General features: G+C 46.4%; 3 protein-coding genes and 2 long non-coding RNA genes across 8 annotated transcripts; 3 read left to right on the forward strand and 2 right to left on the reverse strand.

The window, feature by feature from the left end:
• Positions 1 to 2018: 2018 nt before the first annotated feature.
• BAG4 (BAG cochaperone 4) lies at positions 2019 to 16023 on the reverse strand. 2 transcript variants are annotated; one of them, XM_081843346.1, is made up of 5 exons: positions 15693 to 16023; positions 9649 to 9750; positions 6617 to 6871; positions 4752 to 5006; positions 2019 to 2974 (listed from the first exon to the last, which is right to left on the reverse strand). In XM_081843346.1, exons 1-5 carry the CDS (start codon positions 15864 to 15866, stop codon positions 2474 to 2476), a joined length of 1287 nt encoding a protein of 428 aa, XP_081699472.1. In that variant the 5' UTR covers positions 15867 to 16023; the 3' UTR covers positions 2019 to 2473. The 2 variants fall into 2 exon arrangements, with proteins under 2 accessions (XP_081699472.1, XP_081699473.1); XM_081843347.1 differs by lacking the exon at positions 15693 to 16023 and adding an exon at positions 15335 to 15552.
• Positions 2966 to 11272, forward strand: LOC309331292. 2 transcript variants are annotated; one of them, XR_014151780.1, is made up of 2 exons: positions 2966 to 4025; positions 11081 to 11272. It is a non-coding gene; the product is annotated as an uncharacterized lncRNA (long non-coding RNA). The 2 variants fall into 2 exon arrangements; XR_014151781.1 differs by having other exon boundaries at positions 2966 to 4016.
• A 2184-nt stretch (positions 16024 to 18207) lies between the features above and the next one.
• LSM1 (LSM1 homolog, mRNA degradation associated) lies at positions 18208 to 33668 on the forward strand. The gene is made up of 4 exons (XM_081843391.1): positions 18208 to 18369; positions 20771 to 20839; positions 29821 to 29936; positions 33156 to 33668. The coding sequence occupies exons 1-4, from the start codon at positions 18324 to 18326 to the stop codon at positions 33324 to 33326; spliced, it is 402 nt and encodes a 133-aa protein (XP_081699517.1). The 5' UTR covers positions 18208 to 18323; the 3' UTR covers positions 33327 to 33668.
• A 9500-nt stretch (positions 33669 to 43168) lies between these two features.
• On the forward strand, positions 43169 to 120262 carry LOC309331211 (G protein-coupled receptor kinase 5-like). Of its 2 annotated transcripts, XM_081843300.1 has the most exons (16): positions 43169 to 43398; positions 87830 to 87925; positions 91530 to 91642; positions 98644 to 98721; positions 99718 to 99818; positions 100179 to 100271; positions 100367 to 100430; positions 104684 to 104824; positions 107112 to 107302; positions 108922 to 108959; positions 109422 to 109511; positions 109864 to 110072; positions 112000 to 112137; positions 112618 to 112755; positions 113333 to 113464; positions 114364 to 120262. In XM_081843300.1, exons 1-16 carry the CDS (start codon positions 43347 to 43349, stop codon positions 114451 to 114453), a joined length of 1764 nt encoding a protein of 587 aa, XP_081699426.1. In that variant the 5' UTR covers positions 43169 to 43346; the 3' UTR covers positions 114454 to 120262. The 2 variants fall into 2 exon arrangements, with proteins under 2 accessions (XP_081699426.1, XP_081699427.1); XM_081843301.1 differs by lacking the exons at positions 43169 to 43398; positions 87830 to 87925 and having other exon boundaries at positions 91530 to 91651; positions 98648 to 98721.
• On the reverse strand, positions 108216 to 108915 carry LOC309331327. The gene is made up of 2 exons (XR_014151823.1): positions 108677 to 108915; positions 108216 to 108487 (listed from the first exon to the last, which is right to left on the reverse strand). It is a non-coding gene; the product is annotated as an uncharacterized lncRNA (long non-coding RNA).
• Positions 120263 to 135734: the final 15472 nt, after the last annotated feature.

The raw sequence follows: 135734 nt of genomic DNA on the forward strand, positions 1-135734 counted from the left end.
TTGCCGGAAGAAATATCAACAACCTCAGATATGCAGATGACACAACATTGATGGCAGAAAGTGAGGAGGAATTAAAGAACCTTTTACTGAGGGTGAAAGAGGAGAGCGCAAAATATGGTCTGAAGCTCAACATCAAAAAAACGAAGATCATGGCCACTGGTCCCATCACGTCCTGGCAAATAGAAGGGGAAGATATGGAGGCAGTGAGAGATTTTACTTTCTTGGGCTCCATGATCACTGCAGATGGTGACAGCAGCCACGAAATTAAGAGACGCCTGCTTCTTGGGAGGAAAGCAATGACAAACCTAGACAGCATCTTAAAAAGTAGAGACATCACCTTGCCAACAAAGGTCCGTATAGTAAAAGCTATGGTCTTCCCAGTAGTGATGTATGGAAGTGAGAGCTGGACCATAAAGAAGGCAGATCGCCGAAGAATTGATTCTTTTGAATTATGGTGCTGGAGGAGACTCTTGAGAGTCCCATGGACTGCAAGAAGAACAAACCGATCCATTCTTAAGGAAATCAGCCCTGAGTGCTCACTGGAAGGACAGATCGTGAAGCTGAGGCTCCAATACTTTGGCCACCTCATGAGAAGAGAAGACTCCCTGGAAAAGACCCTGATGTTGGGAAAGATGGAGGGCACAAGGAGAAGGGGACGACAGAGGACAAGATGGTTGGATAGTGTCTTCGAAGCTACAAACATGAGTCTGACCAAACTTCGGGAGGCAGTGGAAGACAGAAGTGCCTGGCGTGCTCTGGTCCATGGGGTCACGAAGAGTCGGACACGACTAAACGACTAAACAACAACAACAACACCACCACTTATTGTACTTCCTCGTAGTAAAAGCTTCAAGTTGCTAACATATTTATGTATACACTAGGGCTTGATGCCCCCGCTTGCCAACCCCCCTTTCCCACACACACCTGACCAACCCTGTCAACTGTCCTCTCACAGCTCACCCAATCCCTTTTAAATGAGGGCGGGTGGCACTTCAGAGAGCAGTTTGGCAACCTGCACTCTGAAGCACCTCCTACTCTCCTTTAAACAGCTTGTCTCGATCTCTTGCCACCCACACTGCTTACCTGATGGTTTTTCATGATGCTGGTGTTACCAAGGCCACATACAAATTTGTGTCCCCTCAAACACTACTTATAGAAGAAAGGTGGTGCAACCTTTTGAAATAAAACCCAACAAATCTAAACATAATATTCTGATACTTCACAAACTCACTGCCAAGACAGCCAATGGTGCAACTGGGCATTATGGAGGACTACACAAATTCATAGACATACCATTCAGTAGCCAAGTATTAAAAACCAGGCCATACTTTCTCTTAAGAAAGACGTACCAAGCATCATGCCACAGGAAACAACTTTAGTGTATCCAGGGTATAATCCCACTGTGTCATTATATATGCCCCTCTCATTTATACACAGGCATTTGCTCATAAAATTCGTCACTCAAAACAGAACACTGCACAATTCATTTGATACCCAATTCATCATTTTTAATGATCTGATACACCAATACTGTTCTTACTTGATGATGCCTTGCAATAAGTGTATGCTTTAAAACTAAGTGGTTTATTTCTTGTGTTTGGAGCAACAACCACTTTGTGAGGAGTTAAAAGATTCACAGCAGTAGCCTTTCCTGCTACCTATAGAGTTGATCATACGGAATCAGTTACAAGATTAAAAGTGGAATACAAAAAACTGCAACATATGAAGTGACATCACAATTAAGTACAATTGTCCTGAAATGCCTCCAGCCCACAGTTCCTACAATCAGTCTCTTATTTGCAATGATCAAAGCACTTCCTTCTGCCTACCTCATGAAAAAGCAGTGTGGATTATATCTGCATGATAAAGGAGAAAACATAGCATAAAACATCTATTGGTTTTGGCTGCCATACTGTATGGTTGCACTTTAACAGAAAGTACCCAAAAAGTTACCAAACACTACACAATTTATATGGCAAAGAGTGAGGAAGGCGGAAATAATACACAAGAGCAGCAGCTAGGGAGACGAAGTCTTGGTTTTACTGGCGCTGGGTTGTGACTGAAAAGTCTTTGTACCTTACAAATTTTGGCATGTTACTTGAGCAGCTGAAGTCCTTGGTGTTCCAAGAGATCTCTTCAGAGATGCACGCTCTGGTACCAAAATGTCTTTTACTTGAGTGTTTTCCTTCTGCGGCTGGAAAAATGTGGCAATATCCATCGAGGCTGCTATAGCTGAAGTCTTCAGTCACCAGGGTCAGCACTTCATCCCTTCTCCTGCATTCATTGGTAGGATCACCAAGACTTTGGGTTTGAAATCGTCATTTAGTCACAACCAACTAACCAGTGGTGTTACTTTAAAATTAAAATGCAAGTCCCCACTTATTGCTTTCGGTGGTAAAGAGGGCTGAGAATCGGACAAAGCTAGATATCTCTGGGCATTCAAAGACTGGAGGCCTGAGGATTATTACCTACATTAAAGCCCCTTTCTTTCCAGTTCTTCCAGTATGGCCTGGATTCTGTGAACGGCCTCTTTCCTTGCCTGCCGTACATTGTCCTGACCACCCGTCTCCACAGAGTCCAGCTCCAACAACTTCTTGGTCAGCATTTCCTCCAGCAGCCAGTAGTCCTTGTCTGTCTTTTTCCCTACAAATTCGTCCACCTCCTCCTCCAACTGCTCAACGCCCTCCATAACTTGCATAACCTTCTGTATGCCTGATGGCACATCTGGTATCTCTGATGGAGTCTGAATACTGGTTTTAGATCCTGGTCCATGGTCGGCAATCACAGATGGTTTCCTATGTACATTATCATACAGCTGGGGCTGCGCACTATACTGCACTTTGGGGTTGGAAGCAGATGGCTTAGTATCAAACTGTGCCGGCTTGTAGTCATTCATGGTCCCAGAAGGCAGGTTATTGGCTTCAGAAAAGTAGCCCTGCTGGTTACTTCCTTGCTCCAATTGGTTATAAGAGTCCTAAAGAAGAAAACAAGAGCCTTCAGCATGGTGTCCAACTCTAACAATCCCATTACCCCACATCCTGCCACAAAGGTGCTGTCCACACAGATCCTTGGGCTGCCAATACTGCCAGGCTGCCTCTGTGCTTATCAGTAAGGTCTGCATGCTCAGGATGTCAGGGCAAAAAGGTCCAAGCACTGAAAGACACTAGGGACAGGACTTGCACTTTGAGCCTGTCAGATTGACATCACAATGTGGAATGACATAATAACTTGAATCCCAGGTGACCTGCATAGGCCCTGCAACCCATAAGCAGTTCCAAAAGGGGGAAAAAGAATACTAGATACTTGGCAGACTAAGCTCTTGAGGTTTTTTCTCTCTCAACTGAATAGCAAGAAACAGCTCAGCAGCAAGGAAGTGGGACCTTAAAGAAATGACCAAGAGGCTGCATGCAGCTCATGGACTGAAAGTTGCCAACTCCTGTAATTAATGAAGGGTGGCTTCACTAGCCAAGCGGGAAATTGCTCCTATCCTACTGAAAATGCAAACTAAATCTGTCTATGCTATGTCTACAGAAGCATAAGCTATGTCCTAGCTGAGAAAATCCATTGGCTGATAAAAGGAACAAGGGTACAAGTTGGCCAGGGGATAATGATGTAGACTGTTCTTGTGTACCTTACAATAACAAGCAAAGAGGGAAAGCACAGCCCATCCAAGAAGGTCCAGGTAACAATTCACAGCTCTGGGAAACAGACAAAAGATCACATCTGTATGCCTATAAGCAAGTACACTGGGAGGGTTAAGGGCTGGAAAGCTTGCCTGTGGGTTCCAAGCTTAAGAGACACAGGAGGAGAAAGTTATATTCCCGTTTCAGATGGCTTATCAAGGTGGAGCTAGCACTAAGCTAGCACCTACCACTTTAGGCTTTGCTAGAGGTGAAAGGTGATCTACAGAAAAGAACATAAGCTTAATATAACAGCACCAAATTATTCCTTCACTACTTGCATTAAGCAAAGGATGCCAGAACTTCAAGATTTGTTCATGTATGAAGGCCTGAAAGGTATGAGATGTAGGTACCTTAAGAACCACCTTCTTCCAGGGTGATTCCCTTCATATCTGTTCCATCAGCCCTACTCTGTATTCCTCAACTATGTGAAGCCTAATGGGTGGCAACAAGGAGTAGGATCTTTGTGGTGGCGGCATCCACCCTGTGGAACACTCTTAGTTGAATTTCATAAAATGTGAAATGGGTTTGGTCAAAGCATGTTGTTTCAAGAAGAACTTTAGCTGGAAAAACTTCTCATTACAGTGGTACCTCTGGTTACATAATTAATTCGTTCCGGAGGTCCGGAACTGGGCTACAACATAATCAGATAAAAAAAAAATCAGATTTAAAAAAGCCTATGAATTGACCAAAACAGTGCCAATTAACTGGGCACCATTTCTCTCCCCACGGCCCAAATACAGATGCCTTAAAAACTGCAGGTGGCAGGCATCATCCTAAGAGATATTTTCTCTTCGCTCACACTTAGGCAGAATTGCTCTTCTAAATATGATGCTTGCTACAATACATTTTGATCTAAAAACAAAGAATCCTGTTTTCTACAGCCATACTTTTACCCACATATAAATTTATTCAAAAGATAAGCCATTAAATAAGCTAATACTGATGATAAACTTATTTGTTTCTTTAGTTAGGAAGCAGATTTTATATAATAGCCATTGATACAAAAAGCTTCCCAACAATGAACAGAGGACAAGCATTGGGGAGAGATTGCCTCCCCTCAAAAATTACCTTTGCATTGTTATTTGGAGCATGTGGAGCAGATACGCCACTAGGAGGCCATGGAGGAGAGGATTCTGCAACATATTGATTCCCATGTCCTGTTGATGAAGGAGACCAACCATACGGAGGATGCATTCCATACTGGAGAGGAGGTCTCCAGTTTGTATCCTGAAGTCTTGGCTGAGGTGGTGGCGGGGGCCTCTGTTGTGGAATGCTGTGATTGCAGTCGCCATACGGATAGGGTGGGACTGGAAAGTTTGGTGTCTGCAGGCCGAAGGAAAAATGAGATATGGTTTCTTCATATAGCCTATGAGAAACATTGATTAATTAAATGTTGAGACCCACCAAATAAGACTAAGCTGGCAGTTAACTGAAGAAGCAGGGATCCACAATTCTGCTTGTCAAGGCAAGAGTTCACACTTTTTGGTGAGGGTGGCGAGAAAAACTCAAGCCTTGTGTCTCCAACTTAGAGCTGAGGAATAAAGGCAGGGAATGTCCTTGTAGTTGGGCTGAGCTTCAGAGGGTACAATAAAACGATGGGAGGGAAACCCTGCTTCTCTAACCAGTTCCAAACTGAAGACAGGCTAGGGAATATTGTTTGGGCACTGGGTGTAGACAGCGCCGTTTGTGCCTATATGACACCTAGTCAAGCCCCTGCTCCCCTCCACCACTATATCAGCAAGAATATGTAGCTTTTCACAATACAGTGGTACAGTAGTGCCTCGCAAGACGAAATTAATCCGTTCCGCGAGTCTCTTCGTCTAGCGGTTTTTTCGTCTTGCGAAGCAAGCCCATTGACGGCTTAGCGGATTAGCGCTATTAGCGGCTTTTAGTGGCTTAGCGGATAAGCGGCTTAGCGGCTTAGAAAAGGGGGGGGGAGGAAAAAAAACCCGCAGGAACTCGCAAGACATTTTCGTCTTGCGAAGCAAGCCCATAGGGAAATTCGTTTTGTGAAGCGCCTCCAAAACGGAAAACCCTTTCGTCTAGCGGGTTTTCTGTCTTGCGTGGCGTTCGTCTTGCGGGGCACCACTGTACCTCGGTTCTCGAACGTCTCCGTTGATGAACATTTCAAAGCCTAAACGCCGAAAACCTGGAAGTAAATGCTTTGGTTTTCAAACGCACTTCATAACTTGAATGGCTTCTGGTGCATATTTTTCAGTTTTCTCAATTGATTATGCAGACAGCCCTTTGCGCTTCAGTTTTCAAATGTTTTGGAACTTGAATGGTCTTCCGGAACGGATTACGTTCGAGAACCGAGGTATCACTGTATTTACTAAACTGTAGTATTGTCCTGTGCAGGGAATTTGCAAATAGAGATTAATTTAAAAAGTATCTGATCATGCTGGATACTGAAAGTACAAACTAAGCTGTAACTTAAGACATGAATGCCAGGAAGGAAGGCCCATCACCTCAGGAACTCCGAGTAAGCTTACAAAGGATTGGAATGGAGATACCGTATTTTTCACTCTATAAGATGCACTTTTTCCCTCCTAAAAAGTAAGGGGAAATGTGTATGCACAGCTATCCCAGAAGCCAGAACAGCAAGAGGGATTGCTGTTTTTGCTGCGCAGCGATCCCTCTTGACGTTCTGGCTTCTGGGATTCAGAATATTTTTTTTTCTTGTTTTCCTTCTCCAAAAACTAGGTGTGTCTTATGGTCTGGTGCATCTTATAGAGCGAAAAATACAGTTGTTACCAGGAAAAACAGTAACTTATAGGTTTTGGAGCTTTAAGAGATGATTATATAAGCATCTGGCATAACAGATTAAGGTCTGAATGTTAAAGACAAGAATAATTTAATAGTATGTCAATGGTAGAAGGATGCAGCCAATCAGTTATATGAGATTATGTCACCAGCCCACACTAGATCCTTACCTGTGGAGGAGAATATCCTGGCATTTGCCTCCTCACCATGGAACCTTCAGCTGGGCAGTCTGGTGGTGGGTAGTTCCAGTTAGAAGCTGGTGATGGTGATCTATGTACATTGGGAGACTCTGTGGAATATGGTGCATGAGGATGCCCTGAGGAATAGTAGGCATTTGATTGTGGGATATTGGAATATGGTGGTCCAGTCCCAGAAGTAGAGTATGGAGTGCCATAAACACCATTTGTGTAGGAAGGATCAATTCCCTAGAAGATAAGAGGGTAACTTATTTAAAACCAACCTTGAGTGCACAGCAAATCAAGTATTATGTCTCAGGAACTCCTGGACAAGAGCTTGTTATGCTATCAATTCCTGGGACAAAGATGGTTCCTTTATTTTTTATCAAATAAAGCTCAGTAGGTGTCATTTCTGCAGTGAATGTAGAAGCCACATCCACTGAGCTTTTTCTTGACCATGCAGGCCTTCAGTTACAGGTAGCATAGAATGCTGTGTGGGCCCTGCTATGCACAATCCTGTTTCAATGCAGAATTTGTTGCATCCCTCAACATCAAGAATTCCCTTTGGAACCAGGCAAGGTAGCCATATTATTCCAACAGCGGCTAGTACAGACTCTGCTTACCTAAGCAACACGAAAATTGGCTGTCAGATTTCTGCCAAGTGCCGAGAGATCCTGAGAAGTCTGCATTCCTGGTCATTTAGATCACACATTTTCATAGGGTTTGTTATCTGGGCTTAATGAATCCACAGCTCTCTTATTCATATTGTAAACCCAAAAGGATGGAACCTCATCTCCTGGTACTCTGCCTTGAAGAGTTGCAGTACTCAATAAATGTGAAATGGTTGCCCTGCCGAAGAGATAGTAAACCACCAAGTGCCCTCTAGTGGGAATATATTAGAAGTTTTAGTGCCTCTGAGAAGAGATTTGCCATACAGTGGTGCCCCGCAAGACGAATGCCTCGCTAAACGAAAAACCCGCAAGACGAAAGGGTTTTCCGTTTTTTTAGCGGCTTCGCAAGATGAATTTCCCTATGGGCTTGCTTCGCAAGACGAAAGCCCATAGGGAAATCTCCGGGGACAGCGGGGAAGCGCAGCGCGCCTTCTCCTCTGTTCCCGGACCTGTCCTGAAGGCTTGCGGTGGGAGGTCCGGGAACAGAGGAGAAGGCGCGCAGCGCCTCTCCTCTGTTCCCGGGGCTTGCGGTGGGAGGAGGGTTTTTCCTCCCCACCGCCAACATTCAGAAGGCTGTTCTGAAGGCTGGCGGTGGGAAGAAAAGCCCTTCTCCCCCACCAGCCTTCAGAAGAGTTCCCCGCAGGGCTCTCCAAGCTGCGGATAGCAGCCTGCTGCCCCTATCTGCAGCTTGGAGAGCCCTGCGGGGAAGTCCTGCAGGGCTCCCCAAGCTGCAGATGTCTGCCCCGCGCGAGGGGCGCTCTGCTTCAGCAGCCCTGCAGGAACTCTTCTGAAGGCTGGCGGCGGGAGAAGGGCTTTTCTTCCCACCGCCAGCCTTCAGAAGAGTTCCCCGCAGGGCTCTCCAAGCTGCGGATAGCAGCCTGCTGCCCCTATCCGCAGCTTGGAGAGCCCTGCGGGGAAGTCCTGCAGGGCTCCCCAAGCTGCGAATGTCTGCCCCGCGTGAGGGGCGCTCTGCTTCAGAGCGTCCCTCGCACTGGGCAGCAGGCTGCTATTCGCAGCCTAGGCAGCCCTGCAGGAACTCTTCTGAAGGCTGGCGGCGGGAGAAGGGCTTTTCTTCCCACCGCCAGCCTTCAGAAGGCTGTTCTGAAGGCTGGCGGTGGGGAGAAAAGTCATTCTCTCCCCCCCCCCCCCGCCAGCCTTCAGTAGAGGTCCTGGGACAGACTGTCCCCGGACCTGGTCTGAAGGCGGTCTCCCTAGGAACGCATTAATTGATTTTCAATGCATTCCTATGGGAAACCGTGCTTCGCAAGACGAAAAACTCGCAAGAAGAAAAAACTTGTGGAACGAATTAATTTCGTCTTGCAAGGCACCATTGTATTTCCATCAGTGATTTCTGGAAATGTTTGAACAATACTTACTTGCAAGAGATTGCACACTGTTGCATTTTTTCTCTGCAATCATCCAATTTCTTGCTTGCATAACCATTTTGGAAACAATTTCCCACCTATTTTGGTTGGTTGCTTTCAACTCACACGTTCTGCAGCTGTGAAGCAAGTTCTGCTTTTTAAAATGTATTAAAAATGCACCCTGCTCATCCTCCAAAGAACTTAATGTGGCAGTTGGGGCAGCATGGTTTTATTCTTATTAACAAGCTGATGTGGTTGGCTAGGTTGAGAATTGGTATAAAGTAGTGACTAAGACCCTGGTTTAAATTCTTGCCTATGTCCAAACTTCACCTTAAACCCTTCCCATCTTAAATATGACACAATGCTCATCTATATTATAGCCTCAGATCTGTACTAAAATCAGGCCCACTTGTTTAATCCAAATGGAAAATAAATGTTTGAGGAAAACTATATCTTAGGAAAACTAAGATATAGTTGCTTCCAAGGATATCACCAGTCTCCAGCAATGCTCCCTTTAGTAGCAAATGGAACAAGATGTTTTTGAACCAATTGAAGGGTTTATTAGAACCACACGGGTACTTTGGATAAGGAAGAACTTGTTCTGTACAGAGCAAACAGCCTTGTATCATTATTATTCTGAACAGACTACACTGTTGTATGACAGATCTTTTAGTGGGAAATCTGAGACAGGTCATCTAATGAGCTTTAGAGGCTGCTGTGTAAGGCACGGGAACATGTGTAAAGGTCCTCCTTCATCACTGCAACATGATGGGTCATGGCTTTTCACACCCGGATGCTACAGCTACACAGGATGGTACAACTGTAGTTTACAAGGTCTTCCACAAGTAGGAAGCCTTATTATGATCACCACTTGTCAGTATGAAAATAACTTTAACATTGTTTTAACATTGGAGTGCCACCCACTCTGTATTCAATAACCAAATATTTCCATGAGACACCACTTCTCAGACAAATTGTCCTATGACTATACCTGGCCTTGGAGCTCTGGTCCAACAGAATATGGGCTTGGGTAGGGAGTTCTGGAAGATGAATTCCAGTAATGCGAACCATATCCATGATAAGGGGGGTGCTCCTAAAGAAAGAAACAAGATATTCACTTCCTGAAAATCATCAACATGTCTTGAAAATGTATCAAAATCTTAGAATCTTCTAGTTCCTTGAATTATTGTATGTAGCCTAAAAGGACTCTGAATGTAGAAACTGTTAATGAGGGTTTCAACAGACCTATGCATAGTCCATGGCAACAGAGCTAAATTCAGCAGACTTCTGGTAATAGGAGGTTTTCTTTCCTTCTTTCTCTTGCAAATACAGTCGTACCATGGCTCCCAAACACCTTGTGAGTTGAATGTTCCAGCTCCCAAATGATCAAAAACCGGAAGTGAACATTCTTTTGGAAGCTGCACATCAGCCAATCAGAAGCCGCGCTTTGGGCTGCAGAGCTTTGACAGTTTAAAAACTAAAGTACGAGACTGGCTTCACTACTATCAAATAAGGGAGGTTTATAATTTGGATAAGAAAATTGGTTTTCAGGTGGAAAAATCAAAATTGGAAACAGAATTGTTAGATCCTAAAACTAAGAATTTATCAAGAATGTATAACTTGCTGTTGAAATGGAATACACAAGACGAAACGGTTAAATCTGTTATGATTAAATGGGCACAAGATTTTGGACATAACATTATGATGGCTGACTGGGAAAAGTTATGGAGGTGTGAGGAGGTCAAGGAAATAAGTAAAGGAAGAAAGTTATATAAAGGTTTAATCTGTTCTTTTTCTTTTTTAAGTGAATGTATTTCTATATATATATATATATTTGTTTTTTATTTTCTGTTGCTGTTGTATTCTTTTTTTGTATTTTGTATTGTTCTTTTTTCTTTTTGTAACTTTTAAACTCTGAATAAATATTATAAAAAAAAAAAAAACAGAAGCCGCGCTTTGGAAGTCGAACATTTCGGAAGTCACACCGACTTCTAGAATGGATTCTGTTCAACTTCTGAGGTACGACTGTAAAGCCCAGTTCTTCCAATAAGCAGCTGGGCCAGCCTCTTAGATAGTCTTATCAGCCAAGCCCCAGTGGAGAGGCAGGTTGAGCCTGACTAAAAAATTGTGGTGAATGGTGCAGTTTAAAGAGTAACAAACCTTATTTCAGGCACCGGTTAGTATGCAGGGAATGATGCGATTCTAACTTCAAATTCAGGGTCAAACTAGATGTGAATGCAAATAGCAGCTGCCAGGCTGCTATAATTTTTCTGCTCTGCTGTGGTTGTGACAGAAATCATTCTTCTTACACTGCTGTTTGCATTTACGGTATATAGATATAAAAATAGTAGACAGAATCGTATCATTGTCCAAATAAACAACTTCTGGTTCACATTAAGAAACTTTGTTTTTAATATTCCCAGGGACAAGGATGAAAAAAGTCTACACAAATGAAGAAATTCAAGTTTTTAAAGAAAAAAGAAAACCAAGCAGCTTCAGTGCACAGAATGCTAACTGACAGTTGCAGGAATGGTATGACTCGAACCAGAACAGACTGTTCATATGACAATGTTTTGTTGCAGGAACCCCAATGGTTCTATAAAATTTTAAAATAAGGGCCTGATTCTCATTTCCAATAATTCTGTCTTCACTCACCAGAACATTGGAAGGCAGGAGCATATTCACATCTCAGTGAGCAATTACAGAAAAGCTTGCTTGTATACCTCTTGATACATTTTGTTTTTAAGTGCAAGCTAAAAAATCATTAAAAATTCCAATATATTATTATGGCTATGGCATTAAGTTGGGTCAAGCAAGTTTAGCTACCCCCTCAAAGGCGTCCAAGTACAAAAATCCCAAAATATTAACACATTTTTGTATAATCCTTAAATTTATTTTTTCCATGGCAGTTTACAAGACTTCATAAGATACACAAAAGCAGTAAACAGCAATAAAACAGTGAACAATAATATACAGTATTAATAGCAATCCCAGCAGATATAAAATACCTTTGAGGTTAAAGGTTTGGGAAAATAAGATGGACTTTGCTTCGCCCCTAAAAAGTGGAAGCTTAGTGGTAAAGAATCTGCTTTGCATGCAGAAGGTCATAGGTTCAATCCTTGGTATTGCCAGGGAGGGAGGGCTGAAAACATTTGCTGACCTAAATGCTGCAAAGCCAATGCCAGTCAGTGAAAAGTACTAAGCTAGAAGGGCAAATGGCATGACTCTGTATAAAGGAGCGTCCTATGTTCCTAAAAGACATCAACATTGACACTAGATGAGCCACAAGCTTGGCACTGTAGCCTCCACTGTTGCCATCCCATTTCGCTTAAGATAGCAGAGGCAACTGGAGAACCTCATCTGGGGAAGATCTCTGTATATAGGTATCCTGATATGGCAGAAGATATTCACTCAAGAATACAGTCACATGCTATGCTGGGCTTTTAAACATCAGCACTTTTGTGTTCAAAAACAGACTGTAAGCCAGCTGAGCTCTGGCAAATTGGGTTTCCAACATCCACTCCTAGTTAGTAACCTAGCAAATGTATTTTGAATGTAGTGCAGTTTCTGGATAGCTTTCAAATGCATTCCTACATACAAAGAACGGCAGGAGTAGAACCTGGAGGTAATAAGAGCATGGTAATTAAACAGCAACATACAAATCTGTGGATAAAACTGCACTGTTGTATTTCATGCTGGCTTCTTTTTGCAGTACTTGAGATACCCCAAATACAATTCACTATTTTATTAAGTCATAGTTCCTCCACTGGCTCCCTCAGCCAATAAAGCGAGATGAGCGCCGCAACCCCAGAGTCGTCCGTGACTGGACCTAATGGTCAAGGGTCCCTTTACCTTTAGTTCCTCAGTATAGATGACCTAACTAGGAATATGGGTTGGGAAAAATATACCCAAACCAGCAGAGAAAAACTTCATCTTTCCAGTGATTATATTCCCCATCATTGTAGAAAGTTACAGCAACTAAGGCCTATATGCAGCAAGCGTTGCTGTGACGAAGTAGCTTTAAATACAGACACAAAGCAGTCTTCCCAAAATAGCCATTGTACAAGAATCACACACAGTAATGGAAGGAATCAAGATTAGAGGTCAATCTTGCCAGAAAGCTTTGTAGCAACTGCCTGTTAACAAAATGATTTCTCAGTTTTGGGTTTTTAACACCATATACAAAGCATTGATCATAATTAAGCCTATACAGCACCTTTGTATCATTATGATACTGTAAAGATAGGCTAACAACTCCAATTAAAATTTTAATAAGGGCACACTAGCTTGGTTTGGGGTTGCTTCAGATACAATGCTAAAGGGTAGTTGAGCATTATGAGAACAAGTCATAGCAAGCCTGAGACTTGCACTCTGGTTACAGGTAAAACATTTGCTTCCTGGTTCGTAAATATTCCTGGTCAAAGAAACTGCTCCATTATTCCTACTTGTTTTCTCAGTCTGGAGGGAAATTACAAACCAGAGACTGGTTTCATATTACATGCAAACTATTGTCTTTGGTTTGTTCCCCTCCCAAGAAACCACTAGCAAATCCTGGCTTACTGCTCATGGGAGGAGAGGAGAGAAACAGCAAGTGCTGTTCATATGTAATGCGAAGCCAGCCTCTTGTTTGTTGCCAATCCCTCCCACACCAGCCTAGGAAAGGCAGGAATGGAGCCCACAATTCCAGTAATGTGCACAAGCACATTAATATTACTTTACCAAGAGCAAAATAAAGATTCTGAAGGATATCATACACTCCTCAACTGAATATAATGAATAGCTTCAGATTCAGCCACATCTTCAAACTAAATAGGACTGGTGCCTTATGCACTTTTCTCACTGCAGGTTTGACAAGGATAAAATACAAGCTAAAAACACAAGTAAGTAGTTAAAACAAAAACAATAATCCCCCTTCCACAAAGACATTTAAAAGGCTGTGGAATACTAATCAGCCAAGGGCCTGGTTGAAGAGGAACATTTTTGCCTAGCTCCTAAAATATATAATGCGAACCTCCCTGGCGAGAGCATTCCACAAATGGAGAGCCACTACAGAAAAGTGCTGTTCTTGTGTTGCCACCCTCTGGACTTCTTGTGGAGAAGGCACATGAAGAAGGACCTCAGATTATGAATGCAGAGTCCAGGGTGGTTTATATGCAGAGAGGCAGTCCTTGAGGTGCAGTCCTGACCCATTTAAGGTTTTATAGGTCAAAACCAGGACTTTGAATTGAGCCCAGAAGCTAATTGGCAGTCAGAGCAGTCAGGCTCGGATAGGTGTAATACACTCAAATCATGTTGCCCCAGTGAGCAACACGGCCGCCAAATTCTGCAGCAGATGAAGTTTCCACAGTCTTCAAAGGCAGCCCTTTTAAGTAACCCAGCCTAGAGGTTATCAAAGTATAGACAGCAGAAGTTAGGAGGCCAACGGGGTCACCAGCTGAAGCTGATGGAAGGCACTCCGTGCCACCAGAGCCTCAAACAACAGCAGAGGATCCAGGAGTTCTCCCAAGCTGTGTACCTGCTCCTTCAGAGGGAGTGTAACCCCATTAAGAGCAGGCTAACTCTCAACCATCCAGTCTGTTGGGAGGTACCCATTAACAGTGCCTCAGTCTTATTTGGATTGAGCTTCAATTTATTTGCTCTCATTATCAAGGCAAGAAAATGGTCCAATACATCCACTAACTCATCTGCAGATGTAAAGGAAAGGTAGAGCTGTGTGTCGTCAGCAAATTGCTGACAAAGTATTCCAAAACTCCAAATGACCCCACTCATGTAGATGTTAAATAGCACGGGGGAGAAAATTGAGCCCTGAGGAACTCTACTGAAGGCTCCATGGGGCTGAAAAGCACTCCCCAAACAACACCCTTTAGGAGCAAGCATCCAAATAGGACAAGAGCAGACGCAAAGCAGTGCCACCTAAGGATACCTTGGTCGATGGAATTGAAAGCTGCTGAGATGCTGAGGAGAATTAACAAGGACATATTGCCCCTGTCTCCTGACAAAGGCCATCATACAGGACGACCAAAGCAGTTTCTGTGCCAAATGTCACACACCATAGCACAGCTCTGCCCTTACAAAGTGTTAATCAGTTTTTGCAGTCCTCCCACCCGCACACAAGTGGCTCCAATGTACAGTGGTACCTCAGGTTAAGTACTTAATTCGTTCCGGAGGTCCATTCTTAACCTGAAACTGTTCTTAACCTGAAGCACCACTTTAGCTAATGGGGCCTCCCTCTGCCGCCGCACCACAGGAGCCAGATTTCTGTTCTTATCCTGAAGCAAAGTTCTTAACCCGAGGTACTATTTCTGGGTTAGCGGAGTCTGTAACCTGAAGCGTATGTAACCCGAGGTACCACTGTATTAAAATGACGGCTTGCGAGGGGACAGGATGGGACACCCCACATAATTCAAAGGAGACAGAAAGCAGCATAGACCCAGTATCACTATTACAGACATCAGGTTTGCTTCTCACCCTCCTCCTCCTCCACTTCCCTTCCAACTTCTTTTCCTTTTGTGCCATGCCATTTAGATTGTAATCCCGAGGGGCAGGAACTGTCAATAACAGGTATCTTGTTCTGGACTGGAGTGCAGGGCAAATCAAATTTGTTAAGTACGTAAGAGGGGGGAGGGAAGGGGAAAATCGCCTCGATTGAGAAGACAATTATACAGTACAGGACTTACCATTTTACTAGTGTCAAGTGGATTGTTATTCTTTTTCTCTCCCCTCTTTCCCTTATGTGGACCCAGCCAGGTCGCCTGTCCCTAGTTCAGTTTGAGCGTGAAACGAGGGAAAACCAATGCATCTGCCCTGCACACATTTTCCTTTCGGCGACGGGGCGGCCCGGGCGGACCAGTCTTCCTTCCCTCTCGCCCCGCTTTGGCTCCCCCTCCCTCCCCAAGGGGGTCAAAGCAGCCGAGGAGACGTAACAGATGAGAGGCGCACGTGGCGACGCTCAAGCCTCGAGGACACCGGGGGGGGGCGCCTACGTCACAGACCCTCATAAAAAGGAGGGGGGAGGAGGGAGGACTCGGCCGTTACCTGAGAGCCGCCATAGCCGGACCGAACCGTTCTCTCGCTGCCGCCGCCGCCGCTGCGATGCCGCGGGCACCTGCGCCCCTCCGCGCCCCACGGCGGCGGCGGAGGAGGCTCGGGCTCAGGCCGGGCCCGCTCCACTTCCGCCCCGTGTAACAGTCTCCTCAGCGCCGCCGCCATTAAGGGCTCTTAATTCTCTCCTAGTCCCCTTGAGAAAGCAGTGCGCCTGCGCAGCTCCTTCCTGTCATAGACACGCCTCCTCCTCCTCCTCCCTGCCTTATCGTAAACAGGCGTTTCGCCAGCTATAGCATTCCCGGATGAGGGGAGTTCTGAAAGATTTGTGGGGGTGTTGTTGGGGTTTTTTGCCTCTGAGCGACGTCACCAGCCGTCGCTGACGTCTTGCGAACGAGACCCGCAGAAGCATCCCGCGCGAAAGCATCCAATCAGGAAAGCTTTCGCCTCCGTCAACCCGTTAGGGTAACCCTTGAAGACCTGGAGAGAAATGGAATGGGTCAGCAGTGCACACCTTATCTGGGAGGAAGTTCCATTTACTTCACAGGAGCTTGCTTTGCTGCCCAGTAGACATGGGCCGATGATTCTAGCCTACAGTTATGCCAAAACAGGCATTCAAAAGGGGTAAACTGACCTTTAAAGGAGCATAAAAGTGAAACTACCACACTGTATTAAATATAAAAAGCATGAGGAATGCAAGTTTATTTCTACAAATGCATACTGTACATCCAAAATTAGCCAGACTTCATCAGAAAGTACTGAGCTTTCCTGGAGTCCGTGCTGACTCGGAACAAGTTCTTAGAAAGCCATATTTTCAGAATCCCTGCAGGTGTTGCTACTACTATGGTACTTACAACTTGCAAGAAAACGAAACCTTCCCTTAAAGTTTTAGAATGTATAGCATATATAAACATAATAAACCTTTGGGAGCTGTTCAGCCCTTCAGAAATTACAGATTACACACAGACCAATTTTGAGTATCTTAACCAGGTAGTCAAGGTGTAGGGAATCTTTTGCCTTCCCGATGTGCTCTGATCATGCCTGGCCATTGGCCAAGCTAGGACTCATGGGAGTTGTAGTTCAATAACATCTGGAGGGCCAAAGATTCCCCACACCTGATCTAGTCCATATACTTAAGGTCAGTTGATGATTTCTAAGTCCAAAATAAGCTCCTCTGTAAAAATGTAGTGGGAATCCTTGGAGTTTCATCCTTTCCAACAGCTTTAATAGTAGAACCTCAGTTTGTGAATATACAACTTAATCCCACCTGCAAAATACCAAACCTGAAATAGTTTGTGGGGGGATGTAGGTGGCTACTAGCAATGATGACTGTACTCAGTGAAATCTTCTGCCATCATGAATGTGTTAGTCTTTGCTGCAAGAAACTAGCATGTCTATCCTGGAAAGAGTTATGATGCTAAGAGTGCTAATAATAATGCCAACACAACACAACTGTTTATTTGCCATCAGTATTTGTAGTAATGTTAGCAACTAAACCATTTACATAAATAAATTAAGACAAGCTCTCACACATATGTGCATATACAAAACCCAGAAGCAAGCTAAACCACATCAGCAGAGAAGATACATGCTCTGAGTGCACTTTTCAATGGTTTTGTGTAGAGTCCAGAAGACCTTGTTTGAGAAGTAAATATTGTCACAATAAAAATGATTAAATTTTACAGATTAAATGCAAAGTAAACAAAGGGCTAAGGTTGCAAAGCTTCAAATCTAGGCTCTCTTGGGCACAAGTCTAATTCAGGAGCATGGGATCTGCAGGTCTCCAGATGTTACTGAGCTGCAACTCCCACCATTTCCAGTTCACTGACAGGGCTGGCTGGCGCTGGTAAGACGAGTCCAGCAACAGACACCTGTGACTGCAGAGTTTTAAACTGATTTTATTCTTGTTGCAGAGCACCCGCCTAGGGTGCAGACCTCAGAGAGGTGCAGTGCTGACATTTGAGGGCCAGCTTTATACAAATTAGTTTTTGTTGCAACTTTCTGATAATATTTTCATTTCTCCTACAAGACATCTGGTTTTGAAAACCGAGGTTTTCAATATGGGGGGGGGGTGCGAGCAGTTAGCCTTGCCTTGGGCGCAAACAGCCTGGCACCGGCTCTCTCTGTGTGTACTGTATATACATACACACGTGCCTGCTCAAAAGGAAACCTCCTCTTGGGTTAGGCTACACCACGATGCGAGAACCGGTGGCCCTCTCCGTATATATGCGTGTGTGTCAGGGGAGGCTTCCTTCTGAGTAAGCCCGCACAGACTCGGGGCTGCCGCTTCGGGAGGAGCAACTAAGCCATTGCAAGGCTCGCCAGCGCCCCGCTTCCTCTGCCCTCGCTCGCCTCGGCTGCCTGCGCGCCGCACCCCGCAGGCGGAGGCTTCCGCGGCTCCGAGTGGGCTCCAGCGGGGCCTTACTTAAGCTGGGCCCGGCCTCGGCCAAGCCCCCTCCCGCCAGCATGCAGCCGCTCTCCGGCGAGAGCCGCCTCCTCCTCGTCTCTCCCCGCCCCGCTTCCGGCCCGGGCGGGGACAGGGCGCGGGGAGGTTCCGCTTCTCCCAAGGCAGATGCTGCGGGCGGCGGCGGGGGCGGCGGAGCATCCGCGGCGTCTGCGGGGAAGATGAACTACATGCCGGGCACCGCCAGCCTCATCCAGGACATCGACAGTGAGTACAGCGCCGCGACGGAGGCGCCTGGGCGCCTTTCCGCCACCCGAGCCCGGCGGCTCCTCCTCGGGAAGCCCTGCCGAGCGCCGCCCTTTCCTTCCCGCCGCCGCCGCCGCCTCCTCTTCCCTCCTGGCTCTCCGCTTTCGTTATGCCCCCTTTTCCCTTTGCCTTCCGCGACCCCTTTTTCCTTTCTCAAGCCCCCCCCCCCCCGCGCAGCTTGCAAACAATATAGAGGCTGCCTAATACATCTTTGCGCGCACGCTGCACCTTCGGAGCACAGCTCCTCCTGATGCCTCGAAGAATTCTGGGTACTGTAGTTCGCTAAGGGGCGCTGGGAGCTGTGATTAGGTGAGGGGGCAAACTACAGCGCCCAGGATTCTTTGAGGGAAAGAATGTGATTCAGAGGTAGAAGGCAGTACAGTGGTGCCTTGCAAGACAAAATTAATTCGTTCCGCGAGTTGCTTCGTCTTGCGGAGCGCGGATTCCCCGGGTATTAACGGCTTTAAGAAAAAGGAAGCAAAACCGCAAGACGTTTTCGTCTTGCGCGTTTTTCGTCTAGCGAGGCACTGTAGCCTTTTCAGACCCGGTATCTTTTACAGTGGTACCTCGGGTTACATCGCTTCAGGTAACAGACTCCGCTAACCCAGAAATAGTGCTTCAGGTTAAGAACTTTGCTTCAGGATAAGAACAGAAATTGTGCTCCGGCGGCAGCAGGAGGCCCCATAAGCTAACGTGGTGCTTCAGGTTAAGAACAGTTTCAGGTTAAGAACGGAACTCCGGAATGAATTAAGTACTTAACCTGAGGTACCACTGTAACTGCAAACATGTGTTTAGGGTCCCGTTTCAAACCCCATGGGTGGTTGGCATCGGATTTGTCTCAGGAGACAATGGAGGAGTGTGCCTCTGGGGGGGGGGGTGAAGTCAAACCATTGGAGAGTTACAGCGCCTGCAAAGAGGTTTCGTTGCAGATGGGCTAGATGAAGGCATCCCACTTTGCTGCTGCAAGGGGTACCATGGCGCTTCTCTCTGCACTCCTCCCAGCAGTCATTCCTCCTCTGGTCAGGTGGTACCTTGGATCAGTCCGTGACTCACCAAGCCAAAAACCAGTGGTATAGTACGCACGCAGCCTCCCCAACCACGTTGGGTTAGTGTTGGCCACACTGGCTGGCAGCCGCTCTCAGGCTTCCAGGCTGGGAACATTCAAAGCCCTATGCAGAGATGCTGGGGGGATTACTTTGGATCAGCCCATTCCCCCAAACATAGGAAGCTGCCTTATAGTTAAAGCAGCGTTTCTGTCAACTGATCCACAATTCTTCCCCCCGCCCCATTATGCATCAGTTCTGCAAGGATGGGGAGGCTGTGGCCCTCCAGAAATTGCTAGACACCCAATTCTTATCAGCTGCAGCCAGCATGGCCAATGGGAGCTGCAGTCTGGCCACATCTGGAGGGCCACAGCTTCCACGACCCTGCCCTATTGGATCACACTTCCAGCCCAGCACCTGATTTTCCCCATAGCCAATTGGAGATCTTTAGGAAGGCCAAAGCAGGGCACACGGCTCTCCCACCTATGTTCCCCAACAACTGGCATTTCAGCATTTTCCGTGGGAAAAGCTTCAGTGATCTAATAAGCAAACCTTTAGTTGGCAGAGTGGGTGACATTAGCTGCCACTAACCTGCTTCCTTCAGAGCTGAACTTGTGGGTTCTTCTTCTTTTCGCATTGTATTGTCGGACTATGGAACTTGCTCCCCCAGGAGGCAGTGATGTCCACCAAGTAGGATGGCTTTAAAAGAGGATTAGGCAGATTCTTGGAGGTGAGGGCTATCAGTGGCCGCTGCCTCCACAGTTGGAGGCATTAATGCTTCCAATTACTAATTGCTGGAAACTATGGGAGGGTGGCGCTGTGGTCTAAACCACTGAGCCTCTAGGCTTGCTGATCAGAAGGTTGGCAGTTCGAATCCCCGTGACGGGGTGAGCTCCCGTTGCTTGGTTCCTGCTCCTGCCTACCTAGCAGTTCAAAAGCACATCAAAGTGCAAGTAGATAAATAGGTACCGCTCCGGCGGGAAGGTAAACGGCGTTTCCATGCGCTGCTCTGGTTCGCCAGAAGCGGCTTAGTCATGCTGGCCACATGACCTGGAAGCTGCACACTGGCTCCCTCGGCCTGTAGAGCGAGATGAGCGCTGCGACCCCAGAGTTGTCTGCGACTGGACCTAATGGTCAGGGGTCCCTTTACCTTTTATGGGAGGGGAGAGGGCTCGTGTTCTGATTGCTGATTTCCCACAGGCATCTCACTGGCCACTGTAAGAACAGGATACTGGACTAGATGGGCCCTTGGCCTCATCCAGCAGCCTCTTACATTCTTACGTTCACTAATGAAGCTTTCCCTTTTTATTTTCCTCCAGAGAAACACTTGGTCCTCCTGCGGGACGGTCGAACGCTGATTGGATATTTACGCAGCATCGATCAGTTTGGTATGCCAACGTAAACTTACCTTTTTGGGTGCTAGCCTGTTTCATTCCCCTTTGTATTTGACCATGATCAGGAATCCAGCAATGGAATATGCATGTGTGTTAAGGGAGAACTTTGCATTCTGATTTATTTGACTGTATTTATTTATTTATTGCATTTACCGTATATGCCACCTTTTGCTTCCAAGAAACCAAGGTGCCATTCATGGATCTCCCCCTCCCCATTTCACCCTCACAGCAACCCTGTCAGGAAGGTTAGGATAACAGGTGGTGAGGGGCCCAAGGTCACCCAGTGAACTTCATGGCTGAGTGGGGACTGAAGCAATTGCTGCCCCCAAAGGGAGTGGCTATGGAATAGTTGTGAAGACTTGAGATACAAATCAAGAGGTCCCTGATCAGACCCAAGGGCCAAGTATAAAGGTCTGGAGGGCCACCTTTGGCCCCTGGACTTGAGGTTCCCCACCCCTGTCTTAAAAGCATACCCACACACTCAGATCTGCACTTGCACAGTTGTGATGGAGTTGGAGGTCAGACTGAGCAGCTGCTGTTTTGCCTGAGCGCTCTGTGTGTTTGTCCTCCCTCAACTACTTATGATCAATATGAAGCCTGGTACTGCTTGTATGTGTATGCATTCTTTCGGGAAAGAAAAAGACAGCTTTCTGCTTTCTAAACACTGCATGAGGCCTGGGAGAGCGTCTCTCCACCCCCACTCCCCGATCAGATTAGGGTCAGAGAATCCTTGAACCTCATGTGGCGCCTTCAGCAGAGATCAGATCTTCCCAAGGCTGGCTACAAGGTTAAACAGGATTTTTTATGTAAGGTTAAACAGGGTTTCAGTGGAAGACAGGAGGGCCTGGTGTGCTCTGGTCCATGGGGTCACGAAGAGCCAGACACGACTAAACAACTAAACAACAAAAACACAGGGTTTTGTTTTCCTATAGCCTGCCCCCCTTCCCAGGAAGTGAGCTCATGTGGTGCCAGTGGCAGGGATGCATGAAGCTGCCATCTTAAATTAAATGCCCTGGGGCATTATGGGGGATTTAAAATGGCAGCAGCTTGCTGCTGCTTCCAGGAAAGCCTGAAGCCAAGAAAAGCCCACATCAGACATTGGTCCTGGTGGGTCCAGCTGAGGGGTTGAGGCCCTGACAGCTACTCAGAACACAAGGGCTGTGCAAGGACCTGGAGGTGCCTAAGCTGCTTCTTAAGCTTAGCAGGATGTTTAGGGATCAGCTAGAATTCTGTGGTGGGGAGTCTGCTTGCATGAAGAATGTCCCAGGTTGAACCTCTGCTAGTTAGAGGGATCAAGCGTTATGGAAGATGGCTGTGTGAAATCCTGGAGCGCTGGTTTCAGTCAGAAATGAGGCAGACTTGTAGTGTTTAGTTTACAGTCATACCTCATGTTACGTTTGCTTCAGGTTGTGTGTTTTCAGGTTGCGTCCCGCGGCGACCCGGAAGTAACAGAACGGGTTACTTCCGGGTTTTGCCACTTGCACATGCGCAGACGCACAAAATGACGTCACGCGCATGTGCAGAAGCGGCAAATGGCGACCCGCGCATGCACAGACGTGGGTTGTGTTCTTTTCAGGTTGCGAACGGGCCTCCGGAACGGATCCCGTTTGCAACCAGAGGTACCACTGTATTAGGTTTTCATTGCACTTACTGTTTTATCCCAATTTTTTCCCCAAGACATATGCAGTTAACCCCACATTTAATCCCCGCAACAACCCTGTGAGGTAGGTCAGCCTGAGAGGCTCTGGCTGGCCGCAGGTGACCCAGTGAGCTCCATGGCTGAGGGGGGGGATTTGAACCCTGGTCTCCCAGCTCCTAGTCTGAAACTTGAGCCACAACGCCACACTGGACCCCGGGGACAAAAGTGCCACAGCCATGGAGATCTCTGTCAGCCTGCACCACTAGAGGGAGCCTTATGCTTAAAAAGGAGCTTTTGACTCAAGAAAAAAACGGGGGAAAACAGGAGTCTCTTTTTTAGATGAAATCCTTGTACAGTGGTACCTCTGGTTGCGAACGGGATCTGTTCCGGAGGCCCGTTTGCAACTTGAACAGAATGCAACCTGGGTTTGCGTGTGTGCGGGTGGCGATTCGCCGCTTCTGCGCATGCACGTGACGTCATTTTGCGCATCTGCGCATGCACGAACAGCGAAACCCGGAAATAACCCATTCTGTTACTTCTGGGTCGCCGCTGGACACAACCTGAAAATGCTCAACCTGCAGCAAACGTAACATGAGGTATGACTGTACTAGGCAGCCCCAAGATATCTGGGTAGGCCTTTTAAGAAGTGGAACCATGAAGAGAGTTGGGCTGCATCCAACTGAGTTTTTCTCAGAGTTGCTCCATTTAAGCTAACGGATCAAATCACTGGGTCTACTCTGAGCAAGACTAGAATGGGCCCTTCTAAAAGCTTGACACAATGCAGTTAAGATGCAGTCCTCCTTTAGCTCTCTTCAGAAACTCCGCTGCAGGCCTTCCTTCCCTGTAAGGGTGAAAGTTGCATCTTGAGAGCCAGCACAATGGATGTTGGGTTCGGGGCTCAGGGGACTTGACTTTAAATCCCTGCTCTGCCACAAAGGCGGCTGGTTGTACTTGAGCAAGTCCGGCTCCATCTTCCTAACCTAACCCAGCCCTCAGGGCGGTAAATTAATATTATACCCGCTTCCTTTCTCTGAAGGAAAGGTAAGGTAAGAAGAGCCTTGCTGGATCAGCCATATGCGAACCTCATCCAGCGTCCTGTTCCTATGATGGCCAGTCTGATGCTTCCACAAAGCCCAGAAGCTGGGCTTGAAAGCAATAGCTCTTTCTCATGGAGTATCTCCAGTTGTTGGTGTTTAGAGGCATATTACGGCCACATTCACAGCACACATTTATAAAGCCCTATGATATGGCTTTAAAGTCATAGCTTCCCCCAAAGAATTCTGGGAACTGTAGTTTGCTAACAGTGCATAGAGATGTTCCCATCCCTTGGCAACGATTCTCAGAGTGGTTTAGTAGTTGATCCCTTTTCCCCAGGAACTGGTTATTGTAGTTCTGTGAGGGGTGAATAGGGGTCTCCTAACAACTCACAGGACCCATTCTGTACCCTGTTGTGTCCCCATCTTCTTTCCTCTGGGCCAGAGGTTGATGAAGAAATCATTCTTATTACTCCTCCTTGTTGGTTTTTTAGAACCTCTTTTCCACCATTGTCCAGTACTGCTCAGTTCAAAATACAAACTTTCAACCAGCACTGCAATTTAGAAATTGGGTTTTTTTGAATGAACAAAGTTTGAACAGAATGTGCCTAGCGGAAACTAATTTACAGGGAAATTCCGGTTAGGATGGATCCTCCACAATCTTCTCAGTTACTTATAAACTAGGAACTACTTAGATCAGCTACAGGAAGGGTGGGATACAAATTGAATAAATTGAATAAATATATAAAAATAGACTTGCAATACATCCATGATTTTTGAATTATTGTATGACGTTAAAACAATTACGCTAAGGGGTTTCTAAGGACAATCTATTATGCGCCTTAGCAACTAGCTTTCTTGAATTGCCTCTGTTGATGTTTAATAGGAGATGAAATGAGAGCAGGGCATTGGCAGCACTGGTGTAAAAAGTAAGGAGCAATACATCACAGAATGTTGAACAACTCCTTTTTATAGTTTCAAATGTGAAATGCCCCCTTTTGATTGCATTTGATTGATGATACTAACAGTGAAGATAATAGAATAGAATCCCGCAGTGCTAAATCGGAAGGGTTTAGTCTGAATGTGTTGTCTTAATGCTGGCTTCATGCAGCCTTGCTCGTCATGCTATAAAATCATATTACCATGCGCAAATGTAATAGAACTAATAAGAGACATCATGTGTCATATTGTGCCAGTGAATCCTTTGGTTGTCTTGTTGGGTTACGTGAAACAACACATAGCTAAGGAATTCGAAGAACAGTTTTGGCATATAAGAACATGGGGGTGGCGTCAAGAAAGACATGGGATGTCCCTGCAAAAATAGAAATCAAAGTCATGGACAATGGTGGACTTCACAAAACCAGCCAACTTGATTTTGATCAGAAATGGAAGGCGAATGAGTTGTGGTGATTAATAGAGTTTTGGCGGGAAAAATCTCAAGGTTTGTGCCATCTTTATATTTATCATTTCACAATACAGGTTCTCTTTCTTCGTTAAAGAAGCTTGTATCATTGAACTAATGCAAAGCCATAATAGATGCCAGCTTTGGTAAGGTCTCTGCTGCATCTTGGTCATTGAATTTGCTCCTTTGAGGGTACAGTGGTACCTTGGGTTAAGTACTTAATTCATTCCGGAGGTCCGTTCTTAACCTGAAACTGTTCTTAACCTGAAGCACCACTTTAGCTAATGGGGCCTCCCGCTGCCGCCGCACCGCTGGAGCATGATTTCTGTTGTCATCCTGAAGCAAAGTTCTTAACCCGAGGTAATATTTCTGGGTTAGCAGAGTCTGTAACCTGAAGTGTATGTAACCTGAAGTACCACTGTATTAGAATTTGCATACGGCTGTTTTCTGTCTACACTATGAAGAGCAAAACTGGGATTATGATATCTGGCTTTAAAACTCCCAAGTCCAAAGATTTGGTCCATTTTGCTTAATATTTACACCATTGTAAATACGGTGTTCATGTTTCAACTAGTGGGTCCAAGGAACTCAATATTGTGTCTCAGATTGACCTAAGGTGGGTCATAAGAGCAGCATTATCACAACACAAATATATGGCAAAAGAAGTAAGAAATGACACTTCTATGTCTGTGTTGGGCTATAGATAGGTCCTGGGAAAGGCTGAAGACTACTCACTGTCTGACTGTCTGCAGCTCTCCAGAAATTTTTCAGCAAGTCTTTCCCAGCTCTGCCTGGGACTTATACCAGAAATATTGAACCTGGGACCTCTGCAGGTATCCATGTACCTGGCCCCTGAGCTACAGACCTTCCATGTGAAGGAGCTCCAGTTGAAATGGACTGCCTCATGATGTCTTCCTCCTCCTTAGAGAACTAGGGTTTAATGCTTTCCCATTCTGTCCGGACATGAATAACATCCTGAAACTTTTTAATTTTGAAGAAGGGCTTGAAGCTTCCACATTCAATAATTGGCATCTTCAGGAAGAGTTGGGAAATAATCCTTAGACCCTGGGGAGCTACGGCTTCCTGAAGATCAGCTGTCAGTTCCAATGCAGCATCTAGTTTTTCAGAAAAGTTTTGAAATCTATGGGCAACTGTGTGCCAGATGAAGCTTTGTCCAAGGCACAAGTGTCCTCTGTCCTTGCCTTACCTAATTTCTCTGCTGCTGGCTATTGCTCCGTGCCCCTTCATTACAAAATATATGCCAAAATGTTTTAACTGTTAAAACCAAAGGTTGCATTCAGCTAAGGCCTACTCTAGAGTACACCAATTAATGAACTTCAGTGAGTCATATCCATTAACTCCACTGGGTCTCCTCTGAGTAGGACTAGCATTGAATAGTGCACAAAAACATTCAGCAGGCTCCTCTTTTATTCCTATGAAAAGAAATAAATTCAGGAGCTGGACTACTAATTTCTGTCCACAGCAGCAGGGCTGTGACATGGTCCTCGCAACAATCTCAGGCCAGGAATATCTTGAAATCTGAGTATCTACACACAGATGAGGGATCTGCGGTGCTCTAGAATACAACTCCCATCATCCCTGAGCACTGTCGTCTTGATGGTTGTGGCTGATGGGAGTTGTAGCCCAACATCATCCGCAGGACCACAGGTCCTCTGTCCCTGATCTAGAGGGTGCCCTAAGTCTTCAGAATGAGTGCCTGCGTGCCTGTAGCCAGGAACCAGCAGCCAACGTTCTTATCTGAACAATCTTCCACTTCACTTTACACGCTGGGAGCTCCTGGCTTTCTTCAAGATAAACTAGCTTATAATTAAGGCCTTGCTTGGCAAATAGTTGGGTTTTTAGTCATATGCAGCGCATAAGAACATTGCTCAGTAATTTTTAAAAGCCCTTGTAAACACTGGAGATAGTGTCAGGATGTACTCTCTGGCCGGCTAAAACCTCTTGAAAGCTGCCTAATAGGTCCTCGTGATTTTTTGGTTCTTTAAAAAATATATATACTGTTGCCAGTTGTGACATTAGAGCTACAGGACTGAAATAGTTCTCTACACATTCCCCCCCTCATCCCCGATCATTAAAAAACAACCACCATCTAGGCCATTGCTCATGAATAAGCAGTGTTGTTCGTGACTATGGAATAGAATGTTTGATAAGATGCACTTCGCTTCTCTGGGAAAGGGCCTTCCCAAGAAGATTGTGGCTGGCTGGCTGGCTTGCATTTTTCCCTTGAAGAGCTGGACGTTGTTATTCTGTCTGTGCATTTTTATTCATCTTGCTCTTACGACTGTTTTTAAATTTTAATTATTATCTATCATCTATCTATCTTATCTATCTATCCATATATACATATACATACATATATATATATATATATATATATATATGCAGGTTTTGGTGTCCTCGGGTGTCTTCCCGTGTAAAAGTTGGGGTGTCTAGGCGACGTTTCGACGACGTCGCCTAGACACCCCAACTTTTACACGGGAAGACACCCGAGGACACCAAAACCTGCATTCCTGTACCCGTGAAAATCTACGAAAGCATATATATATATATATATATATATTTGTATTTGCAAGTCTCATTAAAGAATGAAGAAGCCAAAAAGAAAGAAAAAAATGGAATTGGACAAGGCTGTAGAATGGTAAAGGTAAAGGGACCCCTGACCATTAGGTCCAGTCGTAACCGACTCTGGGGTTGCGGCGCTCACCTCGCTTTATTGGCCGAGGGAGCCGGCATACAGCTTCCGGGTCATGTGGCCAGCATGACTAAGCCGCTTCTGGCGAACCAGAGCAGTGCACGGAAACGCCGTTTACCTTCCCGCCGGAGCGGTACCTATTGATCTACTTGCACTTTGAGGTGCTTTCAAACTGCTAGGTTGGCAGGAGCAGGGACCGAGCAACGGGAGCTCACCCTGTCGCGGGGATTCGAACCGCTGACCTTCTGATCGGCAAGTCCTAGGCTCTGTGGGTTTTTTTTTAAAAAAAATATTAAGAATTTAAAAATTTCAAAAAGAAAGAAAAAGAATTAAACAAATCAATACAATGCAATACAAAAACAGAAACAAAAACACTACATAAAACATTAAATTAATAGGCTCTGTGGTTTAACCCACAGCGCCACCCGCGTCCCTTTGTAGTGTTACCCCTCGCTTAACTTCCTTCCCTTTCTGCAGCTGATCTGCATCTGTTTTGAATGGGTCAAGGTCCTCCTGTATCTGTTCTTCGCAAAGTGCCACATACATAGGTGAAACCAACAGCACTTCAGTATGTTCACTCCCCAACACACACGTAGTGACAGTAAAATTCAAACCCCATATAGCTTCCACCCCAGTTTTGAAGCTGCCCAGAGCAGAGAAGCAGACACGTTTGTCTGCTCCAGAGAAGCGGACACGGAGCAATGGTTCCAAACTACAAGAAAGAAGATTCCACCTAAACATTAGGAAGAACTTCCTGACAGTAAGAGCTGTTTGACAGTGGAATTTGCTGCCAAGGAGTGTGGTGGAGTCTCCTTCTTTGGAGGTCTTTAAGCAGAGGCTTGACAACCATATGTCAGGAGTGCTCTGATGGTGTTTCCTGCTTGGCAGGGGGTTGGACTCGATGGCCCTTGTGGTCTCTTCCAACTCTATGATTCTATGATTCTAAGATGGCCTTTACTTATAGTTGTCCTGTAAATTGTCAAGTAACCACAGAAGGAAAACAGCCATCTCCTTCAGGTCACCAGGCCTGAGAGCTTTTGAGGTTCCTTCATGGGGTTGATGTTAACTTCACAAATGAATGAGATCAATGGGTCTTGGCACATACTGATTAAGAACAGAGTGTGTCGTTGCTCATACGCTTCCCATAGGCATCTGTTGGTCAACATGATCCTGGATGAGATAGGCCTTTGGTGTGATCTAGGAGGGCTCTATATATTTTATTTGATTTCCGACTTGCATGGACTTCATCTTCAAGGTCACCAATGTGATTTAATTAGAAATTTAGAAATTAGAAATATTTTGTCACTTGTACAACTTGTATACGGTGAGACGAGCACCCCCCTCAGCTCTCTTGGTCTTAATTCCCCTCATTTACTGACGCACACCCACCAAACCCGAAAGTCAGTTGCCCTGTTGTTATCTTTTCATTCAGCAGCCTAACAGCCCATGGATAGAAGCTGTTCTTTACCCTGTTGGTGAGACTAATCATGCTTCTATATCTTCTGCCTGAGGGCAGGAGATCAAGAAAGTGCCGGCCAGGGTGTGAATCATCCCTGAGAATTTTCCTCACTCTCCTGAGGCAATGATCTTCCACTATTTCATCCAGTGGATTCACGGGACAGCCCATAATATCTTGTGCTGTATTCAACACCCTCTGTAGGCACTTCCTATCTGATGATGCCAAACCAGCATACCACACCGTGAAGCAGTATGAAAGGACACTTTCTATTGTTGACCAGTAGAAGGAGATCATCAGATGTTGATTGACATCGTTCTTCCGCAATACTCTGAGGAGATTAGTTCTTGGGATATCAACATGGCATTACTCCTTGATTGTCTGGCCTTTGGCTCATCTTGCCTAGTACTCTATCCTGTGGTCCCTTGCAGGAGCCTTTCCAGTTAGAGGATGTCTGAGGGAGGACAGGGGCGGAACCTGGAACCTTCTGCATGCAAACTACGGCCCTCTCAGAGCACTCACAAGACTGCTGACAATTGCTGTCAGAAAATGAGGGGGTTATGTCTTTTGGTTCTAGTGCCATTCCACATTTTGAGAGAAGATGGTTCTTAGAAGCTTGAATCATATTGAAGGCTGGGAGCTGCACATTCAGTTTTCAATGCCTGTATTGCCACACATTTCAGTCTGATTTTCCATCTCCATTCCTCTCTGTCTCTCCCTGAACCTTGTAGCAAACCTGGTGTTGCACCAGACGGTGGAGCGCATTCATGTGGGCAAAAAGTACGGTGACATCCCTCGGGGCATCTTTGTGGTGAGAGGCGAGAACGTCGTACTTCTGGGAGAAATTGTAAGTAAACCCTGTCGCATAGACTTCCTTTGGGGCTTATTGGGCAGGGGTATCTCCTGCTGTGCTCGGTGCTGTCGGTGGAGAAAGGCTTTTTCCAAATGCCATTGTTCCTTCTCGTGCAGCCCTGCAGTTAAACACTAGCCTAGCAAGTGATGATGAATAAATTGGGATCCGAACTTGAAAATGAGGCTAACCAAATTAATAGAGAACTGGTAATTATAAAATTGTTTATACTGGTTATGTTAAGTGCTTTATTAGTGTCAGTCCTATGTTAGTTTGCATGATTTGGAAGTTCAGGTTCCAGTTTGTTCTTAATTCCTTCTCTTGGTTTGTTAGAGGTTCCTCCTTTCACGATAAGCACCAGCCTGGTAGCCACAAGGAATTGCGTGCAGGCGAGTGAGTAGGCTTGTAGAGGAAGGAGAGAGTCCTCTGTGCCCTGCATAGAAACCAAGTGGGCTGGTGGAGCTCCCTTTCCCACACCAAAACAGAAATTCAGTTCTCAATCCCTCCTCTGCCATTCACCAGAAGACGTGTGTGTATGTGTTGGCAGGTTAGTAACTTTAGTAGGCTTACTTGTAAGGCTGTTCTAATACTGAAACCAGGTGATCCCATGCAAGCAAAAGAGGGCAACTTAAAATGATGGTAGTTTATGAATGCCTGTGAAATATGGGCTTCCAGGACCTTCTGAATGCTGGAGGTGAGCATAGGCCACACCTACACAATACTTTCAAAGTGTTTTGATGCCATTTGGACAGTTATGGTTTCCCTCAAAAGGGAACAGTAGTCTTTTAAGGGTCCTGGGGATTGTTAGGAGACCCCTATTCCCCTCGTAGAGCTACAATTCCCAGAGTTCCCTGATTGATTGTTAAACCATTCTGGAAATGGTAGCTCTGTGAGGGAAATAGGATTTTCCTAGCAACACTCTCCTCTCAGCACTCTTAAAGGTAAAGGGTAAAGGGACCCCTGACCATTAGGTCCAGTCGTGGCCGACTCTGGGGTTGCAGCGCTCATCTCACTTTATTGGCCGAGGGAGCCGGCGTACAGCTTCCGGGTCATGTGGCTAGCATGACTGAGCCACTTCTGGTGAACCAGAGCAGCGCACGGAAACGCCGTTTACCTTCCCGCCGGAGTGGTACCTATTTATCTACTTGCACTTTGACGTGCTTTCAAACTGCTAGGTTGGCAGGAGCAGGGACTGAGCAACGGGAGCTCACCCCGTCACGGGGATTCGAACCACGGACCTTCTGATCGGCAAGTCCTAGGCTCGGTGGTTTAACCTACAGCACCACCCGGGTCCCTTCTCAGCACTCTTAACAAGCTACAATTCCCAGGCTTCTGTGGGGGAAGCTATGGCTGTTAAAGTGGTATCATAGTGATTTAAATGTATGGTGCAGATATGGCCAAAATAGGGGGAAATAGTTCTAGGCTAGCCATCTCTCTGGTAATGTTAGTTTTGTAGACGCATGGGATTATTTTAAAGTGAAGAAATGCATTCCTCTTATGAGTTGCACAAGACACAGGATTGCAACCTCCCTGATTCAAAAGCCTTGCCTGATGGAATGCGTCACATTCTCAAATCCGAGCTCTGATCCCATCTGCAACCAAGGCATAGGCACTTTTCACACAAATTTTAGATGGTCTTGCATTTTTTTTCTGGATGAGGGATAACCAAATCATGTGATCATTGCATCCATTCGTTTTGGGAGGCTCTTTTCTGCTTCACCTTAACCACTGTGATGAATGATGCTCCCCCTGTTTAAGCGGGGGTGGTCCTTGCAATTGTTTGCTCTTCTGTCAGCACAGAGACTTGGCAATTGTAGTTCATCTCAACAGACCAAGGGCAAAGTTTGGAGTGGCAAGGAGCCGTGGGGTTCTTATCTTTCTTTACCTCCCCCCTGGGACTTTTGCATTAAGCATAACAGAAGGCCCCTTTTTTGACATTCTTGCACCATTTTGGTGCCTTGAATCAAATTGAGGCCTTTTACTCAAACCATGCAGATTGCTTGCACTCAGTCTCTATCTACTATGTTATGCTGGTGGAGAGCAGCCTGGTGTTTAGACTCCCTTACAACCTGTCAATTTCATTGCTAGACAGGAAGATTATATCCTGTTTCAAGGGGGGACGGGACACAACTTGATACCTCTTGGGTACATGGCTCCCTCAGACACCCCTTGGGGGCCTACAAAGACCCTCCTCCTCTATCTCATTTTTTAAGGGGACTTGGGTCTGTTTGGGCTCTGTTGTGTGTGTAAAATTTTCATTTGATTTGGGATGTAGGGCAGAGTTCTTATCCCATTTATAGACAGGCCCTTGAGACAATTAGCAATTTTCATTTCCCCCCCCCCCATATCATACATTGCTAAAGTGTCATCTGTTGTAGCAGCAGCAACAAAAACACCTTGGACAACTTATACGGTTGGTTGGTTGGTTGGTTGGTTGGTTGGTTGGTTGGTTGGTTTGTTTAGTATAACCCCCGCTTCCTCCCAAGAGGTGCCCAGTGTTTAAAAAGAGCTGTTGCAAACAGCTGTTATCCGTCATGGCTCAATAAAGCCTCCATCCTCAAAGCGAGCCTATCTCTGTGGACCAGATATTGGAGACATCCCTTGTCTTCATCTTCTGCTTTTGATCACTTGGTTAGCAGATGGCTGGCAGCTTTGGAGGGCACGGTGTTGGCATCAATGACCCCTTCCTCATTGGCCAGGCATCTCGTTGTAGTTCGACTTTTGTCCTTTTCATGGAAATGAAAAATCTCCTCTAGGCATTTTACCATTCTCTGTACCAGGGGAAGGGAAGCTTTTCCAGCCCACGAGCTACACGCTAGATGCCAGAGGCAAAAGTGGCCAGAACAAGTAATGTACATTTGGCCTTTGTACAGTGGGCAGCCCTCTCTATCCTCCAAGCCAGGCAAGCAAGAGGGACTGTCAGAGTCCAAAGGCACATTCCAGCCAGGCAGAAACACTAAATCAGGATGTGAAACAAAAGTGATGAGCAGTGTTGCCTGCAGGGAGTTCTGAGGGCCAGGTGTCAAGGTCTTGGGGTCCACATCCAGCCCCTCGGGCCTGAGCTTTGCCGCTCCTGCTGTGTGCTCGATGCAAACTCGGATCTTACGCTGCTGAAAGTGGGGTGGAAATACTTTAACCCTCCTCTCCTCAACCTCAAAAAAGGTGGTGTGGGTTGACAAATTTGAGTGGTGGTTGAGCCTTCCTTTTCTGTTGCAGGACCTGGAGAAGGAAAGCGACACGCCTTTGCAGCAAGTGTCGATTGAGGAGATCCTGGAAGTGCAGCGAATAGAGCAGCAAGCCAAGCAGGAGTCGGAGAAGCTGAAAGTGCAAGCGCTGAAGGAGCGGGGCCTCTCCATTCCACGGGCTGATACACTAGACGAGTACTAGGCATTCAGTCCAGACAATCACAGCTGCCCCCAAGATTGAATTAACATTTAGGGCCCCCTCGCGATGTGCATTTCCCCACCAACACCTCTCTCCCCCCCCCCCTTTCCCTGCGGCCCTGAGTGCGAAACACAATTTAATCATGATTTATCATTGTTGCCGAAGACCTGAAAAGATCCCAGTGTTACGTAATCCAAGGTGATGGAGCAGCTGTCAACAATCCTGGCTAGGGATGAAACTTTTTTTTTTTAATATAGTTTTCTTGCTTTCTTTTTTCCTTTTGTGACTTTGGAGGAGGTGGAATTAAGCCTCCCCTGACATGTAAATAAAAACTGACTCTGCGAACCCAGGTCTTGCTTAGGCTAGAACCCTTTGAGAGTTTTGTGCTCGCCTTTTCAACTTTTAGCTTTTCTCTAAAAGTGTTAAGCGAATTCAGCGAAGGCACCTTTGCCTCTTAAAAACTGGGCTAGTGGAGATTTTGGTGCCTGAATTGGAGGCAGGTGTGTGGGAAATCTGTGCCCTTCAAGAGGTTGGTAACTTGTGTTCAGAAGCTTGGGACTTAGAAATAAGAACCTGGACTCTGGCTATGTTTGTTACATTTATTTTAGAATCCTTTCCTCTCTCACGGTTCCATATGGTGGTGTTCCTTTCCAAGTTCTCTGTGCATCCTGGGGTGGACAAGTCCATGCTTAACCCAGAGCATTCTGGGAATCCTGGTCTGGATCAAGCAATGGATCCTGCCGTAGACATTGTAAAGGCCTACGACTCCTATCATCCCTGACAGTTGAGCCCTGGCTGGGGCTGATGGGAATTGCGGTACTAAAAGACATCTGGAGGGCTTGACTATAGGTTCCCCATCCTCACTTTAAAGATGTCCGTCTGTCAGTCAGGACTGAGCAGGCTTAATAACAGGCAACTAAGTGAATCTCTGAATATTAATTCCCAGTCATTGGTATTGGCATTGATCTTTGTGGAGTGTTGGTTGAGATAGATAAATGCCTTCTATTCCTCTACGTGCATCATACATAGCATAGCTACAAGGGCCCTTCTGGGCTGCGTTCTCCCATATGCAGTTATAATCATTCAGAGGTGGAAAGTGGAGTCACACTTCCTGGGCCAGCCTCCCATTGTCCCACTGTGGCCTGGTCTGTGAGTATATCACAGGCTTTAAGGATAAATGTGGCAGCAGTGAGCCAGCTGCAAGCAACCAAACTCTAAACCGCATAGGGTGCCTGATGCTTCACAACCGGCCTCCCACTTTAGAAGTTGCCTTTAAAACATGTGACAGAAGGGTGTCCCGAGAAGCATGCCCTTGTTCTCTCCCTGGGCACAATTTTTGCTACCTAAGCGGGGTGGTTATTGTTTATTTACCTTTTGTACACTGCTTTTCCACATGAATGTACAGTCATACTTCGGGATGAATACGCTTCAGGTTAATTATTTTTGGGTTGCACTCCGCGGCGACCCAGAAGTAACGGAGCACGTTACTTCTGGGTTTCGCTGCTCACACATGCGCGGACTCTCAAAATGACGTCATGCGGCAAAACGCGACCCCTTCAGTTGCGTGTTAAGTTTGCGTCAGGATGCGAACGGGGCTCCGGAACGGATCCTGTTCGCATCCAGAGGTACCACTGTACTCGAAGCAGCTCAAAATGCCAACAAAAATGCAATAACAGTCTAATCATTTGGAAACAAAGCGGTCCATCTAAAAGTGGTTCCAGTACAGATGCAGACTGGACAAAGAACTCTCCTTAAAAGGCTTGCTAGAAGAGTTACATCATCAGTAGGTGATGCTTGTTCTTTCCCACTTTGCAACCATGTGCCACCTGTGTGCTCCCAAAGTAGCTTACGAAAGATGCTTCATTTCATACTTATCCTTGTTTATTTAACTAATTTATAAGTGGCTTCACAGCCTGATGTCATCAACAAAGATAGAAGACAAATTCCCACAACTGTTAACACCATTTCTGCAAACTAAAAACAAAACCATTCCTACAAATGTGCAGTTAGTATTTCAGAAATTATTGGGTCATATCTCTGGGAAAGCCTTCTGAAAACCAAACCCTCTTCAGTATTGTCTAAGAGCCTGTCTGATTTCAGCTGGTCGTTGAATTTGAGAGGGCTGGAGCTGCAACACCAAGAGCCTGATTTCTCTGCTGTGCCCCATTTGAGGAGCACAGTTGCTGGGAAGACAGGCGTAGGGCATGACAGTCCCTTAGCTATCCTTGGCCCAAGTTGTTTGGGGCTTTAAATGCTAGACACAAAACATGCACAGAGCAGCCCATGCAGCTCCCTCAGCAGAGGTGTTCTATGGTGTCGGAAAAGCCCAGCCAACAACTGAGCTGCTGTATTCTGTGCAGGCTACAGATTCTGGGTAGAGCCTAAGGCAGGGTTCCCAAGCATCATTCTAGTGGTCCACATTGTGTCTCTGAAGTCTGTGACATTTGAATGCTATGACAGCATGTACAAAATAAGCAATAGAAACACAAAAACCATGCAGCATCCAGCACAGCGCATTACAATTGCTACCCTTTTTGTGGTTTGTTGGCATCTGTCTCGAGAGACAATGGAGTGTGCCTCCAAGGGTGGAGTCAAACCATTGATTTCATTAGCAGCACCAAAGGGACCTCCCATGACACAAGCCTGGGCAGTGTGTATGGAGGTCCTAGGCTCCCCAAACAAGACCAGCCCTCTTGGCCTCACAGATGTCCAAAGGAAAGCAGAGCAATATGTTTGGCACTAGGTTGGCTGCAGGAGTTTTTGGAAGGAGGAGTACAAGGTACTATCCAACCAGTGTGTAGGGTTCACCCCTTAGCTTTTCCTTCTGAAGATGTCCTGCAAGGCAGTGGAGGTTTAGGAACAGTGTTTTCCTTCTACATGGGCTGCCTTCCCAAGCTGATTCGCCCCATCTGCCCCTCAAAATTGCTACAACAAGCTAAAAAATATTTGTGGTTCATCAAGACACCATTTTTAAGTGGTCTCTGGGCAATGGTGTGTGTGTGTGTTTGTGTTTGGGGAACAGCTGACCTAAGGGAAGACTCGCCTAGAGCTAATCTAATCTGGAAGTTGCCAGAACATTCCACCCCAATCATCTACGTACTGTATATAGTAATGAAGCTAAGCAGGTTTGGGTCTGGTCAGTGCCAGAATGGGAGACTGCTTGTGGACCCAAAATACGTAGCTTTGAGTTTCCTAATGGAAAAGAGATTGAGTATAAAAATATTAAGGAATCAGTCCCCACGAAGCTTCTAATATTTTATAAGCGTTTGAAATGGTTCTATCTCTTGCCTGCGTTAGTTCAAAAAAGCATTTGTCTAGGCTTGGTGAATATAGTAGAGAGGAAGGTGTAAAGATCACCTGCTCAAAAACCAAACTTACGATCTTTGGGAAGAAACACCAGAGACTCAGACGGTCAACAGATGAGCAACCAGTTTGCCAAGTGACTTAATCTTAAGTATCTCGGAAGTTATTGTAAAGATAAGGGGTAATAAACCTTTTCCAGCCTGAGGAATCTTAGAGGATAATTTCTTTGGAAAGTTGTTAATTCTGCCCCGTAGTGTGGTTAGAGTGTCAGACTAGGACCTGTGAGACCAGGGTTCAAAAAACCTGGAAAACTCGTTTTCTAAATGTTGTTACTTGAAGTTACTTATATAGTGCAGATGGAGAGAAAAGAAATCCTGATAACACTTTACTGAGGAAAACAGTATACTAATTTGAGGACAAAGGAACAGAGAGGCTTTGTCTTTCATACTTCAGGCCTTGTATGTAGCATGGAGACGCTCAAACAAACCTATAGAGGAAAAACTCTCAAAACTACCCAGTATGCTATCTTAGCCAAGATCATGCCATTCTGCCTGGTTGCTAAGCAACACCACACCCCTCCCTCTCTTGGCTAGTTGACTAACACAGAATTAACCCTTAAGTTGTACACAAAATGATCCCTGCTGCTGTACCTCCAGCAATGTGAAACTCCAATTTTGTTGTCTGTGCACATTCTTTGGTCAACCCCAATGCATATGTTAAGCTCAAGAGATAGGCTTGAAGTACAAAGCACATTTTCTGATATAAGTTCAAAATGTTCCTGGTCCTTTTTGGTAGCATTAAAATTGCAACTTCAGAATTTCCTAGTCAGTTAATTTAAGCTATGTAAGCCTTTGTGGCTATCTCCTCTTAGACTATGCCATTGGTGATGACTGGTGGTTGATATTGTCATACTCCTTATTGCCCACAAAGATAGGTTTACAGAAATCCTGAGATGGAAGATCTCAAAAATCAAAAAATGAACTTAGAGAGACAGTTACAAAACAGAACTAGTTCTTGAACTCCCTCCACCCACTTTTACCTCAACTCCCTGCCCCACTTCCTGCTTTGCGTCTCATCTTACTTGGCAAAGAGTTCTTGAGAACCTGAAAGCTTGTCACACTTTTGTGACATTTCATTGACTCCCAATAAATGTATTGCCCAACTGTGGATTTGGAATTTTTTCTTCTTTTTATTTTATTAGGCTTACGCTCAAAAACCATCCCAGAAAAAATATACTGACTTTTCTGTGACTTACAGTGTTTCCTCTTGCTCTAGCTACTGCAAGGATCTGTGCAAAAGTGCCAAAGGGGTGTCTTGCTTTCATGGTAATTTTATTGCTTTTTTGCCATATGCTTGAGTGTTGGGTTTTCCTATTCTTTATGTTACTGCTTTTAAAATAATCATCCTTAATTCTGGCTTTTATGTACTGTGATTCATATACATTACATTCTTAGTATTTGCAAACATGATTTGATTGCTGTGCACCAACAACTTTTCCATGTTGGTCTCTACAGTCACAGCAGCAGCTGCAACCTTCCAACAGTTTGACTTCACTCCCAAAGGTCTACTCCTCCATTATCTTCCGGGACAGATAGATGCCAACAACAACCAACCAACTTTGGGGAGTGGCTAGATCTTTGCAAAGATTTTTGACCCCAAGCAATGCAGACATGACCCACATACAAAACAGACAAACAAAAAAACCTTACTATTGTGCCAAGCTATGGGTTGTTTCCTACTTGTAATAGTGTCAGGAGTGCGTGCTGGAACCAGGCCCTGTGACCGGTAGGGCTTCGCAGGACTGGGGCCTTCCTAAGTTTGTTCTGGAGAGGCAAGGCGCGGCTGCACAGGTGAGGCCGCTTGGTAACTCACTGCACCTGGTGGCAAGAGCCGCGAAGGGATATAAGGTCAGCATTTTCTCTTCACCTCTTTGCCACAGCAACATGTTTCCTGCCTTGCTGTGTTTGACTCCTTGCTTCTTGATCCTCGGATCCTCGACTTCGTGACTCCTTGCTTCCTGCCCCTCGGACCCCTGACTTCTGGACTCTCATTCCTGCTCCCACCCTGCCATCTTGCCCCTGGTCCCAACGTCCTCAGCCAGAACTTTGATCACCCGTAGACCGGACCGTGACAAATAGCCCCAATGAAATTAATGGACCTAAGTAAGCAATGCCTATTAATTTCAGTGAGTCTTCTCTGAGTACGGCTAGCATTGGCTTCAATAATAATAATAATAATTTATTATTTATACCCCGCCCATCTGGCTGGGTTTCCCCAGCCACTCTGGGCGGCTTCCAACAAAACACTAAAATACAATAACCTATTAAACATTAAAAGCTTCCCTAAACAGGGCTGCCTTCAGATGTCTTCTAAAAGTTTGGTAGTTATTTTTCTCTTTGACATCTGGTGGGAGGGCGTTCCACAGGGCGGGTGCTACCACCGAGAAGGCCCTCTGCCTGGTTCCCTGTAACTTGGCTTCTCGCAGCGAGGGAACTGCCAGAAGGCCCTTGGATCTGGACCTCAGTGTCCGGGCAGAACGATGGAGGTGGAGACGCTCCTTCAACCCATTGGAAGGCTGAGTGATCCACACCCAGCAATTGTGTAGGCATGTGAAAGAAGCCACAATTTAGAAAACATACCATGATTCTCCAGAGCCATAGAATGCCAGTACATTGTTCAAGCTAAGCTGGCCTTAGCACAAGCAGTGCTGAGACCAGTGTCTGAACTGGGGCAATCTTCTTGAAGAGGGAGATGGAATAGGGTGTACAAAAACATGTAGAAAGACTGGCTAAAAAAAGGCACAAGGTGTGGAGCCCTGCATCTAATGTGACACAAGCAAGATCAGCCACATTCATCACAAACACACCTAGTTTTGTCCTGTGCACTCCTCTGTCTGCTGTGACTTATTTACACCTATCACAGAGGGAAGCGAATGGCCGCCATTCCAGGCAGTCTGTATGTGCAGAAGCCGAGGCCTGACTTAGGGCAGGAAGACACCACACCCACAAGCACAGGAAGTTGCACCTTCCTTAACAGTTGCTTATGACCACAAGGGCCAGAGCGCAGAGATGGCACATTTTTCAGGCTGTAGGACCCAAGTGGAATGCCAGGTTTTCTTACAAGGCATTCACGCCACACAAATTGTAAGGAGAAAGTTTGACGCAAGTTATGGGCGTTGCAGACAGTGGCGGAGCTTCATGCTCAGGCACCGGAGCTGGAGAGCAGGTGGGGACGGAGCTGGCGCATGTCCCAGGGGCGGTGTGGTGCGCATCCTGGGGGCGTGGCACGCCACCTATGGGGACATGGTGCCCAGCGCAGGCAGGGTGCAGCCGCAATGGCACCCCACCGGGTTTGCGCTGCCGGGGGCAGTGTGCTCCCCCCGCACTCCTCTTCCTCCGCCAGTGGTTGCAGATCAGCGAATTTGCACCCATAAACTAGTGGCTCTTCATCTAATCTATCTAAGGCGTTTGTTCTTGGGCCTTTTTATTCCTGGATAAAGGGAGCAGTGGGGAATGAGCCTTGCCGCAATCGCAAAAAGATAAGAAACTCATGTGACTGTGCAGAGGAACTCTGACAGGATTTTTGTAAGGTTGTCACAACTTGGAGTAACTGTTCGGTGTTGCTGGAACCTCTTAATGACCCTGGACTATTCCATTTTCACATTTCAGAAGTAGCACTAGTTGAATAGATGATACAGGGGGGGAAAGGCATCTCCAGACCCTACCAGTCTGGACTGGTAATTAGACGCTTTGAAAATTACTTTTCTCCATGGAAGACGTAGAATTTAAACTTTTTGAGTGATACATTCACACTCTTCTATTAGGCCAACTAGCTTAGAGCTCCAGGTTTGCAAAGCTTACATGCCAGGGACACAACCTATGTCAAGTTAATAATTCTCTCACTGGTTGTATGGTTAGAATTATAAGCAGTGAAATCAAGGGAACTTAAAATAGCTCAACTTGAACTGGCTTGTACTGCGTGAGATTTTACCTAGTAGCTCCATGTATTTTGGAGAAAGAAAAACTCAGGATGTTAAAAGTGATGTTCTTCCAGTGCTTGAGATATCCGCTGACACTTATTGCCAATAGCTTCAGCACAACAGAATGGCTTTCTCCAGGCAATACAGAAGTAGTTTGGGGTGTGTGTGAATTTAATAAGCTAAGTAGCAGCTATTAGCTTAGGTGGCTTTAGCAAAAGTCAAGTCTTATACATTAAAAAAGGATAAAAAAATAAAAAAATGTCCAGTAGCACCTTAGAGACCAACTAAATTTGTTCTGGGTATAAGCTTTCATGTGCATGCACACTTCTTCAGATACCAACACGGCTACCTACCTGAATTAAAAAAGGAGAGTTCAAGCAGCAACTGTTACCCTTCAGAGATGTAAATGAGCCTCCACATCTGGGAACAATATATCTGAGCACCAGAAGCCAATGACAAAATAAGGACCATCTTCATCATGCCCTTCAAAGGAGGAGCATCTGAATGTGGGTGACAAGAAGACTATAATCAGTCAATTTTAGTGCAGAGGCCTTTACAATGGACGGCAGAGAATAAAAGGAAAACTTTCATCTGGAATCAATACAATACTGGTCTATGAGAAGCTCTGGCCCTTCTGCAGGTTGTAGTGAGATGGGTTAAAACCAATCATCTCACAGTTCACAAGCCTTCCAGTTGACTAGGAAACCTGTCAAAATAATGTAATTGTTGTGATATATCAGAACAGAAGACACGGTGGAGGTTGATCCATTGGGGCAAATGGGGCACTACCCCACCAACTCCGGTCCCCAGTCCTCCAGGCCCACCTGTAACTGCATCTCCATCTCCTTCCACCCTCCATCCAGGCAAGCAAGCAAGAGACTTTATGTTTCAAGGACATGTTCCAGCTAGACAAGAGCACCTGAGGAGGAGGGTGAGGATCAGGGCTGGTGAGGCGGGATGTGTCCTGGAGAGTCTCTTGAGGACCAGACAGAGGGGCCTGCATTTGAGACACGTGTGTGTGTGTGTGTGTGTGTGTGTGTGCCGAGCTTCTCCTTCCCCGCAACCCACACCGGACTAGTGTGACCTCGCTGGCGATGGCTTGCCCGTTCTCCATGCGGGATGCTCTCTGCGCTCAACCTAACGACGGCGAACTACATTTCCCAGTGTCCTTCACTGCCAACAGTGTCCTTCAGCTCTCTATACTGGACAAACAGGCCAAACCTTACGCCAAAGGATAAACGGACATAAATCCGACATCAGGAATCACAAGACAGAGAAACCAGTAGGAGAACACTTCAATCTCCCAGGACATTCTATACAAGATCTCAAAGTAGCTGTTCTATTACAAAGGAATTTCAGAAATAGACTGGAAAGAGAAGCTGCTGAATTGCAACTTATTACCAAACTTAAAACCATGGAGAGACCTGGTCTGAACAAAGACATTGGATTCTTATCTCATTATACATGACAAAGCCATTTTTCACCTTCTCACCCCTTGCTTTTTCCTGTAAGACCTATTGCAGTCGTTAAGAGTCGTCAACAGGCTCATCACAGCTATCTGCCAATCACCCATTCCCACCACCCTTCTGAGTAATACCCCTCCCCACCTTCTCACTATATAGAAGGGTCTGGTGACTTCTGTTTCAGTGTATCTGAAGAAGTGTGCATGCACACGAAAGCTCATACCAAGAACTGACTTAGTTGGTCTTTAAGGTGCTACTGGAAGGAATTTTTTGTTTAGACTATGGCAGACCAACACGGCTACCTATCTGTAACTACATTTCCCAGGATGCACTGGAGCGCCAAACTTTTGCACGCGCGCTCTCTCTCTCTCGCTCTCTCTTTTTGGGAAGAAGGTGGGTAGAGGAGGTTACATAAGTCCCAGAACGTTGACACATCGCTGTCCCGCCCCCGCGGGAGCGACGTCACCGGCCCGGAGCCCCGCCCTCGTGGAACGTTTGGTAGCCAGTTTCAGATTGCTACAGTATCGCGCTCGCGTCCGCGCTATTTCCTGCTGCCGCTGGGGGGGTGGAAAGATTCCTGCGCTCTGGCTGGCTCGCCGTCTCCCCCCCCCCCCAGATTCTTGCGTGGGGGGCCCCGGATTCCTGATCCCCTTAAATAAATCCTGCTTGCGGGGGAAACGACGGACCGAGCCCCTGAGCTGCGCCTCCACATCCCAAGGACTGGATTTAGGATCTCTTCGTCTCCTATTTCCTTCTCCCCCCATCTGGGCATGGTGCGCTGGGGAGGGGGGTGAAGGGGCTTTTCCTCAGCGCTGCTGACCCCCTCCGCCCCCCCATCCCTACCCCGAGAGGGGTTTTACCAGCGCCGGAAAGCCTCCTTCCGAGGGGAGGGGGGGCGGCGCGCGAGGGAAGGGATCCCTGGATCGCATTGCATTGCGGCTGTTGCTCCTAGGAGGAAGGGAAAAAAAGGCTTTGCTCCTTTTCGTCCAGCCTTTGCCCACTCCTGCCCCCTTCCCCATTTCCTCTACGCTCTTTTTTCATTTTGATCATCTGCTCGATTTCGCCTCGGAAGGAAAAGGAATATACTGTATATATATATATATATATGAATGACTATGCTGCCTTGAGGACTCGGATGCTGGCGGCCTCTTTTTAAAAGGGGAAAAAAATCGGGAGGCGGGGAAAATCACCTTGCAGAGGATCTTCGAAGAAAACAGCTGCCCCTTCTGCCTCGTTTCCCCCTCGACCCTGCCCCAGCATCACTCAAGCTGGAGCATTATGGAGCTGGAGAATATTGTGGCCAACACAGTCTTGCTCAAAGCCAGAGAAGGTAAGAGATGGGGGGGGGGGGAGGGCGCGTGGTACAGGCGTGGGTCTTTTTCCTGGGCGAGCTGGGGGGGGAGGTTCGACTCCCCTCCCCCCTTCTCTCTCTCTTTCTCCAACCCAGAATTGGCATAATGGTTTTAGCAGAAAGAAACTTGGGCTCTTGCCTCTGGCCGTTCCTGTGTGGCGATGGGGGTTTCCTTGGTTTCCCCGGAGCGCCCAGAGAAAGCGTGTGCGCCCGGGGGTGTAACTTTGTGCCCGTGCAGGTAGGTCGTGCCCAGAGGTGGGAACTGGTCCAATGGCACCCGGCGGAGCTGAAGAGGGATTTGAACTCTAGCCTAGGCCAGCAAGTGGAAGGAGGGGAGCCCGGAGGGGCATCTGGAGAGAGCAGGTCCGGAATGATGGACCAGCAAGAATTATTTTGCTTCCCCAATGAAAACGACCAGAGAAAGGAGCCACTGCCTTCTTTGTGGAAGTGAGATCTTAAAGTAGCAGTATGACCCTAAGCATACTTCTTGAGATTAGAAGCAGGCTTCCTGGAGTTCAGTGGGGCTTATTCCCAATAAGTGTGTGCAGAATCATAACCTCAATGCTGTGACCATTATGGTAATTTAGCAGCCTTTAAAAATGGGGGTGGACTCTGTTTTATATTCGAGCCCGCCCCCCACCCCTGTTAGGTTTTTTTTAATTAATGGGGATAGACAAAATTTTGAGTTTGCCCAAGGGTTCAAATCCCACTGCAGCCAAGGACCTGTGTGTAGGCCTTAAAGTGCAGTCTTTTAGCCTCTGTACTCCCATCTGTAAAATGGGACTATTAATCATAGTCTATTGTATTATAATGCTTTGCAAGGATGGGCAAAGTAAAGACTTTGGACATTGAAAGCATACATCATCATCATCACCACTACTACTACTGCAAGATGCTTTGGACATACATTATCAACATCATCATCTGTGCCCTTACTGGGCACCTTTTGCAAATGAGAGTAAGGAAGTGCATCTCACTTTGGGGCCCACATAGCACACTGCACCAATTCCTGGATCAGTTATAGAGCACCTGTTCTGCATGCAGAAGGTCCCAGGTTCAAGCAATTGCTGCCATCTCCAGGTGGGAGGGACCCCTGCCAGAAGGCATGGAGAGTCACTGCCAGTCAGTGTAGATAATACTGAGCCAGGTGGATCAATGGTCTGACTCAGTATCCATCAGCTTCCTATGTTCATGCATGCTGCCAGGGTTTAAAAGACATTGGGTATAGGCAGGGCACATGCTTTACACAGATGAGGTGTGTTTCAGATGCTTCAAACTGGTGCTGATGAATGCAATGAAAATAAATTCTAAATTTCTCAGATAAATTGCATCCAACACAGTAGAATCATAGAGTTGGAAGAGACCACAAGGGCCATCGAGTCCAACCCCCTGCCAAGCAGGAAACACCATCAGAGCACTCCTGACATATGGTTGTCAAGCCTCTGCTTAAAGACCTCCAAAGAAGGAGACTCCACCACACTCCTTGGCAGCAAATTCCATTGTCAAACAGCTCTTACTGTCAGGAAGTTCTTCCTAATGTTTAGGTGGGATCTTCTTTCTTGTAGTTTGGATCCATTGCTCCGTGTCCGCTTCTCCGGAGCAGCAGAAAACAACCTTTCTCCCTCCTCTATGTGACATCCTTTCTATATTTGAACATGGCTATCATATCACCCCTTAACCTCCTCTTCTCCAGGCTAAACATGCTCAGCTCCCTTAGCCGTTCCTCATAAGGCATCGTTTCCGGGCCTTTGACCATTTTGGTTGCCCTCCTCTGGACACGTTCCAGTTTGTCAGTGTCCTTCTTGAACTGTGGTGCCCAGAACTGGACACAGTACTCCAGGTGAGGTCTGTAAATACTGTGTATATCTCTCTGTATTTGGTGGTTAGGGATGGAGATTTCACATAGCTCTGCAGGTCAGAACTATGCTGCCACTTATATCAGTGAGCTAAATACTACCATGGCAATTAGAAAGCTTTACCTGATGCTCACAGCTCTGTCTAAAATCTTGGCATATTGGGAGAGAGAGTGTGTGTGTAACCTTTGCAGAGCCCTTTGATTATTCCAAGATAAAGGGAAAGAAACCCCTAAATCACAGGGAAACAGGTGCTGCAAGCTTTATCTTTACCTCCTCAACATTGGTATTCATCTTCGCCAAGATGCACCAACACCAGCATGTTGATTTGATCCGAGTATCCCTACTTCAGCAAACTTGCTGCATTGGTCATGTTGATATGTGTGGCGGGTCTGTCGGGATTGTTCTTTTTCGGGATGCTCAGGGCAAATTCGGAGGAAGCCCACCCCTCTGGTACAATGAGACCGTTTTCTTGACCATTGGAATGAATGGGGCATATGATGCTAATGCAACTCATTACTGAAATAATGGTTGTCCCTACGTAACCTTTACAAAACAGAATATAAAGCAGTTCCAGAATTCCTAAAGGTTTTGTAATTGGGCTTCAGGCCTCTTAGAATGACTAATTTTGTTGGGAGTCAGAGCCATAAGTTCTGTCTGGTTACAGTGTTTCTGAAACAAGGAACACATTTTTTTCCAGGTTTGAAGGGCACTTTTCCTGGAAAGCCAAAATTTAATCCAGGTGGGAAGCATGTGGAGCGATTGGAAGTGGTAGCCTCTCCCATGGGGTCCTGCCCTGAGTTAGATATACGAACAGGGAATGACGGAAGCTGACTTGCGCCAAGCCAGGCCACTTAGCCATCCACTCCCGGATTGTCTATGTTGCCCCGCGGCACACTTTTGCCCTCCAGATGTTGTTAGACTACAACTCCCATCTTCTCTGACCCTTGATCATTCTGGCTGAGACTGATGGGAGTTGAGGTCCAAAACCAGGAGGCCACAGTTATCTCCCCCTTGTCCACAGTGACTGGCGGCAAGTCTCCAGTGTTTCAGACAGATTTTTCTCAGGCCTGTCTGGAGGCACCAGAGCTTGAACCTGGGACCTTCTGCCTGCAAGGCAGATGTTCTACCACTGAGCTATGGACCGATCCTTATTTGTTCTACACAAATTGGAGGTTTCAAAGGACTGTGGGTAAGGCTGTTCCATGCCCGCCCATTTGGCAAATGGGCGATATTGTTTCAAGAATGTTTCATGTGCAACACATTTCCTATGCAGCTGTCACTTCCATGGAGGAAATTGCTGTAGCTAATGTGGCTGATTCTCTGAATATGCAAACAGTGGGAAAAACTTGACCAGCAAAGATCACACAATAGGTACACATTGTAAAATGGATGTGTGTGAGAGAGAGAGAGACATGCACCAGGTGCAGTTTCATCCCCTGAAGTGATACAACCAGTCCCAACCTTCCCAACCATTCTAGCCAGTCTTAGAAAGCTAAATTGTGGTTGCAAGAAAGCAGCCAAGTCTTCTTCTCAACCACCTTTGGAGGGAGAAGTGGTGAAGTTGGGAGCTTATCAAAGACCTGTAAGAAAGCTGCAAGGACTGTAGCTCAGAGGTAGAGCAACTGCCTTATATGCAGAAAGCCCTAAATTCAATCCTGTACATTGCCAGGTAGGGCTGCTGCCAACCTGTGTAGATAATGCTGAGCTACATGAACCAATGGGACAAGGCAGCTTCTATCTTCCTACACAAGAGTGTGTCCTGAAAGGGAATGGGTCTATGTGCTGACAACCCACTGGCTAGCAGTGGCGTAGCGTGGGTTGTCAGCACCCGGGGCAAGGCAAGTAATTTGCGCCCCCTAACCCGTGGATTTTAGTAGGGGCAGAGAGCTGCGAGTGCGAGCGCCCCCCCCCAAAATGTTGCGGCTGGCCCCCCCTGCACCCCCACGCTACGCCACTGCTGGCTAACACTTGTGTTGCCTTGCAAATAGGAGGATTGGATTCCACTCTGTCCAAACCTGCATTTAAATCTAGTCTAAGAAAGCCATTGTGGCAGAGGGAATAGTGCTGGATTCAGAAGTTTGACTGCATGATACTGGGCCAATCGCCATCTCTCAGCCAAGCCCCACTTAAGGGGGCTGGGGGGTTGTGAGGATAACGTGGAGCAGGACACCCAGCCAAGTGTGCTTTCTTGGTTCCTCGATAACTATCCCAAGGATGCACTGAAATGAATGTACTTAGCTGTCTCCTTGGTGATGGAAAGCTACAAACATATCTGCTGTAGGATTGAGCTTTCTGCACAGTGAGAATAGCCTCCACCCCATATTTTGAAAACTGTATGTTTTCCCCCTCTCTGTTCATTTAAAATGAATGCACCATGTATGCCTGCAGTTGCAAACAGAATTTTGAATAGGAAAGTTTTTTTCTTGAGGTATTTAGTGAATAGTTCTGCGCAAAAGAGTTGCTGTCATTAGGGCCTGGAAGGAATTTGCCTCCTGAGTTGGCCAGCTTTTAGCTGTGCCGTAGCTGTTTTCTCACCTCCCAACTTGTTCTATACATTTAGAGCACTATTATACCACTTTAACAGTCCTGGCTTCGCCCAAAGGGAAGTATAGTTTGTTAAGGGTGCTGCAGGTTGTTGGAAACCCCAGTTTCCCTCACAGTTCTCACAGTAGTTTATCAATCCCTCTTCCCAGGGACTTCTGGGAATTGTCACTCTGCTAAATTGACCTCCTTAGCACCTATTGGCATGTTTCTTTTAACTAAAGCAAACTATATTTCCATTGGAACACAGAGCTATATATTTCCCCTTCTCTCATGAAATAGCCTCAGAACGTGGTCATTCTTGATGTTTTCTTTTCCTCTCTGCTCATCCTGTCACTCTCAATGCCATTGGCTGGTCTGCTCTGATATAATAATAATTGAGAAAAGCCTCTTGGTAGATCTTAAGACATGGACAGGCTGCTACAGGGACACACATTCCTCAAGGAATTAGGTTACACCAGGGCTAACCCATGTGGAGAGGGGTCTTTCCTTTCTGGACCACATAGTCCCTGACCATTGACCATACTTGCTGGCAATGATGAGAATTGAGAGCCCAAATCGTATGGAGGGCAGAAAGTTAGATACCCCTGGTTTTAAATAAATAAATAAGTGTCTGTGTGTGTGTAACCCAGTCATTCTCTTGCTATATCCACAGCCTTAAGCATCACAGTGGAACTTCGGTTTTCAAACGTAATCCGTTCCAGAAGTCCGTTCGGCTTCCAAAAAATTCAAAAACCAAGGATCAAACGGCTGGCAGCAAAGTTAATGGGGAAAAAATGAAAATCATTCAAAAATGGAAGCATTCACTTCTGGGTTGTCGGTGTTCAGATTCCGGACTGTTCGGCTTCTGAAGCGTTCGACAACCGAGGTTCCACTGTACACACAGGTTTCTTGTGGAAACGAACAGCAGTAAAGCAAAACAGTGTAATTTCCTCTTAGGAGTCATCAGTTTTGGACAACAAATTGTGTAGGTTCTTGTCCCCTATGCCAGGCTCTTTATGGCAAGGTCTCCCCCAGCCTTTTCAAGGCTTGTAGGGAACATGTGCAAGAGTAAGTTAACACAAGTTTCCAGGTATGTTCACACTTCCCTTTCCAAAGGCCAGTAATTTTTCAATGGTGGCTCCCTGTGTGTGGAATGTTCTTACCAGAGAGGCTCGCCTGACACCATTGTTACCTGTCTTTAGGTGCCAGCCCAAAACATGCCTCTTTACCCAGCCCTTTGGCTATTAAATAATCTATGGCCTGGTAAATCTGGACTGTTGTTATGGTTATTTTATTATTATGCTATGTATTATGGGTTTTTTTATTATTATATGCTGTGTAAATTACGTTCTTAATGTTGTACGCTGCCCTGGGTTCTTTGGATATAAATCAATAAATAAAAATAATAGTCCCAAGTTGGGTTCAGCAGCAAAGACCTGTCCTTGCAGGAATCCAGGTGTCACTGTTCTGCTTCACTTGGTGCCTCCCCCCCATGGCAAAGGGAAAGGGAGCAGCTGCCCCACATTGAATAAAGTTGAAATTGGTTGGCAGTAGCTTGTGGACAACCGAAGGAAGTACTTATTTGCCACAACACAATGTTGATTGTCAAAGCAATTCACATTTCTTCTAGATGTGGCGATTGATTGTCAGAGCTGAATATGAATATATACAGGGGCACCTCGGGTTACATACACTTCAGGTTACAGATGCTTCAGGTTACAGGCTCCGCTAACCCAGAAATAGTACCTCGGGTTAAGAACTTTGCTTCAGGATGAGAACAGAAATTGTGCTCCGGCAGCAGCGGGAGGCCCCATTAGCTAAAGTGGTGCTTCAGGTTAAGAACAGTTTCAGGTTAAGTGGTGAGAATGCTGCTGTGCTCAGGTCCTGCTTCCCAGCTTCCCACAGGCAACGGGTTGGTCACTGGGAGAACAAGATCCTGAGCTAGGTGGGCCACGGGCCTGATCCTGCAGGCTCTTCTTGTGTTACTGGGTTAATAGTCTGCTCTGGTGTAAAGGCTTTTCCTATGTTCCTTAAGTCTGGTCTGCTGAACTGATTCCAAATGAAACCTGGAAGTTTTTCACCTTTGTTTTATTCTGTGGCCGTCTTCCCACCAATATTCACTCTTCTTCCCCCCACCCCCACCCCCCCTCCTAGCCCCCTGGTGTTAGCAGTGGGATGAGACCCCTCCCTGTGCTAAGCGAGGGTTTTACTCTGTTGAAGCTGACTCAGATAAGGATCGAAAAAGACCTGCACTCTCCAATGCCCTAGATGTAATTCCGTTAATTAATTTGCACTGCCATTTTATTCATAGTAGTGAGTTATATTCTTCCCAGAGGAGCACTCTCAGCTCTGCTCTCTTGGTGGCCTGCAAATATCTGTACAGAGCAGCATAACTGGAGTGAGGATTTCTGGGGTTTGCTTTTACCTTTTTTTAGGGTGGGAGAGGAAGGCATCAGGAGATCACCGTGCAGCGAAATGCATCAACTCTTTTATTGAGCATCTCATGCATATCAATAGCTGTCTGTGCGGCATTCACCTTTCCATATAATGGGGAGTTTTTAGATTATGATGGTGTCAAACAGGGGTAGGGAACCTTTTTCAGCCTGAGGGGCACATTGCTTCCAAGGTGACCTTCTTCAATGCCATGCTTAGAAAGGTTGGCACTCACTCGCAGACATCCATGGGCATGAGAGCAGGTGGAATGGGATAGAAAGGTGATTCTTGCACACACACCTGTGGGCCTGCGTCCCCAGTGGGGGCTGGTTTTGCCCACCCCTAGGTACGCCTCTGAGCTCAGATCTCTTGAAACCGGCAGCTGCAAACAGATGAGCTTTGAGACACAGCTGTGTAGCTGAAAGTTCTGGCCTGATTCTCACCTGTGCAGCAAAGTTACTAGGGAGCTTCAGGAAAGCCACTCTTTTTATAATATGCAGACAATAATACCTGCCTATCTTTCATGGTGGATGTAAGGGATGTGGAGAATGATGCTTGAGTGCTTTGAACACTCTAATGCAGCCTTTCTCAACCTGTGGGTCCCCAGATGTTGTTGAACTACAACTCCCATCACCCCTAGCTAGCAAGGCCAGAGCTCAGGGATGATGGGAGTTGAAGTCCAACAACATCTGGGGACCCACAGACTGAGGCTGATGGAAGCTGGAGTCCAACAAGGTTTTGAGGGTCTTAAGTTCTCCACCACTGGTAAAAAAAACCACCCCTTGATATACAGTACTCTGTGTTACCTCATTTAGGAAGCCTTTTGTCTAAATCCTTGGAAAGGGGCTGCTAGACAAAGTAAAAAGTCCTGGTCTTGATTACAGCTCAGATGTGTTCACGGGTGCCAACTTGAATTGCGGGCCAGGTAAACCCCATAACTGATCACAAGATGCAGTGCAAACACACCATTTGAAAGGCAATGCCCGTCAACTGGGGGGCCCTGCACCCCTCAAATATTTTAATGTGGGGCTAAAGGGACCTTAGGGACGCAGGTGGCACTGTGGGTTAAACCACAGAGCCTAGGACTTGCCGATCAGAAGGTCAGTGGTTCAAATCCCTGCGGCAGGGTGAACTCCCGTTGTTTGGTCCCTGCTCCTGCCAACCTAGCAGTTCGAAAGCACATCAAAGTGCAAGTAGATAAATAGGTACCACTCTGGCAGGAAGGTAAATGGCGTTTCCGTGTGCTGCTCTGGTTCGCCAGAAGCTGCTTAGTCATGCTGGCCACAGGACCTGGAAGCTGTACGCCGGCTCCCTCGGCCAATAAAGCGAGATGAGCGCCGCAACCCCAGAGTCGGCCACGACTGGACCTAATGGTCAGGGGTCCCTTTACCCTTTACCTTTAAAGGGACCTTGGCCTGTAGGAGTTGGCTCCTGTTGCAGTGATTGTGCATAAGGCAATTGGGGAAGAGCCGTAGTTCAACGGTTAGAGCATCTGCTTTCCATACAGGTCCTGGGCTCAGCCCCCAGCATCTCTAAGTAGGGCTGGGCAATACCTCAGTCTGAAACCTGGGAAGTTGCCTACCAGTCAGTGTAGACAATACTGAGTTAGACAATCCAATGGTCTGACTTGGTGTAAGGCAGCTTCCTATGTTCCTATGCACAGTTCACCCCAGTATATGCAGTTTGGTTACTTGGCTGGAGAATTGCATTGCAAAGTTTGGAGAAGTGTGAATTTTGAAGGCTGGCTGTGTTTCGGTTTGCGTATTGCTTTGGAAAGCGGGAGATGGGTTGGTTTGCCTTTAAATTTCTGCCCCAGCTGCAGTCCGTAGACCAGCCCTGCAACTCCTCAAGATGGTGCCCTGCCTGTGTCCCAGGGTGCTGTTCCTGCCGGCATTTCATAGGATGGTACTGCCAGCTGTCCTCTCTCTGTTCTAGCTCAAAGTCCATATTGAGCCTCCCGTTTTCCATCTGCTTTTGGATAGACGGCCCAAGAGGAAGTATCATCCTTCAGAACACATAAACAGAAAAATCCCCTCTCTATTTTCCCTGCTTTAAAGACTAAAAGCTGTATGTCATGTGAATAGTCCTAGAGACAAAGTCATGTATACCTTGTAACTTCTATTTTGTTTTTCTTATTGCATTGAAATCCTGCCTTTTCTCCATGGATTCTCACAGCGCCGTGTGTGGTTCTTTCCCCTTCACAACAACCCTCTGAGGTAGGTTAGGTTCAGAAATAGTGACTGGCCTAGTGAGTTTTATAACTGAGTGAAGGTGGGCTTTTTTGTGTGCAGTTGGACACAAAAACACAGAGTTCAGGGGGGAAATGTGCCATTGGAAAGCTGTCAATGTGCAATTTGAAAAATGGGAAATTTGACACATTAGGAATATGTGTTTATTAAGCATTTTAATGGCAGGCAATGTCAGGGACAGCAGGTACACAGATTATATAAGGGAAGAATGCGCTTAGTTTCCATGCATAAAGCGAATTTCCCAAACCATATTAACCACATTTTATCTGGGGCTGGAACCTTCTCCTCCTTCTCCTTCTCATCTTCAGGCAGTAATGCTCTGTCAGGACACCTGTAAATACCCTTATAGTACTCAATTCTTTTGCACCTATTAGTTACTGAACTAAGGCAGGTTCATAAATGAATCATCGCTGTATTGCAGATATTAGATAAGACCGAGTCCTATGGGGAAAGCACACTTGGTTAGTAAGCAAAGCACATTTGGTTAGTATTAGTGGAGGGGTCTGGCGGGGAATTTCTGCTTGGTGGGGGTTTGAACCCTGGTTTCTCAGGTCCTAGTCCACCACTCTAATTGCTATATTACGCTGGCATGAGAATGGCTGCCATCATTTCTTTTCCTGCATTCCTCTTTTCTGGCTTCCCAAGTATTGGTGAATCAATCTGTTTGTTTACCTAGAATTTGAAAAGCTCCCTGGCAAAATTGCAATAGAGTTTCTGTTAGTACACACCTGTCCTGTTCTGTCAAGTTGCTTCTAGACCTTTTGATAAATTTGCTCACCTAGTTTCTGTTTATATCCTGCCCTCTCCTGAGGGCTTTGGCCGGATACTGTATTGAGATGCATACAATACGAGTAAGATTATGAATGACCGTAAAATGCCACTATCTGCTTAATGCAAACTGACAAATGTTCTAGCAAATGCCACTATCTGCTTAATGCAAACTGACAAATGTTCTAGCATTTAACAGGTTTCCACCTTGCTCCACGTAGCCCTGAAAACCATTCAGCTTTGAACGTTTACTATCTTTATTGACTTTTATTATAAGAAACAAGTCATATTTGTACAGCATAAACACATTGGAACCCCAGGCCTGTCCATCAGGCGCTCAGTACTATCCCCCTGCAATGCTGAACCCTGGGACATGTCCCTAAACAGCCAAGCTGCAATCCCTCTTTTTTTCTTTTTAATGGATTTTATTAAATTTTCAAAATATTCATTTCAAAATAAACATTCTGCACAATGCCATATATCCATTGACTTCCCTTCTTCTCCTTTCATTTTACTTATCTATCATTCCTACATATTTTACTGTAACCATTTTAGTCAATTCTCCAATTTACATCTTCCAGTTGTTAATCACTCTCTTGAATTTATTTGAGTGCTGCCACCGTTTTCAGTTGTGCACACTTATTTTCTAAATAATCAGCAAAGGTTTTCCACTCCTCTTTAGATAAGAATTCTTGTTCTTGCAATCTATAAATTAAACCTGCTAATTCTGCAAATTCTGTAATCTTAAATTGCCAATCTTCCTTACTTGGGACCTCCCTCACTTTCCATCTTTGGGCTACCAAAACTCGGGCTGCTGTTGTTGTGTACATAAATAGATTTCTGCGACATCTGGGAACCTAGTTCGAACTATTCCTAACGAAAAGGCTTCAGGTCTTTTGAGGAAAGTTGTTCTGAACATTCTTTTCAGCTCCTTATTAATCATCTCCCAATATTCCTTAACCTTGTTACACATCCACCACATATGAAGAAAGGTTCCTTCCATTTCTTTACATTTCCAACACATATCTGATTCTGCTTTATACATCTTAGCCAACCTACTTGGGGTTAAATACCATCTATGAATCATTTTCATATCATTCTCTTTCAGTGTATAACATGCAGTGAACTTTAAATCATTCTTCCAAAGTTATGCCCTATATCCATTGCCCAGTGTGTCATAGAAACTTTAACTATCTCATCTTTTGTTTCCCATTCTAGTAATAGGTTGTACATTTTATACAATAATTTATCCTTATTCCATAATAACTCTCTTTCAAATTATCCATAAATCCTTCCTCTTTTTTTTGCCTGTTTTAAACAAATCATATAATTGATGGTACTGTAAGCAATCTGTAACTTGGCTCCTTACTTCTTCCATTGGTTTCAACCTGGGTTCACTACCTGTAAATTCCAATAAATCTCTATATGTCGACCATTTCCTATCCATATTAATACTCTTAATTTTGATTGCCTTGATGGGGGATAACCATAAAGGTGTTTTCCTTTCCAACAATTTTTTGTATTTCTCCCAGACTCTATACAGATTTCTCCAAATAATGTGATTCATGAAGCTTTTATAAATTTTTGCTTTCCCATTCCAAAGACATGCATGCCAGCCAAACTTTAAGTTATGGCCTTCTAAATCTAAAATATATGTTTTTTCCAATACAATCCATTCCTTTAGCTGGCATAAACAAGCAGCCTCATAGTATAATTGTAAGTCTGGCAGAGCAAAGCCTCCTCTTTCTTTTGTATCAAACAAAATTTTATGTTTAACTTGCAGCTTTCCCCCCTGCCTGACAAATTTATAGATATCTATTTTCCATTCTTTGAGGCAACTTAAGTTGTTGACAATCAGGATTGATTGGAATAAAAATAACATATTAGGTAATACATTCATTTTAATGGCTGAGATTCTACCCACTAGGGAAAGCTTCATCCTTCCCCATACTTCCATCTCCTTCTTAATCTCTTTCCACAGTTTAGTATAGTTATCTTGAAATAGAGCTGCAACCCCTCTTTTGCCTGGCTGTCATGTGTCCTTTAACTGTTTTGGGGAACTGTGATGCTTGCCTTGATGGAAGCAAGGGTAGAAATTTGGGACTTTTGTGCAGATTGAATGTAGTGTATGGCCCCAAAGGATTATGGTAAGTGGCCCTCCAGGGATTGCCCACCAGGGAATGCAGCCCTTGGGTGGAAAGAGGTTCTCCATCCCTGTTCCACAAGCACGAAAAAGGCCTCTGTCCCAGTTTAGTGCATGGACTGAATGCTCACAAAGTTGGCCCCTCTAGCTGAAAGCAGCGCCAGGTTTAGAGGTCAGCTGCTGGAGAGCAGCTTGCATCTGCTTTCACACTCTGTGCAGGGAGCTTCCTAGAAAGCATCTGGCTGCCCACAGAGGGCAACAGACTGCTGGACAAGCTCAGCCTTTGGTCTGAGCCAGCACAGCTCTTCGTTTGAAGCTAAGGTAAGGTCTTAAACCAGGGGCTCCTAGGTGGTGGCTCCCCAAATGTTGTTGAACTGCGTTTCCCAGGATCCCTGATCAATTGCCTTGCTGGCTGGGGCTGATGGGAATGGAGGGCAGCAACATCTGGAGCCTCCGCCCTTGTCTTAAGCCAGGGGTGCCCAAACTTTTTTCAAAGAGGGCCAGATTTGATGAAGTGAACATGCATGAGGGCTTTGGACATGCCTGTCTTAAGCAATGCATTCATGGGGAAACAGGCTCCAGCCATTACTCCTTGCTTTCTTACTCCGAATGGGGTTGAGCTGTTGTTTCTCACTAGAAACATTTGGCACTAGAGCAAAGATGGGGAACCTGTGGCCCTCCAGATGTTGTTAGACCACAGTTGCCATAATCCTCGGCCATTGGCCATGGAAGCTGGAGACCAGCAACATGACAGGGAAGCACCACCCTGGTGTAAGCCATTGATTTGGTTTTTTGTTTCTCCCAGAGAATCTGTACCTTGTGTCTCCCAGCAGCTCTGAGCATTTGAAGAGGGTGAGCGGGGTGTGTGTGTGATTCAGGGAGGAAGGGTTTGTCTCCGCAGCACTTCCTCTCTTGTGGTAGCTTTGAGCGCAAGCATGGCCCTGTGTGCACAGCTGCACCGGTTAATGCAAAGCGCCGTCAGAGAGAGCTTCGCTATCGTGAGCAGGTTTGCTGATGTTAACCGACTTAGGCCTCGCTGTTTCATGTGTGGGCTTCACCTCCTTCCCCAAGTGACAGTTTTATTTTACATTCAACAGCCTGTCTGCTTCTAAGATCATCTTTGGCAGGAAGAGACGAAGCGGCTTCAAGTGTTTATAGGCTTTGTGGATTTCTCCTCATTCCCTTCCTTTCCCCCCCTTAAGTATTTAAATGACACACAGACTGAACAGCAAGTAGATATTGCTGGTGGGAATGTGTGTCAGGGCTTGGGCTAAATGACCCTTCCAGCTCTACAATTTTATGAATTGCCCTTTATTGCTGGTGCATGGTGGGAACTCAGGAACCCTCCGCCTCTAGTCCATGGCCCCTGTTGAACTGAGGCTTCACTGCCTTAGTGGGGGAACCTTTGACCTTCCTTTTTTAATATATATTTTTATTAGGGTTTTTTAACATATCATTTTCAACAATTATTAAACATACTTTTATATCTTATACAATTTTTTTGACTTCCATCAATCACATCTGAAGATTTTCCAATCTTTTCCACTTAATTTACATTTCTTACTTTCACTATTGCAGTTAAATATCATAACTAATGTCTCTCTTCTTTCTCTTCTTTGTAATATTTCATATATTCCTCCTTACAAAACTTCTTGTAGTCCTACTAGTGTAATTTGTTGATTACAATTGCCCTTCAAATAGTTCATATATTTCTTCCAATCTTCTGTAAATCTCTGGTCCCGAAGGTTTCGGATCCTTCCTGTGAACCTTTGACCTTCCAGATATTATTGAACTACAACTCCCATTAGCCCTAGTGAGCCTGCTAGGGCTGATGGGAGTTGTAGTTCGACCAGAGGTTGTGCATTCCTGCTTTACTGGGCACTCACAGCACTTTTGGATCAGAGCAACTTAAAGCCGCCCTCTAGCATAGTCAGCACTTGGAGAAGTGACGATGTGAAATGTCACCTCCCGGTTCTCATCTGCTTCATGGGTGTGTTCTTGGTCATAGGCATTCTTGGCTGCTGTGCTTCTGCGTACAAGTCATTGCTCTAACAGGCAGTGGAACAACCATTTGGCTCGTGGGAGTGGAGTGCAGGGGAAGCGACTGGATCCTCTTCTGTTGCCAGTTTATCAGCTACGCTCTGGCGGGCGGGCCTGGGTGATCTTGGCAACCGGATGTGTTTTGCTTCACATTTGCAACGGGGAAGGGTTGCCTGACTTGATGCGGGAGGCAATAAATCCTTGGTTGCTGTAGCAAGCAATTAGCCACCACATCACTCTGATTGAGGCTGGATGAACTGTAAGGCTAAGGAGGCTGCAGGGCTCAAACCAAATTGGGGCCTCGACTGTCGCAAAATCATGCTGTGGTTGCATTGGCAGATTCCTGCGCGTTCCTCCGAGACTTGAACTTTAAACATCCATGCAGATTGTAGCACGAAAGCCCTAGGCAGATGGACATCCAGTCAGGAAAACAAGGAGGTGGGGATTGCATCCCCGGAGCAGTGCTGGCATTTTGGTGTTTGAGGTGAATGAAAAAATGGCGCTCCTCCTCCCCGTTGGGCAGAAGGGGTGGGTGGAGATCAGGAACCAGCTGGGGAAGAAAAATTGACATTGAGATTGACTGCCCCGCGAGACCCTGTTGCCTGGGGTGGTTGCCGCACCTGGCCCTTATGGTTGGGCCGGCCCCAGAGCATCCTTTGTGAGATAGACCTTCATCATCTGGTTAGATGCTTCCAGTGAAGGAAAGCCCATCCCTTCTCAAGGCAGTCTATTCCACTGTTGAGCTGCTCTTAACTTCGGGCAGTTCAGGAAGGGGGTTCCCAAATTGTAGTCTGTGATCTGTGAGCTGCTGCATGTCCACACCATCACCATTTAATTTGTATGCCGCCTCACCATAGTTAAAACAATGCTCAAGGTGGCTTACAAACATAATTACCAACATAACAGAAGTCATAAACAGTAAATAAAACACATCAAAAGGTACACAACCAAACACAAAACAATTTCCACATAAATCATAAAATCTAACACTAAAAATACATGAACTATTCATGTACTGATTTTTAATTATATTTTGAGTGCTTCTTTTATTTCTTATATTGTACTTTGATCTGAATTCTATGTAATGCAGTAAAATACAAGATAAGAAGGAAAAGCAGCAAAGGGCAACAAGTTTGCTTCTTCTTCTGATTGACCGTGCACCAGATATTTGAAGACTGCTATTATGTCCTTCCCCTTAATCTTCTTTTATGCAAGCAAAATATACCCAGCTTTTTCAGACATTCATTTCTGGACCACAACCATCCTGGGCATCCTCCTCTGGACATGCCAGTGTATCAATCTCATTCTTAAAACGTGTCTTCCAGAATCGAGCACAGTCTGCTTCATTCATTCATCATTTTATTCGTATGCTGTTTTTCAACAAAAGAAATCGTGCTCCAAGCAGCTTACAACAAAGGAAACCTGGGAGAGCTTAGCCGGTAGAGCATGAGACTGTTAATCGCAAGGTTGCGGGTTTGAGCCCCACGTTGGGCAAAAGATTCCTGCATTGCAGCGGGTTGGACTGAATGATGCTTGTGGTCCCTGCCTACTCTACACTTCTTTGATTCTGTGGAACAGAAATGCAGCTCAAAATCAAACCCTTTAGAACAATTGCAGAGCAGCGTAATAAAGCAACACAAAAGCAAATACAGCAACAACATTTCAGTGCTATAAATATAACAAGATTGCATTAGCAACATCCAAAAGCAAAAAATAGCAAAGGAGTTTGACAGTTTCACCTTGTTTCTAGAAACACCTCTCTCGTTACAGTGGTGCCTCGCAAGACGAAAAGAATCCGTTCCGCGATTCTCTTCGTCTAGCGGTTTTTTCGTCTTGCGAAGCAAGCCCATTGACGGCTTAGCGGATTAGCGCTATTAGCGGTTTAGCAGCTTTTAGTGGCTTATCGGCTTATCGGATAAGCGGATAAGCGGCTTAGCGGCTTAGAAAGGGGGGGGGGAGGAGAAAAAAACCCGCAGGAACTCGCAAGACATTTTCGTCTTGCGAAGCAAGCCCATAGGGAAATTCGTTTTGCGAAGCGCCTCCAAAACGGAAAACTCTTTCGTCTAGCGGGTTTTCTGTCTTGCGAGGCATTCGTCTTGCGGGGCACCACTGTATGTTGATCTTTACAACTCGGAGACACAGTATTTATTCCACATATGCCTGCCTGTATTTTCATCTGAGGCCATTCCCTTTATCCCTCTCTGGAACGTGGCAGATAATTTGTGGGCATGTTGTTGTTGTCATGTTTCCAGAATTCATAGAAAGGATAATCCAGTTAGGAAGACCATGTAAGATAAAGAGGCTGCATCCAGCTGAGTCCTACTCACAGTGGACCCACTGAGATGAATAAGCCTAAGTTAGTCCTGCCCATTAACTTCAATAGGTCTACTCTGTGTAAGACTAGAATTGGCTAAAACCCAAAGTGTTTTCTCTGACTTGTAAGTAGTTTGGCCAAGAGAAAGAGAGGACAGGGCTCCTGTACCTTTAACAGTTTTATAAAAGAGCAAATTTCAGCAATGTTGCTTTTTACAGGAACACTTTCCTCTTCTTTCCCTTTTTTTGTCCAGTTTTAGCATTTTATTCCAAAATATATAGTTATCTACAATATTCTGTATAGGAGGAAAACAAAAAAATACAAGTATATCAGAGTAATCATACAATAGTAGTAAATAAAAATAAATCATATAAGTAGTAGTAAATGAAAACATAAATATATAAGAAGATAAAATGAAGAGAAAGAAGAAAATAATACATTTACCTGCTTATTGCTCCCAGTTTTCCATGGTTATGCATTCCAGCATTTGCAGTATATATGACTTGTGATTTATTATACCAATAGATGATAAACATACTTCATTTGCAATAACAATTATATCAAAATGTTTACCTGCTCTCACCTTAATTATACTACTTAATTTGACCACATTTATTGCTTCCTGTATTCTCATATTCCATTTGTTTAACATGGGAGTTTGAAACATACCCAGATTTGATGCTTTGCATCTCCAACAAACATTCATTATATGTTCCAGGTAAATGGTTTTTCCATGTGCTCTGGCTTCCGTCAAGGTGTCCCATTGCATCCCAACTGGTTTAGTTATGCTGGCTACAAGACCCAGAAAGCTGTCTGTGGACAAATGCTGGTTCCCTCTGCCTGAAAGTGAGATGAGTGCCACACCCCATAGTCGCCTTTGACTGGACTTAATCGTCAAGTGGTCCTTTAACTTTACCTTTTACCAGTTACTAAGTTGCTTGGTTGGGGTGTGTATGATTCAAATGTATGGTATATGCGCAACCACAGATTCAAGCTGCTATGGTTAAAGGGACCCCTGACTGTTAAGTCCAGTCACGGATGACTCTGGGGTTGCGGCGCTCATCTCGCTCTACAGGCCGAGGGAGCCGGTGTTTGTTGGCAGACAGCTTCCGGGTCATGTGGCCAGCATGACTAAGCTGCTTCTGATTAAGCGATAGCAGCGCACGGAAACACCATTCACCTTCCCGTTGGAGCTATTTATCTACTTGCACTTTGACGTGCTTTCGAACTTCTAGGTTGGCAGGAGCAGGGACCGAGCAACGGGAGCTCACCCCGTTGTGGGGATTCGAACTGCCGACCTTCCAATTGGCAAGCCCTAGGCTCTGTGGTTTAGACTACAGTGCCACCCGTGTCCCATGATTCAAATGTATGGTATATGCACAACCACAGATTCAAGCTGCTATGATTGCAAGCTGCCTATTCTTCAAGACACCAAAGCCAAGACTTGCCTATTGGTTTTTAACTGAAACTCAATCCTTCTGGCTTCAAGGTTTCAACTGTAGTGGGACCCTCCTCCTCTGCTGACATCAAGCTTGGTGGAGGCTGTCCTTCCTTCTGGCTCCTTCTCAGTTCTCAGGATGATGCTGGGACATTCCTGAGGACTTAGAATATAGAGGGTTGCCATGTGCCAGGTTTACCTTGACATGCTAGGGAATGGACCTGGGATCTTCTCCACGCAAAGCGTGCACCCCTGAGCTACGGTCTTTGCCCCAACTTGTCAGCTGGGCTTTTCCTGCTTCCTCCCTTTTGGTCTTTTGTTATGTGTGCCTCAAGCCTTGCCGCTCAGACCCGGCTGTAGAGACCAACTGGGTCTTGTGCCTGCCTTAGGCAAACATCAGAAAGGCAAACACTGCATGGGCCAGCTGGGCAGAGGCACCTGTGGCTGTTTATGCTTGTGGGGAGAGGTTTGCTGGCAGCTCTGTTGACTCTTCGCACAGCCCTGCATGGGCCAGTTGCTTGCGTTTTACCCAAGTGTAAAGAGGTGAGGGTAAATAGATAGCTTCCCTTAATCTGGGCTGGGAGGAGGGCGAAGGAGCCTCATCGTGAGGTCCGCAGGTGCTCTGGAAAGGAAACAGGAATGATGCAACACAATTTTTTAAAAGACAGCAATTCTAGGCATATTGTTGGGATGCTGTTCCCCCAAGTAAACATGTCCAGAATTGCTCTGTATCAATGTGACTATCTGAAAATTGTCATGGATATGAAGAGGCCTGTGGCTCCTGCTGCTTCCATTTCCCCGTGCGAAGCCACTGAATTTACTCTGCAGCCGCTGTCCCTGCAAGAGTGATAGAGAGAGCAGTTGTGTGTGTGTGTGTGTGTTCTGTTTGTACATTGCACCACATGTGTAGCTCCTCCCTCCCTCCCTCTCCCATGGAAAAGGCCTCACCAGGATCTTCCTTTTCAGAACTGAAAATCAAATCAGAGGAGGGGCAGAGAATAAAGGGTGGCAAGAGGAGGGAAACTGTTCCGGCATAATTTCCTCAGGTGCCACACACGGCTAATGATGCATCCCTTTAGGAAGTGTTCGCCAGTGTGGAAGCTGCGCCAGGCCAGCTCAGTGGAGTTTTAACTCTTCTGGCTAACTGTGTCTTAACCCAGTCTTAACCTTGCATATTGCAATCATCTTTCAAAATGAAGACAAGGATGCATGTTGCCTCTTCCTAGTTGCCAGCTGAGCCATGTTGGAAAATTCCAAACTGGAAGCTGCCTTATACAAAAGCAGACCATTTGTGCATCATGCTCAGCGCTGTCTACTCCTGACTGGCAGCGACTCTTCAGGGTTTCAGCTAGGGGACCCTCCCGGTCATACCTGAATGTCAGGGAACTGACATAGAGTCAGAGGTGGAGGCAAGGCTCCCAAGCGATGCTGGAGAGGGGGCCAGCAAGGAGAGAGGGAGCTCATCGGCTGGGGAAGGGAATCAGCATAACACCAGTAGAGAAGGGGGGCAGATGGGGGATTCAGAGAGGGGTCTCCAAGACTCTTCGCCCGAAAACAGTGGGGAGAGCACGGGCACTCCTCTGCCCACTCCCTCCCTGCGCAGAAGACTTCCGCGCAGGGAGAGTAGGAGGAGACTGGGCGTCAAACAACTTCTTTGCTGGAAGAGGTTCAAAAAACGCCTACTGACGGATTCTGCTAGCGACTGAACAGCCACGGAGTGAAGGGCTGTCAGCCAGGACAGGTTAAACCAGGCAACCTGGCCCAGGAGTGGCGGTAACTTACGCACGAGCAACCCCTTATAACCATTACACTGAAGATGCCATGGATTTAACCTGGTGCCTTCTGCGGGCAACGTAGGTCATGCCTCTTTGGATCGGGAACACCGTGCCGTGGTATGGGCTTAGCACTAATTTTAAAACGGTGCAGGGTCAGGGCTGGTGCCAGAGATCAGTATATCTGGGCAGCCACTGAGGTCCCAGTGCCCTCAGATGGGCTGCTGCTAATTCCTTAATTCCACAAAGCAGCAGACCCTGCCACCCACTGACCCCAGCTCTCTTTGAGCAGTGAGCACCAGCCCCATTCTGAAGACAGGACTTTCTCCCGGTGTTCCCTCCTTGGTGCCAAAGAGCACTGGCTGCTTCAAACAAGCATCATTCAGTTGCTCACTCACTCCAGTGATGAGAGGCAGTGCTGCTTGCTTCCCAGCCATGGGAGCACAACCTTATACAGAGTCATGCCATTGATCCAGCCTATGCTGGCTGGTCTTAGCTCTCCAGGGAACTGTGCAGCTTAGGTGAAAGGACACTTTTGCCCTGGACTCCACCGTCTCCAAACTCACCTAAAACCAGCTCTGTCCCATTTTTTGATCCGACTCAGACCTCGTATGGGTGCCCATTTTTCATTTTCGGTAATGGGCAGCTTTAGGTTTATGGTCTAGAAACTTAGCTACTTATTTTAAAAAGTCACAATCTTGAGAACTAGAACTGTTGCCAGAATCTTGAGGACAACAAAGCAAACCACCAGCTGTTTCCGGGTTTTTTCTTGGCTTATCATGTGCAATTTGTCTGCAGGAGAGGAACCATGAACTTGGGTTTGAATGTACAGTGGTACCTCGGGTTACATACGCTTCAGGTTACAAACTCCACTAACCCAGAAATAGTACCTTGGGTTAAGAACTTTGCTTCAGGATGAGAACAGAAATCGTGCTGCGGTGGTGCGGCGGCAGCGAGAGGCCCCATTAGCTAAAGTGGTGCTTCAGGTTAAGAACAGTTTCAGGTTAAGAACGGACCTCTGGAACAAATTAAGTACTTAACCCGAGGTACCACTGCAATGTTAAGCCAAATCATGACTTAGCCCCAGGACCATAAGCTCAGTAGCAGATACAGGAGGTCTCAGGTACAATCCCTGAATCTACGGGCAGGGCTGGGAGAGGCTCTTGCAGGAAGCTTACATCTCTGTCTCCCTCCGGCAGGAGCCCAGGGCACCAAACACTTCAACACAACAAGCAAAAACATTATCTTGACCAGTGATCTCAGGCTTACCAGGAACAGCGCCTTACAGCCATAAAATGCCTGGGTAAACCGGAATGTTTTAAAATTCCTCCTGAAAGTAAATAAGGAGGGAGAAGGACGCAGCTCGCAAGCAAGCTGTCATGGGTGAATGCCAACTGGGCTGCTGCCAGTGTAGGCATAGAATCACAGAACTGTAGAGTTTGGAAGAGACCCCTAGGGTCATCTAGTCCAACCCCCTGCAGTGCAGGAATACATTGCAGGCAGTGCTGAACCAATGGTCTGAGTAAGGCATCTTAGTCTATTCCCAGGCAGTGTAGCAGCAGGGCTGAGGGAGGAGTGCAGTGGCCCCGAACTTCTCTTTGCGAAGCCGCATGTTTGTTTGTGCTAAGCCCTGGTTTGGCTTAGGGCTACATGCAAACTAGAACACTGAAGGAAGACTTTCTGCACATGCTCTGGAGCCTCTTTGTTATTAGCACATCAGAACTGATGTCTTGGCATTAAATATGCCATGCCCTGGTAAAGGTACCACAGGTCGGACCACAGTTCCCCTGACAGCTTCTCTTTATTAAGCACTGTATGAGCAGGAAATATCTATCTCTGTTGCGACTTTGAGGCAGGAGGGACTGTGAAATGTTCTTCATAAAGATAAAGGTGGTGCAGCTGGCGTGTTTGGGCATGCAGAGTCCGCAAGGGTGTGTTGACAGATGCCTCCCTGCTCTTTTTCATCAAACATGGATTAATCTTCCTTCTTGCTATAGAGGCGTAACTCCTCCCTGGCCTTGTTCAATACCATGCTTCTGCTGTTGAATAAGAGCTGCAACAAGCTTAATCCAGATCCTGTCAAAGTGCTAGTCTTTCTCAGAATAGGCCCCTTGAAATGGTCAGAGATGACGTAGCTTGTGCCTGTTGAATTCAGGGGTCTGTTCTAAGTAGAGGCTCTTTGGGAGTAACCCTAAATCAGGGATCCCCAACCTGGAACTCTTCACATGTTGTTGGACTTCCTCTCCCATCTGCCCCAGCCAGCAGATTGAGTGGCTATAGGAGCTGTCGTGGCAGCAACACGTGGACGGCCACAGCTTCCCCATCCATTCTCGAAGGAAACATCTGCAGTGCTCATTTAAAGCAGGGAACTATTGGAGTTGTAGCTCTGTGAAAGGAATAGGGGTCTCCTAACAACTCTCAGCACCCTGAAAAGACTATTGTTTTGTTGGCATCTGTCTGTCTGAGCAAGATGTTTGGCACCAGCTGGGTTTTTAATTTGTATCCCAGAGCAAAAGGAAGTCTCTCTCTCTCTCTCTCTCTCTCTCTCTCTCTCTCTGTGTGTGTGTGTGTGTGTGTGTGTGCTCCTTCCTGAAATGTCCCTGTGTTGGGCAAACTACACATCCTGTCCCATCTCTTAATTCCCTACCTTCACCTCAGGAGATTTACTATAGGCTATTAGGCACATGCGTGGCGCTGTGGGTTAAACCGCAGAGCCTAGCACTTGCTGATCAGAAGGTCGGTGGTTCGAATCCCCGTGACGGGGTGAGCTCCTGTTGCTTGGTCCCTGCTCCTGCCAACCTAGCAGTTAGAAAGCACGTCAAAGTGCAAGTAGATAAATAGGTACCACTCCAGCGGGAAGGTAAACGGCGTTTCCGTGCGCTGCTCTGGTTCGCCAGAAGCAGCTTAGTCCTGCTGGCCACATGACCCGGAAGCTGTACGCCGGCTCCCTCGGCCAAGAAAGCGAGATGAGCGCCGCAACCCCAGAGTCGTCCACAACTGGACCTAATGGTCAGGGGTCCCTTTACCTTTACCTATATTACACACTTGAGCAGGTCAGTTCCTTCTCTACCTTATTTTGTCACTTCCCCTATTTTGTTTTGAAACTGATGTGCACTCAGCTGCCCAGGTTTGCTATTAGGGTACGATTTGCCTCCTGCCTATTTCCCTTTTGCTACCTGATGCCTGATTGATACACAAAACCGGCTTAGCTGACTCTGAGTCAGAGCCTCCCTGCTGCCGTAAGAAACTCCCAAGCGTTCCCTGCCTCTCTCTCCTGCTTCCTTAGTCAGCAGAACAGTTCTGGTGGGTGCAGCGCTGAGCCCCAACTGCGGGGACCCCACACTTCGAGACCTGGTGGCAAAGCCAGAAAAATGTAGGATGTGAGGTGGACCCAAGGAGGAGCGAAGCCAGAGAGGTCTCTTGCTGAAAACTGGCTGTTGTCACATCTCTGTCATTTTCTTGTCACAGAGTTCCCACCCTTAACAAACAGCTCCCTGGACTCTTTTGGGTCAGGGGGGGGGAATGTATGGTGTGCGTGTCTCCTGGGTCTGACCCAATGCTTCTGTATCAGCACATCAACTGAGACTATGTGAATATTAGCCGCTGATGATATTTTGGGAGGGATGCATTTTCTAAAGAAAGATTTTCACTGACTTTCTGAACGTTGCGGTTATAAATCAGATTATATTTTGCCAAGCTTCTGCACACTCAAATTAAAACCAACAGATACTGGATTCTACGTTGTTTTTGTGTGACTTCAGAGAGCTTGTTTCATACATTCCTCGACATTAGTTGGTCCAAGTACTGTGGTTGTCCTTAATTGCTCTGAGTTTCTAACTGTTTGCGGCTATCTTATTTGTTTGTTAATTTCTTATCCCAGCTTTCCACTAACATTTATTTATATAAAGCATTTAACTCTCTCTCTAGAGAGAGTGTATGCCAATAAAATCACACATTAAAAATGAATTGACGTAATATTTATCAAAATATAAATAAAATCAGCATTTTAAATTTGTTCACACACACACACAGATACACACACACATTATTTGTCTGGTTAGGCTTGCCTAAATATATTTTTTTAGCAGGCACCACAGATATGTGTGACTAATATCAATGGGCGGGGAGTTCCAGAGGACAACTGCTGCCAAAATGAAGGATCAGTTCTTTGCAGTACTTTGCTCAAGGTGGCTAACACTTTTATAAGAAAGTGCTTCCCCAAACAGGACATAGTTAAACTATGGAGTCCACCCCCCCCCCGCCACAGAGGCTAGTGATGGTCACCGACTGGGAAGGCTATAAAAAGCATTAGACAAATTCATGATAAGGATCTCTGTGGCTACCAGCCATGATGGCTAGATTCTACTTAACACAGTTGGAGGCAGTATTCTGTCTTACATGCAGGATTCTGCTTGGCTACTGAGAGAACAGGATTCTGTTAACTTCATCTGCCATTCTTCTCTAATAGGAAGAATGACTGGAAGAGTCAGAAATCAGGAAGACCAAAATTTTAACAAGGAATGGGGGGAAATTGTAACTGATTATTGTAAACAGTTAAAATCGTTAGTAGGATTAGAATATCACTTGTAGTTGAAGGCTGAATTCTGGACGTAATGGAAGAGGTAAAGGGTTTCGAGTATCAGAAAAGATGCGGGAGGAACTGATTATTAATAGGACCCACCTGGGAGAGGATGGAAGTCCAGGAGATTCCTAGGAATCTTGTTTTCATTATTTATGTCTGATACATCTCTGTAAAATTTTAAGTTGAAAAAACCAAATAAATAAATTTTAAAAAATAAAGAAAAAAGATCAGGATTCTGGGCTGCGTGAGCCGCTGTCCTGAGCCAGCAGGGCTCTTCTCATGTTCTGCACCAATAACCATCACGCAATGAAATGCAACAAAACAGCACCAAGTCAGGTAAAGCTAGGGTTACCAGATGTCCCCAGTTCCTGGGGACAGTCCCCGGATTTGCAAATCTGTCCCTGGGAAACGTGGCAGCGGCAGCCTCAGCAGTCAGCCTGGTAGCGCACTTGGCCCTGGCTGGTTTCAGGAGCTGCTCGCTGCCGTGGCGCCCGCCATTTTTCCACTCCGGAAGTCCCCATATAATGTGCGCATATGACAGCCGCTGCTGACACCACTGCCGAAGGGGAACTGGGGACGTCCGGTGGTACAGATCTCCTGCCCCCTTCCCCCTTTGTTTTGACTGCTCGGGGGAGGCTCGGGAGTTGCGGGTGGCCGTTGCCCAGTTTTTTAAAAACTCTGTGCATTTATGTTTCACAGGGTGCAAAAGAAGGGCTTTGCACCTTTATACAATATGCATGTGTGCTTGGGCCCGGGGTCTTTTGCCTCGCCATCCCCACTACTGACTCCCTGTTGCTACTCAGCTTCAAAAGAAAGTGTGACTGAATTCATTGAAAAAAAATTTGGTAACCATAGCTTCAGTCCAAATAATGCAAACAGCTTGTTAAAAAAGTCAGATTCGGCATTTTTGTCAGTCTGCTGATGGTCCGAAAGCCTGTCTAAACGAAACTACCTTTGCTTGCTGGCAGAAGGTAATCAGTCTCCCTTGGCATGGTTTCTAGAGTCTGGGAGAAGCCGCCAAGAAGTCCCTCTACTGGTAGTTACTAAAAGCCAAGCTGTGTTGGAAAGGTCACATGGTGCAGTGCAGTAAAACCGTCAATACCATTTTGCCATTTATCGAAATATATAGCGCAGCTGCATTTGAAAGGTTCAGAAAAGGGCAACCCAAATGATTTGGAGGGTGGAGCCGCTCCCCCTTACCAGGGAAGGCTGCAGCGTTTGAGAGGTGGCATGGTAGAAGTTTGTAAAATAATGTGTGGCACGGAGAAACGTTAGAACCCGTGGGCGTCCCATGAACCTGAAAGTTGGAAGACTCAAGACAGATAAAAGAAAGAAAGAAAGCTGTTCTTCAGTCAGCGCATAGTTAAACTATGGAACTTGCTCCGACAGGGTGGCAGTGATGGCCCCAACTTAGATGGCTTTCAAAGAGCCTTGGACAAATTCATGGAAGAATTTGATGATGTCATTGGCTGCTAGCTCTTCCTCCATGGTCCGAGGCAGGGGTCAGCAAACTTTTTCAGCAGGGGGCCGGTCCACTGTCCCTCAGACCTTGTGGGGGGCCAGACTATATTTTTTTTGGGGGGGGAATGAATGAATTCCTATGCCCCACAAATAACCCAGAGATGCATTTTAAATAAAAGCACGCATTCTACTCATGTAAAAACACACTGATTTCTGGACCATCCGCGGGCCGGATTGAGAAGGCGATTGGGCCGGATCCGTCTCCCGGACCTTAGTTTGCCTACCTAGGGTCTGAGGCATGGATGCTTCTGAATACCAGTTGATGGAAGCTATGGGAGCAGTAAGAGCTCTAGTGCTCATGTGCCACTTTCAGGTTTCCCAAAGGCATCTGCTTGTCTACTGTGAAACCAGAATGCTGGACTGGGTGGGCCATTGGCCTGATCCAGCCTGCTCTCCTTACCGCGCATATGCTTTCCTGGGCACCAGATGTGTTTGCGCTAGCAGAATTATTTAAGTGGATATCACTTATATTGTCATTATCATCATCATTTTTGCTGTTGTTGTGTTTGTGGAAATTCAGTGCGTGTAACACGCCATGAACATTTCTAGGAGAGGGGATCTGGTGCATGGACGGTAAACATATAAAGTTCAGTCTCCAGAAGCAAAGTATAAACGTGGGATAATATGGAGCAAGTGCTTGCCTGGCTGCCCCCCCCCCCCCGCCTGATCGTTGTGGTTGCCATAGAGAAACTCAGCTTCCTGGCCCTGGGGTTGTGAAGGTGGTTTCTCCCACACTAGGAACTGGGGGGGGGGGCTGCATTCTTAAGAGCATGAAAACAGTCGTATGGTCTGATGTCACATCATCACAGAGATGAGGGATACACAAAACGCAAACACTTCACTGTCTTTCCTTGGAGGGAATTAATGAGCTGCGCCTTTCCTCCCTCTAAACGGTAACTCACGGCGCATCTTTTTACCTTTCTGTGAGACATTTGGCTTTTATGTTTCTTCATGTGGAAAATGACATTTTGCTGTTTTCTTTTAGAACATGTGTGTGCGACCTTTTCTCTCTCTTGCCTCTTTAAAAAGTAAAAGGTCATTACTGCAGCTATTATTTATTGAGCTACCTGAGGCATTTCTCTTTATATGTGACGAACTTTGGGAGGGGTGGGTGGGTTGCGTGTCAGCCAAAAGTGCAAAATGCAGCCAGAGTGAAGTGAAGAGCCCTACACATGTTTTTAAGAACAGAATGCATTTTTTATAGTTCTGTTTGGCACGTGAATCCAAACCCCGTGCATTTTTGCTCCTTGCCCAAACTCTTGCATGTGCACATCTTGCGCCCATGCCCTGGCTTCATATCCCAGCAGAAGAGGTGTTATTAGAAATATGCCCCTCGATAGCAGTGCCACCTGGATGATGCCCACTTGCCCCTCAAACCTGGGACTGCATTACATGCTATAGATTTAAAACACACACACCCAATTTTTTTTTATTGTGGGAACTGTAGTTTATCTCTCACAGAGCTATAGTTCCCAGCACCCTTCACAAACCGCAGTCCTAAATGTCCTTCCAAATACTGTTTCCTGCCACTGTTGTAAACAAAAATTGCCCTTTTCCCTTATGGGGTATCCAAGAGCCCATATAGAGTCCTTACATAGGTTCCCTATTGGTAGGAGAAAATAAGAGAGGCCAACCACAGAATATTTAGAAGCAAAGCAGCTAGTAAGCCCTTTATTGATCTGTTGCAACAGGGTGCTCCCCTCACACGCAGGAAAGGAGGAGGACCCAGAAAAATGGTGTGCAAGGCCTTATAAAGACTTTTGAAATTGCCACCCTGTAGATCAAGCCCACCCCCAGAAACATCATACATACATCACAGAAGGGGTATAACCTAAGACCACCACTCAGATACATCACACCTACATCACAAAAAAGGCGGTCTAAAACAGAACAACCCTGGTGGATTCCTGACTGCCTGCCTTTTGAGGAGGAAATGCAGTTCCCAAGCCTAGACCTGATAGCTTGGGAAGAGATCAGCAAGCGGCCAGGGATCTTTTCTTCACTTCCTCCTTCCGTGCCTTGAATGAGCTGGAGGCTGACTCACCCAAAGGAGCCTGCCGGGGCAGCTCCTGGGACAGAGTTGTGCAAGCACAGGCCTTTCTTTTTTGCCGCCCTCCCTGTTTCAGTCACCTCTGCTCTCCCTCGCCCCTGCCATGAGGTGCCTGCAGACCTTCTCAGAGGAATCTTGGTTCTCCAGCGACCGAGATTAGTGGCTGGGGCCCCCCGAGTGGGTGTGGATGAGTAATGTGGCTTTTGTGGTCTATGCTCTGGCTGCTCCGTCTTTCCCACACGAAGGAGGAGGAATCGTTGCTCGGCAGAGACGGGCAGGCACGGCACTAGGCCTCTTCCCGGCGTCTAAGGGCACACATTTGAGGAGCAAGCGAGTCTGCCTCCCATGGGAGGAGGATGCAAAGCAGTAGCAGATGTGGGGGCCCCACATGGCGGGGAGACCTCAGAGGTGGACGAGACATGAGATCATCGTCTGGCTTTCCCCAACCCCAGCTCTATGGCCACATGTGCACCGTGCGTTTAAAGTGCTGTGATAACACTTTCAAAAGCCTTGAAAGAGTTGTAGGAGACCCCTGTTCCCTCTTAAAGGTAAAGGGACCCCTGACCATTAGGTCCAGTCGTGACCGACTCTGGGGTTGCGGTGCTCATCTCGCTTTATTGGCCGAGGGAGCTGGCGTACAGCTTCCGGGTCATGTGGCCAGCATGACTAAGCCGCTTCCGGCGAACCAGAGCAGCGCATGGAAACGCCATTTACCTTCCCGCCAGAGTGGTACCTATTTATCTACTTGCACTTTGACATGCTTTTGAACTGCTAGGTTGGCAGGAGCAGGGACTGAACAATGGGAGCTCACCCCGTCGCGGGGATTCGAACCACCAACCTTCTGATCAGCAAGCCCTAGGCTCTGTGGTTTAACCCACAGCGCCACCCGCGTCCCTCTTAGAGAGCTGCAATTCCCAGAGTTCCCTGTGAAGAGGAATGATGGTTAAACCATTCTGGACACTGGACCTTTTCCTACCACCACTTTTGGGTAAATGTGTCCATAGGAACTGGAGGGGTGGGGTGGGTAAAGTGAGCACGAGACTGAGCAACGCAGCCGGGTGGGTGGGGTATATAAATAATAAAATTAGTAATCCCAGGGTTGTGGGTTTTAGCCCCACTTGAGGCAAAAGACTCTTGCATTGCAAGGGGTTGGACTTTTTGACCCACGTGGTCCCTTCCAACCCCACAATTCTGTTCTGTGAAAAGATCACGAGTGCCGATTGCTCATCCAGCAGGCAACTTGCCATTTAGCAGCAGCACCTTTTGGACAGAGGAACCGTTCCAAGAAATCTGCTCACAGAGTTCACATTTGGTTGTTGTTCCTCTGCACCGTCAGCACTGGGAGCTGTAGCCAGTGACACAAGTTCCCAAGCAGGGACGTATTTGGGGCAAGCCCTGTGCAAAATTCACTACCCTTAAATTGCATCTGGAATTCACTGCCCAAGGCGAGGCCTTCAAGTGCACCTCGTAATGGGTGGTAACGTCTCGTGATGGTAATAACTAAAAGGAGCTTTTTAGCTCCTGCCAAAAATCTCATTTTGTTTGGCCCCAAGCAGGAGAGAACTGAGCTGGAAACACATGGACAGACCCACAGGCACATCCTGTGAAGTCTTCCTCCACCTTCCATGAAAGGCCTGCCAGGAGGATGAGGCTGGTCATCTTTCACCCTTGTTTTCTATCTTAAGTTGGTCCTGTAGTCGGTCTTCCTCGCCTTCCCAGATGGCAGTGGGACTGCAACTCCCATCAGCCCCAGCCAGTATGTCCAGCACTGAGGGATAATGGGAGTTGTAGTCCAAAATGTCTAGAGGACACCAAGATGGGGGAAAGACTGGCCTAGTTTTTGATTAATATTACAAGGTTTATTTGCAATGAGCAATCCCATTCAGATGCTTTCCACATACAGTAAAATGGGAGGAGAATGTGTACATAATCTGGCTCTGCCCCTTCTGTTGTTCTCCCTCCAGCCATCCACATGTTCTACTGCAAACAAGGAGTGGGCTTGCTGCAGCCTTGCCCAAGCTGGTGTCTGCCATATGCCTTGGACTAAGGCTCCCATCCGCCACAGCCAGCATAGGCAGCGTACTCAGGGATGATGATTGGGGGGGGGGGGGTTGTTATCCAAAACATCTGGAGAGCATCGCACTGGGGAAGGCTGGCTTGCTGTACATGTGGAAGGCTGTGAATTCTGCTGGATCATAGTATAGAATTGCAGAGAGTCTCCAGAAGTGCAGCCGACATTTCCCCCTTGCAGACATTTTCTCTCTGGTGCAGCAGAAGAGGCAGATCTTGCTAGTGGATTCCTGCTCTCCCCTTCCTAAATCTAGTAATATGCAAACGTCTTTCAATTCCTGTGCGGACTGGTTACTGTTTGTTGCTGTTTCTAAACTGTTAATGTCATTAAGGATTTGCTGTATAAAGGCTGGTTGCAATCGAATTGATTGTCATGTAGTGGTCTCCTGACAGGTGCCGTAATGCCTGCCAATTCATTTGTGGGTCTTATGGAAGGTGCTTGCCCTAGTGTTTAAAGCCCTAAATGACTTAGACCCCCAAAAGCCTCCCTTCCCAGCCGAAGCTCCGAAGTTGTTGGCCAGGAGGGGTTTTTCTTTGGCTCAGCCTCTAAGTTGTGCAACTCCCTCCCCAGAGAGGTGTGCCTGGCACCTTCACTGTGCAGTTTTCATTATATGTTGAAGATGCACCTCTTGACCCTGGCCTTGGACAGGTGGGCTGTATATTTTTAGGACTCTCTCTGTTCTTGTGATTGCAATTTGTCTTGAAATGCTTTTGGTGTGCTTTAAATCGTTAACATTGGGTAAATGGTGGCGGGGAAATAAAAAATACCGGTAATTATCGTTGTCATTTTATTTTGTATATGAGATCCAGACGGGATTGATTCTGAGTTTGAGCATGAGCTCTGTGATTCAGCACATGTATTGTATGACAAAGATCCCAGGTTCAATCTCTCTAGTATCTATATCCAAACAGATCTTGTGGCACAGGGCTGGGGCAGATCTACAATAAAACTAAGAAAGCTTAAACTTCTGGGCCCCTAATCCCAGAGGGGCCCCTGAAACCACATAGCTTAAAAATTTGGGGTCTAGTAGACCCATGGGATGCTGGTGGCGCTGTGGGTTAAACCACAGAGCCTAGGGCTTGCCAATCAGAAGGTTGGCGGTTCGAATCCCCGTGACGGGGTGAGCTCCCGTTGCTCGGTCCCTGCTCCTGCCAGCCTAGCGGTTCAAAAGCACGTCAAAGTGCAAGTAGATAAATAGATACCACTCCGGCGGGAAGGTAAACGGCATTTCCGTGCGCTGCTCTGGTTCGCCAGAAGCGGCTTAGTCATGCTGGCCACATGACCCAGAAGCTGTACGCCGGCTCCCTCGGTCAATAAAGCAAGATGAGCACCGCAACCCCAGAGTCGGCCACGACTGGACCTAATTGTCAGGGGTCCCTTTACCTTTACCTTTACCTTAGACCCAGATACAATGGTACGACTCAAATTGATTAATTTTTTGTTGTACATGTTTCAAGAATCCCAAAGTTTAAGAGTCAGTAGCACAGATGTTGTACAGGTGTGGTGATCTGTCGTGGAACAACTCCAGTGAAGAAGATAACAGTGGTTACCTGGACCTCATTGCCAGTTACAAAGGGCCCTCCAGGACAATTCAAGCTTCAGGGCCACTGGCTGGGGCTGATGAGAGGCCTGGCCAGGTGAGCCAATGGTCTGATTTAATATAAGGCCAACTTGAATTTAAGCATACAGTGGTACATTGGTTCTTAAACTTAATCTGTTCCGGAAGTCTGTTCCAAAACCAAAGTGTTCCAAAACCAAGGCGCGTTTTCCCATAGAAAGTAATGCAAAACGGATTAATCTGTTCCAGGCTTTTAAAAACAACTCCTAAAACAGCAATTTAACATGAATTTTACCATCTAACGAGACCACTGATCCATAAAATGAAAGCAATAATCAATGTACTGTACTATAAAATAAATAAGACAGTATTGTAAATGATAAAAATTAAATTAATTTTTTTTCTTACTTGCACGGATGATAGCCATTGTTTGGATGGAGGGCTTTATCCATTTCTGCAGCCGCACAAACAATCAATCAGTAGCTGAATTGGGTTCCACACAGTCACAAAAACAAATTAATTGAAAGAGCCTCAAAAACAGAAACGCAAAATAAATAGCAAAAACAAAAGCGCCAAACTTAATCAGTTCCGGAAGTCCGTTTGACTCCCGAAATGTTTAAAAACCAAGACACAGCTTCTGATTGGTGCAGGTGCCCCAGAAACAATAGCTGACAGCCACATCGGATGTTCGGCTTCCGAAAAACCTTTGAAAACCGGAACACTTACTTCTGGGTTTTCGGAGTTTGAGGACCAAAGCATTTGAGAACCAGGCGTTTGAGAACCAAGGTACCACTCTATACTGTCAGCTACAGGCAACAATAATTTGCTTGTAGGTGAGTGAGTGAATGAGCGAACGAGCAAGCTGCTGGAGGAGGTGTGGACCCTCTGTGACAGGGTGGAAACCAAGAGGGAAGCCCCCTTAGCCAGCATAAGAAAAGCAGGCTGCTGCAAGGAGGACAGAACTCCACACCTCTCTTTTGCCAGCCCACAACAGGTTAGTGTTTTGTTTTGTTTTGCAAGCGAAAAACTTTTGTGGACTTAACTTACTTGCAAGGCCACAAGGCAGTTTCATAATATGCTGAGATAAGGTTAGCAGATGTAGCAGCAGCAGCAGCAGCAAAAACCAAACTTTTTGTGGTGATGTGTGGAAACCTTAACACTGCGCATGATGTCAGCAGCTGCACAGAACTGGTCAGTGTGGGCAAGTAGCCAGGATACACAGAAATGGCCAGTGTGTTCTGCTCTGAGAAGCATGTGGCTTGGTCAGGATAAGTGGCCAGGCTGTGTGTGTGTGTGTGTGTACCCACACCTGACACCTGTATATACCTGCCTATTCACTGCAGTCATCTTCAGGGCCCTCCTTGTTCCCAGGGTTCTCTATGGCAGTGAAATGCGCTGCCCAGTGAAGGTAGACAGGCTCCAACATTGTACACTTTTGTCGGATGCTAGAGGCTTTTAATTTTTTTAAACAGGTTTCCCCAGAAGAATGAGTTGATTTGTGGGAAGCATCTGATTTCCTTTTTGAGAACTGTTTCATCTATTGTTATGTGTTCCATTTTAATTTTGTACAGCAGCACAGTGTTTTGCGATGTTTAGTGCTTTTCAAATATTCCGGATAAAGTAACAGAAGCAGAAGGTGAGGTTACTTCTACTTTGCTGACTCGCTTGCCAATCTAAGGCAGGGCACAGGTTTGTTGCGAATGGCATGCCCATGTCCTGATCTTGCACATGGAAGGATCTCTTTCCTCTCAAGAGGTGATCCAGCCCTTTTAGTATTTCTCTTCTTAATCTGGCCTTCTGGGATGCCCTTACAAACCCTGTGTGCCAGCCTGTGATTTCACTGTTAGGCTCTGGCCTTGGGTACTTCCGTTGGCCAAGGATGTTGTGTTGGCCTTTGCTTCTGGAAAGATAGCCAACTCCAGGCTGGAGGGAGAACTGGTTGCAGAGGAAGGCAAAGAGGAAGGCTCTTTGGACCAGAGGTTGGGAAACCCTTGGGACCTCCAGATGTTGCTGGGGTATACAACTCCCATCTTCCTTGGCCATTGGTTGTGTTGTCTGGGACTGATGGGAGTTGGGAGTCCTATGACATCTGGAACACTCACACAGCTTCTTCATTTCTGCTGTAGATGCTCTGATGTGTATCAAAAGCATGTTGAGTTGCAAGGAAGATTTTAAAACTCTGGCTTGGCATAGCTTGCAGAGCAGGACAGGCAGGTGGGACTGATCCATAATAATCCAAAGTCCTTTCCTTTTGCCCAGTGTTACAGCACTGTTTCCTCTTTTCTTACTTCTTCAGTGAAATCACAACCTATTAAGCAGTCTCAGCTGAAAAGAGAGGGGGGGGGAGAGGAAATCCCGACTTGCCTTCTACCATTATGCATCCTGCCAAATTAGCTGTGACACTGATTGCTGCCGATATCGCAGCTCTATCACTTGGAGGGTAGCCAAGGGACTTCCTCACGCTATCATTTGGTCCAGGACAGGCAAATTTGGGCGTCAGCACTGACGTGGCCAGCAGGCCATTGACATGGGCCATTAACCTGACCTGCTCCAAGGCACAGTGGAGAGACGTAAAGGCAGCCAAACACAGACGCCACTTTACCTTTTTCCAGCTTCCCCACCTGCCCTCTGCTTGTTACCCAATAATAACAAATCTTTTGAAATGTGGCTGATATGTCCCCATCCTCGTGAGTTTCCTCTTCTTGCAGGGCGAAGCGACACAGGATGAGAGAGATCCGTGATCAGTCTCTCCCAACATTTCTTTATTCATTTACTCTTTCCTTAGTGGACAAAAATAGCACTTTGGGGTCTGAGGGTGGGGACAGCAAATCTGATTTGAAAATAAAAGCTGTTTTTCTTTCTTTCAAAAAACTCCCAAACCTTCTACCAGTATCCTTTTCCTTTGCTGCTTTTGAGTGAAAAAGAAAACAGAAAAACTGTTACGTATCATTTCTGTTACATGAAATGGGAGTTGAAAGCTATTAAAGAGAATCCAAGTCTGGGGCCCCATGAATGAACCAAGTTAGCTCAGATGTCCTTTTGGGAGACAATTCTAGAATGCATGTTTTACCTCTCTGTTGCCCACACAAACTTTACGTTTGCACAACTGTTCCTTTAGTCTTCCATCACACTAAACCAGGGCCTAACACTTGGTGCACAATCCGGAAGGAGCTGCCCCCTCACTCACTCTCCCTGCTACCCTCTCCTTCTCTTCTTCCCATGCAGCCTGGAGAAGGACTTTGACAGAGTTTTACTTTCACGTATCCGCAAACATGGCTTGCTTTTTCATATGTTCCGGAGCCTGTGGTTTAAAGCGAGCTCTGGCGGGTTTAACAAGCTAGCTTCAAAACCCATGGCTTGAGGCTGGTTCAAAACAAATGTTGCTCAGGTTTCTAAACAAGCCCATTTTAAACCATGGTCTCCGGTTTGTAGGCAATGTTACGTTGAAGGCTCGTAGAAACAGATTGTCCATTTGCATGAATTGTTGCTGTTTCGCAGCGGTCTATGCTAGGCTGTGAATTTCCTGTGTGAGGTTGCCTAATCCCATGGCTATTTCAGTGGAACTTCCATCTAAGAAAGTCTGGAAAGCCTTCTGGTCATGTCTTTGGAGTATCATAAACTGCCTCATAACAGATTATGTTGTTGTTGTTGTTTAGTCGTTTAGTCGTGTCCGACTCTTCGTGACCCCATGGACCAGAGCACGCCAGGCACTCCTGTCTTCCACTGCTTCCTGCAGCTTGGTCAAACTCATGTTCGTGGCTTCGAGAACACTGTCCAACCATCTCGTCTTCTGTCATCCCCTTCTCCTTGTGCCCTCCATCTTTCCCAACATCAGGGTCTTTTCCAGGGAGTCTTCTCTTCTCATGAGGTGGCCAAAGTATTGGAGCCTCAGCTTCACGATCTGTCCTTCCAGTGAGCACTCAGAGCTGATTTCCTTAATAATGGATAGGTTTAATCTTCTTGCAGTCCATGGGACTCTCAAGAGTCTCCTCCAGCACCATAATTCAAAAGCATCAATTCTTCGGCGATCAGCCTTCTTTATGGTCCAGCTCTCACTTCCATACATCACCACTGGGAAAACCATAGCTTTAACTATATGGACCTTTGTTGGCAAGGTGATGTCTCTCATAACAGATTATAGACCAGATTAAGTCAGCTCAATGGCTCCCCCCTGTAGCCCCCTCCTGAGCTCCCCAAAATTTGCTTTGGATAGTTGGGAGAACCTCCAGAAAAGTGTGTGGGGTGTTTTATCTGGCAAGCAGAAATGCTTGCACTGAAGAACATAAGAGTGTGACATTGAATTCTTGCCTATTTGTTTGTACAGTGGTACTTTGATTCTTGAACTTAATCCGTTCCGGGAGTCTGTTCGACTCCGGAAACCATTTGAAAACCAAGGCACAGCTTCTGATTGGCTGCAGACCTTCCTGCCCTCAAGCAGAAGCCGCGTCGGATGTTCAGCTTCGGAAAAATGTTTGCAGACCAGAACACTTACTTCCAGGTTTGCGGCTCTCGGGAGCCGATTTGTTCGACAACTAAGCCGTTTGAGAACCAAGGTACCACTGTACAGCTCTACAGCAGCACTACAGTTTCCTGGATTTTTAGGGGGAAAGAAATGTGCATGAAATAAAATGGATGCCACCACAGTTTCCTAAATTCCTGGATTGTTCTTTACGCTGACCTTGTGTTAACTTTCAGAGGCTGCAAGTTGAGTGGAAATGCAACAGCCCCCTTCATCCCATGAATGTCTAACCAGCGGTCAGCAAACTTTTTCAGCAGGGGGCCGGTTCACTGTCCCTCAGACCTTGTGGGGGGCTCGACTATATTTTTGGGGGGGAAATGAACAAATTCCTATGCCCCACAAATAACCCAGAGATGCATTTTTTAAAAAAAGCACATATTCTACTCATGTAAAAACACGCTGATTCCTGGACCATCCATGGACTGGATTGAGAAGGCGATTGGGCCACATCCGGCCCCCGGGCCTTAGTATGCCTACCCATGGTCTAAGCCCCTTCCCAGTATGTCATTCTTGTGTTCACCACCTCCTCCCCATGGAATGGAACAAATTTGCAAGTCCTGTGTTGTTCTAAAAACGCTGCATGCTTAAAATCAAAATAAGAGGAGGAAAGGGCGAGTGGGCCTGGCAAAGTCCACCCATGCCCACCCTTTTCCCATTTAAAAAAAAAATCAATTTAAAACATATGGAAGAATGTCGTTTTATTAGAACACCAGACGTCTGCATTCTTATCGAGGCTCTGTGCTTACGACAGAAATGAGGTATGAATAGGCCTTAATAAGATCCTTATCGCGCTTCCATTAAGATCCAGGCTAGGAAGGGGCCTTGAGGGTTTTGCATTTGCATGGGGCGGGGGAGACTGGGGGAAGAGGACATCTCTGAAAAGTTGGCACACACAAGCCCTGCTATTGTTGCAAGTTAGGAAAAAGGAAACCCAAAAGCCCATTTAGCAACCTCATGGTGCGTAAGTCGAGTCGAAAGCCAAAGGCGCAGATTTCCCAGCCAAATGTTTTAGCTCACATGTGCCATGAAGTTCCCTATCAGTTCCGCAAATATGAAAATGCAAGTGACTTGTGGCCTCTGAGCTCTGCTGGCTGTTCTGTTGTTGCTGCAAGTGGACGCAAACCAGTAATATTCAATCTCACGTGGTCCCAACAGCAATGTAGGACCCACTTCTGATTTCTAGGTGTGCTACATGGGCCAGGTTGTTGTTTTTCTCTCCTTCTCAGTTTAAGGCAGGGGTGGGGAATCTTGTGGCTCTCCAGATGTTGTTGGACATCTTCCATCAGCCGTAGGAGATGGAGCCTTATGGCAGGGAATGATGGGAGTTGTAGTCCAACAATTTCTGGTGGACCATAGTTTTCGAGGCAAACTTAGGCAGAGAGCCTAGATTTTTAATTGCAGCAAGGTGGGAGGTTTTTTTAAAACCAACCAACCAACCAACCAACCAACCAACCAAGAGTTGCTTATAAGGCTAGGATGAAAAAGCAGCGGCAACCAATGTATTTTTTGCTACATAATAACTACTGATAGAGGGATTGTGCCTTCTTATTGCATCTGGCCACTCTGTTTTCTTTTTCAAGCATGTACAGTGGTACCTTGGTTTGCATATGTCTTGGTTTGCATACGTTTTGGATTACAAACACGTCAAACCCGGAAGTGTGTTTTCCAGTTTGCAACCTTTTTTTGGATTACAACCGATTTTTTTGGGATTACGGACATTTTTTGGGGGGAGGCCCCATTGGCGAAAGTGCGCCTTGAGTTACAACCTGTTTTGGTTTACAAACAGACCTCTGGAACGGATTATGGTTGTAAACCAAGATACCACTGTACTGAGAAATGTGTCTTCAGTGCTAGAGACAGGCACCTTTTGGGCTGAGCTTTCTTTTGAGTCCATATTTGTTGACTGCAGCATTCCAGCTATCTCCGGGAAATTCTGGACGTATGGCAACCCTGGGTACACATGGCACCAATTATTTGTCAAAATTACAAATACCCAAATACAGACGGTCATTTATCCTCGCTAGATTCAACGTGCTGCCATCTGCCTTATTGCAGGGCAGATTCGAGGGTAAGCCATACGTGGAATGCCCCTGCGGCTTGATGGAGGTAGAAACTGTCTCTCATGTCTTGTTACGCTGCCATTTCTACAGGGATACACGCTCTGTATTTATCACTCCTGTTATACAAAAATCTCCAAATGGGTCTGAACGTCAATGTCTAAAACTGCTGGTAGAGGACAAGGATCTAGAGATTACGCTAAGGGTGGCCAAATTCTGTGCGACTGCAAGAAAAGGGAACAAACTGTACTACCAAAATGATTCAGGTTTTAAATGACAATTTTAGGTTATATTTTAGTGATCAAGATTCAATATATATTTTTAACTGCTGCTATATCTGAATTGTCTCTGTTATACCCAGTTGCCATTCAATGTATTCCTGTTGTGTTTTATGATTTTCCTGATATTGTAAGTGAGCCGGAACTGGTCTGTGACCGTAATAATAAAATTCAATTCACATGGCACCATGCCCATGTCATCGCTGTCAGTTGGGCTGTGCCATTCCCCCTCCTCACCATATTTCTCTTGTCTATGAATGAAATAGGCAAAAAAAGACAGCATGCAGATATTTGGCTGCCTCTGTATACCAACATATCTATATGGAGAGACGCATAGCAGTGTATCAGCACACTAGTTTCCAGTCCCTGCCTTTTGAAAGACTGTATACGAAAACACTGAAGGAGTGGAGGGGAAGAGAGAACAACACTGTGCACTGATTTGAAAACACGTCCACCTGTGGTTGCCGACAACATGGCTAGTAGCTGCCACTTTGGATGATGTAATCACACCAAGGTGTGCACAGTTGGAAGCCACTGTGTGCACAAGTGCATCAATTACATGAGGGATGATGCCGTGTGTACATTACCCCCCAAAAGCACCCGCATCCTGTGTTGAACGCACATTTTTGTGCAGTGTGAACATGCCCGTATGCATACACAAAGTGTAGATCCTGCGAGCTTGAGGTCTGCCTGCCTCTACATCAGGGTTTGTGCACTGGGCAATGTCCTCATCAGTTTCTCCATTGAGCACATTCAAACCCCAGGGCAGGCAGGCAGGCAGGCAGGCAGGCAGGCAGGCAGGCAGGCAGGGAAAGCTGAACATGGGAGCCGTTTGGGAGAACGTGGCAGGCAAAAGAGGCTGTCCTTTCCTTCTGATCTGCCTTGATGAGTTAGCAGCAGTTGATTCATACGTGTGGGAGGTTACGGTATAAACCAAGAGCCAGGCGCTGCCGGGGCCTGTGGGGTGGGGGTGGGGAGGAGATGAAGAGGGCAGGTAAAGACCGCAGGAGGAGTGGTCATCAAGAGCAAGATCAGATCCTGCTTTCCCAGCGAATTGTACGAAATGCACTTGGTCACATTTTGGAAGGGTTGCAATTTGTTGCAGACTGCAATTTCTTATCTTTCCCCCTCCTTAGGTGGAGCAGGGAGCTCAGATTGGACCACTTTAAGTGTGCTGATCATTGCTCTCCTCACTATGCTTACCTTCAGCGGCCCACATATTTTGGCTGATGTTAACCGTTGGCCAAAAAAAGGAGTTCTTCTTGCCATGACTCACTCCCACTAGCAGCAGAGGTCTTTCCTAGCTTTGCTAGTGGAGATCTTTTACCGGAGGCACCAAGCAAGGCTTGTGTTAGTCCTTAGTGAGTGCCTGGCACGCTGCTGCCAATAGACCATTGCCCAGCATCAACCTTGAGCCCCGTCTCTCGCAGTGTGGCTACTTGCCAATGCCCCTGCTTGGGGTTAGCAGCTGCTCTGAGAATAGACTGTTAAACTACATGGGCCTTTGGTCTGATCCAACAGGACTGGGCCTGGGCTTTCCTTCTGAGCCCAGGGCTCCGGCAGATACTGATCTGTTTGTCCACCCACCAAAACCCTGCACTCTCTTACCCCTTGCCACCCCTTGCTTCCCTGCCTTCTTTATAGCTACATCCATGCCAGTTTGGTACATGACTGCCTCTAATCAGGCAGAACTGGCAGAGGCCCTGAGAGCAAGACCAGCGGAGGCTGTACAATGCTCTCCTAGACGTATTTACTGAGAAGGGCTGGTTCCAGCTCTGACGCTCAGCCTATTCATGCTGGAGGAAGTGGATTGATTCCAGCAGGAAGTTCATACCCAGTCAATTCCCTAGAGAGCCTGGAGAGGCAAGGGCTCTCCACAAGCTTTGCGAAGGGATTCCGCGGCAGGCGTGAGCGTCGTTTTGCAGAGCAGCGTCTGCTTTGGCGGGGATCTTTCGCTTCCTGTTTTCTTACCTTGACGTCATGGGTCCTTCAATGGCAGCCGGTCAAAGGGAGAGGTTGTTACTGGCCGGCAACCAGCCTTGAGCATTCCTGAGGAGTGCTGATGTCACCTACCCACAGGGATTGCTTCATAAGTGAAGTATTTAGGCCTCGGTGTGAATAAGAGAAGGGGAAAGGAAGAACGATGACGAAAATAGGAAGCTGGCCCATGCAGTGCCACCCACCCACTCCCCTTTCCCTCCAAGCAGTCTCCTCGTCTAGTAAACATAAAAATAATAATTAAAAAGCCCCACCACAAAAATGGTGACATCAACCTGGGTCGGGCATAGCCAGCAGGCAGGTTTTTCCATTTCCTGATCTTTAAAATAAATCAATAAACTAAGGCTGCATACACACCATACATTTAAAGCACACACACCCCACAAAAATTCTGAGAGAACTGTAGTTTACCTCTCAAAGGGGTAAAGGGACCCCTGACCATTAGGTCCAGTCGTGACCGACTCTGGGGTTGCGGCGCTCATCTCGCTTTATTGGCCGAGGGAGCTGGCGTACAGCTTCCGGGTCATGTGGCCAGCATGACCAAACCGCCTCTGGCGAACCAGAGCAGCGCACGGAAACGCCGTTCACCTTCCCGCCGGAGCAGTACCTATTTATCTACTTGCACTTTGACGTGCTTTCGAACTGCTAGGTTGGCAGGAGCAGGGACCGAGCAACAGGAGCTCACCCTGTCGTGGGGATTCGAACCGCTGACCTTCTGATCGGCAAGTCCTAGGCTCTGTGGTTTAACCCACAGTGCCACCCGCGTCCCAGTTTACCTCTTAGAGAGCCACAATTCTTAGCACCCTTAACAAACTACAGCTCCGGTATTCTTGAAGAAAGTTGTTCACTTTATATGTTACGAACATAGGAAGCTGCCTTATACTGAGTCAGACAATTGGCCCATATAGCTCATTATTATCTGCACTGACTGACAGTCACTTTTCAGGCAGGCTTCTCTCTGAGCCCTACTTGGAGACACCGGGAATTGAACCTGGGACCTTGTGCATGGGGAAGCAGATGCTCTTAGACTGAGCTACAGTCTTCCACCCAATGTACGGTGTGCACGCAGCCTATGTAACCCACATGTCTCTCTCTTCCAGGAGGGTTGGGGTTTGTTTGTTTGTTTTTGCAGAGAAGGCCACAGAAATGAGTAATGGGCCCGCTCTCCTGCCACATGGCACGGCTGCCCATGTTTCAGCCACACCTTTCTAGCAACACACATCCAGCTGCTTTGGGCCCTTAAATTTCAGCAGCACCCTGGGTAACGCTAAAATTTGGTGCCCCCCCCCACCTCTCACTCCATTCTACAGCATTGTTGTGGCGCCCCCTGCAGAGTGGCACCCAGATGGACCACACTGGGCATGCTACCCTAAACAGGGCCGTTTTTACCTGGGGACGCAAGGGGTGCGGTGCAAAATGTATACCTACTGTATACCGGTCCCTCTCGATTGGTCGCAGTGAAAAGCTATGGAGGAAAAGTCCCCGCTCCCCTCCTCCGTCGCTCTGTTACTCCATAGCATCAAACAAAAGCAGTTGTTTCCACTGTGTTGTTGTTACAGGTGAGAGCAATCCCGTCAACAACTTTGGCTTCCCCCTCCTGAAAAAGCTCAGCAACTTTGAGTTTGCCCCCCCCCCTCTAAAAAAGGGGGCGCAGGGCAGATCTTTGCACCCCAGCGGCGCATATGCTAAAGATGGCCCTGACCCTAAAACCACCTCTGGCTGGTTGTCCTGGTTGTTATGTACTGAAGTTCTCACCCTGGGCCAGCAGGGGGGTACTGTAGATAGTTCAGGTCCACATATGCAAATAAGGGATCGAAGGTGACGTTCAGTGATTGGATAGTTACAGAAAATGGTTACTGTTGCATTCTAGTGGAGCTCTATATAAGCAGGCTGGCTGAACCCTTCAGTTCAGTTCTGTTCTGGCCTGTGAATAAACAAGAGCTGTTTGAAGAATCGCTGTGTCGTCTGATATGTTCACCCACAACTTAACACTGGTGATGTGGGGAACAGAAAGGAAGGAGCAGGTAATAGGTAAAGAAGGAGAAGGAGAATCGGCAAGGTTCTCCTGAGTTCAGTGGTGCAACATCTATCCTGGGGCACACATAGAACACAACACCAATTCCTGGATCAGTCGTAAAGCATCTGTTCTGCTGGGCCCCCAGTGTCCCAACAGCGTGGAGCCCAGCATAGCATGCCTCCAGCAGTCAGCTCCTTCTCCTCCTGCTGCTGCTGCTGCAGAGGGGAAGGAGGGTCAAAGCTGCTTCTTCTTCTTCTTTGGCGATCACTCGTAGCCAAGCAAGATGGTCTTCCATAAACACGGTTTTAACAAAGTCCGTAGGTGACTGTGGAGGCCAATTCTGGACCCACACGTCCTTCCACAGTGGAGACATTGGTTTCCGGGCAGGAGTTGATCACGGTGTGGATTTGCCAAGCGTGCCTTCCTCTTAGCACGTTTCTCCCTTGCGTCCTGAGTTCGAGCGTCTTCAAAGCCCCTGACACCTTTGGTAAAGGCTGTTCTCCAACTGGAGCGCTCGCAGGCTAGTGTTTCCCAGTTGTCAGTGTTTATACTACATTTTTTTTTTAGATTTGCCTTGAGACAGTCTTTAAACCTCTTTTGTTGACCACCAGCATTATGCTTTCCATTTTTAAGTTCAGAATAGAGTAGTTGCTTTGGAAGACGATCATCAGGCATCCACACAACATGACCAGTCCAACAAAGTTGATGTTGAAGAAACATTGCTTCAACACTGGTGATCTTTGCTTCTTCCAGTACACTGATAGTAATATGCCTATATGGAGAAATTAAGAAATTGTGAATTAAGAAAAAGATTTAAATAATACAAGTCTTCTTTAGGAATTTAAGGATTTATACATATTTGTTTATCTGGTAATCTGTTGTTTCTTTTTATTTTATTTGGAGTGTATAATCTTTACCATGTAAGAAAACGAATAAAACACATAAAAATAAAAAATGGAGATACAATTATGGAAAAAAAGAGAGAAGGGGCAACAGACTGAGAGAGAGAGATTGAGAAAGAGAGCTGTTTAATCCTACAGTGCTGCAAACCCCAGTTACTTTATTGTGGTGTGTTGTTTTTTTCTTCATATATATGTCTGTCCTGTAAATATATACATGCGTATTGTGTAGATGTGTATGGGTTATTTGAATATAAGTCTGTCTCTGCTCTCTCTGTGTCGTGACAAAGCGCTAGGATTGGGTTATGAGTTCCTAGGCAGCGCTGCGCCTGCATTGTCTTTGGCGAGCCCCAGGTCTCCACAAGGCAGCCAGCAAGATAAAGAAGAGGATGGCGCATTGTTCTTAGAGGAAATGGGAACCACCTCTATCTCTGACTCCTAGGCTCAGCGTGAAAGTGAAGTCCCTTGTCATCGGAGCAGCCCCCCAAAGGTCACCGAAAGGCAACGCTCTTGAAAGCAAAAGGGTGATTCTCACTTGTTGCAATTCCAGAAAAAATAGGCATCACTCCCCATAGCATGCTTGCACCATGCGCAGGCCCAGCCCCCTCGGTCATGGGGTCAAGATGGTGCGTTTGGTCCCAGATTCATCCCCTGGTGTCTATAGTAAGGACTGGGAATGTCCTCTGCCTGTCAGTGTCCGGAATATTGAGCTAAAGGGACCAGTGAATCGGACTCAGCATAAGGCAGCTCCCTATGTCCTTGTGTTGTTGCCTGAAGTCCTACTTGTTTCGCCAAACCTTTATTAGGCATTACAAATACAGGCCATCATAAAACATCCATATATAATTTTTTAAAAAAATATGTACAAATAAACAGCCATGTAAAATATGTAATAATGAGGGTTTCTGTTGCGGTTTCTTAGAATCATAGAATCATAGAATCATAGAGTTGGAAGAGACCACAAGGGCCATCGAGTCCAACCCCCTGCCAAGCAGGAAACACCATCAGAGCACTCCTAACATATGGTTGTCAAGCCTCTGCTTAAAGACCTCCAAAGAAGGAGACTCCACCACACTCCTTGGCAGCAAATTCCACTGTCGAACAGCTCTTACTGTCAGGAAGTTCTTCCTAATGTTTAGGTGGAATCTTCTTTCTTGTAGTTTGGAACCATTGCTCCGTGTCCGCTTCTCTGGAGCAGACAAACGTGTCCGCTTCTCTGCTTTGGGCAGCTTCAAAACTGGGGTGGAAGCTATATGGTTTTTTTTTCTCCTTTAAAAACTTAATCATCCTCATCTATCTTTTTCCTTCCCTTTTGGCTTTGCAGGAGGCGGAGGGAAGCGGAAAGGGAGAAGTAAGAAATGGAGAGAGATTCTCAAATTCCCGCACATCAGTCAGTGCGATGACCTTCGGAAAGGCCTGGGTAAGTGGCAAAGTCAGGCACATCCAGCCAGCTGAGCTTTTCTTCAGAGTTTGGGAGACGGAGGCTGGGTGGCAGAAAGGGGGGCTGCAAAAACCAGCCAGACTTGCTCGCCAGAGGATTTGCAGAGTGGTGGGAGTGCAACAGCAGCTTACGGGTTAATTCTGTTAGTATTAAAGCCAAGAGGTGGAGGTGCTGCTTAGCGATAGGGCGCATGATGTTTGCCGAGGTAGCCCATGCCCCGATGGCTGTGTAGTTCTGAGGCGAGACCTCCTCGGTAGTTTGGTTGATTGTCTCCATGCTGTGTAGAAGGCCTGAGGTAAGAAAGAGAAAACCTGCCTTTTCTCAAATCATACGCCGTTTTTCTTCAGTTTCTTCATTAAAGTATTATTAGGATTATTATTTTTCCTCTGGACTCTGCCTGGATTATTTAAGTGCCTTTGCTAATGTGAGGAAGTTGTACAAGGTGTGCTACTAGTAGAGCCTGTCTACTCAGAGTAAGTAGCTGTCTTCGGGCATCTGTTTGACATATAACATTGCAAACTGGAGATGGAGGCCGAGGCATGCATGTCAGCTCTGACCCCAAAGGGCCCAGCAGAGTTGGCCCTACCAAGAGGCAGAATGAGGCAGCCACCTCAGGCACCAAATATTGGTGGGGTGGCAAGGTATTGGAAGACGGTGCTGTATTTGCTACATGTGCAAATACTGTGCCCCCTAAGCTAGCCTGCTGCCCTCTGCTGTAGTGGAGGACTCAGTTCACCAGTGCTGAATCCTAGCAGTGGCGTAGCGTGGGGGGTGCAGGGGGGGGCCGGCCGCACCGGGCGCAACATCTGGGGGGGGGGTGCGCTCGCCGCCTCCGGAGTCGCCGAAGAGCCTCGGGCGCAGGGTGTAGCAGAGCCCCATGTATCGCAGAACCGACGAACTGTGCACGCGTCCGGGCTGAAGGCGTCCGGCAGGCAGCGGCTCTCAGCGCTCGCCGCGGTCCCCGCGCATCAGGGCCGCGGAGGGTGCGCCAGGCAGCCCCTCCTCACAGCCCCGCCACCGCCGCTGCTTCTGCAGCTGCTGGGCCATGTTGCATTTTCCTCGCCTCTCTGCCCTCCTCCGGGCAAGCGGCGTCGTTTGGGCGGCAGCGCCAGCGGCAACTCGCCTCAGATCACCTGACATGGACCTGCCGCCGCCGCCGTGGCTACCTTACCATAAATACCCCAGCCCAGGCAGCAGCAAGAAGAAGCTGGCGGCAGGTTAGGGGTGCAAATTACTTGCCTTGCCCCGGGTTAGGGGGACAAATTACTTGCCTTGCCCCGGGTGCTGACAACCCACACTACGCCGCTGAATCCTAGGCCCCATTCAAACAGAATTCTGGAAGTGTAGCTTGTTAAATGTGCTGTGTGTTGTGAGGAGACCCCCCCCCCCTATTCCCCTCACCAGAACTACAGTTCCAGATTGATCACCTTTAATGATCAACTCCTCTTCCCAGGGAACTCTGGGAGTTGCAGCTCTGCGAGGGGAATAAGGGGTCGCCCAGCCATTTCCAGCACCCTTAAGGAAATACAGTCCCACCAACTAAAGAACAATGGCAAGAGAAGTTGATGAACTATGCAGAATGGCAAAAATGACAGAAAGAATAAGAGAAAAAAGACAACAGAGACTTTGAAAAAGATTGGGAACCGTTAATATTATATTTGCAGAAACAAAGAAAGGCAATAGACTTGATGGCAGGATTTAAATTGGCATTCACATTATTAGCATCAGAAAATGTTTAGAAAATAGTGAAACAAGACGATGTATTTAATTTTAATTTTATGTTTTTAGATTTGATGTTATGTTATTAATAACCTTTTCTGTTGAGAGATAGCAAAGCGGGTGAAAACAGAAACAAACCAGGAACACAAGTTGGGGGAAGTCTTGGAGGGGAGGGAGGGAGGAATATATAGTGAACATTAAGAATTATGTAATGAATGAAAATGAAAAATGAATATATGTGGGGGGTTTTTTAAAAAAAGGAAATACGGTCCCCAGAATTCTCTGGGGAAGCCATGACTGTTTAAAGTGGTACTGTAGTGCTTTAAATGTGTAGTGCAGATGGGTCCTGGGTCGTGTGTGGAAAGGGAGTTTGCCCTCTTGCCCTTCAGGCAGCAAAACGCCTTAGGCTGACTCTGTTTGGATCCCTCTGTGTTTCGAAGATGCCTGCTCTTCCCCCAGGCTCTTGAGAAGTGTGAGGGACTTCTTCTGCGCATGCCTCCCTCCCCATGCTGAAGTTTGTTCTCAAGGCGGGGGGTGCAGGGCTGGGATATGAGAGCGCGCATGTTCCTGCGGCTCGGACGTGCATTTCCGCAGAGGCCTTCTCCTCCTTGGCAAAGGGGGAGGGCAGGGGGTCTGAGAGGAGCAGGAACGGAGGTCTCAGCAAGGAGGCGCAGCGTGTCATGGCTGTGGCAGCCAGAGGTCACAGGCCTGGAATGCGCAAGTGCGCAGCTGAGCACAGCATGCAGCTGCCCCGTGCGACACCCAGGAGGAGGCAGCCCTGAGAAGCGTCTGCCATGCTGACTTTACGCGCGACCTGCGAGCATATTTGTGGGGTGGGGTGGAGATGGAGGGGCTATCGCTTTCCTAGCAGTTCAATTTTTGTTTGTCTTCTCCACACCCCTCGGGACTGGCCATTCCTTAGAACTCCCATTAACAGTCACGAGGCAGCTTTAAAGAGCAGAGTCTGCAGATTGACTCACGGCCCAAAATGTATAGCATGCTATTCAGTTAAGTTTTACTAAGAGCAGAGCCATTGAAATTAATGACCCTAACTTAGTCGTGTTCATTCATCTCAGTGGGCTTGCCCTAAGGCCTTACTATGCATTTAAGCAGCTTGATACCACTTATAATAGAATTGCATAGCTGGAAGGGCCCTTGAGGGTCATCTAGGCCAACCCTCCGCAATGCAGGAATCCAATTTGAAACCTCACTTAGCTTTGCAAATGTGCTAGCAGTTTTATTGCTGTGCCAACTCTGCACAGGCATGGCTTTTCCCAATAATCCTGGGAACTGTAGTTTCATAAAGGTGCAGAGAGTCATTGGGAGGCCCCCGTTCCCCTCCCAGAGCTACAATTCCCTAGGAAAAGAGATTGATTATTTAACCACTCAGAGAACTGTAGCTCTGTGAGGGCAATACGGTGGTACCTCTGGTTGTGAACAGGATCTGTTCCGGAGGCCCGTTTGCAACAGGAAGAGAGCACAACCCGCAGCGGCACATCTGCGCACGTGCAGGTTGCGATTCGCCGCTTCTGCACATGTGCGTGATGTCATTTTGTACTTCTGCGCATGTGCGAGTGGCAAAACCCGGAAGTAACCCTTTCTGGTACTTCCGGGCGCCGCGGGACGTAACCTGAAAGAACGTAACATGAAGCGGACATAACATGCGGTATGACTGTAGTTTGTTAAGTTCTGAATTGTAGCTCCTGGCCCAGTAGTCTGCCCACTACAACACAGTGGTGCTTGAGGGTGGAGAGACTGCTTCTTTCTTTGTATTCCAGTTAAAACAGTACAGACAGCTGATATGTCATTTTCCACCTGCCCGTAAAAAAACAACAACCCCATTCTTCCATTTCTTCCTTTGCAGAACGAGACTACAGCAGCTTGTGTGACAAGCAACCGATTGGCCGGCAGCTTTTCCGACAGTTCTGCGAGACGCGGCTGGAGCTCCTCCGGTGTATCCACTTCCTGGATGCTGTGGTAAGGCAAGTGGCATGCCTAGAGCGGGTCTGGCTCAGAGGCATGTTTGCTGCTCAGAGCTGTCCACCTTGGGCTCGCTTGTGCGATGCTTTCTGGGGAGTCTCTGTTTAAATATAAGGCTATTGAAATGGGTAGAGCGTAGAACTAGGGTAGAGAACATGCTTTGCATGCAGAAGGGCCCAAGTTCAATCTTCAATATTGCTGCTTAAAAGGGTCTTAAGCACATCACGGCCCTGCAGGATCAGGCCAAGGACCAACTTACAGCATCCTATTCTCACATATATATCTTTTTCACTTAATTTACATTTCTTACTTTCACTATTACCTTTAAATATCATAACTAATATCTCTCTTCTTTCCAATATTTCATATATTCCTCCTTATGAAACTTCTTGTGGTCCTACTAGCATTATTTGTTGATTACAGTTGCTCTTCAAATAGCTCGTATATTTCTTCCAATCTTCTGTAAATCTCTGGTCCCGCAGGTTTCGAATCCTTCCTGTCATTTTGTCCAGTTCTGCGTAGTCCGTTAATTTCATCTGCCATTCTTCTTTCATCAGTATTTCTTCTGCTTCCATTTCTGGGCCAACAAAACTCTTGCCGTACAGCATCCTATTCTTACAGTAGCCGACCACCTGCCTGTGGGAGGCTTGCAAGCCAGACCTGAGTTCCACAGTGTTCTTCCCGCTTGTGATTCCTGGCATCTGCCTCTGACCGTGAAGGTGGAACACAGCCATTTTGATCGCAGCTCATGGTTTATCTGGAGCGAGACAAACCACAGTCCGGGGTGGCTCAGCCCCTGATGGCGTGGTGGTGACAGGACTGAGGGAGGAATACCACGACCAAAATCTTTGCTCTAGAAACCCACACATGTCTTAGTTTGAGCTAAGCCATGGCATTCAGCCAAACATACAGAATAGAAACTCCCTCAGAACTACACAGCCAATTGGAACAGGTGAAGATCTTGTTATGCAGCCTTGTTGCTAAGCAATACCTCCATCCCTCTAGGTTATTTGACCTACTGATAGGATAATTAACCCTTAAGTTACTCACGAAATGATCTCTGCTGTTGCATCTCCAACATCTGCAGGGCTCCCTCCGCTCACTAGAGTTAGACTTGAAAGAAGCATTCTGCACTAGCCAATAGAATAGACTAGATGGCAGGGTGTGTCTGTTGCACACAACAGTTTCTCCAGTTTGCAAATGGGGGCCCAAAGGATAGTTGACTCCTGCTCTACCTACCTACATAGTGGAATATATAGTTCACTGTACACCTCTGGACATAGGCATTTTAACCATACCCTTTCTCCAAGGGGTTTTTCTTCTTCCTCCTCCTCCTCCTCCTTTCCCTCCTCCTCCTCCTCCTCCTCTTCTTCAACATCATCATCCATTCATTTAATTTCTATACCATTTTATATTTTTAAGGGGGGGGATCTCAAAGCGGTTTACAACGTACATTAAAACATCAAATAAATCAATTGATCCAGAGTGAATCATTACTTAAAAAGTCCAATATAACATATACATACAGCATAATTAACAGGAAAGTAAAATAAGAAGTGTGCATGCACACGAAAGCTCATACCAAGAACTGACTTAGTTGGTCTTTAAGGTGCTACTGGAAGGAATTTTTTTGTTTTGACTATGGCAGACCAACACGGCTACCTATCTGTAACAGGAAAGTAAAATGTTACCTTAAAGATTTCAAAAGAAAACATTACAAAGGAGTTCAACTACAGAATGCCCATTTAACGCAACAAAGTTAACAAACAAAAATCTTAAAGATTTCAAAAGAAAACATTACTAAATGAAGTCAAATATAAAATGCACATTTAAAACAGCATAACTAACAAGAGAATAAAATATTTTCATAATCCTGTGTGGTAGGTTGAGCCAGGATAATGATTTTTTCAGGACTGCTGAGTGAGTTTCATAGTGAACAGGGATTAGAAATTGAGGTTCCTGCATGCAAATAACGTTCTAGTCAGCGTTGGCCCAAGATATTTTGCTGCCTGAGGGAAAACAGAAAACGCAGACAGAATTAAGGTGGGTATTACCCAAGGCTGACCAGGTTATGTTGGCATCTGGGTCAGAAAAATCCCCAAACTGTATTTCATTTGGAGTAAAAACACAGTATTAATAAACTGAATAACAGACAATTTGCTGCTCTTTCATGGCCTCCAAATCAAGCTGCCTGAAGCAGCTGCTTCACTCTGCCTAACAGTAGTGCCAGCCCTAAATCTAACCACTTTGCTAGACTTGTAGGGTTTCTGGACCCCTGCCTGGGATGTGTGTATCGTTCCTCCATTTCTAGAATCCATGGGCTGTTTTGAAAAAGAGCCTGTAGGAAGCCACAACTCTTTCAGATCTCGATTTTTTTCACAGACCCCTTTTCCCTGTTATTTTCACCAAATTCACTTCCCCACTGCTGCTGCCTTCCTGATTTGCTCATGAGGGGAAGGCGAAAAAATGAATTCCTGAAGAGCGACCTTTTCTGCTGGGAGAGGAGAGTGTGTTTCTCGCCCATTCTAAAGTCAACGGTGCAAAAATTCCATCCAGATGACGTATAATTTAAAAGTCAGCCCTTCATCCGAAATAATATCCTAGTGTTTTCATGAGCTTCGCCCCACCACCCCCTTCGTTCTTTTCAAGGCTTGCTGGTTCTGGAAGCATTTTTTTGCATCCAGCAGGACAAACTATTGCTCCAGGTCATGTCAACTCATTTTAAGCTTAAAGGAAATTTATTTTTCTTTCTTTCTTTCTTCTTGCTAGCTCACACAAAGTTTTGATCTGAAATCCATTTGCTCCTACTCTGAGCTTATACGATGCCAAGAGGCACTTTTCGACGCTGTTTAAGAGGGAACATAAGCCTCATAAAATGATCTGTGTTTCCCATTACCGAACTGTGTTTATGCAATTGAACATCTCTCTCCCCAACTCCTCCTCCGTCTGCATTGAAGGCAGCTTGTCGAACCCACTTAAGTTTGTGTCCCTGTGTGTAACAGGGAGAAGTCACGGGCCCTTCTCGCAAATTTTAAACCAGCTTACACAAAAGTTAGGCCTTTTTCTTATTTGCATAAGCTTGCTGCTTGTGAATGACAGGAATGCCGATCTGGTCAGATGGCTGCTAAATGGGAAACACATGCTCGGAAAGCGATCCTCTGCAAGGCTGTGACGGTTGCAGCTAGCAAAAGGCTTAGCGATGAAAACTCGCAGTGTGTTAAAAAGCTTGGTTTGAAGCCCTGCTGAGCCAGGGACCTTTCTTTACAAGGGAAGTTATGAGAGTTCTTGTCGGATGCTTTGGCTTTGAAGGATTGGAAAGAACCACCTTACCTTCCTCAAAGTTTGGGGATCCTTTCCGCGACCTACATTCAAAGAATGTACAGTCTTTGTACAACGAGTGTACACAGATGGTTGAGTGGTACACTCCTAGGTCATTGTGAACAAGTGCACAGTCTGTGTCTGCAAGAGTTGAGCTGTACAAATCGATAAGGGTACACACCTCCAAACAAACACTTGTAGGTGTGTAGAGACAGCTGGTCCTTGTGCTCCCCGTGATACATGAATTAGCCTTCTGAGCTCTCAAAAAAGGGCACAACTTAGGGTGCCCCCAAGCATTGCCAAAAAACAATTCACTTACCGTATTTTTCGCTCTATAAGACGCACCGGACCACAAGACGCACCTAGTTTTTGGAGGAGGAAAACAAGAAAAAAAATATTCTGAATCCCAGAAGCCAGAACAGCAAGAGGGATTGCTGCGCAGCGAAAGCAGCGATCCCTCTTGCTATTCTGGCTTCTCGGATAGCTGTGCAGTCTGCATTCACTCCATAACATGCACAGACATTTCCCCTTACTTTTTAGGAGGGAAAAAGTGAGTCTTATAGAGCAAAAAATACGGTAAATAATGCAGAAAGAGTCTAGTGAGAAAGGAAATCCTTGACACCATTTAACTGAGGAAACTGAACAAAAGCAGTGTAGAATATGAAGAGCAATAAACAGAGAGGTTTGCCATTCTCACTTCAGACCTTGTACATGGCAGGGTGATAGTCAACCAAACACACATAGGAAAAACCGCTTGAGCTACCTAGCCAATCAGGATGTCCGCTACCCCAGGAAGCTTCATGCTATTCTGCCTGGTTCCTAAGCAAACACCTCCACACATCCCTTCACCCCGAAGTTGACTTTGTTGCTAACAGAATTAACCCTTTAACACAGAGAATGATCTCTGCTGTTGCCCTTCCAACAGCTGAGCCCAGCCTTCAAGAAGGGGAGCAGTTAAACAGGTACATTATGAAGAAGAAATTCATCACACAGCAGCAAGGAGTATAAATAGAGAAGCACCGGGCATTGAATAGGCACAACTGGATAATAATAACAACAACTGTACTCTCCCGTCTCTCTTTTCTAGCTGTGGGTGGCCCTGCTCCACCGTAGCTCCTTACAGGCACCCCTGCAGCCCAGGGTCGGCTCAGAGAGCTTTCTTCTACCCCCACAGGAGATGCTGCACATTCCTTCCCATTTGCTACGCTGCGGCCTTTTCATTAAGGAGAACATAGTTGTCACTTGAGCCTTGAGAAGCAATGACTCCTCAGCCATCCCGGCTATCCCCCTGCCGCTTCCTACATTGGCACGTCCTGCTTTTAAGAAAGAGGAAGGTTGTGTTGTTGTTTTAAAAAAGAACAAACCAAACTCTATGCACCTGCTCCTCCTCTGATTGGCTACTTCTTCAACTCTGGCTATTCACCCCAGTTCCATATTTGACTTGAATGCACTCTTGCATTGTGGTCCCTTCTCTCCAGGACATGCCAGGCCAATTAACCCTTTGCCTTCTCCTCATCCCTGCCATTTCTGTGTGTGGCAGAGGGAGGGTGGCTGGGTGGGTGGGTGGGAGAGAGGGCGTTTTCTTGTTTCTCTCCCTCTCTCGTCTCCTAGCACCGAGCTGTGTTCCAAAACAATTGGGAGGGGAGCTGCAGGTCAGATTTTTATAGCAGCAGTGTGTTCCTCTCTGTAGTACAAGGCAAACAGCTTTCATCCTGTGGAAAAGGGCCAGGAAGGAGGGAGGTGGACCCCAGAGTAGGGAAAAGAACATGTTTTGTGTGTGCGTATGTATTCATAAAGGGGACCTCTTGCATGCAAGGTTTCCAGTTCCTGCACTCAAAAACTGCGAGGCGCCAAAGGTCTGTCGCAGCATAAAGTAGCTATGAGCAGGTGAGTTGTTCAGTACCAGGCTAATGTACAGCATGCATTCATAAGTGCCAGCCTTTGCCATCCTGGTGCCCTTCAACTGCTTTGGATGGCAACTGTGCTGGCTTGGGAGTGATGGGAAGCCTAGTCCAAAACATGCAAAGGACACCAGGTCTGCAAAGGCTGGAGTATGTGTAGAAAAGCACTTGAGATGATAAGAGGAAGAGCCGCAGCATTTGCAATGGAGCTGGTCTCTTTGAGCAAATAGGGCAGTGCCCCAGCAGCCTCAAGTCTGTCTCAGCCAGCCCCCACCTGCCTGCTTCCTTACTTAACAACCAGCCCATGGGGGGCACTGCCCATCATGCTACCCCTCCTTCCTTTCAGTCTTGCCCTTGGAGATCTGCCCTTGGAGGATGGGGACAAATCTAGGAGTTCGTTCTGTTTGTCATTGGGGTCTGGCGCCACCTACTGTCTGCCTCCTTGCCTTCCATCCTACCAGTCCCAATGGGCACCAGCCACCACTGACAAACAAAAGCAAAATGGGAGCAGGAATGGTATGCTGGAGGAAGCATCCTTTTAATCAGGTAGACTGTTAGTTCATCTTGGTCAGTATTGTCTATTCTGACTGGTAGCATCTCGCCAGGGCATCAGGAAGAGGTCTCTCCCATCACTTCCTTAAAAAATACATGCCTCTGGAGATGTTAGAATCATAGAATCATAGAATCATAGAGTTGGAAGAGACCACAAGGGCCATCGAGTCCAACCCCCTGCCAAGCAGGAAACACCATCAGAGCACTCCTGACATATGGTTGTCAAGCCTCTGCTTAAAGACCTCCAAAGAAGGAGACTCCACCACACTCCTTGGCAGCAAATTCCACTGTCAAACAGCTCTTACTGTCAGGAAGTTCTTCCTAATGTTTAGGTGGAATCTTCTTTCTTGTAGTTTAGATCCATTGCTCCGTGTCCGCTTCTCTGGAGCAGCAGAAGCAACCTTTCTCCCTCCTCTATGTGACATCCTTTTATATATTTGAACATGGCTATCATATCACCCCTTAACCTCCTCTTCTCCAGGCTAAACATGCCCAGCTCCCTTAGCCGTTCCTCATAAGGCATCGTTTCCAGGCCTTTGACCATTTTGGTTGCCCTCCTCTGGACACGTTCCAGTTTGTCCGTGTCCTTCTTGAACTGTGGTGCCCAGAACTGGACACAGTACTCCAGGTGAGGTCTGACCAGAGCAGAATACAGTGGCACTATTACTTCCCTTGATCTAGATGCTATACTCCTATTGATGCAGCCCACAATTGCATTGGCTTTTTTAGCTGCCGCGTCACACTGTTGGCTCATGTCAAGTTTGTGGTCAACCAAGACTCCTAGATCCTTTTCACATGTACTGCTCTCAAGCCAGGTGTCACCCATCTTGTATTTGTGCCTCTCATTCTTTTTGCCCAAGTGCAATACTTTACATTTCTCCCTGTTAAAATTCATCTTGTTTGTTTTGGCCCAGTTCTCTAATCTGTCAAGGTCGTTTTGAAGTGTGATCCTGTCCTCTGGGGTGTTAGCATGTTGGTGCTTGGGACCTTCTACATGCAAAGCATGTGCTCTGCTACTGAGCTACGGATTCTCCTGATGCCAGTCCCAAAACGCTGAAAGAGAGCCAGCAGCAGGCGAGGAGGGATTTAGGGCAGAGAAACGCAAATACATGGGGAAAGAGGAAGGAGAAAAGGAATGTGTGGGTGTTCTCCAGAATCCACGTTGCAGCTCGTGTGTGCATGTCTTTCTCAGGTCTGATCAACCTGTTGCCTTTTCTCCTCTCCCAGGTAGAATATGAGGTTTCCCCAGACGAGAAGCGGAAGGAAATGGGAGAAGAGATAATCCGCAACTTTTTCAACAGCAAGGTAAGTATATTATTTCTGTGGGACAAGGGTAAAAGCGTCTGTGTCGAGAACTGCTGACGGCTCCCCCGTGTGGTGATTCACTTCACTGCAGCTTCCCAGGAAACGGGCTGGCTCCTGAGCTGACTCTACCGAGGCCGGCCATTGACTCCTCGTTGGCAGATAAAGTATAAAAGGGCATCCTAGGTAAATGCTGCTTTGCTTAGCTAACAAGGCTAACCTGAGCTCTAGTGTACCTAGCCTTGCTCTTTGTTATTGACACCAGTTTGCCCTCCCATCTCGGATCAGGATTTGCTTTTTGGACCTGACTCACTGCAGCCCATTTTCCATGCCCCAGCCCTGATATAATCAAGCTGATGTTGGAATTGGGCCTGCCCTTTGGAACTCCCTCCCACTGCATACCTGGCAGGTGCCTCCTCTGTTGTCTTTCTGGCTCCTCCGAAATACATTCCTCTCTCAAACTCTTTATTCCAGTTGATATCTGTTTTGAATTTGTATGGAGTTTATGTGTGTGCTGCTGCTGTTTTGAAATGTTTTTATATTTTTAATTGTTTTACAGAATTGTTTTTATGTATGTAACACACACTCACACAAGTGTGTGTGCGTGTTGCTGTATTGTAAATTGCTTTGGGATGCCTCATGGGAAGTGATTCATAAATGAAATAGATCACCATCAGCGTTGGATCTGTACTGAGGATTACCAGCCTTTTTTGGCCAGTGGGCATGAAGCTTAGCACGCCTTTCTGTGTTAATTGTTTATAGGGGGGAAAATCCATTTGCATTCTACTTAATATGGAAAATTACCTGGAAAACAGATTCTCTGCTATTGAGTGGTAGTTCAACAGCACCTGGAGAACATCAGCTGGGGAGGAGTGGAAGCTGGGCCAAATGGGGGTGGGGATCAGACAATGTTCCAGATCTGAGCCTGTGGTGGAGGCAGAAATGAAGTCCAGCACTTCAAGCGTATATCACTTATGGCTGTTGTTGTTGTTTATTTAGTCCCCAGGCTACATAGCAGAGATCAGCCAGTCTCTTGTGAACCATTGCACGGAGAATCTGCAGAGAAGCGCCTGCAAAGACCTCTTCAGCAGCTGTGTGCAGTGAGTGCCAGGCCCTGGGGAGATGGGTGGGTAGTGGCGGGTGGATTTCGTTCCTTGACACTACAGTACTACAGCCACGTTCATATCAAACCACGGTTTATTGTGATGCCCAGATGCACTCACTGGGGCTTGCTGCTTAATAAGTGCAGCCTCACCTTTCTTAGCAAGCCGAGACAGACAGGGACCAAATTAAATTTCTTTGTCAATTAATTCCAAGGTGGGCAGGAGCTCTGTTGATCTTGATGGCAAGCACCAAGCACATGTACACGTGGGTACAATCTGTACCACCGGCTCCGTTTCATCAGTCTGTCTCCAAGCCTTGAAGAGTTGGCCCAGTCTTAATTTGTGTCTTTTTCACAGGCACCTACACGAGTACCTCAGTGGAGCTCCTTTCACGAACTACCAGGACAGCATGTATTTTGACAGATTCCTCCAGTGGAAGTACCTGGAGAGGTAAGGTGGTGTTCTTCATCACCCCAAACCCCTCTTGTTCCTTTGCCAAACTGATGCTCACCTGAATGGAGTTTTCGTGTACTTTGTTGTTTCAGGCAATCAGTGACCAAAGACACCTTCAGACAATACCGGATCCTTGGCAAGGGAGGCTTCGGAGAGGTAGGGAGATGATTGGCAGCCACAGGGGCTGCTTCTGGTGTGGGGCATTGCAGAAAGCTTTAGGCTCCCGAAGGCACAGGATACATGATTATCATGCTTAAAACACTGGTGTTGTTATTACTTACTTTTAGTTATGTATTTATTGATATCCTGCCTTTCCCCCTAAAAACACAGGAAAACCAATTATTAAAACACAAAAGAACACTGATAAAATTAAAACTATATGCATATGTAAAACCTACTAAAACCATGCCAATAATTACCATAAAAACAGCACAGCGCCAGCCCTTTCATTAAAAGCAGTCAGTCAGCCCCAAAGCCCGTTGGAAGAAGAAAGCCTTCACCTGCCAGCAGAAGGACAAGGAGGGATCCAGCTGAGCTTCTCTAGGGAGGGATTTCCAAAGTCTGGGAGTGGCTGCTAAGAAGACCCCTGTCAAAAGGCGAATTGCCACGGTGGTTAGTAGCAGTGACTATAGCAAGGAGCCTTAGCTCAGTGGCACGTTCTGCATTCAGAAGGTTCCAGGTTCAATACCTGATGTCTTTCATTTAAAGGATCAGGTAGCAGGTGACGGGGAAGACCTCTTCCTAAGACAAGGGTGGAGAACCTCAGGCCTAGGACCAAGCTCCCCCCCCCCCCATGCCTCTCTCTTTGGACCCTGGAACTCTCCCTGGACCACACACCGTACTGACTCAGCTCTGCACCCTCCTGGAGTGTTTTTTGCCTGGCTGGAGTGTGTCCCTAAACTCAGATGGAGGACAGAGAGTGATGCATGAGCACGTGTAGAAACTTGACTGCTGTTCAAAGGTAAAATTTAGGGTTGCCATATTTCAAACATTTGGACAGCCAGAAAAATTGTTGAGGAGCTTTTTTTGGCAAAGTTTTTGAGCTTTTTTTAACGAGAAATGGCAAATATGGCACTGCCAACATGGGCCGCCATATGTCTGGATTTTCACAATTGCGGTCTGTATGGTAAACCTATAAAACTGTCACCCATTGCTCCTCCCACTTTTGCCTCTGGCCCCTCCCACCTCTGGTGTGTTGTCCCTGGAAGTTTGCCCGAAAGGGAATGCAGACATCAGACTGAAAAGGTTTTCTTACACCTGCTTTAGGGAGGATGAAAATCAGCCTTAAAGAGAATAAGCAGGACCTCCTCAGGTAGATGAACCATGCACCATTTACCTCCATCTTGTCTGGATCAAGATTCAGATTGCTGGCCTCTTATCCAACACGTGACAGATCCAAGCCATTGATTCAGCACTTCTGCCACTTTACCTGGCTCAGATGTAAAGGGGAGAGCGAGCGAGAGCTGGGCACCACCAGCATATTGATGGCTCCTCATCCCAAGTCCCCAGATAATCTCTTTTTTCCCCAATAGATTTTTATTAAGATTTTAAAGGTTACAAAAAGGAAAAATAAAGAACATATTTAAACAGAGAGAAAAAAATAAAAATACAGAACAATACACAAGGGGGAAAAAAAATCAGAAAAAAGATGCAGATAATTAAAAAAAAAACCAAATCAATCCTTTACATAACTTTCTTTCCTTTGCTTATTTCCTTGACCTCCTCACACCTCCCTTTTTTGTATTCTAATTCAATTAGATATTTCAGCAAATCCTTTCCATCTTTATTTCTATCCTGATGATTTATCTTAATATACTATAATTTTACATTCTGTTCTTTCACCAATTAACAATCCATTTTTACTTAATCCTTTATATCATTTCTGCTAAAACCACATTACTTCATTCCAACATCCTTCTAACATTCCTTCATTTTACAGTGTTTCTGTAGATAAACTTTAAATTTCTTCCAATCTTCTTCCACCAACTCTTCTCCTTGGTCTCGGATTCTGCCAGTCATTTCCGCCAGTTCCATATAGTCTGGGTTAGTCCCCAGATAATCTCACTCAGGGCTTTCATGTTAGAAAAGCACAGGAGAAGACTAAATCCTGTGGATCCTCACGGTATACCTGCCACAGGATTCAGCAATGGTCTCCTAGCTCCACCTTCTGGAGCCAGCTGTCTTGGCAGAAGTGAAGCACAGTGCTCTCATTCCCAACTTCAAGAGCATGTTCAGAAGGATACCATGGTCATCAAAGGCCCTCAAGAGGGGAATCACCAGGCTCCCAGGCCCCTTTTCCTTCTCCTGGCACAGAACATCTATCAGACCAAGGCAGTTTCAATATCCAGCTGAGGCCTGAAATGTATCTAGATCAGCGGTTTCCAAACTTCACCCCCCCCCCATATGGGCCACTTGAAATCTGCTGAAGGTCTTGGTGGGCCACTTAAGGATTTTTCTGCTTGATTGGACAGTTAGAGTGTTCAGTGCTAGCTAGATGCTGCATGGTATTTAAATGTATTCTGGTTGCATCTTTTAACTCTTATATATTGTTTTTTTTATATCGCAATTCAAATTCCATAGCATTCAAATGCAGTACGATATAGGAAATGAAAGAAGCAATCAAAATACAATTAAAAATCAATATGAATAACTCCTTTTAACAGCGAGGTCGGGTGGTGTAGTGGTTGTAAGGGGTTACTTGTGCGTAAGTTGCCTTCAATTTCAGTTAGATTGCTTGGTTCACCATGCCTTGGCTGACAGCCCACACTCCGTGGCCGGTCAGTCGCTTGCAGAATCCGTCAGTGGGCGTTTCTTGAACCTTTTCCAGCATAAGAGCTGTTTGACGCCAAGTCTCCTCCTACTTTCCCTGCGCGGAACTCGTCTGCGCAAGTAAGGGGAAGGCAGAGGCGTGTCAGCGCTTTCCCCACTAGTCTCTGGTGAAGGGTCTTGGAGCCCTGTCTCCAATTCCTCCATCTCCTTCTCTTCTCCACTGGTGTTACGCTGAATTCCTTCCCCCCTGCTGGTCCCCTCTCCAGCATCGTTTTGGAGCCTTGCCTCCACCTCTCGCTCTGATGTCAGTTCCCTGACAGGTGGTGAGTGCCGACAGGATTTAGCCACTGTGGTGGGAAGAATGGCTTATCACGCTTGTGGGGAATGAGTGGCCGAGAGCCCGAAACAGGAGCACTCCTTTTAAGAGGAAGGATACACCGCAACATTTTGTTGCAGGTCCTACTAATAAATGACATCATGCCCCAAATCACTCCGAGTGAAACAAAAGGACCATGTCACACGCTGTATGCCAGCACGTAGAACTGGGGACCAACAGCTCTTTAATTTTAAAAGCAGCTTTAGGGAGGGCTCCCTTCAATTTTCCCCCTGCCTGCCGTTTCCTTGTTCCAAATTGCTCTCTCTTGCAGGCTTAAAATGCAGATTTGCAGAAACATTGGAGAGGTGATTCAGAGGAAGGAAAGAAAGACCTGCCCTTTCCACCTCTCCCTTTTGCTTCTGAAGTGGTTTTCATCAAGCTACACTTACACGGCAGTTGCATGTATAATGTGCAGTTTTGCCTGATAGTATTCTGGTGGCGTGGGTGGGCAGGGGAGCCATGAGTTTCTTGCTGCATCTGACTGTGAAATTTGCGGGGGTGGGGAGAGACTTCAGAGAGCCTCCCCTGCACTTTGCACCCACATTTGAAGGGGATTGTTCGCTGAGTCCCAATTCAGGACTTGGTGGTTTGCACATGTGCCTTGAAAGGATCTGCAAGGAGGGAAGGAGTCTTATCCTTACTGAGTCTCCCTGGACCACCTGACATCTGGAATAACTTGTACTCTGGAGGTTCAAGAGTAAACAGAGTTCCCTCTGGCTGCCTGTTTTTCTTCAATGAGTGCTAGTGCTCCTAGTACGTTTCCTAGCACAATTCAAACGGCCTTGGCCCAGTATACCTGAAGGAGCGTCTCCACCCCCATCGTTCAGCCTGGACACTGAGGTCCAGTGCCGAGGGCTTTCTGGCGGTTCCCTCACTGCGAGAAGCAAAGCTACAAGGAACCAGGCAGAGGGCCTTCTCGGTAGTGGCACCTGCCCTGTGGAATGCCCTCCCAGCAGATGTCAAAGAGATAAACAACTACCTGACACTTAGAAGACATCTGAAGGCAGCCCTGTTCAGGGAAGCTTTTAATGTTTGATGTATTATGGTATTTTTAATCTTTGTTGGAAGCCGCCCAGAGTGGCTGGGGAAACTCAGCCAGATGGGAGGGGTACAAATAAATTATTATTATTATTATTATTATTATTATTATTATTATTATTATTATTATTATTATCATCATCATCATAGTGCCTTGTCTGATCACGTATGGATCTCTACCCAAATCTGTCTGCCCCGCCATGCCCACTTTTCACCTTGTCCTCAGGTGTGCGCGTGTCAGGTGCGGGCGACAGGGAAGATGTACGCCTGCAAGAAACTGGAGAAGAAGCGCATCAAGAAGCGGAAAGGGGAGGCCATGGCTCTGAACGAGAAGCAGATCCTGGAGAAGGTCAACAGCCGGTTCGTGGTGAGTGTGTGCCTGGGATGCTGCTGATATCCCACAGCAGCATCAATAGGAGTATAGCATCTAGATTAAGGGAAGTAATAGTGCCACTGTATTCTGCTCTGGTCAGACCTCACCTGGAGTACTGTGTCCAGTTCTGGGCACCACAGTTCAAGAAGGACACTGACAAACTGGAACGTGTCCAGAGGAGGGCAACCAAAATGGTCAAAGGCCTGGAAACGATGCCTTATGAGAAACGGCTAAGGGAGCTGGGCATGTTTAGCCTGGAGAAGAGGAGGTTAAGGGGTGATATGATAGCCATGTTCAAATATATAAAAGGATGTCACATAGAGGAGGGAGAAAGGTTGTTTTCTGCTGCTCCAGAGAAGTGGACACGGAGCAATGGCTCCAAACTACAAGAAAGAAGATTCCACCTAAACATTAAGAAGAATTTCCTGACAGTAAGAGCTGTTTGACAGTGGAATTTGCTGCCAAGGAGTGTGGTGGAATCTCCTTCTTTGGAGGTCTTTAAGCAGAGGCTTGACAACCATATGTCAGGAGTGCTCTGATGGTGTTTCCTGCTTGGCAGGGGGTTGGACTCGATGGCCCTTGTGGTCTCCTCCAACTGTATGATTCTAGGATTCTATGATAAAAGAGGAATCTCCCAAGTTCCAAGGCAGCACATCTGCAATAGTGGTAGGGCTCATGCTTTGCATACAAAAGATATGAGGTTCAATCCATGGTAACTCGAGCTGGGTAAAAGACTCCAGTTTGAAACCCCGGAGAGCCACTTCCTTGTCAACGCAGACCATGTAGGAGTTGCAAGCTGCTTGCAGTACTTGACCAACTTCCATGCAGCTTGGTGGCATAATCCTCCACTGAATGCTGCTGGAAAACAGCTGATCCACACTCCTCAGCTGATTCCAGGGTTGTGTATGTAGTGTTAGGGGAGGGGTATTACCTCTGGTGGGGGGCACATTGTGCACCTTCTGGGGTAATTTGTTCACCTTTGGTCCCCATCCTGCACTCAGCTATGACCTGTGGCTTCTAGAAGCTGTCAGCATGCAACAGTGGCCACTGGCCCCACCAGAGAACAGCTTCAACTGGCTGGGTACATGAGGCGAGGGTAGCCAACAGATCACAAACCTTTGGTGAGTTAGGGACCTTCCCCTGCATGCAAAGACAGGCTCCCATGGACCGAGTGGACAAGGCCAAGAGTGGTTCCAGTGGTCGAGAAGGCATGCTGTAGAGGGGACAGATGGGGCTTGTCAGCCTGGGAAAGGAGTCTGTCTAGGAGAAGGAAAACTCTGAACCTGAACTCTAATATTCAGGAGGAAAAAGGCTAAGGAGTAAACCCTACACAAATTTGGAGTCCCAAAGTTGGTTGGATTGTGCCTTGTACACCTTCTTCTGTTAACTCCAGCCAAGCTGGTGCCAAATGTATTGCTCTGCTTTCCTTTGGACCACATCAGCAAGACTGAGAGGGGGGTCTTGTCCTCAGGGCAGCCCAGGACCTCCATACACACTGCCCAGGCTTGCGCCCAAAGTTGGTCACTTCGATACTGTTAATGCAGCCATTTGACTTCATCCCTAAATACTTAATCCCTGGAGGCACACTCCATTGTCTCTCAAGGCAGACGGCTGCCAATAACAACTCACCACCAGTCTCACCACCAACATCCCACCAGTCTGCTGGGAACCAGAGGGATGGATGTCCTGGGACTTCTGACATCCCAGAGTGGCTCCCCACTGGAAGGAGTTGAGGATTGCATTAATCTGTGCACCTCTCAACTCTTTCCTGCATCCATCAGCTGGCCAGCAGCAGGAGGCACATCGCTGAGATCCCATTAAGCACCTCCTCTCCCCTGACTGGACCAGTAGGTGGCAGCAAGGCACAGTGCAATCTCAGTGCACCAGGAGAGGGGTGGGTTTAAGCCTCTTCATCCCAGCATGGTGAGATGGGGGAAAGGGCAAGTGGGACGAGATAGTGTATGTGGGGAGGGAATGTCCAGGCACTTCCCACTGCTGGATTTGGCCTCTGACCCACTGCCTGCTGATGCTTTATCCCCCAAGGGGCAAAAATGGTGTCAACAATATTGAGCTAGCTGGACCAGTGGTCTCACATTGCTCAAGACAGCTTCTACTCCTAAGCCACTGAATGCCACTTCTTGGGAGGCATACAGAAAAGATGGCTCTTGCCTCCATGCCTTGCTTCCTGGTGGGATCTGGTTGGCTGCTGCGTGAAACAAGATGATGGGGTGTTTTTGGCCTGATCTAACAGGGTTCTTCTTCTTCTTCTGCATGCCCACAGGTGAGCTTAGCCTACGCGTACGAGACCAAGGATGCCCTCTGCCTGGTCCTCACCATCATGAACGGAGGTGACTTGAAGTTTCACATCTACAACATGGGCAACCCCGGCTTTGACAACGAGCGGGTCACTTTCTACGCTGCAGAGATCTGCTGCGGCCTCGAGCACTTGCACCGGGAGGGCATTGTGTACAGGTGAGAGAGAAGCGGTCAGGCTGCTCAGGCTCCAGGAAGGTGAGGTGCATAGGGAGAGCCTGGGAGCAGGGCGAAGGCGTGAGTGGGAAAGGCCTTTCTCATAGCATTGCTGACACACAGGGCAAGATGGAGAAACCCTCCATCTCCTTTGCACGTGTGGCTGGAGGGTGAAAAGTGTCAGCCCAGACGGGGGTGGCAGGCCTGGCATATTGGTCTGTGTCTCTCTGGTTGCATTTCGAACCTGATTAACAGTCTATGTGCTTCTAAATGTGTTTGTGTGAGGGGGGACATGTTATTGATTTTGTATGTTCTTGTTTTTATTATATGTTTTGTGTTTTATGCGGAGATCCACCCTGAGATCTTCGGATGAAGGGTGATATACTAATACTAAATACTAATACTTATATTGAGGGATGTGGGTGGCGCTGTGACTTAAACCACAGAGCCTAGGGCTTGCCGATCAGAAGGTCAGTCGTTCGAATCCCCGCGACAGGGTGAGCTCCTGTGGTTCGGTCCCTGCTCCTGCCCACCTAGCAGTTCGAAAGCATGTCAAGTGCAAGTAGATAAATAGGTACTGCTCCGGCGGGAAGGTAAACGGTGTTTCCGTGCACTGCTCTGGTTTGCCAGAAGCAGCTTAGTCATGCTGGCCACATGACCTGGAAGCTGTCTGCGGACAAATGCCAGCTCCCTTGGCTTATAGAGCAAGATGAGCGCCGCAACCCCAGAGTCATCCGTGACTTGACCTTAAAGTCAGGGGTTCCTAACACTTATATTACTAATAATTTTCTCCTCCACCTCCAGTTTTTCATTCCTCCTCCCACAGTGAGTCAGTGTTCTGTGCCCACTGAACATGGCCAGTCCTCATTGGGCTGTTTTAGGGATCCCTCCCCCAGCCACATTTTTTTTGTGTGTGTACTTCTGCAAACTTTGGGTTTCCCCGGTTTTGCTGAAACCTCCCTATTGTGCTTGGCTGGTTCCATTTTGGTTCCATTAGTAACAACATTCACAAACGGAACAGTGGAAATAGAAAGACCCATAAGCCAAAACTTTGTTCCCGTATGCAGCTGTAAGTTACTGAATCAAGCTTCCTCTGTCCAAAGCAGTGTTTAAATTTTGCCTTAGTTCCTGGAAACTTTGAGCTTCTTTCTGTACCACAAGGGCTGGACATTTTTGCTGCTCCCCTCCCTGTTCAGGACGCTAATCTCTTCTGGAGAGCTTATAATAAACTGCTCCCGAGCTGGCATAATTGTGTGAGTCTCTGCCTCATCCACCTGGGACGGGACCCACATTCTCAAACGAAAGACAAATGAGGAGATTGCCAGGCGAATCTTCAGAGTGAGGATGTTCCACAGCCTTGGTGCTATTGCTGAAAACTCTCCATCTTTCCTGCTCACTCATTTGACCACTCATGGTGGTGGCACAAAGAGTAGGACCTCAGAAGCAGGTGGATTATGGGAGCAGCTGCTTATATCAGATATGCTGGTTTAGGACCCACTTGTACATCCCTCCTTCCCCCCACAAATATCCTATGTGCTTGAAAGGGTTGAAGAGCCTTAAACCTAGAAGTTCACCTGTCTACCTGCCTCTCATTCTGAGTTGTGTCTGTATTTTTGCTGCAGAGACTTGAAGCCAGAGAACATTCTCCTGGATGATGATGGTGAGTCTTCTTCTTCTTCTTCTTTGGTGATCCTTCATCTACTTGTAAGATTGTCTTCCATGAACACGGTTTTAACAGTGAGTACTTAAGTGACTGTGGAGGCCAACATCTTTCCACAGTGGGGACATAGGTTTCTGGATAGATCATGGTGAAGGTTTGCCAAGCATTCCTTCCTCTTAGCATGTTTCTTCCTTTTGTCCTGAGTTCGAGCGTCTTCAAAGCCCATGACACCTTTGGTAAAGGCTGTTCTCCAATTGGAGTGTTTGCAGGCCAGTGTTTCCCAGTTGTCGGTGTTTATACTGCATTTTTAAAGATTTGCCTTGAGGGAGTCTTTAAGCCTCTTTTGTTGAGAACTGGATGCTGAGGCTGGCCTCTGAGGTTCTGGGCCCCAATTTGCTTGCTGCTGACACATGTGGCTCACACCATGACCTCTATCTCCCCTTTCCCTCTTATTCCCTATAGGTCATATCCGGATCTCAGATCTGGGGTTGGCCATCAAGATTCCAGAGGGAGACACCATCCGTGGCCGTGTAGGAACTGTTGGCTACATGGGTATGTAGTCAAGGAAAATCTCAGATCTCCTTGCCCTGTGGAGGAGCTACCCCTCTTGGGGTAGCTTTGCAAACTCCTTGCTGAAAGCAGAAGGCAGTCTTACCATACTAGGAGCCAGGATGGGTTGGTGGGTGGGCTGCAGTTTAAGGCAATGAGATTGAGGAGACCTGAATTTAAGGCCTGCATGAATCCAGGGTTTGGTCAACACAATTTGAGGTCCCCCTCAAATGGTCTCAGACAAAGGCCTTCCCCATCACTGGCTTCCTGGAGAGGCCAGGGATTGAATCTGGGACATGTGCTTTTCCGCTGAGCTATTACTTGTCCCCATCTCTGACCGTTCTCCCCTCTCCAGCTCCAGAGGTGATCAACAATGAGCGCTACTCCTTCAGTCCAGACTGGTGGGGGCTCGGCTGCCTCGTCTACGAGATGATCGAGGGCCAGTCACCGTTCCGCGCCCGCAAGGAGCGGGTGAAGAGGGAGGAAGTAGAGAAGCGGGTTCAGGAGGACCAGGAGCAGTACTCGGACAAGTTCTCTGAAGATGCCAAGGCCATCTGCAAGGCGGTGAGCTGGGGAAAGTGAGAGGCTGTGCCAAAGCTCTGTAGAATCAGGGTAGATGTCCTGGGCTGGGTGCAAGGGATTGTGGGAGGCAGGGATGCAGCTTGCCCTACTCTTATGGAACTGTTTGTCCACTGATGCTTGCCAGAGCCCAACCCTGCAGGAGTTTTCAGGGCACACAGTGTGAAGCATTTGTTTCTATAGGGACTTTAAAGGAAAGGAGAGGGAGATGTAGCAAAACATTTCCGTATGGAATGATTCTCTCCAGGTCTTCAGCAACATTTCTCTTTTTCTGCCCCCACCCAACAGCCTGTTAGTCCTCCTCACTAGGTTATTTCGGGGGGAGTTGACCACTTCCCCTTATGTGTTTCTTTGCTTCCTAAATACTCTTTTTTGGGCGGCGGTATGTCTGCAAACCTATGAGCTCCCCCAGCGCTGCTGGTCCCTCTCTCTGGTCCATGGAGATTTCCATTTTGGCTACATGTAGATAGGCACTTGCTACCTAAACATCAGAAACCTGATCCTGGAATGCAGTTGGGGCAGCCTCTGGTCCTACGCCTCAAGCAAGGCAGAACCCTGTTAGGAGTGTATGCACAAACTCTGATTTTTGTTGTTGTTTGATGTCCTCTCCCTCCACCCTGTCTTACCCAGCAGTGATGTTTACTGGGATACAACATTCCATTCTGGATGCTTGAGGCCAGACTCTGCCAATAACTCCCTGGCTAGCGGCAGGATGGGGAGGCATCAGGGGAATAAAAAAACCTAAACCAAACACAGAAAATGTTTTTTACAAGCTGCCTAAAATGGGGAAAGGCATCTTTTGTGTATTTAATAAACTTAAGTATTCCCCTTCAAGTGGAAATGATCAGAGTACAGTGGTACCTCGGGTTACAGATGCTTCAGGTTACAGACACTTCAGGTTTCAGACTCCACTAACCCAGAAATAGTATCTTGGGTTAAGAACTTTGCTTCAGGATGAAGCAGCGGGAGGCCCCGTTAGCTAAAGTGGTACTTCAGGTTAAGAACATTTTCAGGTTAAGAACAGACCTCTGGAACGAATTAACTACTTAACCCGAGGTACCACTGTAGTTTACAATGAAAGATACACAATCATTTTAAAGGGATAATAGATTAGACAGAGCGGGGAGCACCGAGAAGCAGTATAAAAGCCTTAGAGGAGGAGCAGGGATGCTGCAACAGACAGTCTGATCCAGCAAGACTCATCTTACCATCTTATTCATCTTTCTGTTTCTTGCTGCTCCTGGCCCTTTCATATTGTTCAGCTCCCATCAGCCCCAGCCAGCGTGACCATTGGTCATTGGCGATGGGAGTTGTAGTCCAGCAACATCAGGGCGAGAGCCACATCTTCTACCTGGCCATTTTCACGGCCCATGGAAAGTTTCTCCTCCGTGATCTTAGAATCATAGAATCATAGAGTTGGAAGAGACCACAAGGGCCATCGAGTCCAACCCCCTGCCAAGCAGGAAACACCATCAGAGCACTCCTGACATATGGTTGTCAAGCCTCTGCTTAAAGACCTCCAAAGAAGGAGACTCCACCACACTCCTTGGCAGCAAATTCCATCTTACGAGTACAGCATTTCTCAAGAGGTGGAGAGTGCTCCTTTGCAAAGCAAGCAAGCGCCTACCCAGCCTTACAAACATAGACTACTGGTCCATCTAGCTTAGGTTTGTCTACACTGACCGGTAGCAGCTCTCCAGGGGTTTAGGCAGGAGTCTTTTGCAGCCTGACCTGGGGATGCCTGGGATTGAACCCAGGACATTCTGCATGCAAACCCAGTGCTCTGCCACTGAGCTGTGGCCTCCCCACAGCCCTTATGTGTGATTTAGCAGCCTAGCTTTCACAGCACACCACATCCCTCCCTGCTCTTGTGCTTTCCCTTACTGATCGTGGCACCTTTCTGCCTCCCCAGCTCCTGACCAAGGACCCCAAGCAGCGGCTTGGAGGGAAGGGAGACGAGGCCACCCAGGTGAAGCAGCACCCTTTCTTCAAGACTATCAATTTCAAGCGCCTGGAAGCTGGGATCATGAAGCCCTCCTTTGTGCCAGATGTAAGTGCAGGCCAAAGTAGGCCATGGCTGGTTCACGCATGAGTCCTTTCCATACATTCTTGCTCTGCCAAGAATGAGCTTGCGGCGAGGAAGAGGGAGCAGGTGCTCAGATGCTGCTCTCACTCCTGACCTTGACACATTTAGGCCTAAATGGCCTCTGATGAGGTTATCTTACGGGCCACCTGCCCAGGCCTTAAGATTATCATCAAGGGCCTTGCTTTCTCTCTTGGTCGTCAAGGACAGCCCTACTGTTTAATTTAGCAGAAGTTGCTTATAGACCTCAGGCTTCCATTTCTAAGATGTCTCTGTTTCCCTAAGAGCTGGTTCTCTGGCCTTGCCTTACCAGGCTTCTGTGACATCACAGCAGCTCATGGGATATGACACCTTAAGCCATTTAATGTCACACAAGCCATTGACATCTTGATACTTAAGATCTTGAGACTGGAAACTTAGCTGAGTCTCCATCTTTCTATCCAACAGCCCCGAGCTGTATACTGCAAAGACGTGCTGGACATTGAGCAATTTTCCACTGTGAAGGGTGTCAACTTAGACCAAACCGACAATGACTTCTATGCCAAATTTGCCACTGGCAGCGTCTCCATTCCATGGCAGAACGAGGTGAGGAATTGGGCTGGGGGTGGAAGGGGAAGGGAAGCCACCAATGACAGAGGTGAGAGAGAAGACTGACTGTTGGTGTGAAATAAAAACACCCAGTCACCTTGTCTTTAAAGCTAGGCATCTGCCTGCCTTCCCAAAGCCACTGGCTATTCCCCCAAATGCATGTTCATGGGGGCTATATCTGGCAAATATTTACTTTACAAGTCGCTCCTTTTAAAGGGGTGAGAAAGCTCTCTGAGCTTGATTCCTATGCTGATGAAGAGAGCTCAGGATAAGACAGTGACATATATTGGACAATGGTGGTTTAGGGTGGGTTAAGCTACCATCCCTTCTTTGGGGATCAGGATACAGAAGTGTCAGAAATTTAACCAGGAACCTTCTGCAAAGGAGATGCTCTTCCGCAGAGCTGCCGGGGCTGTTGGGGGTGTCCAGCTCTGTCTGGGGAAAGCTAACCCAAGGGAGCCTTGGCAGATAAGCCTGAGGTGTGGTGTCGCCCAGCCCGGTCTCCACTTCCAGATGTTGCTGCTTCAGCTGACCACCTCCCCCACCAATGGCATCCTCTTCCTCTTCTCTCTAGATGATCGAGACAGAATGCTTTAAAGATCTAAACACCTTTGGACCAAACGGCACCCGCTCTCCCGACCTGGACTGGAAGCAGCTCCCCGACCCGCCCAAACGTAGCCTCTTGCAGAGGCTCTTCCGACGTAACGTAAGGCCCACCACTCATGCGCTCCCTCCGGCTCCTTGCTCTTTTCTTGCCACCTCTCTCCACTAGGGATGGGGCGGGGGGGGGGGGAGAGAAATTCGGTTTGCATTTTCAGCAGGACTCCTGATTAGCACTTCCTGAAACAGCATGCAACAGCATGCAAACCAAGTGGAGCAGCCAGCACTTTCCCTGCTTGTGATTCCTAGCAAGTAGTATTCATTATATGGGAGGCAAACTGAGTGGGCAAAGGTGAAGATGGCAGTGGCAGTAGCAGGATGGGTCCCCGTCCCTCAGAGACCCCTCCAGTATTCCTGTGCATTCTGAGATGCCCTTTGCCAGTGTTTGCACAGGTGCACCTGAATGTCTCTCCCCAGTGCTTTTTTTCTTAAAAAAATGTTTAGGGGCGCTCTCAGAGAGCTGGTGTCGTGTAGTGGTTAAGAGCGGTAGACTCGTAATCTGGTGAACCGGGTTCGATTCCCCGCTCCTCCACATGTAGCTGCTGGGTGACCTTGGGCCAGTCACACTTCTCTGAAGTCTCTCAACCTCACTCACCTCACAGAGTGTTTGTTGTGGGGAGGAAGGGAAAGGAGAATGTTAGCCACTTTGGGACTCCTTCGGGTAGTGATAAAGCGGGATATCAAATCCAAACTCTTCTTCTTCTTCTTCATTCTGTCTGAGACTCAGGAAACACGTGACAGGAAATAGGGCCACCATCAGGGGTAGCAACGGAACTGACAATTCACCGTGCTAGAGAAGAAACTATTTTTTTCTTTTTAAAAAATAGTTTCTTCTCCCATTAGATTCACAAAATGTTTAGGGGTATGCGTACGCCTGCGTCCCCCCAGAAAAAAACACGGGCTCTCCCTAAAGCTTGCCTCTTGTCTCTGCTTCCTTCCCTGCAGCCAAGTGACTTCACCATCAGCGCCAACGCAAACTCCAACCTGTCAGCGGCTCCCTCGCCAGCCCGGCCCACAGCACAGGCTCCCTCCTGACCCAGAGGGCCTCTGGAGCCACCACTTGTTCTGTGCCTTCTCAGGGTTGCCTTCGGCACAGCGCTGACACCGGGGCATCCCCGCGTAGCGCTGGACTCTACTACTGGCTAGGAGGTGGGCCAACACAGCCTTCCGACCGGCAGGATGGGCAGAGCAGCAGCAACAAGCCTTTGACGCCTCCTGGTGCTGACACGGACTGACACACCCTTGGGGACCCCCAAGGATGACTCGGTTACCCCGAAACCAGGCTGCTGCCCACCAGGGTCTTCCCCCTTTGCCCTCCACCCTCTGATTGCCTAGAGAACCCATCCCTGTCCCAAGCTCCATTCTCTCCATCTCAGCTCCTACCACAACTCATTACGAGACCACAGGTGTTCCTGGGAGGGGTTTTCTGTTCCTTGGAGACTGTGAAGCCCAAAAATGGGAAGAGAGAGAGAGAGACAAAAAGAGTGAGAGAGAAGAGGAACGTCATCTGGTCAAAGCTGAAGACTTCTTGGTGTTCCACTGGCCTTTGTTTGTGGAGCTGGAAATTCGGAATGCCAAACGGAGACACACACAAAGGTGTGTGTATCAAACGACAGGTTTGTTTTTGTTTATGGAGCATTTTTTCAGGAATCCCACCCTCTCAAGACAACTCTAGAGCCTGGGGCTGTGTGCCAAAGGACAGCAGGGGACAAAGAGGCATGAAGAGCACTCTCAAGTCCCGTTTGGAGGCATCAATGCATTAACAAAGGATCAGCATTAAAACTGGTGGAGGTAGACCATGCTGAGAGTAGCTGTGGACAGTACACCAGGCCGGATAACGTAACAGGCCGTCAACATTTCCAGACCTCACTTTTAACCCCAATCTGCAACACAAAAGGACTCCCTTTTCATTTTTCCTTACAGAATCTCCTCCACTGACTCCCTTCTCCTCTCTTTTCTTCCTGTCTCTCTCACTGTCTCTCATTTCTCCTTCTCTGTCTCCCGTCAAAACAAGGTTGTGATACTGCTTGTTAGCACACCTGGATTCGGGTCTCAGCCCAGCATCAGAATGCAAATGAATTAACTGATTGCAGGTTCTCTGCTGAGTGTGATTGTGTTTGTGTGTGTTTTACAGCCCAGTCCTGTCTGGGTTTCCCCTGAAGAAAAGCCTACTCTAAACATGTAGCAGGATGAGGTGAGGAGGAAATGGCAGGTGGTTAATAATATTCTTGAATGTTGTGCTACATTTAATTAAACATACCGCACCCCCCACCCCCCGCAAATAGAAAATTAGCACAGCAGGAAGAGGAACCTTTGTCTCAGATGTGCTTCTTTTCTACTTGCATGAAGGGTTTGGGGGGGGGGGACGTTTCACCACAGGGGGACATAAGTCAATGTCATCTGAAGCAGCACAGTCTATTTGTGACCACCTCAGGATTCCACCAGCTTGTTCTGTTATAGATTTAAAATGGGCCTGGGAACTGATTTACGTTGTGCAACTGACCTGATCATAGCTTCTCTTCTCTCCCAACCCTGCATGTAGTAAGCTAGCATATCAGCGAGCGAGGAAGTGTTCAGAAGAGGGCAAACAACTGTGTGAGATGCAGGTGCCCCACGCACCCTGCCACCTGACCTGCTCTCCAAGTGAGCAAGCAGTGAGCCAAGCAAGGAATCGAAACTTTCACACACACCTTGATTGCTTTCCCTCTGTGGGGGGCGCAAGTTGGGCCCAGAGAGAGAGAGAGAGAGAGAGAGAGAGGCCACAAAAGTTCAGTCCAGGGGCCAACAGAGTGCATGGATTCTATTAGAGGTAAAAGCTGGGGTGTCTCCCCCCCCCACAAAAAAAGCTAGAGCACTGTATCCAAATAACTTTAACCAGTGCTTTTTTCTAAAAAAACATGTTTAGGGGTACTCTCATTTTCCTACTCGTATTGAAATGCTGTCCCTCAATGAGGCCAAACTTAGATTCACAAAATGTTTAGGCGTATGTCTACCCCTGCATCCCCCCCCCCAGAAAAAAAGCACTGACTTTGCAATTAGTAGACCAATTAGTGGACCAGATCCATTGCAATTAGTAGACCAAAGTTAAGCATATCTGTTATTTTTAATGGGTCTACTCTTAGTGGCATTCTGACACTGAATGCGACTGCAGAGCCTTTGCTTTCCAAAACAACTTGCAAGGGGACCAGATCCAATGCGTTGTGCTTGAGGCCACTGATTTTTGCGAAGGCTGAGGGAAGATAGATCTATTTAGACCCAGATAAACCCAGAATTTCTCCTCTTTATCTTATCATTTTGCTGTTTTGCGACCTGCTGCGCAAAGTGTGGAGCTTGGTTTCACCCCACTCGCTTAGCAACAGATCTGGCCTTGGGGCAGGAAGGACTTTCCGAGTGAGGTGCCAGGGAGAAGTGCCAGCTCCTCGGCAGTTAGCCTTGGGCACAGGAGCTGGGCTCTGGTTTTTCAGAGTGACTATCTCCCTGCTGCAAAAGGGGGGGGGGCAGAATCACTATCTGAGGGTGGGGGGGGGGAAGCTGGGGTGCTGCAGAGACTGTGAGCTTTTCCATTTTTTTATTTAAATAAGAAAAGCAAAGATCACACATGCACTGAAACCTCACACCATGGCAAACCCCAGCAGAGAGTTTGCATCTTAAAGGCCCTGACACCTGTGGGGTTTTTTGGTGCTGGAAATACAGAGGCAATGGGGTGCTATGACACCCCCTGCAAGCAAAACTTCCCCCTCCTAAAGCTGATTGCCTGGGCCAGTTCTGTGCTTTTGGCAGCCGTACGTCATGGAGGGATTTTTGTTGTTGTTGCAGCAGTTCTCTCTTGGAAGTAGAGGAGCAGACTTCAACCTTGCATGGTTATTAAAATGCGCAAGTTCGGGTGCCTTGAAATCAGGCTTTCTCTCTAAAGTAAGGATGTCTCCCCTTCTTTTGGCTAGTTTCCCAAGGGTAATGAAGATGCACTCAAGTTATTGCCCTCTCCTGACTTATCAAAGGAGGGGGCTATTTGCATCCCCACTAGAATGTTCTCTGCTCTATTCCCCTCCTCCCCTTTTTTTTTGCTGTCCCTGCCAAAATCAGTGCAGTCTTCTGGGTATGGGGCAGAAAAATTTGCATTAAGCAAATTTGCATTAAGCCAGCTGACTGGCCACCCCTGTTTTGTAGCTTGCTCTCCAACGAGTCAGTTTATAGCAGGTGTGGGGAACCTCTGCCCCCACCCGATGCTGCTGAACTACAACTCCCATCATTGTTGGTCATACTTGTCAGGACTGATGGGAGTTGTAGTTCAGCAGCATCGGGTGGCGGCAGAGGTTCCCTACACCTGATGTAGCTCCTGCAGTTTAAAACGCAGTTTGATCTGCGATGCACCTGCTGGACGGCTGCCCACCAGGGATGACGTAGCAATTGCAAGGGTTGGACAAGGGGACCTTGGAAAGTCCTTTCCAACTTTTTGGTTCCAACACAGACTCATCACAGGGTGAAAGTTTGCATGCGTGAGCGCAGGAGTTGTGGTAAGAGGGTCCAGATGCACACCCCACATTCCCAGATTGTCGCATAACTGCCCTAAACTCAGTTAGGTAGCCGTGTTGGTCTGCCGTAGTCGAAACAACAACAAACTTCTACCAGTAGCACCTTAGAGACCAGCTAAGTTTGTTACTGGTATGAGCTTTCGTGTGCATGCACACTTCTTCAGATACACTGAAACAGAAGTCACCAGACCCTTCTATATAGTGAGAGGGTGGGGAGGGGTATTACTCAGAAGGGTGGTGGGAATGGCTGATAGGTGTGGTAAGCCTGTGGAGAAAGTGTGGCATAGTTTCCTTGCATATCCAGTAGGATAAGTGGATTGTAGAGGGTTCTTAATTCTATGACCCTTAAGTATAATGTCCAGGTTCTTGCATTTAGTCAGAAAGAAGATGTCAGTCTGTACCTGTGCAAGTTTCTTGGTGAGGTTGATGGACTTCCATTTCATGCGGCTCAAGAGAGCTGAGTGGGAGTGCTCCTGTAATCTCACTGTATACAAGTTGTACAAGTGACAATAAAGTATTTCAATTTCAATGTGGTGCCTTCCATAGTTCTAGTTACAGGTAGGTAGCCGTGTTGGTCACTTCTGTTTCAGTGTATCTGAAGAAGTGTGCATGCACACGAAAGCTCATAACAATAACAAACTTAGTTGGTCTCTAAGGTGCTACTGGAAGGATTTTTATTTATTTTTTGCCCTAAACGCAGGTAAATTACCCTTTGTTGTAGCTAGGAGGAACAAGCCTGTGGCTTTTATCTGGCAGCTTCAACACTATGCACACCTGTGATTCTTGCATCGGTCCGGAAATGTCACCCCCTGGTTCTAGGTTGAAATAAAGCGGGGAACAATGTGGATTGGCAAAACAGAAAAGGGAAGCTCTGATTTGGGATTATGATAGGGTGCTTTAAGGATTTAAAAAAGTGTTAGAGGTGTTTGCAGGTAGATGCTTTAGGGTGTTTTGAGTTCCTTTCTCCTTGTATTCCTTAAGGCTTCGATTCCTCTACACAACACACAAACACACACGCACTTGGGCCAAGACAAGGCCTGGATAGTTTACGAAACCTGTCGGATGCCGTCCTCAACAGAACAACAATGCATCTTTCAGTGTGTGTCAGAAGTTGGGCATAGAAGTCCATACAGTGTCTATAAAAACGTGAGGATATGTATTTTAGAGTATTCCAACCAATGGGCAACTTTCCAGACTTCCTCTACGCCTCTCTGCCAATCACTGCCAGATTTGAATTGAGTGGGTGGGTGGGTGGGTTGTATATATGAGAGAGAGACTTCAATTGGGATTATCATAAAAAAAATGCCTTTTCTAAATTGCCAAAATGGAAATTGTGGGTCTCTGTGGGTACCCCCCGGCTTCAGAGAACAAGAAGATGTTCCAAAAGAACGCAAACAGGAGCTTATTTGGGGGGGGGGTCACCCCTGCATTCCTCCAGCCATCCTGGTCCACCGTGTGATGTCCATACATGTCAAACGAAGAACCTTGAGTGACACCCCACTTCTCATTTAAAGCACACTTTAAAAATCATGGGAGAATCCTGCGAACTGCAGGTTGATAAGGCTGCTATGAATTGTAGGTCTGTGAGGTCATCAGCACCCATAACCCTTCCTGGGATTTCTGAGGGAAACCACAACACTTGGAAGTGGAACAGGAGAGCTTTAATTGCGTGGTGTGGGTGAGATCTCTCTCCCCAAAAGGAATTCTTGTGGGTCTGGTGATTCTCTGCACCCCAGACAGATCTCCACAAAAGGACATTGACACCCCCCCCCACCTTATATTTCCATCACTCTTTCCTTTTGCATCCATTTATTTAGGGTTGGTTGTTGCAGGATATATTATTTTTTTATTATTGTTTTCCTTTTTCACTGTTTATTTCTGATTCTGGTGCATTTTGGTTTACATTTTGGCTTTTTATTTTGTACAGTTGTAAATATTTGTATGTTGAATGCCTAGGTGTACATTTTTAAGCTTTAAAAGCTGCAAGCCAAGCCATGTGGTCATGTTACCCAGATGTTGCAGGGATGTTTTTTTTCTTCTTTTTAATGGGGGAATGTTGGGGGTGGGGAAACATTCAGCTTCTCTAAGTGAAGGGTGGGTATCACTTTATCCCAATTGGGTGGGGAGGGAAGGGGTGAGAAAGGAAATTACATCAATGAACTGGGCTTTTTTCTTTCCTGATTTTAAATTTTCTTTACAGAACAATATATACAGTAGGGTTATTGGGGAGGGGGGTTCTCCTTGTTACTTATTCCCAGGGCTGTGTGTAATCTGCACTGAAAAGAAATAAATAAAACAATGCACCAATGAAAGTGGAGTTCTGTGTGCTGAGTCAGGCAGGCAACTTATTCACGCCTTCTCTCCTTGCTAACTGAAGCTATGATCTTTTGAATCTCTGCTCATTCTCTAGACTGGGATTCCAGGAGGTATCACCCACACATTTCCAGGCATATCTTTGCATCTATGATGACTAGAAGCTTGCAATAAGGAGAATAACTGAATTCCACACCCAACCTTGAATCCTGCTGTTTCCAGTGGCATAAGGGGGGGGGGGCCACGGGTGGTTGCTCCGGGTCCAAAATCATTAGGTAAAGGTAAAGGGACCCCTGACCATTAGGTCCAGTCACGAACGACTCTGCGGTTGTGGCGCTCATCTCGCTTTATTGGCCGAGGGAGCCGGCGTACAGCTTCCGGGTCATGTGGCCAGCATGAATAAGCCACTTCTGGCGAACCAGAGCAGCACACGGAAACGCCGTTTACCTTCCCGCCTGAGTGGTACCTATTTATCTACTTTCACTTTGAGGTGCTTTTGAACTGCTAGGTTGGCAGGAGCAGGGAGCTCACCCCATCGCGGGGATTCGAACCGCCAACCTTCCAATCGGCAAGCCCTAGGCTCAGTGGTTTAGACCACAGTGCCACCCGTGTCCTCGGGGTTTTGGGTACCAAACTAAATAAATAAATTTAAAGCCCTAAACAACTCAGATCCCCAAATATCCACAGACTGCCCCCTTCTCTACAGACCCTCTCAAGTGCCAAGATCAGAGAGGAGGCCCTCTTGGTAGTTCCTTCATCCTCAAAGGCTCAGGGGCATAGAGGGCCAGGAGAGGGCATATTCGGTGTCAGCCCCTAAGTTATGGCACTCCCTCCTCACAGAGGCACGTCTGGCACTGTCATTATACAGCTTTCCCGGAGTGCTGAAGAAGTGTCCCTATGCCCTGGCTTTTGACACTTGAGGCGTGTTGTTTTGGAACTCTCCATTTTCTGCAATTTTTAGTTGTTCGAAACTGGTTTTTTATATTGTATAGTATTTTGTTTTCACATTAATGCTGTGTTTCGATTGTGGGGTTTTTTGCCAATTATTTTTATTAATTTTCCAAATTATTACAAATCCAACCAAATTACTTTAATATAATTTCCTAAAATATGGTTTCCCGCTCCTGTTGCAAACATATGCTGATCATCCCCCCCCCCAATAGCTGCATCATTTCTTATTTAGTGTTCAGTTGTCATCCATCAATCTTCGTTTCTGCACTGTGTTTTGATTGTTGCAACCTGCCTCTGGACCTTAGGGTGATGGGGGAGTCATACATAGTAATTGTAAATGAATGAATGACTGGCTAATCAAGGAAGTTTCTATAAATGGATAGGTCTGCTGGCATAAGAAGATCTTCAAAAGACACCCGGAAGTCTGTAGTAACGAGGCTGTGATAGATTAACTTGTAGGAAAAAATGGCTGCGATGCGGCACAGAGCCTTGGAGGTAAAACTGGCAGCATTGCTGTTTGCACAGACAAGAGTGATGCCTCATGTGGTTTGCTGTTGTTGTTATGGATTTCCCGATGTTTGCGTCAAGTTCTTCCTGATGACGGTCAGTTCAGCAGCCAAGGCCAAACTGTCCACTAGGCTGAGATTTACAGCCACGAGGGCCAAGCTTTTTTGGAAGTAAAGTGCTTGGAAACATTTAGCCACAGCAGCCATACATTTATTTGTAATATCTAGGGATAGTGGAGGAATTTGATTTTGCTGGCATTAGAATGCAACTACATAACTGAACTACCTTTTGAACCATTATGCAAAGCAGAAACACAATTATGAAATCTGCCCTTCTCTAAATGTAGTTCTCCAAGCAAACAATGTATAATAAACCTTTAACAGGAAGATGTGTGCATACAGTCATGGAAATAACATACCAAAATGCATTGTATTGGGGAAATTGGCTCACCAAAATGTGTATATTACTCAAAACAATACAAAAATGTATATTTTAGGAGAACTGCATACTAAGATGCCGATAACTTTTCAGGAGGATTTTTAAAATGAAAATATGGAACTGGCGGAAATGACTGGCAGAATCCGAGACCAGGGAGAAGAGTCGGTGGAAGAAGATTGGAAGAAATTTAAAGTTTATCTACAGAAACATTGTAAAATTAAGGAATGTTAGAAGGAGGCTGGAATGAAGTTATGTGGCTTTAGCAGAAATATTATAAAGGATTAAGTAAAAATAGATTGTTAATGGATGAAAGGAGGAAAGGTAAAGTTACATTATATTATAGGATAAAAATTGGGAAAGATGGAAAGGATTTGCTGAAATAGCTAACCGAACTAGAATACAAAAAAGGGAGGTGCGAGGAGGTCAAGGAAGCAAGCAAATGAAAGATAAGTTATGAGAAGGTTCGTTGTTGTTTTTTTAATTGTTTCTATTTTTCTGTTATTTATATAAAAAAATTCCTATTCTCTTCTTTCATTATTGTGATGTGTTGTCAACTTTTTGTTTAAATTGGAGTTATCTCTTTCTTTTTTTGTAATATTTAAAACTTTAATAAATATTATTTTTTTTAAAAAAATGTAGATTGATACAGATAGGACAGCTGAACTTAAGACTGGAAAAATTAAAAAATGGAAAGAACTGACAGATTTATCAATCTCTATTGACACATTACAGTGGTACCTTGGTTTAAGAACAGCCCTGTTTATGAACTATTTGGTTTACGAACTCTGCAAAAGCAGAAGTTGTGTCCCGTTTTGTGAACTTTACCTTGGTCTAAGAATGGAAGCCGAACGGTGGAAGGGCAGCGGTGGCGGGAGGCCTCATTAGGGAAAGCGCGCCTCAGTTTAAGAACGGTTTTGGTTTAAGAATGGACTTCTGGAATGGATTAAGTTTGTAAATCAAGGTACCACTCAATAAGGATCTCCTAACAGCTGTCAACACCAGTAACAGATTTGTAGTGTTGCTGTGGCCCCCATTCAACCATGAAACTCACTGGGCCAATGATTATTATTCAGTGTAGCCCACCTCATGAGGTTGCAGGGAGGATAAAACGGGCTGGCAGCAGCTGTGGCATGCAAAGTCACCCAAGCATGCCCCAGATGGGCATGTTGGCCCCCCAAAAGAGGACCTATATGGGTTTCCCCAGATGTATGGCAGCCCTAGGTAGGGGGAGGTTGGTTGGCCAAGGGTTTGGAGGGAAGGCGGTGTTGGCAAGCCCTGGGTAGATACATCTTAATAAGCGATGTCCCTAACATACTTCCCAGGTCTGTTATCCCTTAGTGATCGGCTCTGCTATGATGAGTTGGAGGTGGGGGCAGGGGAGAGGATGCAAAAAGAAGCTTCCTGCCATCCAGCTTTTCTGAGGCACCTCAGCCTTGGCTGCCTCCTCAGTCAAGACAAATTACCCTGACCAGGCCTATTGGGAAATCTCAAACTTTCCTTTGTGCTGTTTTGCTGGATTTGAAGGTTGTTTGGGCAACAGAGAAGGCCCCTTCTGACTTTGTCCCCATTTGCACCATACATTTAAAGCGTTCCTTCAAATACTGGGGCCCCAAGTCATTAGCCTTTATGGTTTTTCTACAGGAAGTTTTGTTCTTCCAGATGTTTGGTAATTTTACTTTTAATCATGTTTCTCGCCAGATTTGCTGTGTTAGATGTTTAGCTGTTAGGCAGCCATTTTGTGTGATGCCACACACCCACCGGGGCCATTTTGTGACTGGCACCCATGGTGCTTTCTCAATACTAGATGTGCCCCCAGGCCCAGTGTAGAGGCACTAAAGAGGGAACTCTGTTCTGAAGAGGACAGCTCTAGCATTTCACAGTTGTGCAATTTTATCTTTTTTTTAAAAAAAATAAGTTTTTATTAAGATTTTAAAAATTACAGAAAAAAAGAGAAAATAATAACAATCAAAGAAAAAAAGAAAAAACAATACATATAAAATACATATAAAAAAACCCATCATCAAAAACCAGAAAAAACAGAAGAAAAAATATAAAAAACATGTCAAACCTGTACATCACTTGCTTACATTCACTTATTTCCTTGACCTCCTCATGCCTCCCATTTTTGTATTCTAATTCAATTTGTTATTTCAGCAAATCCTTCCAACCTTATTTTAATCTTAATAATTTGTCTTAATATACTATAATTTTACATTCTCTCTTTCATCAACTCATTTTAACTTAATCCTTTATGTCATTTCTACTAAAACCACATAATTTTCTTTTCCCAACATCTTTCTAGCAATCCTTAATTTTGCAATATTTTTGAAGATAAACTTTGAATTTTTTCCAATCTTCTTCCACCGACTCTTCTCCTTGGTCCCGGATTCTGCCAGTCATCTCAGCCAGTTCCATGTACTCCATCACCTTCATCTGCCATTCTTCCCGGGTGGGTAGATCTTGTGTCTTCCAATACTTTGCGATGAGTATTCTTGCTGCTGTTGTGGCGTACATAAAAAAAGTTCTATCCTCCTTTCGCACCAATTGGCCGACCATGCCCAAGAGAAAGGCCTCTGGTTTCTTCTGGAAGGTATATTTAAATACCTTTTTCATTTCATTATAGATCATCTCCCAGAAGGTCTTAATCTTTGGGCATGTCCACCAAAGGTGAAAGAATGTACCTTCAACCTCTTTACATTTCCAACATTTATTATCGGGCAAATGATAAATTTTTGCAAGCTTGACTGGTGTCAAGTACCACCTGTAAATCATTTTCATTATATTCTCTCTTAAGGCATTACATGCCGTAAACTTCATACCTGTGGTCCATAACTTTTCCCAGTCAGCCATCATAATGTTATGTCCCAGATCTTGTGCCCATTTGATCATAACAGATTTAACCATTTCATCCTGAGTATTCCATTTCAACAGCAAGTTATACATTCTTGACAAATTCTCACAGTTGTGCAATTTTATCAAGGCATCCCCACATAGGCAAATATAAGGGAAGGGAAGGAATTGTCTTTATCAGGGAAAGATCCAGGCTTGCATCTTTCCACAACTGGACAATGTGGGGGCATTTTGTGATGACTGTACATTCTTTTTGTTCTCTTCCAGAAGGCTGAATCCAGCGTTGCAGCTTTCGCAGTTAAGGAACTGATAGTGTAAGAAGCTCCATCCGCCATGGGCCTCTCCTGTGATGTGCTTGTGCAACTGGCAGATAGAATGGCTGCTTTCTTATCTGCTTGTTAAAAACCTTTTATCCTCCTCTGCGCAGCCAAGCGCACTTGCTCCCTCAAACGTTTGGCAGGGAATTATCTGTGGTGAGAGGAAAGGAGATTATTTAGTTTTTTGATGCAACATCCTTTGTGCTTTGAGAGGCCAGTTGTGTGCTTTCAAGCACATATGATTCACCCAGAGGGGGGAGTTCGAGAAAGGTGCTAGGCATGTAAAAGGCCCCAGGTCCAGTTTCCAGCATCTCTGGTCTCAAAAGGACCGGGTTAAGGGAAAAGACCCTCTGCTTGAGACCCTGGGTGATGGGGCACGACCAGTCAGTGCTGACAATATCGGGTTAGGCAGGAAAACTGTTTGACTTGGTAACCAGACAGATTCCTGTATTCCTTATGCATGAATAAGAGCACATTGTAAGGTTTTTTTTTTTAATGTTTATAAAATATGCATAGCTTCTTTCCTTTCTCGGATTCAGTGGAAATAGCATTCTTTTTTCACCCCAGGTGGGTGACATCCTATATTCTGCAAGAAACAGAGCAGCCACCTTCACCTCACAAAAAGGAAGGAATTTTCACAAAACAAGCATACTGTATGCTAATTTGTATGTGTGTGCATATTTAAAAATAATTAGCAAACAAATACATCTCAACAGAGTGGCGAAAACTGTGACCGAGTGTACTCAGTCTGTCATCCAGGTACTGTTGATGGGGGACATCAAGACCCCTGCCCTCCCATTATGGATCCCCCCCCCCAAAAGGCGTTCTCTGTCCTCTTAAATGCAGAACACGTGGCCACCCTAGCAAGTAGGCACCCTGGGCCACCATGCAGCACCTTTGCTCACTTCCACTGAATGGTACATTCAAACAGGATGCTGTTGCGTGTTGCGGTCCCCAAGCCACCCCCCTAAATAAATCACAAGTCACTCAGAATTTTTGTTTAAGGTTTTTGGCATAATTTTGGCCGCAAGTTTATTAAAATACATAATGTGAGTGGTTGCTTAGGCATTGGTTACGACTATCTGTCTCCGCCCCGGGACAGAACTGACTTCCGGATTCCAGAGAAAGCCAGCAAGGGGAAACAATATTGGGGATAGAATGGGGCTGGGCACCATACCGTCACCCCTCCCCGCATGCTTCCAGGGGCTTGCACGGCCCAAGCCCCTTGCCAGGGATATGGACAAAAGCATGGTGAGCCCCTGGATTCCTTTATTGGAATAACCTTGCAGCAGCAGACTTGGAGGGGCAGGAAGAGCCAACCCTTACCCCTCCACCAACCAAGTTTTAACCAATGCCTAACAAGTTGAGACAATTTGCTACGCAGTAGGCAATAAACAAATGGCACCAGCCAATCTGCAAAATGGACAAAATTCCTCCCAGGCCCCTGCCCCAAAAGAAGACAACCCCATGACAGGCATAGAAATGCCAAATGCAACAGCCCTAAATTAGGGAGGGTGGGCAGGCAATCCGATGCATGCAGCAAAAGAGGCCGAAAGAGCTGCATGCCAAGAATATATAACCTTCGGGCCAACCCTCTAAATGGCAACATCAAAATCTCCCCAACTTGACCCAGTCACAGTCATGGCCATCCAAATGGTTCCACCCAGTAACCTAGTGGGGGTGTCTTGTTGGACCCCACCGCACATGTGCTCTCCATGAAGGAGAACACACTTTGTTTAAAATGGACTGAGACTCCCTAGGAAGTGACAGCTGGGCTGGTGGCGCGAAAGGCAGGGAGACCATCAATAAGAGAGAGGCAGAGCCATTGAGAGGCCCTTCTCCCTGCTGGGTTCTCTAAGGTCAAGGCTGAGACTGAGGACGGTTCTGGTAATAAGAAGGAAGCCAGGCAGGCGGGGGCTGGCTGAGGGCAGAGTGCGCTGGGTGAGGCCTCTCCTGTTAGACTTTCCTTACGGGACAAAATGAGCCAAGTGCAAAAGAGGGGGAAACTTTCATATGGAGATTTCTGCATGTTTAACAGCCTCTGTCCCTAAGAGATGGCAATCTTAAAATTCAAAGTGTGGGGAATAAAACCTTTCCTCATTTAGAAATAAGGAAACAGGGTCTCCCTTGCTAAGTCAGGCCAAATTCATCCTGGTTCCAGCAACAGCTCCTGTCTGATGGTCTTTACTCTTTGTAGGCCGCCTGTTATTCAAATGGAGTCTTCCCCATACACAACAACAACGATGTCACAACTAACATAACACACACACACACACACCGGCATATATCTTTTCCTGCTTGTAATGTTAAAACTCCATTTCTTACCCACGGGGGAATATCTTTTGTATTGACAAACATTGAAAGCTTGTTGAAAATGAGTAACAGTATGAGTCAAAGGGGAGGTCACATGAAAAAAAGGGGTTCCAAAGGAAAGCAATTTTGGACACTGTGTAATGATGTCTTAGATGACTGAACTTGCTGCAAACATGTGAGTGTGACATCAGATTATTCCGCCATGGGCCTGTCTTTCACACCCTCGACACAGAAGGCTCCAGCACTGCTGTCTTCTCCCTCCCTCCTGATTTGTTACATATATTAGGAATGATATAAAAAAGAAGGTGTGTGTGTGTGTGTGTGTGTGTGTGTGTGTGCACGCGCACAAACATGTTGGGAGAATGTTTATTGAGCGAGGTGCACAGAACACTAGACAGCACCCTTACAAGCACTAAGACCACATCTGCATTATACATGTATAAGGTATGACTTCCGCAAGGAATCCTGGGAACTGTAGTTTGCTAAGGGTGCTGAGAATTGGTAGGAGAGCCCTGCTCCCTTCCCAGAACTACAATTCCCAGGGTGGGTGAAAAAAAAATTCCTTGGAAGTGTCTATTTCACTGATCCCAAAAGTATTTGTCACTTAGAAGTCCACTCCACTTCACCATGTGGAGGAATTGCAGTGGACTGCGCGGCCACCCACTCTCCTCCAGGTGTGGGGGTCGAAGTTCCGCTTCGCCCGGGGGATTCTGGCTGCATCAGTGACCAGCCAGCCAATCTGCCGGGACCCATTTAAATGGAGGCGCGAGCTGGAGGGCTTCCTCTTGGCTCGCTTCCTCAATCTCCAGCCCTCCCTCCCTATTTTGAAGGTTTTCTTCATTGGCCTTGCTATGGACCTTGGTTGGTTGCTGTTGAGGGGCCTGGTAGGAATTTTTCCACGTGGCAAAACTGGCATGGGCCATTTGGTTTTTGCCTACCTCGTAGCAATCGTCACAACTTCGTTAGGGTTGCGGTTAGGCATTGTTTGACCTTGTGTGGGGGAGGAGAGGTGTGGCCATCACCTGCCCCTCCAAGCTTAAGCGTATTCCATTAAAGGAATTTGGGGGTGTGGATCTTGTTTGAAGCCCGGGGCAGGGCTAGGGCCATGACATGACCCCCTTGGGAACCCCTGGGGGAGCTCAAGTTGGTCTGCATCAACGGGACTCCCCCTTCTGGTGGTTTACCCTTACAGGACACCCTGCGCAATGGGCAGGAATCAGATATAGTCGGGTCCATTCAATGCCTAAGCCAATACCACTCACATTCTGTAATCAATAAAGTTGTGGCCAAAATTTTACCCAATAACATTAACATAGTATCTGTGTCCTGGTTCAACTTAAGAGCTGTGAAGCTGCAGCAATGAACCCCACCATAAATAGCAATTCCAACATGATGGTCCTTTGGGATGAAAGGCTCTCCCAAAACTTCAGGAAGCTTCATTCCTTCGTTTGCCAGTATAGAATACAGATTTCAAGAAATGGAAATAAGTACAAATGTTCCTGTTGCTAAGTCCATGATGGCTCCAATGGAAAAGAAGGTAAAGATTAAATCATCGTGTTTTCCAGGCTTGAAGATGTTATAGAGTGCAAAGGCCATACAAAAACGGTCACCGCATTAGTAATGGAGGCTAATGGCATCAAGTCCTGGACAATGATTATTTCAGAGGGTAGGGACTCCTCATCATTTAATGCTGTGCATATAATGCTATTTTTTTTTAATAATAATTCTGTGCACAGAACAGGGGCCCCAGATTCCAATACCTACAATGCCAGGGTTGTTGCAGCCCATGATGTTGTCAACCTGCCACACTCTCCATTCAATATTGGCTGTGGAACAGATGCACATAATATAGCCGACAAGAGCCAAGACAAAGTCACCTATTTGCACACAGGATACCCTACACAGCAACCATACAGGAAAGGAGCCATAATGTGCCTGGGATGGTATTTTGGCTTTGGTACAGGCAAGGCTGGCAATTGAAGGCACACTGGAGAAAAACAAAGATAAAAGATAACTGTTAGATACCGTATTTTTCGCTCTATAAGACGCACCAGACCACAAGACGCACCTAGTTTTTGGAGGAGGAAAACAAGAAAAAAAATATTCTGAATCTCAGAAGCCAGAACAGCAAGAGGGGTCGCTGCGCAGTGAAAGCAGCAATCCCTCTTGCTGTTCTGGCTTCTGGGATAGCTGCGCAGCCTGCATTCGCTCCATAAGACGCACACACATTTCCCCTTACTATTTAGGAGGGGAAAAGTGAGTCTTATAGAGCAAAAAATACGGTACTTAGGCACAGTATCATATGGATGTCTCCTAAAGTTTGAGCAAACAGTGATGGGCAGCTAAAACAATGCCACCATTCTAGGGCAAATTCTGCATTTCGCACCTTGAGACGTAGGAATGGAAAAGTCTGCTCTACCTGCAATCATAGGTGCCAGGATTCAGACTTCCTCAGTGGGAGCTGGAGCCCTTTCTACCTAGAGGTCTTCCTTCCCTCTCCATTGTTAAAATGTCAGGCCTGATCCCACCAAAGTTATGCATTCTACCAATTCATCAAAACAAGTCCCCCACCCCCCACCCCTTCTAATATAGCATGGTACAGTACATCCATTTTTTTTGACCCCTTGAAATTTCCCATGTTTCCGGAATATAATTTAGAATTAAATTCAGTTCCCCTAAATAACAATTTCTTTTTATTACTCTTGCTATAAATATCCTCACCTTGCATCAAAATGATCATTGGGCAGTTAATCAACATATGTATTAAGTTTGCATTTTTACTCCCACATCTCCAGCAATTGTCTGCACTTGTTATTTTCTTCTGGGATAGTTTTGCTGGAGTCCAGTAGACCCTGAATATTATTTTCTGTTGAATAAGTCTTAGTCTTAGATCCATAGAGGCTATTTCTGTTGATTTTATACTTGACTCCCATATATCATTTGTTATCTGTACCCCTAACTCTTCACTCCATTTTTGTCTATCATATTCTAAATTGTATTTCTTCCTGTTGAGTAGGGTTTTATATAGTGCAAATGTAGAGTTTTTTGTTTTTGTTGCAGAGATTAAATCTTGTAGCAGCTTGGGTGTTTTCGATGCTGCTATAGTGCCAGGGCCAAACTGCCTTTCCAACATATTTTTCAATTGGATGTATTGCCATTGTGTTTCACTGGTTAATCCGTACTTTACTTGCCAAGTCTTATATTCCACAAATTTTCATCAATTAATTGATTCAATGTCAAAATACATTTTTTCATCCAATTTTGCCAAATTATTACTTGATTTCCTATTTTTAATTTTGGGTTGGCCCATATTGTTAATTTCTCATGCTGATGGGGTCATCCTTATTATTTATATTCATATTTATTTATGAATAAATAAATAAATAAATATGAATTATTATTTATATATTATTATTTATGAATTATATTCATGCAAGTTTTTATAGATGCTTTAATAGTCTCCAGGATAATAGCATATTTCATAAAAATGGAGCTGAGTTTAGTCCACCCTACAAGAGGTTCAAATAAACTATATTCAAGAGTAGCCCAATTGGGATTCCTGCTCGTTTTCCAATAATTAGTCTTACTCAGCAGGTAGGCCTGGTGATATGATTCCAGATTTGGGAGCCCAAAGCCACCTTCCTAGTTGGAAGTTGCATTTTATGTAGTGATATTTTTGGTGGCTTTGTACCCCACAGGCATGATCTAAATAGTTGATTTATTTTTTGGAAGTATAATTTGGGAATATATATTGGTAATCCTCTAAGAATGTATAAAAGCTTTGGAACAACATTCATTTTGAGGACATTAACTTTCCCCAAAGGGAGAGGTTTAGAGGTCCCCAGCCTTCAATATCAAAAGAAATATCATTTATAATTTGATTCAAATTTAATTTTACAATTTGGTCTATATCTGATGAAATCATTATACCCAAGTATTTAATAAAGTCTTTGCACACCCGAAATTGATGATTTCTATACAATGTAGCCCTTGGCCCTATTGGTAAAATCTCTGATTTTGTCCAATTTATGGAATATCCCAATATTCTGCCAAAGGTTTTTATTTTCTCCATAATTTTTGGAATTGTATCTTCTGGTTTTGTAATAAATAAAAGGATATTGTCCGCAAATAATACAATTTTGTAATTATCTTTGTTGTGCTTTACACCAATAGATTGTTAAAATTCACGGAAATCGCAGAGGTCAATGGGACCAAAATAGCCCTCTACCCAACATACAGGATTGCCCAGTCACCAAAACAACCATCACAGCTCAGTCCAGAAAACTTTGACTGCACTTCATATTGCATAAGTGAACATGACCAAGCAGGAGTGGGAAACGGTTGGCCTACGGATTGGATCATGACAAGGAGCGTTCATCATGATTTGCTTGTGTGGTATTTGCACATCTTCCCAATTAATCCTTTGTTCATCACACGCTTCTCAGTGCATTTTTGTATCACTTTCCTAACCACAAATGTCCATCAAAAATAAAAAGATGCTCCAGGGCAATAGAGCACTTTGTTCCACTTTAAATGCAAAGTTATGGCTGATAAAGAAGGCTGATCACCAAAGAATTGATGCTTTTGAATTATGGTGTTGGAGGAGACTCTTGAGAGTCCCATGGACTGCAAGAAGATCAAACCTATCCATTCTGAAGGAAATCAGCCCTGAGTGCTCACTGGAAGGACAGATCCTGAAGCTGAGGCTCCAATATTTTGGCCACCTCATGAGAAGAGAAGACTCCCTGGAAAAGACCCTGATGTTGGGAAATATTGAGGGCACAAGGAGAAGGGGACGACAGAGGACGAAATGGCTGGACAGTGTTCTCGAAGCTACCAGCATGAGTTTGACCAAATTGCGGGAGGCAGTGGAAGACAGGAGTGCCTGGTGTGCTCTGGTCCAGGGGGTCACAAAGAGTCCGACACGACTAAATGACTAGACAACAACAAAAGTTATGGCATGTGCTTGAATCCTTCCTGCAAAATACCGTACTGACAGTCTGGAGGTGGGCCAGGTATTAAGCCACCCATCTTGCTCTAGTAATAAGCGGTACCTCCAGATAGGGATACATCTAGCAAGCTCAATGCAGCCTTCGCAAGCATCACAACGCAGAAGAGAACATGCATTTCTTCCAGTAACACACATGGTAGGCTGATAGAAAAGTGGAATAGGATAAGTCTGCACCACCAAATTGGGAGCAGGACAGTAATAATTAAAGGGATAAAATAATTGGGGAAATTAATAATGGAATTGCATAAGAAGACCATATCCCCCCATCTGGCAGCTTTCTGACTTTGCAGAGAAAACGGAGCTGCTGGCCTTAGGCAACTCTCAGAGTTCTTGGGACAGAGACCTGGAAGGTCAGGCTCCCAGCAAAAGCGCATGAAAGCTGACGTCAAAGGAAGCAGCTGTTGGTTCATTGGCTCTTTGGAGAGAGCATCCCTTCTGCTGTAACTCATCTGCGAAATGTCAACTCAGCCTTGACTGTTATCTTCTCCCTTTCAGCATCTCGCTTGCCTGTTGTGGGGAGATAATCCCACTCGTTTCACAGATATTTTGTGCACGTGTGGGATTCAAAGCAGAAAAGGAGGATTTGGCATGTTGTTGCTTCGTGGTCCACAGCCCCCACCCCACCTGCAGCACACACAGAGATATCTAGAGAACTGGCCAGCTAAGATTTAGCATGGAAACAATCGTTCCATAAGCAATTTTTTTTTACTAAAATCATCTGGTGTCATGATGATGTCAGGTGACTAAGAAGTAGGCATCAACGTACCTGTCAATCGTTGACTCGCCAGGGTCGGGTCTGCTTCACCAGCATGTTCTCTGCAGGAAAGGCACTGGCAAAACAGCATCCAGCAGGATTGGACCTCTACCATTGGCTAAGGTCACCCAGTGACACCAGCTGATTGACAGGTGGGTGTGGTTTGGGGAAATGGCCTTGCAGGCCATATTGGACTCCTTGACAGACCAAGACTGACCTGGAAGTTTAAGATGCTCTGGGTGTGAGCCATTTTAGATCAGGTTGTGACTGATCTGGGTTCTTCTGTCCCAGAGTTGAAAACTCCTGTGCTGAGGGTTGGGGAGGGAGTCTAGAAGAAGCTAAAGACATAACATTACACAAACACAAATTGCACAATTGTACCAGCTGCTTATGTACCAAAACAAAAGCAAATGGGAACATTATAACAAGCTGGTGCAATGTATCTGACACATTTACCACTCTGTCCTCTTTGTGGGCAGATATTTACTTTGAAAAAGCAAAACAACACAAGGAAGAGTGTGTGCATCGTAGTATCACCCATACAAGCCATTGAAAAGTTTGTAGCATAACAAACAAGAAAGCACCTCAAGGCATAGGGGCAGCCAGTTTGCTTCCAGCTGATCTGTTTGATTGAGAATTCATCCTGATGTGATGGCATAAAGTTTGTGGACCAATTAAACAACACTGGCTATTTATTCAGCATTCATACTGAATTGTTTGCGGAAAGGTTATACAACGTTGCACCAAGCAGTTGTTATTCCACACTTTCCAGTGCATTTTCCCATCACTTTCCTTGCTGCAAAAAAGGAAGGGGCTTTTGAGACAGAAGAAATAAGGTTTGCTGCACAAGACTGCATGGATCAACTTTGATTGCACAGACTGAATATGTCACTGTGAAATGATGGTCTTATGGACCCCCTTCCCTCTTTAGATGGTAATGGGACTCTCAAGATGCCCTTTTATGGTGCCTTCATGATGATTTGTGCTCATGATGGAATGAAGGAGGCTATTTGCCATCCTATATTTAACATGATTGCACTTGCAAAAGTTTAAGGGAAGACATACTGCTTCATTTCCAGTCAGTTAACTTCCCTCTGAAACACTATAGTTGTTTATACCCCAAATGGTCCAAGTTAGGGCTTTTTGTCCTGCTTTTGTTGCACTGTAGTGCAAAGGAGCTCCTCCAGAGGCAGTTGTGCAATGACCATTGCAGCACAACTAAACAATTTGTGGATGGGCAACTAATGCAGTGTTGTTGCATCAATGACATGTTGCAGAAACTCCTCGCAAAAAAAGGCTCCCAATGCGGTTAAATGCAAAATGTGTCCAGTCAACCCTGCTTTGTTTGAGGGCCCTTCTGGTCATTCTGCTGAGTGGATCTCTGGATCTCTGCCCCAAAGTCTTGCCCTAATGCCACCATAGCTCAGTGGTTGAGGACCTGCCTTGAATGCAGAAGGTCCCAGGTTCAATCCCTTGTGTCTCCAAGTAGGACTAGAGCAGAACCTTGCCTGAAAACATGGAGAGCCGCTACCAGTCAGTGTAGACAATACTGAGGTGGGTGGACCAACTGTCTGGCTCAGAACAAGGCAGCTTCCTATCTTCTTACTGCACCAAGTTTAAGGCTATAATCTTATACCCACTTACCTGGGAGTAAGCACCACTGAACTCAGTAGGACTCACTTCACGTATAGGACTGGGGTGTAATTCTATTCTCCCATCCATCTGCCTTGCATTGCTTGTATGACTAGAACGTGTCACTACTGGAACACAATGGAAGTTTTTGGGGCCAAAACAAACCCTTATTCATGGGCACAGCAGTTCTAATGATGTATCATGCAAGAGTCACCATCACATTGTCCTTTTGTTTTGGATCGTGCAAACCACTTTGTTAAATTATATAGCTGACAAGCAGCTTTAAAAAACAAAAACAAATGACTCTCGCAAGTATATAAATAACTGCAATAAAAATAGTGACAAGCTCTTCCCCTTGAGCAAGAATGCTCTATTCTGCCCTGCTGGTTAAGACAGCAGTGGGGATCCTGTGGCCTCCAGGTATTGCTGGGCTACAGCTCCCATCATCCTGGACCACTGGCCATGCTGACTGGTGCTGATGGGATTTGTATTCCAGCAACATCTGCAGGGCACCAGGTTGCCCCCCCCCCCATGTTAAGACCTCTCTATTGTCCCCTTCCTGCCATAAACTGGGGCTCTGCACAGCTCGGGTGCTCTGATGTTGCAGTTTGAGCTGGAGCCCCAGCTGGAGCACCTCTCAGCCTGTGGCAGTGCCCTTGGCTGAATGTTATGCAACAAAAATTGGCTCAGCTTCTTAC

Source organism: Podarcis erhardii, assembly GCF_964252035.2.
Source record: "Podarcis erhardii genome assembly, chromosome: 16".
NCBI lineage: Eukaryota > Metazoa > Chordata > Lepidosauria > Squamata > Lacertidae > Podarcis > Podarcis erhardii.

Coding starts and splice junctions, on each gene's coding strand:
- BAG4 (XM_081843346.1), bottom strand. CDS start 15,866: ATGGCGGCGGCGCTGAGGAGACTGTTACACGGGGCGGAAGTGGAGCGG. Junction 9,751..15,692: donor CCGGCTATGGCGGCTCTCAG/GTAACGGCCGAG, acceptor TTCTTTCTTTAG/GAGCACCCCCCTTATCATGG. Junction 5,007..6,616: donor CAGGATATTCTCCTCCACAG/GTAAGGATCTAG, acceptor TTCGGCCTGCAG/ACACCAAACTTTCCAGTCCC.
- LSM1 (XM_081843391.1), top strand. CDS start 18,324: ATGAACTACATGCCGGGCACCGCCAGCCTCATCCAGGACATCGACA. Junction 18,370..20,770: donor CCTCATCCAGGACATCGACA/GTGAGTACAGCG, acceptor ATTTTCCTCCAG/AGAAACACTTGGTCCTCCTG. Junction 20,840..29,820: donor ACGCAGCATCGATCAGTTTG/GTATGCCAACGT, acceptor TGAACCTTGTAG/CAAACCTGGTGTTGCACCAG.
- LOC309331211 (XM_081843300.1), top strand. CDS start 43,347: ATGGAGCTGGAGAATATTGTGGCCAACACAGTCTTGCTCAAAGCCAGA. Junction 100,272..100,366: donor CAGTGGAAGTACCTGGAGAG/GTAAGGTGGTGT, acceptor TTGTTGTTTCAG/GCAATCAGTGACCAAAGACA. Junction 112,756..113,332: donor CCATTCCATGGCAGAACGAG/GTGAGGAATTGG, acceptor TCTTCTCTCTAG/ATGATCGAGACAGAATGCTT.